Source organism: Natrix helvetica, assembly GCF_964273705.1.
Source record: "Natrix helvetica genome assembly, chromosome: Z".
NCBI lineage: Eukaryota > Metazoa > Chordata > Lepidosauria > Squamata > Natricidae > Natrix > Natrix helvetica.
In genome coordinates this window covers 23,917,390-24,043,088 of record NC_138554.1, presented here as the reverse complement: position 1 = coordinate 24,043,088, position 125,699 = coordinate 23,917,390, and the positions used below count along the sequence as shown (strand labels likewise).

General features: G+C 41.5%; 3 protein-coding genes and 1 long non-coding RNA gene across 10 annotated transcripts; 2 read left to right on the top strand and 2 right to left on the bottom strand.

Moving 5' to 3' along the window:
- Window positions 1-7,544: 7,544 nt before the first annotated feature.
- PRKCG (protein kinase C gamma) lies at window positions 7,545-53,896 on the bottom strand. Of its 3 annotated transcripts, XM_081932295.1 has the most exons (18): window positions 53,537-53,896; window positions 41,992-42,023; window positions 31,717-31,799; window positions 30,759-30,870; window positions 26,640-26,771; window positions 24,409-24,565; window positions 23,112-23,246; window positions 22,691-22,778; window positions 21,417-21,446; window positions 19,301-19,438; window positions 18,982-19,155; window positions 17,886-17,977; window positions 16,526-16,588; window positions 15,569-15,707; window positions 13,509-13,589; window positions 12,228-12,335; window positions 9,792-9,932; window positions 7,545-9,044 (listed from the first exon to the last, which is right to left on the bottom strand). In XM_081932295.1, exons 1-18 carry the CDS (start codon window positions 53,701-53,703, stop codon window positions 8,793-8,795), a joined length of 2,124 nt encoding a protein of 707 aa, XP_081788421.1. In that variant the 5' UTR covers window positions 53,704-53,896; the 3' UTR covers window positions 7,545-8,792. The 3 variants fall into 3 exon arrangements, 2 of the variants coding, with proteins under 2 accessions (XP_081788421.1, XP_081788422.1); XM_081932296.1 differs by lacking the exon at window positions 31,717-31,799 and having other exon boundaries at window positions 53,537-53,609; XR_014173547.1 differs by lacking the exons at window positions 7,545-9,044; window positions 9,792-9,932 and having other exon boundaries at window positions 12,256-12,335; window positions 12,655-13,589.
- Window positions 53,897-54,688: 792 nt separating this feature from the next.
- LOC309401857 (beta-2-glycoprotein 1-like) lies at window positions 54,689-77,176 on the top strand. Of its 2 annotated transcripts, XR_014176808.1 has the most exons (9): window positions 54,689-55,202; window positions 66,378-66,533; window positions 67,826-68,011; window positions 68,440-68,551; window positions 69,882-69,958; window positions 73,266-73,445; window positions 73,575-73,772; window positions 75,229-76,040; window positions 76,242-76,281. XR_014176808.1 is itself a non-coding variant. In XM_081971154.1 (8 exons), exons 1-8 carry the CDS (start codon window positions 55,127-55,129, stop codon window positions 75,291-75,293), a joined length of 1,050 nt encoding a protein of 349 aa, XP_081827280.1. In that variant the 5' UTR covers window positions 54,689-55,126; the 3' UTR covers window positions 75,294-77,176. The 2 variants fall into 2 exon arrangements, 1 of the variants encoding a protein (XP_081827280.1); XM_081971154.1 differs by having other exon boundaries at window positions 75,229-77,176.
- A 7,287-nt stretch (window positions 77,177-84,463) lies between these two features.
- Window positions 84,464-121,128, top strand: LOC309381440. Of its 2 annotated transcripts, none has more exons than XR_014173554.1 (3): window positions 84,464-84,797; window positions 118,989-119,125; window positions 120,908-121,128. It is a non-coding gene; the product is annotated as an uncharacterized lncRNA (long non-coding RNA). The 2 variants fall into 2 exon arrangements; XR_014173555.1 differs by lacking the exon at window positions 84,464-84,797 and adding an exon at window positions 112,862-115,486.
- MYADM (myeloid associated differentiation marker) lies at window positions 109,500-121,788 on the bottom strand. Of its 3 annotated transcripts, XM_081932438.1 has the most exons (3): window positions 121,602-121,788; window positions 121,147-121,275; window positions 109,500-112,853 (listed from the first exon to the last, which is right to left on the bottom strand). In XM_081932438.1, the coding sequence occupies exon 3, from the start codon at window positions 112,840-112,842 to the stop codon at window positions 111,943-111,945; it is 900 nt and encodes a 299-aa protein (XP_081788564.1). In that variant the 5' UTR covers window positions 112,843-112,853; window positions 121,147-121,275; window positions 121,602-121,788; the 3' UTR covers window positions 109,500-111,942. The 3 variants fall into 3 exon arrangements, with proteins under 3 accessions (XP_081788564.1, XP_081788562.1, XP_081788563.1); XM_081932436.1 differs by lacking the exon at window positions 121,147-121,275 and having other exon boundaries at window positions 121,602-121,780; XM_081932437.1 differs by lacking the exons at window positions 121,147-121,275; window positions 121,602-121,788 and adding an exon at window positions 118,947-118,963.
- Window positions 121,789-125,699: the final 3,911 nt, after the last annotated feature.

Here is a 125,699-nt window from a genome sequence, read left to right as displayed (position 1 = left end):
CTATCTATCATCTATCTATCTATCTATCTATCATCTATCTATCATCTATCATCTATCTATCTGTGTGTGTGTGTGTGTGTGTGTGTGTGTGTGCGCGCGCGTGCGCGCGCGCGCACGTGCATGTATGTGTTCCAGCATAATTCTGGAACACCTTGAGCAATTTCAACCAAACTTGGTACACAGATGACTTACTCTCTGGAATAATGTGGTGGTATGATACCCTAAAACCATTTGGAGTGTGGGTTCTGTAAAGATACAGCCTGTTGTGCCTTAAAATGGATTCTACTATACAGTGCAGTGGAGTTGCCATGATAATGGCTACACAGTAATCCACCAGGGGGCTCCCTCTTGTAAGGGGGAAAATTCAGCATTAGAAATTGTTTGGTCCGGACATTTCTCCTCTTTAAATAAATGACAGGTTATCGGCTAGTTTCTATTATTAGGTAAAGGTGCCGTTCATTGAGCCATGCCCAATTTTATGACCCTTGGGCCACAGTTGTTAAGTGACTCATGTGGTCATTAAGCAAATCTGACTTTCTTCACTGACTTTGCTTTTACAATGCTGCAACTATTGTGAATACATGCCAGTTGCCCAGCACCAAACACCCAAACTTTGACCATGTTATCATAGGGGAGCTGCAACACTCATAAGTGTGAGGATCAGTTGACATTTTTCCCCAATCCCATTGTAACTGTGAATCATTGTTAAATGTGATAAAAGAGAATATGTACCTCAGGGTTGAACTGTGGGTCCTAGGAGCTCTTTGAGCTTGATGGGCTCCGAGAACCCATGGCAAACAAGGATCCCACAGTTGATAAATGAATGATTATTAAATCTAGGACAGTGATGGTGAACATTTTTGCCATCACATGCCAAAAGTGGGGGGAGTGCGGGGGGGTTATGTGCATGCCCACACCCATAATTCTATGCGCTCATCCCCTGCAGATGGGTGTGCAATTCCCCCCACGCTCCCCACGCTTTTGGCACGTGATGCCACGGTGGACCCATTTTTTGCTCTCCCCAGAAGGCTCTCTACAGCCTTTCTAGGAGTCTGGGACGGCGAAAAAAGCCTTCCCCACCCCTCTGGAGGTCAGAAATGGCCCATTTGCCGACTTCCGGACAGACGGAAAGCCCATTTTTCACTCTCCCCAGGGTCCAGAGCCTTTCTATGAGCTTGGGGAGGGCGAAAATGGCCTTCCCCATCCCCCAGAGGCCCTCCTTGGCCAGAAACGGCCCATTTCTCAACTTCCGGTCAGACCTGAAGGCCCATTTTTCACTCTCCCCAGATTCCAGAGCCTTTCTAGTAGCCTGGGGAGGGCGAAAACAGCGTTCCCCACCTTCCGGAGGCCCTCCGGAAGCCAGAAATGGCCTGTTTGCCAACTTCTGGTCAGACAGGGAAGACCAGTTTTTTGCTCTCCCCAGGCTCCAAAGCCATTCTAGGAGCCCAGGGAGGGCTAAAACAGCCTTCCACACACTCCAGAGGCCTGTTTCCTGATTCTGGTGGGCCCAGAAGGGCCGAAAATCAGCTGGCCGGCACGCATATGTGCATGGAAGCTGAGATCGTGTGTCCACAGATATGGCTCCACATGCCAACTGTGGCACGTGTGCCATAAGTTCGCCATCACGGGTCTAGGACTATCCGTATATATTACGAGTAGCTGGATACTCCTGCTTCACAATTAAACTATGTGATCGGGCTATGCAGGAGAAATTTGGTTCATAATCCATTGGCTCAGTAATGGTCAGTGATTGAAACATATAGGGTAATATTGCTTCCACCGCCTTGAGTCCGGAAGCAATTCCATAGGGGGAAGCAGTGGTGAAATTCAATTTTTTTTTACTACCAGTTCTGTGGGCGTGAGTTGGTGGGCATGGCAGGGGAAGGATACTGCAAAATCTCTATTCCCACCCCACTCTGGGGCCAGCCAGAGGTAGTATTTTCTGGTTTTCCAAACTACTCAAAATTTTCGCTACTGGTTCTCCAGAACCTGTCAGAACCTGCTGAATTTCCCTTTGTGGAAGGCGTAGACGTTTAGTACTCAGACTGCTCCTGACTGAAGGAGTGGAACGTCTGCCAGTTTGAACTGAGGTAATGGAATGTGAGGCAACTGGCAGTTGGAACAGAGTTCTTTTCAGATGGGAAGGGGGAGTGGAACTCCTTAGCATCAGTGTGTGTTAATTACAATATAATACTAATGAGCTGATGGTAATTTTGAAAAATCCTTTCTTAGCGAGCACTTAGAAGCCAAGAGGAACATATGTGCCAAATTTCAAGTTTGTAGGCTTTACCTTTCTGGAGATTTTGTGATAAGTGGTACTTGCCTTTTATATATAAAAATTTTGTATTGTATACTGACTCAAAACAAGGTACCCTAGGAATGGAAGAGAATGGAGCCTGGGATGATGTTAAAACCCATTCATATTGGGCTGTGTTCAGTCAGACATATGGCTGGCTGCCCTTCTCCCTTGAAAATGCTTTAAAATAAATTAAGAGCCTTGCCTTGAACCCAGTAATGGCTGCGACAGCCCTCATCATTTGTTATTAAGATACTGATGGGGAGAGCAGAATAACAGAATGACAAGGGTTGGAAAGGACTTTGGAGGACTTCTAGTCAAGCCCCCTGCTCAAGCAGGAAACCCCATACCATTTCAGACAAAGGAATGGAATAGAATTCTTTATTGGCCAAGTGTGATTGGACACACAAAGAATTTGTCTTTGGTGTCTATGTTCTCATTTGTCATATGGTTGTCCAATCTCTTCCTAAAGAGGGCTCTTCTTAAAGCAGGGTGAGAGTTCCTTGGGATTCAGCCTCTATCCCACTAACAATTTGTTAATGAAGGCAGAGGTCTTTTTTTCAAAACCTTTTCTTCATACCCAAACTGTCAGAAGCATTTCTAAGACTTCCAAGGCATAATTTTCAAGATATAATTTTCTTCCCCCTCAGCAGCCATGAAAATCCAGTGCAGGTTGTCCTTTAGTTTCAACCATTCATTTGGGCTGTGGGTGGCTTCTATTTTAAAAGAAACCTTAGGGAAAAAATACAGGTAGCCCTTAACTTACCACCATTTGTTTGGTGACTGTTCAAAATTACAACGGCAATAAGGTGACACCTGGAATACTACATCCAGTTTGGGTCACCACATTATAAAAAAAAAGATGTAGAAACTTTGGAAAGAACCTGGAGAGCAACAAAAATGGTTAGGAGCCTGGAGGATAAAATGTATGAAGAATAGTTGCAGGAACTGGGCATGGCTAGTCTAGTGAAGAGGAGGACCAAGGGCGACATAAACAGTCGTGCAGTATCTAAGGGGCTCTTACAGAGAGGAGGGGGGTCAACCTATTTTCCAAAGCACCTGAAAGAAACAATGGATGGAAACTGAGCAAGGAGAGATTCAACCTAGAAATAAGGAGAAATTTTCTGACAGTGAGAACAATCAACCAATGGAACTGTTTGCCTTCAAAAGTAATGGGTGCTCCATCTCTGGAGCTTTCAAGAGGATAGCCACTTGTCACAAATGGTGTAGGGTCTCCTGCTTGAATAGGAGGTTGGACTAGATAACTTCCAAGGTCCCTTCCCACTGGTATTGTATACTTATGACTTTTTCACACAACCGTTGAGTCATCCCCATGGTCACGTGATCAGAAATTGGATGCTTGGCAACTGGTTCATATTTATGATGGTTGCAGTGTCCAGGGGTCATGTGATCCCTTTTTGTGACCTTCTGAAAAGCAGTCAATGGGAAAGCCAGATTCACTCATGCCAATGGAAGGAAAAAAAAACACCCCCCACCAGCACTGCAGAGCTATAACATTTCGGCTGGAAAACTAAACTCGCTGTGAATTTGGAGGCATGACTGCTGAGCTGGAAATAAATGGGCTCAGCTGCTTAGCAGAGACATTATGGCACTCCAGAGGTGGGGCACGGATTAAAGAACGGTGTAGAGGCAGCCTGTAGAAGTGCCGTGTGTATTGTTTGAATGTTCTACAGCCAGCATTAAAAGCCAGGATAAATGGCTGTTACCATCAAAAGGGCAGAATTTCTGCAGGACCTTTAGGTCTACAGTCTAAAATTATCCAATTGAAGCCATTGCTTGAAAGTAATGTTCTCAGCATTATCAGCCACCACCCAAAATCTGTAGTCTCTTACCACCCAAGCTATTGACAGAAAAACAAACACAAGCTGAGGATTGGATAAATATCTTTTATGTTGAAATGCATAGGTGAGTCCATTCGATTATGATACTGGCTACAGAGAATCACAAGCCAAAGAGAAAATAGGAGTCATGTGGTGCCGTTATCCCCAAATTGGTGGTCGGGTGATGGGGAAAGGCTGGGTAATTAGAGGGGGCGGGGGGGGGGAACGAGGCAGGAAACTGATGGAAGACTTATGCATTGTAAGAGTTGAAGGAAAGAACTGTAGAAATATTTGGGAAAGAACAAATTGCCACTCTCTAGAGCAGGGGAGTGGAGCTATGGCCCCTTTATGATCTGTGGACTTCAACTCCCAGAATTCCTGAGCCAGCAACTGAGCCAACCAGTTGAACTAGCTCACAAAGGGGCAATAGTTCCCCACCCCTGCTCTAGACTTTGTTCACTGTTCATAAAACCAGAACTCTGAATTCTACAACCTTCTGCTCTATCTATGGGCTACCTTAGATACTTGTGCAAATTGCTCCCTTTCCTGTAACATTACTGGCCTAAGATGCAGATAGGCAACAACTAATTAGCTTAATATATTGGAATTCTATATATTTTCAAAATATTCTGCAGAGAGGGGAAACATGAAAGTCTACCAAGCTTCAGTTGTATTGGTCTACAACACCTTCCCACAATTAGCAATGAGGAAAAAGGGGGGAGAGGCCCCCCACAAAATTGTAGACCAGTGTGCAGAACATTGCTATCAAGTGATAAAGTTTCAACCGATGTAAAGGAGAGGGGGGAAAAACTGCAATAAGTTGTTTTAGGGTATGAGAGGAATAAACATCTTAATATTTCGTCTTTCCTAAATAGGTCCCGCTGTCAGCAGAATAAGTCATCCTTTTACTTCACCCCACCTGCCAACTAAATTCAATTCTCTTTCATCTGTAGCATAAATTCAAATGAGTAAACATTTCAAGGGTGTGAATAAACATTGCACTTTCAATGTGCCATCTCGTGGCAATTCAGTAGCTGACGCAGGCCACAGCAGGAAAATTTTCGTTTCCAATGGAGTTCTATCATCAGCTAAATAAATACCAAGATATTTTTTTTCTGCACCAAAAAAGTAATTGGGAAGAATCACAAGGGGATGTTTACATTCCGTTCATAAGTGATGCTCTCAGGATAGAGTGTAAGATCTCAGTTTACCATACCTCAGTTTTAAAGCTGTAAAAAGACAGTCAGGTGTAGCTTGGAAGAGATGGATGTCCCTTTAGAAAGATGGAAACATGGAAGGTACACATATTCATTATGTACATATAAATCAATTCATTATATAATAGTCAATGCGGGAAAGAGAAGTTTCCATCTCAACATGCTGTTCTGTGGAAGAAGACACATAACTTACCCAAAGTCTAATACCAAATTTGCCATGATCATTGCTCTCTTTTAAGGTTTTATTTACAGCTATTGAGTTGGCGATGGGAAGCCAGGTCAGAGGAAGGAGTTAATGTTGGCAAATTACCATATTTTTTGGAGTATAAGATGCACATTTCCCACCCTTAAAAATGGGTGAAAATTTCAGTGCATCTTATAGGCTGAATACGGGCCTATTTTCGGCCTCCCAAACCCTCCATGCATCATGTTTGCCCCCCCCTGGCCCCCCCAGAAGCACACTGCAGTGCTCTCCACACATCCCATTTTCACCAAAAACGGGCCTGTTTTCGGCCTTCTGTACCCTCATTGTCATGAGAAATGCTGCATCACATTGTATGTGGCACAACCTCCTGGCCCTTACCCTATTTTGGACTATATGACGCGTCGGACTATAAGACGCACCTAGATTAAGAGGAGGAAAATAAGAAAGAAAATTGTTTTTTGCCTCCCACAGCCCGTTTTTGCCTACCCCGGCCCCCAGAAGTACTCTGCAGGCCAAAAACAGGCATATTTTTGGCAAAAATAGGACATGCAGAGAGTTCAGATCAAAAACAGGATGCGCGGAGAGTTCAGGAGTCCAAAAAGATGTGTCTTGTAGTCCAGTGCATCTTATACTCTGAAAAATATGGTAATGCCCAGGAGATTGTGCTATATACAATGTGATGAAGCATTTCTCAACTATGACAATTTAAAGATGTATGGACTTCAATTTCCAGAATTTCCTAGCCTGTCAAGATTGGGAAACACTGGTGCAATGCCTAGGAGGGAGAAGGACTGGTGAGGTTTTTACAAGATTTTGGGAAGGAAAATCTACTAACAATGTGTGAGGTGCAAGGAATCAAGGTTTTAAGAAGACAAATACATCAAGTATTATAATATTCCACTGTAGCAGATAAGACTAGAGAAAGTACCATGGAGGTGAAGCTGAAGATTACGATTTGCAAATGGATATTAATTGAAATGAACATCAAGAATTATTTTAACCACCAATTAATGGAGAGAGAAGGCAGTCATTCTTCCTTGATAGCTTCCCAATTTAAAAAGCATTTCAAGGGAGTAACTCAGAATCACTTAAACTAGATATCCTTTGAGATGTGGTTTTCCAACCTGGCATCTTGCAGATGTGCTAAAATTGGGACTTCTGGAACTACAGTTTTGACATATCTGAAGGAGAAGTGCAGGAGACTCAGTATTTTAAGCCTGTGAAGAAATATCTCCTCTACACACTACAATGGTAGCAACTAAAGAGTAAGTTCTCCACCCCCAACACTTTCTATATGAATGTAGCATTCTGAAATTGCTCTTTCTCCATTCGTTACATATCTAGGTTTATGGTGGTTCTGTTAAATGTGAAGTTCTCCAATTTAATAAATCCATGTCATAGCATAATTCCATGCCATAGCATTTGCAGCCCAAATCTCAGGCAGAGTTAAGTGATTCAGTGTGCGCTTCATATTTAGATCTCCGTTTTCATTGCACAACTACATTTTACTATATAGTTGTCATTTTGCTGCATTATCGATCAGAATATTTTCTAACGCTTGGCAGCCATTTTATAGTCCTGAAATAAGAGCAAGGAGGTATAGTCTGGATAACTCCGAGTTAAATTTCAGAATTCCCTTCTCACAAAATACAGCTGTTATCCTTTAACAGAATATGCATGGCATAAAATTAGCTGGGTAATCCATGGTTTAACCATTTCTAACCAGACGAGTCATCCAGTACCCTAACTACCTGGGGGAAATTAGGAGGACCTTATTGGAATCAGTCTTCTACTCTTTCATTCGCTATTTTCAGTCAAATCCCCGACCTACATCATTTGAAGGACCATCACAAAAGACACAGAGAAGCTGAACTCCAGTGAAAAGATTACAAGGCAGAAACATTTTTTACAAAATTCCTCACATCGGCAGTCTGATATATGAGAGGATAACCTTGATCAAATTTCATATATATATATATATATATATATATATATATATATAGTTGTGTGTATGTGTGTGTGTGTGCGTTCCAGCATAACTCTGGAACACCTCGAGCAATTTCAACCAAACCTGGTACACAGATGTCTTACTCTCTGGAGACAAATACTGTTGGTTAAGATACCCCTAACATTTCTTGGGGTGTTGATATACAGCCTGTTGTGCCTTGAAATGACTTCTACTGTACTGCTGTAAAATGGCTTCTACTGTACAGCAGTAGAGTTGCCATGGTAACAGCTTCATAGTACTCCACAGGGGGGTTCCATCTGGGAAAATCCAACATTAGAAATTATGTTTGGTGCAGACATTTTCCCCTTATAAATACCTGGGCAATGCCATGTTATCAGCTAGTATATCTATATTATTTATCTATCTACATCAGGGGTGTCAAACTCTATTTCACTGAGGGTTGCATCAGGGTTGTGTTTGATCTTGGGGGTGGGGGAGGGCGTGCCCAGGATTGGTGTAGCCAGCTCAACATCACTCGTGTCAGGGGTGCAGGTGATGGCCTGAGCCCTCTGCCAGCGAAAACAGGTTCCCAAGCTCCATGTTTGGCTGTGATGGCCTCCTGCAATCCTCTGCCAGTGAAAAAAAGAGGGCTGCCCATGACCCTCTGTTTTTAACTGCAACAGCTTCCTGCAACCCTCTGCCAGCAAAAATGGAGCTCTTTCCAAGGCAGCCACTTGAGTCAGATATAAGCATCATGTGGGCTGGATCCGCCCCCTGGGCCTTGAGTTTGACACCCCTGATCTATATAGACTGTGTGTGTGTACATTCGTCTGAGTCAGAGGTCCCCAAACCCTGGGCCACCGCCTACTACTGGGCCTTGAGATGTTTGGAATCTGGCTGCAGAAGTGGCAGGAAAACGCAGGGCTTTCGCACTTGTCCGAGCAGTGAGTGAGCTCATACCAGCCACTCACAAAGAACCCCCCCCCCTCCTCACCAACCTGCAAAGCCAGAAAGGTTGGGGAACTGTGGACTGAGTATTTGTATATCTGTGTGTGTCTGTGTGAGTGTGTGCGCGCGCATGCATTTTCTCATTCTTAACCTCACCAGTTTGATTGCACCTAAGGGAGGGAAATAAGGAGGGAAACAGCACACCACAGAATGCAATTAACAAAATATTTCTGGGGATCAGAGTTAGGATTGGGTTTCAACTTGGACTCCTGCTCTTAGGAACAGAGTCCAACAACCAAGGTTTAATATGGGGATTTGGGGTGATTACGGGTCACTCTCACACTAAAGAGGTAGGAGAAGGGATAATTCCTGCTGGGGAGAGAGGCAGGCCGGTTGGGGAGAGAGGCATGCCAGTTGGGGAGAGGCTTCCCTGCCGCAAGGTTGATGGATGCACGAAGTCAGGGTTGATGTAGGTAAATCCTTGGAATTCACTCTGATCGATGCTTGCCAGAACCAGCTGGTCTGGGGGTGTCAGTGCTGGTGGTGCCCGTGTAAAGAACTTGTCAAAGTTTTCACCGCTCCGGCCACACTGGAGCAGATATAGAAAGAGAAAAAGAAAAGGACCAAAGAGATTAAGGGAAGAAGTTGGGAAGAAAAAGAGTTATTTTTCAGCCTGTTAATACAACCATCTCTTTCTTTGTTTACTAGCTAAGGCTTAAACTACCTAATGATATTTATGAAATTAATGATGAACACACATTCTGAATTTTATACTTATAGCTTTTGAGGAAGGAAAAAAACAAACAAGCTCCTGCAAAGAGTTCCTTGTCCAGAACTATATGAACTCATATAGGTAGTCCTCAACTTACAATCATTTCTTTAGCAGTTGTTCCAAGTTACAGCAGCACTTTAAAAAAAGTGACTTGCAATCATTCCCCGCGATCATGTGACCAAAATCTGATCGTTTGGCACCTGGCATGTATTTTATATTTTGCAAATACAATTGCCATTTGCAACCTTCCCAGCCGGTTTCCAACAAGCAAAGTCAAAGAGAAAAGATAGATTTGTTTAGCAACCTCGCGATTCACTTAGTAACTGCAGTGATTCACTTAACAACCGTGGCAAAAAAGGTCACAAAATCAGATGCAACTCACTTGATGACTGCCTTGTTTAGCAATGGAAATTCTGATCCCACCTATGGTTGTAAGCTGAGGACTGCCTGTGTAACCTTCCTTTGTGATTCCTGTTTTTTATTCTAAAAAAATGGCGGATAGCGGAATAATATATTTGGAGAATAATTGATGAGCCTGTCGTTCGGCAACCAATAGCTACTCACAGGCCTAGGTATGAAAGGTGGAGCAATTTCCAGCTGTTCCAGTTTTTCCCAGTCCATCCAGCGGAAAAATCCATGCTCCCGAATATCCCGTTCCCCTTCCGGTCCCGACCCCAGGCGCTTCAGGGGATGTTTAGTCAAGAACTAAGGAACAGAGAAAACTTTACTAGTCCTGCATCTTACTTGAAGGAATCTAATCCAATCTGGCACTAGATGGGAAGATATAGCGGTAAAGCAGAAGATCAATGTTATTTCGAGGAGTTTAGTTATGTGTTTTGGTTTATCCATCATATTAAGAAAAGTCTAGAAGTTTAGAACTCTTTCTGAGCTAACCTGTTTGGATTTATTACTCTTGCTACTGAATAAAGGAGGAGAGGGGAATCTTCGCCAAGCTGTAAATCTTTTCTTACTGTGAAAGCCTCTGACTTTTAATTCCCATCCCAGAGGCATGTGCCACACAAGGTACATTGTCCTTGTCATTTATTTGTATATTGAGTTGCACGCCGCCCCGAGTCCCTTTGTGGAGAGGGTGCGGCCTATAAATTGAATTAATAATAATAATTAATAAAATAATAAGGTATGGTCCTGCAGCCTCCTCATCATAGCAGGGCCATGAAGTTGTGGTGCCAGGTTTTGGTATTTAAAAAAACAACCTTGGGGTTGTTGGGAGCTTTAGCACAAAGCCTAGCATTGGGTACTGTGGAAATTGGCCACTTTAGGACATCTCTGCTATCATTGTTCAGGAGCTCCTCGCAGCCTGTAAAAAATTTGGGTATCATTTTGCTTGCTATGTATGCTTTCTACATTATGCTTTTAAATCTGTTTGCTTGAGCTAATAATAAACCTTTAAAATCCCTTTATTCACCGGTGTGTGCTTACTGTCTCTGGATCCAAAAGAACCAATTGCCTGGGAATCCAATACTTGCTCTGACACTATGGCAAAACAGAAGGACACACAAACAAAAGATCCCACATCTGCACATGGAAGCAGAGGAACACCCATGGGGCAAAGAGATGAAATAAATACTTAACTGCTTCCCACTGTACTGATTTTCCCCTGCCAGTGTTTAATGTAAACCAGGATAGCTTTTTGGTTTGAAAACCAAGCAGGGAACAAATCCATATAAATTTCAAAGGCCAAATTATTTTCAAAAGACAATCCATCAGTTCAGCATTCCTCAATATAGGCCAGAGGTGTTGGACATGATGCTGAGAATTATTCAAATGTAAATTCAATACATCTTGACACCCCTGATGAATCCTGTATCAATTGTCCCTTCCCTGCAAAACCGTACATTTTAGAAATGGTTTCTGTAGCATTAGATATGTAATGGTGTATAGGAATGACCTTGGGACATAAGAGCTAGAAGAAAAGCTGCCTAGGGAACTATCAGATAAGAGGGAACATAGCCTGCAGCTGCATAACAGGAAGAGAAAGGACTCATAAAAGGAAGGTCTACATTTAGGGAAGAAAAACAAAATGCACAGGTACAGTATATGTGGTACCTCGCTCAATAGTAGTAACTGTTAGAGGAATCTTGGAGTCCTAGTGGACAACCATTTAAATATGAGCCAGCCATGTGCATCAGCTGCCAAAAAAGCCAACACAGTTCTAGGCTACATAAACAGAAGGATAGAATCAAGATCACGTGAAGTGTTAATACCACTTTGTAATGCCTTGGTAAGGCCACACTTGGAATACTGCATTCAGTTTTGGTCGCCACAATGTAGAAAAGATGTGGAGACTCTAGAAAGAATGCAGAGAAGAGCAACAAAGATGATTAGGGGACTGGAGACTAAAACATATGAAGAACGGCTGCAGGAACTGGGTATGTGCAGTCTTATGAAAAGAAGGACTAGTGGAGACACGATAGCAGTTTTCCAATATCTCAGGGGCTGCCACAAAGAAGAGGGAGTCAAGCTATTCCCCAAAGCACTTGAGGGTACGACAAGGAGCAATGGGTGGAAACTAATCAAGGAGAGAAGCAACCCAGAAGTAAGGAGAAATTTCCTGACAGAATAATTAATCAATGGAACAACTTGCCTCCAGAAGTTGTGAATGCTCCAACACTGGAAGTTTTAAAAAAAGATGTTGGATAATTATTTGTCTGAAGTGGTACAGGGTTTCCTGCCTAAGCAGGGGGTTGAACTAGAAGACCTCCAAGGTCCCTTTCCAACTCTATTATTATAGTATGGCTGTCCCAAAAGAACCTCCCTAACTTATCAGGTGGTAAGAAAGACAGTGGGAGATCTGTGCTTTCTAAACTTGTGAGATTTTGTTAATGTTGCCTTACAATGAAGTAGAATTGGCTGAACTGGTTGTGTTTCTTTTCCGGACTACCTGGGAAGGCTGACAAGGTTCAATCGTTCATGTTGTCTCAGGAAATATGATAAGGAGCCCCTTCCACCTAAGTGTGCCAGTTCTGAAACAAGACTCACTCCTTTGCAGATGGAGACAGCCTCTCGTGAAAGAGATTTAGGATAGGATACTGTGTGTTCCATAATCGATTGGAAGAGTTCATCCTCATCCTCTCCATCGAATGGTGGCTGTAGATCAAGAAAACACAGAGAAAATAAGCAACAACTATTCTACTTTCCCCCCAGAAAGCATAGAATGTGTGTGTGAAATGTTTGGTCCATTAAATACATTTTCCTATTTGGATGCCTCAGTGATGTACAAAACTACTGTACATGTAACACAAATAAACAACATTTAATCTTACATATTTGAGCCACATTTTCAGGTTTTGTGCAAAAGGCAGCTGCAGAATGGCACTTGGATTCATAGAGAGAACAAAAGTAGTCCTCTTCCATGTGTGACAATCAAAATATACAAAGCCCTCTGGAAGAACGGGAAGAATCTTACCCCATTTCTACTTTACGTTTCTGAAATCGCATGAATGTTTTTCTTTTCAAAATGTCTAGTAAGCCCTTTCTCCAATTGTTTCTCCCCCTCCCCTCTATCAGATCTAGCAGAGAAGGTATGCTCCAAGTATCTTTTATTAAACAATGTCTTTTTGTTAGAACAGCATCGGCCCAGAAATTCAGATGGCTCCAATGGCTGTTCTCCCAGGCCTTTGGGTCAGGGTAATGGTGGACTCGGCTGCTATGGCTAATCATTTGTCCTTGAACCCTGAGGGGGTGCTTTTGTTTGGAGGGGTTGTTTATTTTATTCTTGTCAGCTGTCCAAAGTCACTCCTGTAAAATGGGAAGCCAAATAAATAAAATTAATGAATGAATTAATGAAGAATTGTTCATTTAATACTATATTCATTGGAAACATATATTTAAACTTTAATGCAACCTCTTTTTCTCAGTCTCAAGATTTCCACTAAGAATCACTGGCGATTCCTAGCTTCTCATAAGAGATTGATGCTCCTAAGAGTCCAGGAAGGAATGCTAGTTTATTATCAGAGACTCAATGAACAACAAATTCCTTACACCCGGGTATTTAAGAGATCAGCCCCTTATATGTATCTTTCAAAATTAAGCTTTAACTAAGATTAAGATTTTAGCCCCATTTGGAAATTATGAAAATTCTCTGGAGCACACCTGGGAAATGGTGATCACTGAGTTTAATCCCTAATAGCCTTTGTTTCCTGATCTCATAGTTTCATGGCTATCAATCATTTCTCCAGGTAATGTAAAACACATTTTTGAAGTGGAGTAAATGGTAAAGAATTCTTGCATATACTTACCAGAATCCTTACGTATACGTACCTGTCCAGCTAACATTTCATATAGAAGAACACCATATGACCACCAGTCCACTGACTTCCCATAGGGCTGGTAGGCAATAATCTTAAGAGAGGGGAAAATGAGAATTTCAACCCCTTGAGATATATCTCATTTCACGTTTTGATCAAAGCAGTGCCAACTAAGCAGCTAACAAAAGTAAAGATATAATTATCTACAAACAAGCCAAGCATAACCAATAAAGCCAAAAAGAGAGAAAAACTCAAATATCTCTACTGAGGCTAAATACTTAACCAAAAGAATATCTTTTCCAAGTTTGCAAAGTAGTAATTGTATTTAATATAAACAAATGAGTAAAGTAAACAAGCAAGTACAGGTAGTCCTTGATTTACAACCATTTGTTTGACAACTGTTCAAAATTACGCCAGAAAAAGTGACTTATGACCTGTACTCACACTTATGACCATCCTTCTTTTCCTATGGTCATGTCATCACAATTCAGGTGCTTGGCACCAGCTTGGATTTACAATCCTGCAGTCCCATGAGCACAATTTGTGACCTTTATTTTGCCAATTTCCAGCAAAAAAACACCCACTGGGAAAGCTGGATTTGCTTTAATGATACCATAAAAATCAAGTTTGATCCAACTTACAGCTGTAACGACTTAGGGCAGAAATTACGATACCAATTGAGGTTGTAAGTTGAGGACTACTTGTATGAAACAGAGGAGCAGAGTATGCCCTAAGGAGAATGAAGTCAACCATCCGAGAATTACCACCAAAAAGATTTAATCTTATATGTCTACTTCCAGTGGAAATTTTGGAGCAAAGTTTCCATTGATGAATAAAATATGTGTGCTGGCTATTACAAAAGAAGGTGGCTCATGAAATACTTAGATCGTACAGCATTTAAGAAATGATAGTTGCATTTTGAGCTGATAAATAAAACAATAATTTTTAAATGGGACAGATTCATTCCATGCAACGACCCTGATAAAAGCCTGCTATTCCATTCTTGACATTATAATTTTATTTTTCAAGAGTGGTTTGAAGCAAACAGCATTGCTGTGATTCAACCTCAAAACCATGGTCATAACACAGTTAGGATCCTGGGCCTTTCAACCAATTAAAATCGAAATGCAATAAAAGAACAGAGTTTTCATTCATTCATTCATGGCCCTCTCCATCTAAAATATTCTGAGAATAAAAATAGACATGATGGAGCATTTCAGAACTTAAAACTGAAATGGCCCAGGGAGTACATAGTGTCTAAGAGTGAATAAAGCAAGGTTGTGTCCCTGGATGTATGTTTCATTGTAAAAACTGGATTTCAGATGCAAAAACACATTGGCTATAATGGATATACTGAGTTTGGATATAGTACATAGTTTAGGAATTTGAAACCCTGAAATTTTAAAGAGCAATAAGCTTTATGTTTATACAGAGTCCAAAAGAGGATACCGTGTTTTTTTTCTTGTTTTGCAATTTCATTTGGTTTCCACTTTTCTCTTTTATTTCTAGCAATAGAAACAATACAATAACACCAAATGATTACAGATTTAAAAAGAAATAAAAGCAATTTGCCATCTAAACTGTTAAGACATTTAAACATGACCCAAAAGGCTGACGAAGAAAGGAATTTAAGATTAGTCCCCTGATAGCTGTAGAGAGATGATTTACTTTTTTAAAAATCCAATAGTAAATAAAGCAATAAAAAATAATTAAACTTTTTTTAAAAAAAACTTTTTAAAAAATAAATACAAGCAAAACTATTCAACCAGCTAAACCCGCTGATTAACTTGACCATGGAAAGGAATTTAAGATGAGGCTTCTCTCCTCTTAGTAGAGATATTTTCCCTAAACATAGGAATTGAAGAGAAAACTTGATCTAAAATCCCAACCAATTGCAACCAAAAAACGAGAAACCTGTAATTGAAGTGGCTTCCTTAAGTAACTTGGCCATAAGCCATTGTGGGCTTTGAGATCAGGTAGTCTCGCCTTACATCCTACCCAGAAATAAACTGGAAATAGAAGATGAAAGTAGATGGAACCTGGGCACATTAGTTTTTAAGTGGAGATCTGTACCTCTGGAGCAATATAGTCAGGTGTTCCACAAAAGGTCCGGGTGGTGATGCCAGGGAAAATGTTTTCTTTACACATCCCAAAATCTGTAATCTTAATATGGCCATCAACATCCAACATGACGTTGTCCAGTTTCAAATCCCTAGAGACAACAGTATGAAGAATTGGAACAGAGTCTGTACAACACAGAGTTACAATTATACAATGACTCCTGAATTTCTAATTATAGACAGTCCATGCTTAATGACCGATCACTTAGTGACTGTTAGAAGATATTTACAATCAAGTTCCAGAGTTCCGAGCCCTCCCTCCCACAGTTATGTGACTGAATTTTGGGCACTTGGCAACCAGCTCACATTTGTGGCCATTCATAGCGTCCCATGATCACTTGACCGTAATTTTCATCATTTTTTGCCACTTTTGGTATTCCAATAAAAAACAGCCATTGGGAAAATTGGGTTAATAATTGACATGTTTGCTTAATGATGGTGGCATCTGCTTAACAGCCATAGAGTTCAATTAACAACTGCTGCAAAAAAAGTTGAAAAATTAATGCAGTCACATGGTAACCCACTTGATGACCACCATGACTTACAACCCTAATTCCAGGCTTAATTATGGTCATAAATTGAGAATTAAGATGACTCCGCCCACTGCCAGGAGTTCAACCCTGATTCAGGTTGACTAGCCTTCCATCCTTCCAAGGGAGCTAAAATGATGACCCAGATTGTTGAGGGCATTATGCTATATAAGTCTAAGTGCTATTGCTATTACCTGTGTTCAGATTTTGACACTGGAAAAAAAAGAAGGCTGGAGAGATCATGAGCTGTTATCTTCTCAATTCTTACTAAAACATTGGGATGTTATATTTAGGCCCGAAGAGTTGTACTCAAGACAGCCCCCCCTCTTCTCCTTCTCTGGCTTGGGTGGGCAGAGAACGGGCAGCAGCCAGAGACTCACCTGTAAATAATCCCCTTGTTATGCAAAAAGAACAGGCCAATCGCAATTTCAGCTGCATAAAACCTATAGCAAAACAGAGGAAACGATGGTGGATTAGAAAGAGGATGGCAAATAGCTCACTGCTAGCATCTTCAGTGTGTGTTTTATGGCAGTTTCAATGGACATGTTTTCATGCTCTACTGGATGGTTATAGCCATTTCTAAACCAAGGCAATTAGGAAGTTCAGAGCATATTTTCCAGAGCATCTTTCTTTTTTTAACCCAGTGTTGAAGCTCTGGCTGTGGCTGCCCTGCCAGGTGGAAAAACGTCTGTCAGGGAGCACAGCAATAGAAGATGCCTTCTTCTTTCTGCCAGAGGACAGTAATCACTTGCTGAGAATTATTTGTTTGTCTACGGGTGCCTTCAAGTCAGTTTTTAAGTCCTGGTCAAGACCCTTCAGTTTTCTTGGTGAGAGTTGTGAGAAGCGGTTTGACACTATCTCATTCCTAGTTGCAAGAAAGTGACTGGCCCAAGATCACCTACTTGGCTTTATGCCTAAGGCAGGAGTAAAAGTCACTACCTGCTGGTTTCTAGTTTGGTACCTTAACCACTGCACAAACTTCATTTTTTGCAAAGAATATTCTCTTTTTGTCTTTTTAAAAAAACAAAAGCAATACTCCACTTCCAGTCTGAAACCATGCAATCTTATTACTTCACAATCTCATAAATTATTGCTTTCCCACCTAACTCCATTATACATGCCAGGGGTCGGGAATGATGGCCTTTTTATGACTTGTGGACTTCAACTCCCATAATTCTGGGAGTTGAAGTCCACAAGTCATAAAGTGGTCATCGTTCCCCACCTCTGGTATATATCAATTAGTTTTTTACCACCTTTCTGACTTGGATGCTGGGACGAATCTTTACCTATGATTCTCAAAATCAAACTACAAGTTTCAACCAGTGTTACTTCCAGTTTCTGGTGGAGGAAATGCCCCGTAACATTGAGTTCACTTAACAATTGCCATTAAAAAGGTCATAAAATTAGGCACAGTGACATGATGATGTACTTAATTACTGTCACAACTTATGACCACAATTACAGAATCTATTGTAGTCTTAAATCGAGGACTACTTATAACCTGAGCAGTGGGAGATACTTTTCCCATGTCTCTAATTTTTGTAAGACAAGCAAGGAACGGTGCTGCTGGTTGGTGATAGGGCGTGGCCAGACTAAATTAGGATATTAAACAAGATGAGCTGACCACTCTTGGGAGCTGATCATGATTTTTAAATCTGCATTTTTTTCAGAGTAACTTTGCTTTGGGTTTTATGATGGTTGACATACAGATAGCCTACTTCCTCAAAAAAACTCACGTACATAGCATGGGGTTCCTTGAATTTCCCAACCTGCTGGATGTGATACATTAGGTCTCCTCCATTGACATACTCCATAACAAAATACAGCCGGTCCTTAAAGGAAAAGAGCAGAACATGTCCCCAGACAAATAATTTCATCTATAAGTATTCCTTAAATCAGTGTTTCTCCACCTCGGCCATTTTAAGATGTGTGGACATCAGTTCACGAAATAAAACATACTTTGATTATATAAATAAGCCCTCTTTAATAAAAAGTAGCGGTTTTTTATTGTTCAAATTATTTTGAACACAATTAATATAAAAACAATTTGCATCATCTCAAAAACAGCCCTTTCTTTCTCCAATTGCATTTGTAAAGGGCACACACAGGAGTAATTTCAAAAAATTCAAGGACACGTGGCATTTGTTCAGTGCAGAACTATTAATTTATCTTCTGTCCAAATGTAAGTGGTGGGAAGAAATTATTTATTCCAATTAAAGAGGCGATTTCAGGGTTTCCATCCTTGGCAAATTTAAGATTTGTGGATTTTAACTCCCAGAATTCCCCAGACACCATGCCTGGATGTAGAAATTTGGAAAATGAAGTCCACAGTTCTTAAAAGTTGCCATTGTTGGGCACTCCCGATCTATTTAATTAAAAGCTAATATTTGTTTAATTGGACCATAAGAAAGGCTGAGCGCCAAAGAATTGAGGCCTTTGAACTATGGTGCTGGAGAAGACTCCTGTGAGTCCCTTGGACTGCAAGCCAATTAAACCGGTCAGTCCTAGAGGAGATCAACCCTGACTGCTCTTTAGAAGGCCAGATCCTGAAGATGAAACTCAAATACTTTGGGCACCTAATGAGAAGGAAGGACTCACTGGAGAAGAACCTAATGCTGGGAAAGATTGAGGGGCAAAAGAAGAACGGGACGATAGAGAATGAGGTGGCTGGATGGAGTCTAACGAAGCAGTAGGCATGAGCTTACATCTCCAGAGAATGGTAGAGGACAGGAAGGCCTTGGGGAACGCTGTCCATGGGGTTGCGATGGGTCGGACACGACTTTGCAACTAACCACAACATTTGTTTAATGAAATAACTCTGGAAGACAAGAATTACCGCTGTTTGAAAGGTAGAGTGCAGCTGAGTCAGGAAGTGTGGACGTTCCCCCATGGCCAAGACACGCTTTTCCACCATAGTACATTCTACATCATCATCTTGGATGATCACATCTTTCTTTAGGATCTTGATGGCAAAGAGTTCATCTGTCCCCCGGCGCTCGGCCAGCATCACCTGTGGAGAAAGCACCGCAGAGTCTTGAAATCTTCTTTCCATCTCCCGTAAGGAAATTCTGCAAAGGCCCACAATTTGGACACTACCAGTACTTGTACCTCCCTCTCTTGTGCACCTCGGACCCACTGCCTAATGGCAGACCCACCTTGCCAAAACTTCCTTTGCCCAGAACCATGAGAAAGTTGAAGTCCGAGATATGGAAGCGGTTGGTGCCAAAGAATCCGCCACGCTTAGGGTCTGTGGGGCTTGGAGATGGAGATGGGATAGGACCATGACGAACCTTCTGCAGAACAAAAGGAGGAGACGCAAGTGTGAAGCTTCTGAAGACTCAGAATGAAGGGCATCGCAACTAGAGTTACATTAAAACTTCAGAAATCTCTGCCATTTTGAAGAACCCTTGGGTGTTCACCTGTTTCTTCATACCTTTGAAACAGAAGCTGGTACAAGTTACATTTAATACAAATAGTAAAATTCTTAGATATTAGGGAGCGTGTGAGAATGAACAATGGAGTGTCCCAAAGGTGCTTTTCCAAGAGGCAACTAGACTTTCTTGTTTTTCTTTGAAGAAGTTTCGTTTCTCATCCAAGAAGCTTCTTCAGCTCTGACTGGAAGGTGGGGAATGGAAGGGTTTATATTCCTTGCAGACAACTGATCATTTGTATTCTTTCGGTGCTTTCCTGCACTTCTCAATGACAATACAGTCCTTTCAGCAGTTCCAAGACAACTCCATACCCATTTGCACTACTCAGGTGACCTTGAGGAAACGGACAAACCTCCAAGTGGCCTCAATGACTCCCTAGAAGAATGCAAATGACCAACTGACTGCAAGGAATATAAATCCTTCCATTACCCACCATTCAGTCAGAGCTGAAGAAGCCTCTTGGATGAGAAGAAAAAGAAAATAAGTCCAGTCACCTCTAGAAAAAAGCATCTTTGGGGCAATCATGACCGGGATGACTGAGAATCTTCGCGAAGAATGGAGTGATTTTGAAATATATGCAGTTGCAAATTAACTTTCTTCACAAGAGGATCTGTGGAGTCATTACAGAAACTGGGCAGATCCACAGTAAACTGAGGAAATTGCCATGACCCCAGACCAGTGGTGGATTTCAATTTTTTTTTACTACCGGTTCTGTGGGTGTGGCTTGGTGGGCGTGGCAGGGGAAGGATACTGCAAAATCTCCATTCCCACCCTACTCTGGGGTCAGCCAGAGGTGGCATTTGCCGGTTCTCCGAACTACTCAAAATTTCTGCTACCAGTTCTCCAGAACCTGCTAGATTTTACCCCTGCTCCAGCCTCACATTTTTAGGCAGAAAAATCTTAATATTCAGTAATCTCCACTCTAGAAGACTTATATTCAAGGGACAGTTAATCCTCAATTTACAACCATTCATTTAGTGATCATTCGATGTTAAAAACACTAAAAAAAGGACTTATGACCAATTTTCACACTTATGACCATTGCAGCTATCCCTATGGTCACATTGTCAAAATTCAGATGCTTGGCAGCTGTCTTGTATTTATGACAGTGATCACATCTGTAATCTTCCCTGCTGGCTTCCGACAAGCAACGTCAATGGGGGAAGCCAGAGTCGCTTAATCACTGAATGCTTCATTTAACAACTGCAGTTGTTTAAAGCCGTTAAAAACTGTGGCTAAAAGTCATAAAATTGTTGTTAAGTGGACAAAACCTACATAACAACTGCCTTGCTTAGCAATGGAGATTTGGGACTCCATTGTAGTCATAAGTTGAGGACTATCTGAACTGCTTTCTGGGTGGATTCATCTCATTGATCCAGGTGTTATCTTTCCTTCTCTGGTAGTTTTGCTTCAAAAGTATTTACTACCTCCATTTTTCTCCTTCCAGCTTATGGACAGATCTAAGGAAATGCTTTTTCTCCAGAATTAAACACTGAGATTCAGCCAACAATGTTCCCAAGGAGAGACATATCCGTGATTGTTAAGCACACTAGCTAAGGACGTGTTTCCAAGTTCAGAAGGAGCATATCAACGGCTGCAAGAAGGGGTCAAAGATGGGCAATTTACTGCAAGCAGCCAAAAAGCAACATAATTGGTCCTAAAAACGAAAGGACTGGATGAACATCAGTAGACTCAAGGGATCAAGTGGGCTCTTTCTCTGTTCTTCTGTCCTACACTTCCCTCTTTCTCTAAATGAGCTTTGGTGGCTGTTTTTACGGCAACAGAAGAATCCATTTTCTGCCTCCACCCAAAATAAAAGAAACAGAAGAAAAATGTATACCTCATAGAGTTCCAGAGGGTAATTGCAAGCCTGGAAAATAGAACATCAAGATGTAAGTTGCTGCCTGAATGACCTCTGTTCCATCCTGCCTCTTCATTAAAAATGTAATTTCTGCCCATTCTTAAGCCAGACCACCCACTACCATTTATAGGTCCATTTCGAGAAATTTAGTTGGATAAGATGATCACCCCATCCAGAGAAGAGAATTGAAACTGTCTAATGGCGGCACAATGAATGCCATTTCAGCAGACTCAGGTCAGGATAAAACACACAGATCCATGTTCTCCCCGAAAAAAATAGCTAGAGAGGGTGGCTAAAACCCTCCCCCTTTAACCTATCTGTCATTCTAACTTCACCTTAGAGCTGCTCTTATAGATCAACAGGCCTGCCTTTCAGTAATGCTGTGTTTATCACTGTAGATCCTAGAGCTGTGAAGTACATGCTTCGTGATTAGGCTTGATGCAACACAGTGAGTGTAACACACACAGCCCAAACTGCCTTTAAAAGGTAACATTTATGTGTTTGTTTGTTTAGCGTATGGCGATGTTACACTACGATGCAGAATAGTAGTTTGGCTACCTAAGATTGCTAACCCTGTTAGGTTCATGGTCACGCACTTTCCAAAGTGCACCACAGGGGGCGAGCTAGTTCTACACCAGAAAGACAGACGAGCGGCTTTCCTGCAGCGTCATGTGGGGCCCTTTCCCTCCTCCAAAATTGTCACTCGGCTTGCAAATGGGTTTTGCAATTGGGAAGATCCAGTGCCAGCAAGATTCTAACCGTCTGCATGAAGTGCCGTCTCGTCTCCCCACTGAAGTGCTACCAATTTATCTACTTGCATATAACATGCTTTTGAACTGCTAGGAGGGCAGAAGCCAAGTCGAGTGACGGGAGCTCGCCCCACCACGTAGTGCTAGGATTCAAACCGCTGAAGCAAAGACCATCTCCAGCATCATTAAGCCACTGAGCCACGCACCTCATTTATGGGATAACAGTGAAATACATTGCAAGTGACTCTTGGAAAACCAGATTCTTTTTAGGGCCCTACTCCCCCAGGGTGTTGCTTCTAATTTTTGTTTACTGATTGGAAGAGCTCTTGCTGGTCGCCCATCCCATCCCATCTTTCAGTGAGCTCTTTGCAAACTGGGTGAAACTGCCCCAAAGGATAAGAAAGGGCAGTTCTGCTGGTGTTGCATGGCAGAGCTCAGCGTCCGGCTCAGTGTACCTGCGTAAGGGGTACCAATCCAAACATTGTCATGGAGCCACATGGTTACCTCAAATTTCTGCAGCAGCCCACAGTTTTCTGCATCCGCCACAGGGACACTATAATATTCGCCCTCCTCCTGATTGAGCAATTTGTACCTGGGACAGCAACGCAGACAGGGACATTGGGCAGGGCGGAAGTGGACAAAAGAGGGAGCGATTGAGCAAGAGGGATGATGGGGAAGAAAATAGGGAGAGGAGAACAGAATGAATGGATGGAAGCCAAAAATGGGAGATATTTGCAGGGTGAAATTAAAGGAGAAGAGAGTGAGAGACAGAGAAAGAGAAAGAGGATGGTGCCAACCAAGCAAACAGATAAAATCCAAAAAGACGCCAAGACGGAGAGAGAGAGAGAATATGAGCACTGGTGGGCCACTGTGTTGTTCCATTGTTCTCTTCCATTTTTTTCCTACCCAACAGATTCCCCCTTACCAGCCTTCCACGGGGCCCTTGAACAGCTCAGAGACTCCAAAGGACATGGCACCCATGAAGTCATTGCGGGTTGTCCGATCCCAGTCCCAAACCTCGATGGAGAGGCGCCGGTCCATGTCACCCGGCTGCAGGGTGCTGGTGGGTGACAAAGGGAAGGAAGGAGATTTAAAAAACCTGAATAAATAAATTTTCTTATTATTTTGTGTTGTGCATCCTTTCCTGGAAAGGAAGGCTCTCCATTCAGCCATTCATGCTTTGGTCATCTCCCAACTGGATTATTGCAATGCGCTCTACATGGAGCTACCCTTGAACAGTATCCAGAAACTTCAGCTGGTATGGAATGAGGCTGCATAATAAATCTTGGTAGTCCAAAGAATGATGCATGAAATCTCTCTGCTACACTCGGTGCCAATTTGCTTCCAGATCCAATTCAAGTGTTGGTTATGACCTTTGAAGCCCCACATGGCATAGGGACAGGTTACCTACAGAATCATGTTTGCCCCATTACATTAGCCTGTCCCACTTGGTCCTGCGGCAACACCTTCCGTTAAAGCATGGCTGACTGGAGGATTCTGGGAATTGAAGTCCACAAGTCTTAAAATTGCTACATTTGGAGACCCCTGAGTTAAAGAATTCCAACTAGCGGGGTCAGAAAAAAAGCCTTCTCTGCCGTTGCTCCCACCCTTTAGAACAGGAGTGTCAAACTCAATTTCATTGAGGGTCGCATCAGGGTTGCGTTTGACCTGGGGGGGGGAGGGTGTGTGTGTGGCCAGGGTGGGCGTGGCCAGCTTGATATCATGCTGGTGGGGGGGACTGGCGCCTATGGTGGCCTGAGTGTTCTACCAGTGAAAATGGCTCGGCAGACCTATGGGTGGCCCTCCCAGGCTCCATTTTCAGCCATGATTGCATCCTGCAGCTCTCTGCCAGTGAAAACGGAGCTCTGGGGGCCATGCATGGTCCTCCCGAGCTCCGTTTTCGCTGGCAGAGGCAGCGCAGACCGGTCCTTCGCTGTTTCCAGGATTGTCCTGTGGGCCAGATCTAAGTAACCTGTGAGCCAGATCCGGCCTTGAGTTTGACACCCCTGCTTTAGAACATTCTTCCCCCAAAGGTAAGGTAGCCTCCAGTGTCCTGGACTTTCAGAAATGTCTGAAGACCTCACCCTCCCATCCTGCTTGGGGCTCACAGTGGAGCACGCAGCCATAAGGCTGGTTAGCACCATGAAGCTCCTCCTCCCGCCATTTCTAAATTTGATAAATAAAATGCATAGCTCCCTGAGGCCTCTCCTTCCTGTACTTACAAAACAAAGGTTTCATTCCAGATAGGATTAAGGGTGGACCTGACGGTTCTGGTCTTTTGCTTTGTGAGATTCTTTGGGTCAGGAATCAGCTTGATTTTCACATAAGGATCAGAGAGACCATTGGGATCCATCGGGATCAAGTTCAGTGCTTCTCCAACTGATGCGGAAAGAAGGGAGGGAAACAGAAACAGTGATACTGGCTTCCAAAAAAGATTATTAACTTCCAACGGAGTCCTTGTACCAGAGAGAGGAGTGAGTGGGTAGGAAGCCAGACCTCCTGTGTTTGCTGGTGGGCTGAGGGAGGAGGAACTGCTGGCATCTCTCCTGGGCCACCTGCTGTGGGCCTCGAAAATTGCTGCCGCAGCAACTTGTGTGTGTTTGCGTGTGTGTGTGCATGGGGGAGAAGGGGATGGTAGGGTGGGTGAGGAAATCCCCTTCTGTCAAGAAGAATGCAGCAATGGCTTTCTTCTCACCACCTACGTGCTGGTGTTCCAGAATGCGGGAGAAAGACAGCGAGAAAGACTGCAGGGGAAGGTGTGAAAAGCAGAGGCGGGGGGATGTCAAGTTTTGCAGCTAGTAATAGAACCCAGGTGCCCAGCCTTCACCACCCCAATCAGACCCATTCTTCACCCCGGCCTATCAAAACTGCCACTGTTCTGTAGTCGGTGCTGCAATACTCTTCTATTCTGAAGAGCCCAAGTCATTCTTCAAACCTCCAATCGCATCATCTGGGCTGCCTCCATGTTTCATATTATTCTTTAATATTTTTATTATTTATTATGCATTATTTTCATCTATTTTTCATGACAATAAGTTAATAATCCCTTTTCAAATGAAAAGGGGAGGTTTTGTGACTTCCCGGTCCAGCTTTAGTTCACCATAACTAAATTGAATCCTTTAAGGAGAAAGAGAGAAAAAAGAGAGAAGGAATTGCAGAAATGAATATGCATATTTGCTCAGGAAGGTTCACTGGGATTTTACATCTGATACCAGAACTAAATGAAAAACTGAATCTTGGATCCTAAATGAATTGCAAAAGAATTACTGCATGTTTAAAAATGCAAAATGAGTAAACATGCCTATATTTATAGAATTCATTCTGATCCTTGTCCTCTGTTGCCATCTTGTGGCAAATTTCTCACATAAATCTTACGGTTCAATTAACGAGGTTTGAATTTGCCGTGCTTTGTGGATGTCCGCTACATCTCATTTTGTTGCTATATTCTGAAATTTTTATCACAGAAATGTTTGTAAGAAGCATTAGCTAGTCTACTCATGGACTAAATCCTGAACTGGCTGAAGGCATATTCATCAATGTTTTTAAATGAGGCCTTTTAATTTGCGATATTAAAGAATCAAGACTAGTTTTTAAGTACTACAACACCAAACTGAAGGTAGCTGGTCATCTGATTGAGTTGGGCAGCTATAGAAATAGGATAAAGAAATAATTTTGAAACGCTTAGGGCTCCTACACTAGAAGACTTATGTCTAACCGATCAATTTCATCAACCCCCTAAAATCTATGTCATTCCCAGGTAGTTTTTTTTTCAAAAATATCTACAGTACCAAGTTCCTTACAGAAATTACAGTCACAAGCATTGGATGTTAATAAACTAAGTGATCTTATCTTGAGACGAAGAAAGAACTAATAACTTATATAGAAACTGCAAGTTTCTCTGCATATCCAAAGATGGCAAAACAATGGAAACTATTACCCAGACACAATTCGTTTGCCTGGGATATTTTAACAAAGTCCTGAGGTTTCCCCAAGGATGCCCTCATGAGTACACACCCCAAATTTGCAAATGTTCTTTCCTTAGAAAATAGAAATGATGTTGGGCAAACGGTACTGCATTCCCACTTCCGTGTCTTCTCCCACTTTTTCAAGCTAGCTTACCCCCCCTCCCCTCCCCCAAGGCTTTCCTATTTCAACCTGTTTTCAAAAGCTCCTAATTCCTTAAGTAAAGAATGAAGAGGTTTTGGTGAGGTGATTCATAAACAAAATAGGATCCAGGTTTCTTCAGCTTGCTTTTTAAAATTAAGTTTCTAGTCCCCATATCCTATCACTCTGTTTTTGGAAGACTACCCTCAAAAAGGCCCAGTTCCTGATGATGCCACCAATATTAGTTTCAACGTCAAAATATTGAGAACAGAACATCTTATAAGATATTAATAAGTGAATAGGCACATATGTCCAATTTCATTGCACTTCAATGCCACTCTTTCCTTACCAGTAACCCGGATCTCATCACTCCCAAATGTCTCAATTTGAAGTTGGACGCGTCCACGGCGTTCTGTATGGTCAACACCACACAAACTGGGAACACAATGGACACAGCGTTTGTGTACATTCATCTCACAGCCTGCAGAGGGCAACAGAGGTTGGCAAATCAGCCCAAAGCTGATAAGACATAAAGAGAATAGATGTCCATACTCTAACACAGGTTCAATTTATTGCTTATATGAAAAGGTTTTTCTAAATATTAGTAAATAAATATTGGGGTTTTCATTTTCAAAACCTTTTAACTTAAACACGGTTAGTTTGAGTGTTCTGGGCTTTGCATTTGCAAGTTTTGTTCTGAGGCCAGGAAAAAAAACAGCAATCAGAACAAAATTTACCTATTTCAAAAATTTAACAATATTTCAGAATTCCAAGAGCTCAGGTCACAGGAAGCAACCTCACATCCAACCAGTTCAACCTTCTGAATGTTGTAAGCGTGATATAAAATGTATGTGTTCTAAGAGTTTGTTCCAAGGTTGTATTAAAGGAATTGTATGAACTTGGTATGAAACAACTGTCCAGGAGGGGCTTAGAGAAGCATTTACATCATCCGGAGTTTGAAGAAAGCATAAGAAAAAAAAAAACTAAGAAAACTGCTTTGATTTTGTTAGTATAATAAAGGACAAAGAGAACAGTGTAGGACAGTTTTTATAGTGTTTTTCAACCACAGGAATTTTAAGATGTGGACCAATAATGGTATCCTCTTTTCTTCACTACTGGTTCAGTAGCAGAAGTGCGCACATCTGGACATGCGCAGAACCTTCTGCTCATGTGCAGAAAGTCCGTGCTGATGCCTGGGTGGGTGGGTGGAGTCTCACGCTGCCGTCACTACCGGTTCACCTGAACCGGTGCGAACCAGCAGAATATGACTTCTGAAGTGGACCATGCTTGCGGGAGAATTCTGGAAGATGAAGTTCACCATGTTAGAATTGCTGAGGTTGAGAAACACTAGGACAGAATTTCAAGATTCTGTTAATATATTTTATTACTATAAAGAAGCATTATTGGAATGTCTGTGTTTCTTGACCCTGCCTACTTCAAAGGGCTGACACATTAAAACAAAACATTCAATCTAGGATACGGGTCTGTTTGTTCCAAGTTCAAAAGAAAACACATTTCTGCTTCGTACACATCCCTACTTCTAATTTTATAATATGTCTTCAATTAGTGAAATCACTTTTTTTTTCCTGTTGTTAAATATTTTACTACAGGAAGTTACAAGTTCCCTAGATAAAAGGTATCTTCTTTTAAAAAGAGGCATTTCTTTTTCATTCATTTATACAGGAGGGAGTCCCATTTAGGAGAATGCCAGCTTGCAGCTTATGACTGTATCATGTAATAAGCAACACATCCTTCATTTTTTTTTAAAGATTAAGCACTGCAAATCCATATCATTAATTAACAAAGATGCTTCTAATGAGATAACAGTCTTCTGTGCTACATGCAAACATCTTTCTGATATTGCTCTTGAAATGAAGAAGCCATTTGGCTGTGTTTGCAAGCCTATCTCAGAAAAAGCATAGGTCAGATTCAGCAAATTAGCTGAAGGCTGTTCACCATCTGTTCTATAACTAATTGCAGGGATCCACTCTAAATCTTTGGGAGAAAGCAAAATCATAATATTGGCCACATCTTCCATTAAAGAAACCAATTAATGCCCTTTAACATACCTACATTCAGGCACCCACATTCTCAGTTATAGCTCCCAAATTCTTAGACACTGGCTGCACTGGTTACATAAAATTTCTTTTTGAATTTATATATTTTGATGTTTCTACATCCCTGGGGGTGCAATTTAAGATGAATCTACTTCTATACACCCAGAATTTATAGAGCTGCTTTGCTATAATGAAGTTACAAAATGGAATCATATTTTCTTTGTATGCCAGATATAAATATTGTCATCTATCCAGCTAATGGTTATTTGGCTATCACTGAACTCCAGAAGGCTTACAATTTTAAAGTCGCTTAATCTTCATCTTAACCTTACAATCATAGGCTTTCAAAAACCCATGATAGTAAGATTCATAATAGACTGCTACTACTCAAGTCGTAGATGGAGAGTCAACCTTAAATATTTTCAGGAAACCCGAGGAGCTCTGATCATATAAAAAAAGTTTCCAATAAGCAGATAGGCTCAATACAAGAGAAGAACTAGAATCTTTCACCCTATGTTTACTTGAGCACGTTATTTCCTTGAGGCAGCACACTAAAGTTGTGTCTCTTGCCTATCTGAGATGGAATAGTCTATTTTACAAACTCATTTTGATGCATAAAAGGAACAGCAGGAAGAAAGTAAATACTTCATTATCACTTTTTAAAGTGTGTATCAAGTGTAGAAGAATGAAAGAGTAAGGCTTTGCTAAAATAAAACAAAAAGTAAAATAAAAAATAGATAAGGTAGTTAAACTGAACTAAAATTGATTATTGAAAGCATGCAGTTTTTCTAGCATGTGCAATGTAGAGCATTTCAGATGAATGCTACTGTATTCATATATGAATGCAGACTCTTCTGTTTCGGAGCGTATTCCCGCAGGTGCAAGGTCTGCTTTTCGGATCATTGAACACCACTTTGCATGGTCAGCTGAGTCTCCAGGGCGCAAGTCCGCAGCTTGCATATCTTTGTTGATGGTGTCTTGCTATCTCTGTTTTGGACGCCGGTGAGGTCACCAGCCATTGATTTCTAGTTGGCAGGCAGTGGAAGGTGCTGCTCTCTGGACACGTCCATATCAATGGAGCCAGCCTTCTCTCATCTTCTCTATAATTGGTGGCACACCAAAATGCTGTCAAATGGTGTAATTTGTGATATGGTCAAGAAGGGAGATGCCCGATATCCAACGGAGCATTCGCATCTTCGTGGCGTGGAGGACTCTCACTTCTTGAAATTATATTGTTGAATTGTGTATGTTATTACACACACTCTCACACACAAACAAACTACTAGTATTGTAATTGGAAGAATATTTGAAGGACAGTGAAGAAGATACACTGAAGTAGTATTCCACGAAGGTCTACTAAATATCAAAGATATCGAATTGAACTATAAGACAGACCAAATGAAGAATAGAAAAGGGACATGGCAAGTCAAAGATTTACATGGCCGGTACATTCAAAATAATAGCAGGCAAAGCAAAAGTCCCATCAATGAATAAAACCAGAAAAGCTGAAGAAAAAAACACAGGGGCTACAAATGCATACAAAGCCATTGTTGAGAAGACAGCAACAGAAAGCAAGTGCCGTCTCTATAAAGAAGCAGAAGAAACACTTAGCTGCTATAAAAAGATGGCACAGACTGACTACCAACAACAGCATGACAAAGTAGCAACAATGGTGCATTAGAATGTCTGCAAGAAATACCACTTACTTAAAAGCAAGACTTGGTGAGACCACAAAATAAACGACTGTAATAGTAAATGGACATGCTACGGTGCTCTGGGACTTTAAAATTCAAACAGACTATCACCCACCATATAACAACCGAAACATAATACTTGTCAATAAAAAAGAAAAACGTCTGCATAGTGGACATTGCAGTAGCAATGGAGACAACAGAAGAGAAGAGAAAGAAATGGGGGGAGGGGAGGAGGATATCACACACACACACAAAAGACCTGCAAACATTAAGTAGAACAACTGTGGCAAAAGAAGGCAAAGATAGTAGTCATAGGCACCTTGGGTGCAATCCCAAAACATCTAGAGAACTTCTGAGACAGCTTTACTTGGAACAGCTTACACCTGTGACAATACTTTTAATACCATTGAATAATATTTGCCTATCCTAGATCCATGGGAGGGACTCGAGAGAGGAATAAAAAAGCAAAATCCAATCTAACCATTTGACTGATTGTGCAACCAACCATATTATTAATAATAAAAATATGATTTATCTGCCTGCCTTGTGTATTCAGGAGGGATATAATATTAGAACTTGGAACTTTTTCCATGCCACAGCAGCCCTTAGTTGAAAGAAGCTTTTTGTGACAATCATTTCTGCTATTTAGTTAACAACATTTTATTTTATTTTTTCTTATAACAATCCACACAAGAGAAAGATTAATGTTTAACTCACAGGTGCATTTCATCCCCTGGTGAACTAGTCCGTACAGGAGTGAGCCACAATGATCACAGAAAGTGGGACTGCTGTAGCTATGGATTTTGAACTTATGCTTATTGCGGGGATCCTGCAAAAGAGAAAATTTATAAACACATATAATTAGTGAAGGCAATTATCCATTATTGTGTGACAGCCAGAAAGCAACAGTTTTGTTTATCTGAATTCCATTATCTCTAAAATGTCTATATGCCCTTTTCTCACCATAGAGAAAAAAGCCAGTTTGGTATAGTGGTTAAAATGTTGGGCTAAAAACCAGGAGACAGTGAGTTCTAGTTCTGTGTTCAGTCCTTCTCTCTCAGCCCAGCCCACCTCAGAGGGTTGTTTTGGGGAGAGTAGAAGGAGGAAAGAGTATTAGATATGTTAGCTGTCTTGAGCTTCCTTAAAAAAGGTAATAAAAGCAGGATAAAAACAATCTAATAATAATAGAAATACAGAAAAGCATCAAAAGCTGTGCTCTAACCATTACACTATCCAGCCACCCTGTTTGTGTATGCATGCTTGTGTATTTTCTCCACTGTAGAACAAGTGGTGTACACAAGGAAATATGTCTGCATCTGGATGACATAAATCTGCCTTTGCATCCAGAATGCCTGAATATACCCCCAAATTTTATGCAAGAAAAAAAGACTGGCAAATTTGTTCTTCTGAAAGAGAAGAGGCAAATCTTCCCATTTTTTCTAGTTTATTGTCTAATATTTCAGGCCAAGGGCAACAGAAGTAGGACCGTGCCAGCTGCTGAAAGTATCCATTCCCTCTCTCAGCAGTATAAATAGCAAGGAAACCAGGACGTTCACTTGGAATGCAGAGACCCACTCTCGAAGTTTTAAAACATCTCCAAACTATATTTTTTCTTCACCACAATCTCACTTATCTCTCAAAAGACACTGAATTCTGTAATGAAAAAGGCACTTACATCCGTCTGGGGCCCCTTTCCAGCCCCTGGACACTCGAAAGTGACAAATTCATGGCATCTTTTATGTACGACAAAGCTGCAGACTGAGAAAGGGGACACAGAAGAAAAATATATGTCTGATGTGGGAAAAGCAATTAGTCAAAGAAATTAATAAAAGAAACAATTGCAAAATCCATATATATACATACACACACACACACACACATATAATTTGTTTTTGTAGATTTTCACAGGTATAGGTATGCTGGTCTTGTTGTATTCGGGTCTTTTCCCGTGTAAGATTGAGATTGTCTTGGAAACGTTTCAGCGAGGTCTCACTCGCCATCTTCAGGCTGGGTTTTGGGCTTAAAGTGTGATCAGAGCTGCCGTTTTTCTATAAATCTTGGTGGGGGTGTGTGGAGTGCTGGCTTTGTTTCAGTAAGTGGAATGATTGGTTGTGTGGTTGTATCATGATTGGTAGATTGGTGCTGATTGGTGCTGGCTGTGTGTCTATTGTTGTTTTGTGTTGTAACGGCCTGGCTGGTGGTTGGGGCTTGTTTGTTGACTAGGGCTGGTTTCCAGATGTCTGGTAGGAGGGAGGTATTGTCGTGTTTATTCATGTTGTGGAGGTGTTTCTCTATTTCGATAGCTTCCATAATTATTCTCTTGTTGAAGTGTTCTGTTTTGGAGATTAACCTGGTTCCTTCAAAATTAATTTCATGTCCTGTAGCTTTAAGGTGCTGGAAAAGGGAGGGCGTTTTTTCTTTTTTTCTTACTGTGTTCTTGTGTTCTGCGATGCGTGCATTTATTCTCCTGTTCGTTTGTCCTATGTATGTTGCAGGGCAGATTTTGCATGGTATTTCATAGACTCCTTGGTTTTCTAGCTGGACTTTGTGTTTGGGGTTTCTTAAGATGTTGGCTATTTTTTGGTCAGTGTTGAAGACTGTTTTGATATTGTGTTTGTGGAGAATTTTGCTGATTTTATCTGTGGTGCTTTTGATGTAAGGGAGGGGGGCGATGCCATTGTCCTGTTCTGTGTCTTGCTTTTGGGGGGAGTCTCCCTTTGGATTAGGTTGGTAATTGATTTTCTTTGGAATCCGTTGGAGATTAATACGTTTGTGAGACTGTGTAATTCAGTTTTCAAGTGATCTTTGTCGGCTAGGCATTTGGTTCTGGAGGGTCTTGGCTACAGAGTTGATCTGTGCAGGGTGGTGATGGGATTGTGCATTTAAGTAGCGGTTGGTGTGTGTTTTTTTCCGGTAGATAGTGTGTCCTAGGGAGCTATTGGGTTTTTTGTAGATTAGGACATCCAGAAAGGGAAGTTGTTTGTTTGCTTCTACTTCCATGGTAAATTGTATTTTGGGGTGTAGGCTGTTGAGATGTGTAAGGAAGTTGTCCAGTTTTGACAGCTACCCAGAACAAACACAACCCATCCTGGACCTGGCCAACCACTGCCTAACCAACACATACTTCATCCATAATGGACAAAGATGCAAACAGATAGAAGCAGCACCCATGGGATCACCTCTCTCACCCGTCATCGCAAACTTATACATGGAACATTTTGAAACTAATGCCTTAGATAAATCTGAACACAAACCCAAACTCTGGCTTAGATATGTTGATGATACTTTCTTGATATGGCCACATGGGAAAGAGAAACTGGACAACTTCCTCACACATCTCAACAGCCCTAACCCCACCAAGATTTATAGAAAGACGGCAGCTCCGATCACACTTTAAGCCAAAAACCCAACCTGAAGATACATACATACATATATACATATATACATATATACATACATACGAATTTAGGATAAAAAAGCATTATTGTAAGAATGCCAGGGTAAGATTACAGAAACTGACAACAGAGAAAAGTGAAGTTGTGTTATCTTATTTCATTACTATCTGCTTTGGGTCTCCAATTTCTTCAGCCACACAAAACTGAAGATGATAGAACTGCAAATATTTACAATAAAATATATGCCCTGCTCTCTTCACTTTATAATCTTCTTGTCCATAATATAATATGCTCTTTCCATGTCACATGTCCTTTTTTCACTCATAAGACTTCCCTGAAACACTAAAAAAAAAAGAGGGGGGGGGGTTGGACACTATTTTCAAAACCTAACCAAAGATGTGCCAGACATAAAAAAGAAATTAAGGCATAATTCATAGTCTTTAACTTACAACCATTCATTTAGTGACCTTTCAAAGTTATAACGGCACTGAAAAAAGTGATTTACAACCTGTTCTTGGGCTTACAACTGTTACAGCATCTCCATATTCACATAATCACATTTTTGGCAACTGGCATGGATTTATAATGGTTGCAACATCCCAGGGTCATGGGATCATGGGGTGGGCTTCAAAAATTTTAGCAAGGGGTTCTCTGCCCGGTTGCTGGATGGGTGTGGCCATGGTGTGCGTGGCTTAGTTGGCCTCCTGCACCACAGCAAGGGTTGTTTGCACTCCCCAGGCTCTGGAGGCTTTTCTCAAACCTCAGGGAGGGCGAAAACGGCCTCCCCAGGCTCTGGAGGCCCTCTGGAGGTTGGAAGCGGGGCCATTTCCGGCTTTCCCGAACTTCCAGTAGGCTCATTTTTCGTCCTCCCCAAGCCTCCATGCATGCTCTGCACTTACCTGCATTCAAAACAGGCCCTGTAGGGATTCCAGGGAGGGACAAGGTGGGCTGGGCCAGACAGGAGTGGGATTTGGGGGTCCTCTGAACTGCACAGAATCTTATCTAGAGGTTCTCCCGAACCCCTCCAAATACCCAGCAGCTCACCCCTGCATGTGATCATCATCTGCAACCTTCCCCAGCTGGCTTCTGACAAGCAAAGTCAATGAAGAAAGCCAGACTCATTTACAACTGGAGTGATTCACTTAACAACCATGGCAAAAATATTTTGTAAAATCAGGTGTGACTCACTTAGCAACCACCTTGCTCAGTAATGGAAAGTCTGATACCAACTGGTTATAAGTCAGGGACTACCTGTACTATAGCCACAAGACAGATTGGTCTGTGCGCAGGTGTAAAGATCCTGTTCTATTCTTACTCAAGAGTGCATCAGGTCTTCAACCCCCTGCTTAGGCAGGAAACCCTACACCACTTATCTAATCTCTTCTTAAAAACTTCCACTGTTTGGGCATTCACAACTTCTGGAGGCAAGTTGTTCCACTGATTAATTGTTCTAACTGTCAGGAAATTTCTCCTCAGTTCTAAGTGGCTTCTCTCCTTGATTAGTTTCCACCCATTGCTTCTTGTTCTACCCTCAGGTGCCTTGGAGAATAGTTTGACTCCCTCTTCTTTGTGGCAACCCCTGAGATATTGGAACACTGCTATCATGTCTCCCCTAGTCCTTCTTTCTATTAAAATAGACATACCCAGTTCCTACAACTGTTCTTCATATGTTTTAGCTTCCAGTCCCCTAAACATCTTAGTTGCTCTTCTCTGCACTCTTTCTAGAGTCTCCATATCTTTTTTACATCTGAGGTGTTATTTTGGCAGATGAAACTTTAAAAAAGGCTTAAAGACATTCCTAGCATTATACCAAATTGCTGAGAAAGCATGAATTCTGAGCCAACATGCAAGACATGACATTTTAAAACAACATGTGCAGTTGTTTGTCTACAAGTTAGCAAATATTTTACAGTATTGATCTTGAGTCTCCTGCTCAAAGCAAGCAACTAGGACATATTGAGAGAAAGCCAAGATGCTAATCCAGGAGGGCAGGTGTGGGGCGACAGAGTGACTTTTTTCTCACCTACAATCCCCCTCCCTCCCCACCTCTTCTTCCTTCTGCAGCTTTAGGCCTGAGATTTGGAAGAGGGTCTCTATGGCAACAAGCAGGGACAATCTCTGAGTATCCAGCTCAGCGGGGGAAGAGATTGGACCATGTTGGAGGCAGGAGGAGAGATGTTTGCAAAAGGGTGGTTCCAGATGGAGAGTTCTTAGCTGTCTAATCAAAAGATACTTTGCAGTTACCCAAACCTCCCTCCTTAACAGATTTTGTGTGGTATATTAAAAAAAAAAGGTGGGGAGCACTAGAAGGTTACAAACAAAAGACAATTTGCTCCAGACCCTCAAAAAGTTCCAGAAATGAAGCAAAGCAGCTGCGGATTAAAAGCTTTATCCGGAAAACAACAGGAAACTCCAGCTATGGACCTTTCACTCCAACTTTAAAACCGTCCATCTCTTTGAGCTGAGGCAACTTATTTTTTTAATATTTTTACATTCATGATTTTAATTGCAAGCCACCCAGAGTCACTCTGCAGAATGAGCATATAACTGTAATGAGGGATCCTTGGTGCTCTCTGAGCTTGGTTGTTTTGTTGCAGACGTTTCATTACCCAAACTAGGTAATATCACCAGTGCTAGTGATGATATTACTAGCACTAGACGACTAGTACTGATGAGGTAACCTAATTTAGGTAATGAAACGTCTGAAAGAAAACAACTAAACTCAGAGAGACCCCTCATATCAACCCTGAGCTACAAACGTTCTCCTTTATTGATAGAACTGTAAAATATATCTGCTGTTCCCACTAATTTACACACACACACACACACACACACACACACACACACACACCAAACAAGTGCATTTGTAGCTAGACCAACTCATCAGGGGCATGAGCAGCCAGTGTCCCATTATTGTGAGGTTTGGGTTTTTAAAGACCTGCAAAACAAAACTGACCCTAGTGGCTCGTTCTTGTGTATATGAAGCTGTGGGGGATACCTCAGAAACAAGCCAGATCAGGATCCCCTCGCCAGCAGTCCCCCTTATCCCCAATCCTTCTCTTTGGCTGAGCCATTTCTGTAAACATCTCTGGGTTGCCATAGTAACAGAGATCCTAGCCGAAGCCCCTCTATATGTGGGTCCCCTGTCTCCAGCCTCTGTAAGGCAAGCATAATGTGCAAGTAATGTGGCGGGGGGAGGGGGGTGCGGTGGTCTAGAAGAGCTGGGAGGGGGGAGATGCTCAGGGAGGCTACTGTGGATCTTCCTGTTGGAAGTTGGAAGACAAAATGGGGGGGGGGAAGCATTTGGGTGCTCAGATACTGATGGCAGAGTTGAGCCGGGCACATTCGGAATGAGACGGGACCACAGTTGATTGGCAGGTGTGATGTAATTGGCAAGTGAGGAGAGGTTGTCGCTTAGCGATCTCCCTGACAGGGTTGTTTCTTAGCAACCATCAAATCTAGGAAGTGATTTCTAGAACGTCATCCCAGTTCAGGGGAGGGGACAACGGGAGATGGTTTTCTCTCTCTCTCTCTCTCTCACACACACACACACACACACACACACACCAGTGCCTGTTGAGAGGGAGTGAACCCAAACCTGAGGAACATAATAAGAGCCAGATGACCATCCATATCTCCACTACTACAATTTTGAAGGGTGGGACATTTTTTTAAATCCTCAGGTGGAACTATACAAGAGAATCTCTCAGTGAAACTGTTCACCATGAGTGCAATGGGCAAAGAAGGAAATGGGCAGGAGGTGCCATGCTTGAGAAAAAAAGCATGCAGGAATATAATGAGACAGGTGGCATACAAAAATATTTATGAGGATTTTTTGCACCTGTTTGCATGCAAGAAGCTGAACTTACAAAACAGAGCTCTCTTGTATACATTAGACATAGAAAAGTGGCGAAGTTAGTGATGCAGAGAGCAGAACATACAGTATCTCATGAGTCAAGGGCAACATTTGTGCACAAAGAAGGAACATTTCTTTAATAATCTCACCCTTCCCAGTCAAAATATATAATAAAACCAATTTCAGTGGATTTCTGCCTTATGTACAAAGAAACCTTAGTTGCGTGTCTCTGAGGTGCATACAATTCCCAACCCATGAATCATTCCCCCGCCTTTCTTTTATGAAATGCAGATGGGAAGCTATAATTTTTCATGGGAAACTGGTGCAGGGAAATGCTTCTTAAACAGCTTAAACAGACCCTGTCTGCAATGGAAGAAAATATATAGGTTTCTATCCCAACCTCCAGTGTGGGATGAAAAAACAGCTCAGCAGGAAAATCTCTGAAAAGATAACAATGAAGGGGACTCTCTTCCTCTGGTCCTCCACCAGGAATTAGGAAAAAAAATGCATGTAAATGATTGTAAAAAAAAAAGGCATATTGGTAGAAACGACATTAATCCAGTGGTGAAATTCAGCCGGTTCTATCCGGTTCACAAGAACCGGTAGCAGCAGTGGGAGGCTTCGCCTACCCACCCTGACATCATCACATCCCAGTTTTGACGCTCTGCGCATGCATGGAAGATCCTGCTCATGCGCGGAAGGTGGCACATGCACTCACATTTGCAAACTGGTAGCGAAGGTGAGTTGATTTTCACTCCTGCATTAATCTGCAGGGATTCTAAAATTAGGACCCTTTTTCAGCCACAGTTGTTAAGTGAATCACTGCAGTTGTTAAATTAGTAACATGGTTGTTAAATGAATCTGACTTCCCCATTAACCTTGCTTGTCAAAAGGTCGCAAAAAGAGATCACGAAACCCTGGGACACTGCAACCGTCACAAATATGAGTCAATTGCCACACATCTGCATTTTGATCACATGACCATGGAAATGCTGCAACAGTGAAAAACAGATATAAATCATATTTTTTAGTGCCAATGTAACTTCAAATGGTCACTAAATGAACTTTTGCAAATCAAGGACAATCTGTGCCTACAGCACCATTTAGCCTTTCCTTAAACATCTTCAATGAAGGGGATCTGCTCACCTGCTAAGGTCCCATTGTCTCTCAGTTCTTACCAGCTTTATGAACAAGAAATAATGATTACGTAATGTTTACCTGAAATTTACCACCCGCAATTTCCTAATTCTGAAAATAGCTACCCTGCTAGGAACAATATAATCAAAGTGTTTCACTGCTGGATTCACACATTGTGCTAAACCCAAGTTCAACCACAATGTTGAATAGGCTATTGTAATTTGATTCACATATAACACTAACATATAAATGTTAGTAAACATTGTAAAAAAGATGTGGAGACTCTAGAAAGAGTGCAGAGAAGAGCAACAAAGATGATTAGGGGACTGGAGACTAAAACATATGAAGAATGGTTGCAGGAACTGGGTTTATCTAGTTTAATAGAAAGAAGGAGTAGGGGAGACATGATAGCATTGTTCCAATATCTCAGGGGTTGCCACAAAGAAGAGGGAGTCAAAATATTCTCCAAGGCACCTGAGGGTAGAACAAGAAGCAATGGGTGGAAACTAATCAAGGAGAGAAGCAGCTTAGAACTGAGGAGAAATTTCCTGACAGAACAATTAATCAGTGGAAAAAGCTTGCCTCCAGAAGTTGTGAATGCCCCAACACTGGAAGTCTTTAAGAAGATGTTGGATAGCCATCTGCCTGAAACGGTATAGGGTTTCCTGCCTAGGCAAGGGGTTGGACTAGAAGACCTCCAAGGTCCCTTCCAACTCTACTATTGTATTAAATCAAGGGTTAGAAACTACAATAGCAGCTTTTCACATTGCATTAATCCCAAACCAAATAACTACATTATAGATCAACTCAATTCAATCTGTGAAACTAACCATTATTAGTTTGATAGGCACCTCCATCCATATGGGGCTCGTTTTGTGATACCTATTAAAGTTATCCCTATTCCAGGATCTTTTGCTGCCAACCAAATTTCACTTCTCTCATTATTCTTAGTCTTCTACTCTAGCACTAGTCAAATGAGTCTGACTTTTCCAATTTCAAATGTTCCAGCATGTACCCAAATATCCATGCCTAAACTAAACCATCTAACCAGGGATGGGTTCCGTCAGTCACTACTGCTGGTTTGCTTGTGGGTGCGCCCCACACCAGCTCTTGATGGATGCTGTGCACGCATGCAGAGTTCAATAAAAATTGTGCTGCGCATGCACCAAACCAAAAAACAAGATGGCAATGGAGAACCGGTTTTGGGGCGTGGCAGGCCGGGGTCGCCACCAGTTCCAGCGATCCAGGCTCCCAAACCACTACCGGTTCAGCCAAACAGGTCCGAACTGGTAGGAACTCACCACTGCATCTAAATAGTTATAGTGCTGCATCCCCTTCCAGTTTTATTCTCTGATAGAGACCATGCAGAGTCTTTGACTCCTCTAACTATTGAGATTTATTTTTGTAGTAGCAAAGAGTCAGTGGCAATCAAGAACAGGAAAACAGAAAGGCGCCAAATAGAAAATAGTGTGTTGGCACCACACCGAAGTTCAGTAGGAGAAGTGATCACATGTATTGGCAAAGGGAAAGTAGCTAGTGACATATTACACAAGGCCAATCCACATATTGATATATTCATCCACACTATATCTGGATGGTTACCTGGTACATAGTGTGAAAATAGGGAATGAAAAAGTGTGTTATCACAGTTGGACAATTTATTCTACTATCAATGGCCTTTTGGGGTGAAAACAGACTGCATGAAATATGTTAAAAGCAGATTGCTGAAGTGGCAGCAATTGATATATGTAAAATATCAAACTTTCCTAAATTCTCCAGATACATTCCCATTATCTCCAAACAGCATGCATTGGGCAGGGTATATTAATTGCTAGTCTTGGTGGGATAAAACAGCCCCTGTAAATGAATTTAGAGTGAATGAAATAAATGAAAAAACAAATTAAATGTAAAAGTAAAAGTATCCTTGAGGTGGACACAAACACAGACGCAAACTGAGCAACGTGATGTATGCAGTAGAAAGCAGTGAGCCGTGTGCAGATCTGTACATTGGGGAAACAAAACAACTACTTCATAAACACAAAGCACAACACAGGAGAACAAACCCATGAAGACAAGATTCAGCAGTCATCTGCATTTAAAAGACAAAGGCCACTCTTTCGAAAACAACAAAGTCCACATTTTGGAAAGAGAGGACCGCTGGTTTGAAAGAGGGGTCAAAGGGGCCATTATGTCAAAATTGAATGACCCTCTCTCAACAGAGGGGGAGGAATATGACGTCATCTATCTACATCTACAACACAGTCATTTCAACAGTTCCAAAAATCCACACCCAATTGCACTACTTAGGTGACTCTGTGGACACACATAAACCTCCAAGTGGTCTCAACGACTCTCTAAAAGAATGCAAATGGCCCGTTGTCTGCAAGGAGTATAAATCCTTCTACTCCCCACCTTCCAGTCAGAGCTGAAGAAGCTTCTTGGATGAGAAACAAAAACTTCTTCAAAGAAAAACAAGAAAGTCTCATTGCCTCTTGAAAAAGCCCCCTTGGAACAACTTGAAAAAGCACCTTGGGTTAACTGGGAATCTCCATTGATGATTTTTTTTTTAAATGAACAGTAAATGAACAAATATCTATCAGGGATATGGGTGGTTTAGAAATATGAAATACAAATAAATAAATAACAAAACGTAAACAGGAATACATGACCACATGTACATGAATACAAAGGGACCACAAGCCAGCAGCACGGGTGGAAAAAACGAAGGTAGATTTCGACAGAAAAGTCAGGAACGAGGATAGTGTGGGATATAGATGTGTATATAAAATATACAAGAATGAAAGAGACACTTCACAGTCCTAAAATAGCCCAAAGGAATGTAGTTCAGAGAAACAATAAAACTGGATCAGGGACTCTTCTGTGTGTGCAAAAATTGCTTGATTAAAATGGGAATTGGGGAAATTAGAGGCAGCCTGGCCCTGCCCCCCCCCCCTTTGCTCTTCCTTGCCATCAGCATCTAGCACTTCTCAGTCCCAGCTATCTCTGAATAAGATCTTAACTTGATATACAGTATATACCAAGGGTGTCCAAACTTGGGAACTTTAAGACTTGTGGACTTCAACTCCCAGAATTCCCCAGCCAGCATATGGCTAAGTCCCAAAACCAAGAATTAACCAAACCATTGCCTCTTATCCTTCTCAAAGGTTGTGGCAGTCTTTTCTACTCAAACAAGATAACCTATTAAACCTTTCCCCCCGATAATTCATATCTGTTAAGATGCAAACCCCCGACACAAGGCTGTCATTTTGAAAAATTACAATTACTGCTTATACACCCTTTTTTAATCAAGAGCAAGCTGTTAGCCTACCAAGCTGACCAGGAGAGCCTCTGAGCATGGCAGGACACACTCCTTGTTAACAACGGCCCCATGTTTTTGGGACTGAAGGAGAAAGGCGTGTGGCTGTAGCGCCCACATCCTCTCCTTCCCTTCCAATAACCCTGCTGCTCTGCTCCATAGGCCTGATTGTACTTTCACGCCATGTGGCACTCTAATGGGAAAAAGAGCACCATGCCAAGAGCATTGTCAAAAGAAAGGTCTTACCTAAGCACTGAAGTCCCTGCTTTCCAATCCCCCTGCAGGAAAGGAAAAGAAAAAAGAAAAAGAAATGGTTAGTTTACACAAAGCGTAGGATGTCTGCTTAAAGAGCTCTGAGCTAGCAAATGTCTTAAATGTGGCTTTAACAAATACATATGTATGTACGCTGTAAAGAAGAAGTAAGATAAAGAAAAGATTTTGCTAGACTCTAGAGAATATATTAATGTTCAGGGAGTTAGAATGCCTGGAAAATGTATGGCATCTTTCTCCAATCTTATCCTCCAGAAGTATCAGACATTAGCTCCTTGCATTCCCAACAACAGCTATTTCTTATATCATCAGAAAATTCATAGAACATAGAATGTCAGAGTTGGAAGAGACCTTGGAGGTCTTCTAGTCCAACCCCCTGCTCAAGCAGGAGTGCAACACCACTAAAGAGCACCAGTTGGGGAGATTGCTAGATGGACTTCATAAATGCCAAAATATCTGGGGGGGGGGGGGATATCAAGATTTATATACCTTTTATCCATTTAAGACAATGCTTATTCATCTGCAATAAAACCTGCCTATGGTTCTATACGCACAATTAAGCAAAAGGACCAAACCAACCAGTTTATTACTTTGTGATTAATGTTGCAGCTATGAATGCTTAGTTAGGCATCCTACTGTGGTCAATGGGGCATGCTTAGAGCTATATAGCAACCAGGGTGAGAAGATACGTCTCAACAATGGCTTGTCATCTCCAAGGCTAAATATCTCATCCAACAGGGCATGGTTCCTAAGAGACTGGAGCTGAAGGTCATCAGGAGGAAGATGAGCTGCTGACCACATATTCTTCTTGTGAATTTTCCAGACATCGCTGATTATTGTGGGCATAGAATGCTAGATTCATAGATCTTTGACCTGATCTAACATAGCTTTTTCTGGAGCAGGAGAGGCAGAGCCTCAGAGTGGAGTCAAGGGAGGAATCAGCCTCGTTAAGTTTCCACAAGCGGCCCAAGTCCAGCCCCTCTTGGATTCCGTTAACATATCTAGCGCTAATTTAGTGCTGATGGTCAGCTGAATAGATTGTTGTGTATAGATGTGAGCAATGAATCAGTTTAACTGGAACTTAATGCAAGATCCTGATCCTTCATGCCTGACATCACCTATAGCAAAGATCCCAGCATTCTGAGCTACATAAGAAATCAGCTAATCAAATTCATCTCCCTGTCACCATCTCTGGTAACTAGAAATCAGTTCTTTTAATATTTTGCCAGTGAGATCAATCAATACCTAGAGAGACAGACTGGTGAATGAAAAATTGGCAAAACCTATGTCAACACACAAGGAGAAATCCATCTATCTATCTCTGCCTCTATGGGCTTATCAGTACACAGTACTTACTTGCTTTTCCCATCTTAAATTTCAGCACTTGGGATTTATATTTAGAAATGCACAGAAGGAATAAGCAAGCCAAAAAGGTTATGACAGAAACAAGGAAAGCAGACAAAAAAGGCTAGAAGAATAAGGTTGTGAGCATTTGAAAATCACACACAAAGAATCTCACATGGTACCTTGCAAGTGCATTTTTAAATGGTATGTCCTTCACAGGGACAGCATCTAAGCTGTCAGAGGAGGTGGAACTCATGTTTAGAAATAACAAGGTATTAAAACATGTTGGGAAGAATTCAGATGACAGGGTCTTGGATTCTTAGCAAGGCTGCAAGAACAAAATTCTGATGGGCTGTATGTCTTGAACTCACAAAGCAAGTTCTCCCAGCCTCTTCATCTGCATGTAACAGGCCCCCTTGCCTGGTCTGTCAGACCCCTGAACAGGTTTGAATTCTGGCCATGTACCCTAATTCTACATTTTCCTGCAGCTTTATAAATTTTAAAGAAAGAAACACTGTTCCACGTATAAGTTATCTTGATCTCTCTCCTGATAGACTTCTTCAGAAGCTGGGTGACACTGTCAACATTCAACAAGTCAAATTTTGTCCATCACCTCACTTTAAGATTTAGCTGTTCAATGTCTGCAAACATTAAAGCAGGATTGGAGAACCTCTGACTTGCAGATTTAACCCAGCCCATTTGCTCAGGGGAAGCTGAGCTGCTAATGCTGTGCAGGGGACATGCTGGCCACATCATAGAGAATGCTGTCCCAAAGGCGCTTTTTCAAGAGGCAACTGGACTTTCTTGTTTTTCTTTGAAGAAAAACATAGAAAGGACTGTGTTGTGGAGCTGTGCTTGCTGCAGGATGTTTTCTGCCCTGTGTCTCTTCAACTATTGGACACAGACACAAGCCGCTGAGGATGAATCTGTATTGTCTGCATCTAGCTATGCACTTTGGGATGAAACACCTTTCGAACAGTGCAGGAGTATGAACGGATTTCTAAAAAAAAACTGCAGGCTACAGAAACCATTTGCTCTTCAGTTTGAGATGCAGACAACATCAACTCATCCCCAAGAGCCTGTGCCTGACACAGGGCAGAAAACATCCTGCAGAAAGCACAGCTCCACAACAGCAGTTCCAAGAAGGCTCCACACCCATTTGCATAACTCAGGTGACCCTGAGGAAGCAGACAAACCTCTAAGTGGCCTCTATGTCTCTCTAAAAAAATGCAAATGACCAGGTGTCTGCAAGGAATACAAATCCTTCTATTCCCCACCTTCCAGTCAGAGTTAAAGAAGCTTCTTGGATGAGAAGTGAAACATCTTCAAAGAAAAGCAAGAAAATCCACTTGACTCTTGAAAAAGCATATTTGGGACAACCTTGACCTGGATTGCTGAGAATCTCCATGAACATCACAGAGAGTGAATCCAGGAATTTCCAATTTGTTCTGAAGAGGCTGCCTTTTTATGATTTAAGACAGTGTTTTCCAAACTTGGCAACTTTCAGATGTGTGGACTTCAGGTCCCAGAATTCTCCAGCCAGCAATGGTTTACCCAGTGAATTCCTGGATTCAGTATTTATGATATGGCTTCAGTGCCCAAAATATATCCTCTTCCCTGAGAAAGCTATTCTGGGGCTGGGGAAATCTAGGAATTGAAGTCCACACAGCTAAAGTTCCAGAAGTTTAGAAAGCACTGATTTAAAGCATAGAATTTTTTTTTATGAAGGAACAGCAGCATAAAGATTCCCACCTATCTGGAGGTACAGTGGGAGGGGAGCTTATGTGTAGGAGCAACCCTATAAAAGTAGCTTGCCTCCTAGGAGAATAATCTAATTTTTCATGGCCTTCCAGAAGCTAAAAAAAACCAATTCTTTTGGAGGCTTTGGGGATTGAGTTATGGCGCTACTGGTGGTCTGTATGAGCTAATACATTAATGGGATTATAAACCATGGCTATTATTACCATAATTTATTAGTGTTTTCTCCTGTTGTTTTATTATGTTTTTCATTATCTGTAAATTGCTTAGTCTCTTTCTGGACTGAGGTGGGGAAAAGAGCATAAATAAATAAAGTTGCAAATGTGAGGGATAAGATTTCTATGACAAAGAGGTAGCTAGCCCTGCTTTTAATTAAAAGTACAATCCTATATGAATTTTCCTGGAAGAAAGTTCCACTGAATTAAATGAGAATTACTTCTGGGAAGACATAAAATGGATTGTACTATGAATCAAAATAAGTACCATCTCCTTGGGCCCCTATTAATCATTAGTAAGGATCTGAACCGGTAACTGTGCTTTGCCATGAAGTAAATCAATTAAATAATTATAGCCTTCCCGTTGGCTAAAACTGCCCATATGCTACAGGAGTTTGTTCATTTGTCTCTGAATGAGTCACTGCTCTTAATATATCACTTCTCGTCACTTTCTGCTAGGAATTGCATACTACTTCCAGATCAGATCAACATCTCTCAACCAGTCCATTTCCAGGAACCCCACAGGTTCTACGCGGTGACGTTCAGAAAATGGAATGGAGCAATTAAAATAAGGCTAATTTCTGCAGATTTGACAAACATCATGAAAGAGACAGATTTAAAACCCATTTTCTCTTAAGGAAGGAAAGATTAGTGGAAAAAAGATTTGACTTTTTTATTTCTGTTAGCAATCTTCTTAAAAACTCTGGTGTGTATTTTTATGGCTTGGTATGACTTAATACTCTAGGGCAGTGTTAAAATGTGTGGACTTCAACTCCCAGAATTCCTCAGTCAGCATCGCAGTGGTGGTTTCGGACTAGTTTAGTCGAACCGATAGTGGTTTGGCGGCCTGCGACCCAGCCCTGCCATACCCCTGAACCAACTCCCAATCTTGTTTTTGGCTTCTGTGTATGCACAGAACAATTTTTATTGAATTGTGCATGCGTGCGCAGTGCGCATCAAGTTGCCTGTGAAGTTGTATATTCCAATGTTTTTCAACTTTAAAATGCATGGACTTCAACTCTCAGAATTCTCGGAGTTGAAATCTATACATCTTGAAGTTGCCAAGTTTGAAAATCACCGAAACTGATTAATTATACAGTATTGTATTTGTAAGCTGCCCATTGGGGGGTGGGGATGGCTGTAATAAATTTCAAATCATTATTATTGGATTATGATCCATTGGCTTAATATTTACCAAAAACATATGGCAGACAATGCACTTCACCTAGCCTTCCCAACAATACTTTCCCACTCAAAAATCTATGTTCTCTCTAGCTTATATTATGAAAGTTTTTTCACCCAATCACATGTACTTCATGTACTGCCATATACACTACTTTTAAAAGCAGGGAAAATCAAACCGGAGAATTTTTTAAAACGTGGCAAAACTAAGCAGTTGTACTTTTAATTTATCAGTTTCATGCATGAGAGTTAGAGGAATAAGAATGGAGTGAAAAATGGAATTTGATTGGGAGATTTAAAAAACAACAACCCAGGAATAAGGCTGATCACTAACAGCTATTCTAAAGCTAGTCTCATACAGATGGAAGTGCCTGCCAAACAATAGAAAGTAACGGCTAGTTCACAAATTGAACTGAGCTATAATGTAGTTATTTGGTTTGGGATTAATGCAATGTGAAAAGATTCTATAGCAGTTTCTAGTTTATGTTTTAGGATTATAAGTGAATTTGTTCAACTGTGTGGTTAAATCAGGATGTGAAATTGATAAATGGGCAAAGCTTCAAGAGAATGATGGGATAGCTATGTATATTGCTTCCCTCAAGATATTACTGAGTAGAATAGTGTTATTTATACATTTATTTTGGTTTTGTTTTTTTTTAAATCCAGGCTTCTGTACATTTACAAACTGCAAATCTGATTTAAAAGCAAACATGGCATCAACATGGCAGTTGTAGCACTACAGTATTGCAACCGATTTTTTTAAAAAACCATGGCTTTTATAATATCTCCTACTCCTCCTGTGGTTGCAAGATGTGGATTTTTGCAAAATGTGGAATGAATGTGAAATTCACTTCAAATTTCAAGTAGAGTGACTATTTCCCATTTCTTATTCTCTCCTTAGCAGCTGGATTTTAGATCAAACAGCCACTGTAGAATTGTATATACGTACAAGGGACTCAGTGTACATTGTTCTTTTTAAGATAAAGGACAAAGAATAGTTATTTAATCAAAAGATGTTTTTGTTTATTTACATAAGGAAGAGTCTGCTACATGAATGTGATTTCAGGAGCTGCCTATAACTTAACTTTAGAACAATTAATCAGTGGAATTAGAACAATTAATCAGTGGAACAGAAGTTGCCTCCAGAAGCTGTGAATGCTCCAACACTGGAAGTCTTTAAGAAGATGTTGGATAGCCATTTGTCTGGAACAGTATAGGGTTTTCTGCCTAGGTAGGGGGTTGGACTAGAAGACCTCCAAGGTCCCTTCCAACTCTGCTATTGTATTGTACTGTGGGTGGGTGGGTGGGTGTGTTATACAATTTTAAAACTTAACTAGGTCTTCCTTCAGGCTTCCTTTTACATTTACCTGGTCAGTAACCTAAAAGAGATACTGAAGAATAGACAAAGTTTTCCTTCTCTCTGGCTTTTGTTTCAGATTTTTATAAATTTTTTGCTTTTTTAGAATAGCAAGACATAAGTATTTGGGTTGTATGTGAGTAGGTGGAGCGGCATTTCTTTTGTCATGCTAATCCTTACAGAGCCAGATGTTTGACTCACTTAGAGCTTATTTTTGCTTGAGTTTGCATGCTTTTAAAAGGTGATGCCAAAGTAAACTGTGGTTTGTAATTTTCACTGCTCCTGTTTTATTCACCCGAACTTACTTTAAAGCAAGGTGATGTTTCTCTCCACACCTTAAAATTTTTTTCACCAGCTTTTATCTGAAGATAAAGCTGCTGTTAAAGCTAGAAGAATAGGATATGGGGTTTTTTTCCCCTAGCAGCTTGTGAGAAGAAAAAGAAGTTAGAGGGAGACGTATTTAAATAGATAGATGAGCGTGTGCCCAGATATCTATTTATTTTGCTGCCAACCATGACAATTTCAACAGAATCTGAGGGCAGTGCTTGCGTGTTAAAATACATTTCTAAAGTAGAGGTCCCTCCAGCTACACTTTAAAGTCAATAACCAAATTCCTCATGCATATTTCATCTTCTAGGCCAGTTAAGTATGCATGAATATATTACAAGGCTGCGCAAAGGGAGGCAGAGACATCAACAGCCTTGCTCTAAAGCCAAACACTTTCGCTGAGCTCTGATTCGTCTCCCTCTGTCACCAAGCAGCAAAGAAACCAGCAATTTTACTGGTTTCCATTATAGCTGTTTATGAGAGGAACACTAATAACTTCTCCCAACATTACAAGTAGTCATTATCAGAAACGGATGCAATTTAGAAGTGAATTTTCAGCCCTTTTTCATTCCCCATCATCTTTTCCATTTCTGTTATGTCTTTCGGGGCTTGTCAGGACAAAGGCAGGAACTATTCTGTTTCTATTTTCTATCTTCTATCTTCTCACCAGCAAAAAAGCGAAGCAAACATACCTTAAATAAGTACAAGCAGTGGTAAATTTCCAGTTACTCTTCCATCTTTTTAGAAGAAGTTGGCCAGGCTTTTCCCTACTTGCGGTTGCTGCCAACTGAAATGTTTTTGCTTTCTCTTACCTTTATCAATCGGCTCTTTTAAGATTGACTGCTGTGCTATTTTCCTCAAAAATCTATTCCACTGACTTTTCCTGGAAAAGGAAACCTGACATTTCACATTTTCTTCGCTGCAGATTACGGTATTAAGTCATCCATTTTTGCTGTTTCTGTCTCAGATTTTTAGAATTCCCCCCCCCCCTTTTCATTATATTTACCTGAATTTCAAACTATGAAAGATTTATATATGTAATCCCTTTGGATTAGAGGTAGTCCTCAATTTGCGACCATTCATTTAGCAACTGTTTGAAGTTATGACCGTACTGAAAAAAACAGACTCACAACCAATCCTTGCACTTATGATCCACGCGGCATCCCCACGATCTTATGATTAAAATTAAAGTATTTGGCAACTGGCATGTATTTATGATGGTTGATAGTCCTGGAGTCAAGTGATTGCCATTTGAGATCTTCCGAGCCAGCTTCCAAGAAGTAAAGTCAAGGGTAAAAGCCTGATTCATTCATTCAATCAATGCATGATTCACTTAACAACTATGGTGATTCGCTTAACAACCCTAATATAAAGGCCACAAAATTGGATTCAACTCATTTAATGACTGCCTCACTTAGGAATGGAAGTACGTGTCCCAACTCTGATCACAAATTGAGGAACAGCTGTATAGAAGGGTGAGAACTGGTGTTTAAGGAGCAAATCCTACTTGTCCTCCTCTGACAAGATGGAAATGTTGGCAGGTTTGCAGAGTTGATCATTACAAAGACTTGTTTCTATGCTGTCTACAAGGTGAGTCATGAACCAAGATGGGAGATTCAACAAAGGCCTGACACTAACTCAATGCTACTTCCTGCCATGTAGCTGTCTTCAAACAGAGTTTTTGCTTCTTCCACCTACTTTTTCCCATCATACTGGGCCAATCCTCTTTATTGTTGCTTTAGTGTCACTTGCTGAGTTGTTCAGCAAGTCACATGAAGAATACCAGAAGTAGCCATCATAAAATATACTCCACATTGAGCCCAATTCAGATGTCTTTCGGACAGAAAGCAGAACCTCAGGAAAACTTTATGCCAGTGTTTTCCAATCATGGTAACTTGAAGATGTGTTCACTTCATCTCCCAGAATTGGAAACACTGGCACAGAGAAACAGAAAAGAGAGTTACTCTGAGGCTACTTGGGACAGGATGTCAGAGATCTATGATAGGATCTGTGTTTGGAAGTTTGAATCAATTGTGTCAGCTGATAAGCAAAAGGAGAGATTTAGATCTAGGCTGGGGCACAAAAACACAGATGCAATCTATGGACACAACTGCTTTTGGCCTTGTAAGATAAAACGTGTAAATACTCATATGATGAACTGTTCAGTTTGCTCTGTGGGCCAATCAGCAATTTGGATACAATAGTAGCTTTAATGAGGGAAGGGGGAGGAAAATATTGCATTTCAGCCCTAAGAATGACTTCAGCCAATAGGCAGGGCTCTATCTTCTGTGTCTATAAAATGAGAAATGTTGCTGGAGAAATTAGTTGGAAAAAACTTCTACAATGAAAAGAGTTGAGCTCATATGTTTATATTCCCCCTCTCACGTATACACACATACTTCTCTCACTCGCTCACACATACACCCTCTCCACTGACATTCTTAGCCTCCAATGCTGCTTTCTTTTAAATAAGAAAGTGACTATAGGTATCTGTGAAATAAGAGGGAGTCATCTAGTATGCCTGGTTGAACCACGACAGAGCCAAACCTTTTCAGCTTTCTATAAAAAAAAACCCCATAATCTTATCTTTACTAACCTGTAGGTGTTCAGTAAGGGTGAAACACTCTAGTTTACATAGCGTATTAAATCTTATTGTGGTTTAACCCTGTAAGGTAGGTTGGCCTAAATAGACTGAGCCAAAGTCAATAAACTGGCTTTGATTCCAAAGGGGATGAAGTATAATTCACCATCAAATTCACCCAGCCAACCTTCATGCCTAAATCGGGATTAGAACTCACCGTCCTGGTTTCTAGGCTACCACCTTAACTTCTAGAAACTGGCCACCAAATTCATTAGCCACCCAAAGGTAGTTTAGTCAATAAACAGCGGTTATATAGATCATGACTTTTGCAAAGCTTGAGAAACCTTATGGCAGAATGGGACAACCTATAAAAGGAACAGCTGCTAACATTTCCCCAAATTATTTTGGCCTATTCTGGTTTATTTGTCTCAATGGGAGATGGTTTCTAAGTGTTCTTTCTAAATTCTAACTGGAAGAAACAATGGGAGATGGTATCAGACCAATGATCCGGAGATAGTTCAGGCTCTCAGAGGCATCAAATAGAACAAGCTATACCATTTAAGAATAGATCTTTGTATTGCTGAACTTAATAGAACTAGAGAATGGTCACAGTGAGGATGTACCCTGCTTTGAAAGATGAAAGAGGGGGAGGTTTATCAATTAGATAATCATCTCTAATATTTAAGTGAAAATAACATTCCTGGGCTCCTTGCCTTGTCTTGCAATCCAGCCTTTCTGATTTATCCTGCCAACCTTACCAAGAATTGACTGGTGCCTACCTATTGGCATTTCCTACATTTCCTCTATCCATTATCAGCTGAGGAAATAAAACATGTGTGAAGGTTGTCACTAATTGCTGGAGACTGGGGACTGGGGAGGGGGAGTAGAGAATTCAAGGACATGCTACTTGCTAGAATTAATTTCCCAGTGCAGATTTGCTGTCCGAGGGATGCCCCGTGGAGGGAGGCATAATCAGGTCACACTGTTCTTCGCATACTGCAATCTTATTTTATCTGTCACACCCACTTTGAATGCTGGAATTATCCATGCAGAAATGGAATATATACAGATCATCAGGAAGGAAGGCACCGTCTTCTACCTCCCTATTTAACACAGAGGAGATTCATTGTACATGATTTTTTTTCAATAATAAAGTGCCCAGATTCTTTCAAAAAGCCTCTTGAGATTCTGTATGATCTTCTCCATGAAAGCAGTTAATGCATCTGTAGCTCATCAGCTGATTAGTTAGAAGCATATCAGTCCCACTACTTTACTTGTGAGCTTATCAGCTCTAGAAATATACTATATACTGTGGGATAAAATGGAGGATAACATGGAAGATAGCATTCTCAGAAGAAAAATGACCAGAAATATCTAATCATTCAATCATGGGGAATAAGATGAAGTATCCAGAGCCAAGCCTCTTAAACAAATTATCTTGTCTATTATAATACACTGTGATATACTTCCCAGGTCAGTTACAGAATTACGTTTTCAGAAAGCAGAAGTCCAACTGAGCAGAGGGCATACCTATCTCAGTGTTTATATGGATGGAATAAACTACAAGTAGGCAGGACCCCAGATTATAGGATAGAAAGAGGGCCAAATGCAACACAAGGTTTAGGGGACTATCAGAATAAAGAACAGACAAATAGGATTATTGAGTCAATGAAGTAAAATTGTGGACTGGAATAGAAATGAAAATAAGGAATTATGGTTTGAAGAACAGAAGCTTCGAGAGGCAAAGCTATGGAGGTTAAAAGTGGTAGAATTAGAGCAGCAGAGTTATAAATTTTGAACTATCAGTTTGCACCTCAAAATCCTATGGAGCTGCAGAAACACAAAAGAATGAATGAATGAATGAATGAATGAATGAATGAATGAATGAAGGAAGGAAGGAAGGAAGGAAGGAAGGAAGGAAGGAAGGAAGGAAGGGTACATACATGCATGAAGCCATTAATTGGGGCTTGACAAGATCGTTAACTTGATTTAAGATCATTAAATACATTGGCACAGAAAGTTCTGTTATCAGCAAAGTGTACTTTAAGTGTAAACATCTTGCCTTACTTACAGAATTTTACAAGGCAGTTAAGAAGACTTTTTTCCTCTTGTAAATATGTTTTTCTATATTATCCATTACCTGCATAGAAAATCTTGTAAATATGGAAATGTGGTTATCACCATTCAATATATTTTGGCTAAGAGTGCTAGGACCTGTCTAATTGGGAGCACTCATAGGAACCATAGGAATTCAACATGGACAGCAAGTCCTTCTGACATTTTTAGAAATTCTCCAGCAAGGACCAGTAAAATCCATGACCTGACCAAATTCTGCATTTTCTGGCATTTTTATTCAGGCTTTTAATTGATTGACACACACACACACATTTTAAAATCACACGCCACCTCATTTCTTCATACAAAAAGCCAAACCTTCTTCTGATTTACAGATTTCGTAAGGTTGAACCTCCCTAAAGAGGACTAGAAACTTACTTCAGATGTGCATAGAAAGGCATGCATCCAAAAATAAATCTATAAATAATAACAGCCTGCTAAATTCTGCATCTATTGCTCAGTTCTGCACTTTTCCAGCATCTGGCCGTCATTTTTTAAAAAATGAATAATTTTTGCAAAGGAATAACGTCCGAACCGCCACGGGCTTGTAGAACATGAGCTGGGTAGTACTGGGAAACGGGCCACAAGGGTCAAGGCAAATGGGTGGTGGTGGGAGGAATTAGGGGCTGGGGTTTTTCTCACCAGATGAAGTCTGTGCAATGGCTGCAGAAGGTGGGCTGTTTGAAGAAGCGGGCGGTAAACTTGTGGCTCTTCACCTCGTGGATGACCTTCTGGCGGAGCGCCCCCTTGCGGCAGAAAAGCGGCTTGGTTAAACACTCGGTCTCGGTGGGGGAACTCAGGAGCGCCATGCTGCCCCCTGGGGGAAGCCCCAGTGCCCTGACCCACAAAGGCGAAGGGGTGCCGGAGAAACAGACGGCAGGGAAGAGAGGAGAAGAGGGGAGAAGGGAAGGATCCACCACCCAAAGGAGGGGAGCGGGGGATGTGGGTCGATGAAGGGCAGAGGGAAAAAGGAATGAATGGATGCTTGAGAGAGAGAGAGAGAGAGAGAGAGAGAGAGAGAGAGAGAGAGAGAGAGAGAGAGAGAGAGAGAGAGAGAGAGAGAGAGAGAGAGAGTTTGCAAAGAAGGGGGATAACAGAAAGGATGGGCGGATGGAGGGGAAAACCCAGAGATGCGGAGGAAGGGATGAGAGATGAAGAGAGCAATTGAGTAGAAGAGCAAGGAAGTGGGGAGCGGAGCAAAAGGAAAAGAAAAGAGAAGAAGGGATAGGAGAAAACGGAGGAAGATAGATGCGGAGCAGCAGGGACAGGCTTGGAGCGCGACAGAGAAACAGGTTGTGGCTCAGCTGCCTCCCTTTCTTGCTTAGGAAGGCTTGGAGGGGGAGGCTGAGGCTGGGAAGGAGGAGTTAGAGTTTAAAGAGGAAGCACAACGGTTGTCTTTCTCCAAGGAGGCAGTAGGAGACACACACACACACACACACACACACAAACACACACCTCTTTCTAAATCCCCTTTTAATTGCACTGAGTCTCCTTAGAAAACCCTGGTTCCCAGCCTTCTCCTGTTAAGAGATCCCACCGAACCCACCCAAAAACAAATGTCCATCTTTTCAGGGCATGTTAAAAGACTAGTCAATAGGTGGGACTAAAGCAACGTGGTGGTGGTGGTGGGGAGAGTATCTCCTGGATGGGGTTGCAGAAGAAGCAGAATTAGGAAAGGCTGGGCAGGGAAATGGGATTGTTGGCAGGGAAGTGGAAAAACGTCAACCAGAAGGGTCAGCAAGTTCTGATTTTGCTCCCTAGTACTGGGTGAATGGTGGGGTGTGTGGGTGTGGGTGGGTGTGAATCTGATGAATGGAGAAGTTGGAGAAGTCCTGGGTCCATCCCCATCTCCTGATCCCTGTTTTTGAGTTCAGAGTTCCTGGTGACAAATGTGGAAGCCATCCTGCCCTTTGGCAGGGCACTCTCGGGGCCTTATTAATGAATAACTTTGGCCGCAGGGTTGAAGAAATGGATATATAGTCCCAAGGTAGAATCCCTTCTGGGTTTTAGGCAGTTGTACCAAGCCTGTAAGGCTGAGTCCTTCTGCTCCTCACCCTTTGGAAGAGAATACCAGGTCAATCCCTGCAGCACCCAGGAATCTTCATTCATCACCCTTTCCTTCCATAGGACTGACCCTGGCCACTGCCTCCAATCCCTCACCCTCGGAAAGCAGTCCCCCATCCCTCTCCCACACTGAGGATTCCAAAGGAACTTCTTGTGTCTTGTGACACCATGTCTGGGTTTGCCTCCCTGCTGCTGCTCCTGCTCCTTTCTTGCCAGATCTCAGAAGGCTCCAAGCGCATAGAAGGTGAGTTCCTTCATACCTCTTCCTGGGGGTCCGCAATTGCTAATTTTTAACACAAAGTGCTGGGTTAGGAGCTGCTTTCCACTATGGTATCCGAATGACATGACAAACACAGCCACTTAGTGACTTTAGTGAGGCCAGCCAACTGTGGTTATTATTCAAGAGGCCGTGCATTGAACAAAGCATGGCTTAAAGCAGAGTGCAAAGTTATTTATTCTTTCAGCATTTAGCCTTCTTGGGTCTGCTCTGACCAATTCTAATTTGTCTGCTAGCCTAAGTGAGTTCAGCCCTTAAGTATTTTTTAGGTGAATTGATGGAGTGGCGCACCTAGCATCAGCTGTGACCCTGTAAAAGCTTCTGGGTTGTTTAAAACATGGTTGCCCAACCTTTTGGCTTTCCTGGGCCTCATTGAGTGAAGAAGAATTAGTTTGGGCCGAATATAAAATATATAGTAATATATATATAGTATTTAATGTAAACAAATATCAAACTTCCTTTATTTTTTGGCGTGTTTTTATTATCTTGGCACGCTGCACTGCTAGCTGTCCATGGCTCAGTTTGGACATAGGGGCAAAAATAATTGTGGGTCAAGAGTTTAATTATCTGTTGCTTTTCTTTCCTCAGGTGTAAATAAATAAAATAATAACATAATAAATAGGAATAATATTTTTATTAAAGGCTTGAGATATTAGATACTCTTTCTAAAACTTTCCCTGCAATAGGATACAAACGCATAAAGCAAAATGCCCTGAATAAAAAGATCTTACAGGGGGGGTTGTAATTATTTATTCTGAAAACATCTGCCGAAGACATTCAGCTTTCTTCAAGCTATTTTACAGATAAAAAAATTGAAGCTTCCCAGAGAACAGGTCTAAGTAGTGACATTTATGTACTCAACTGTCCCAGATCTTGGATACCACATTCTAACCATTGAATAATATTGCCACTCTATGCTTTTTAACTTCTACATTGCACATTTTCACACATTTTTTTTCTCTGTCCATCCAATGGTTAATTTCTAAAATGCAAATATTTCTAAAATGAAGGTATTTATGCCTCGTTTAACTTTCTAATGGTATGTGAAATCTATGCATTCATTTGTCTTCAGATATACTCAAGGTGTTTTCCATAATCACATTTACATTTATATATATGTGGGGGGGGGGGGTATCTGCAATTATATGTTGTAATTGCATAATTACTGGTTTTCTACAGAGATTTAATGCATTTGAGAAAGATCCAGAAATATTTAAGGTAGCATGTCTATTTTAGGGAAGTACAAGCTTAATCATGTATTCAGACTAATTATATATATATATATATATATATATATATATATATATATATATATATATATATATATATATATATATATATATATATATATATATATATATATATATATATATATATATATATATATATATATATATATATATATGTAAAATCAGACTATACGTGTATGCGTTTTCCACCACCATCACAGAAAATATCCGTCAACTACTTAATCTAGATTGAATGTGGCTATATGAAGTAATATGGTAGTGCATTGATATGGTTCTATTGTTTATTTGTGGGGCTACAAAGATCATCAGCTTATCTTTCTAAGTGTCTAGTTTCATAACTGCTTAAAATAACACTTGACCAATAGTATTATTGAGAAAAGTTTAATAATAGTTGTGTTTTATCTGTTTGGAATATATTATACACAATAACTTTTATTACGTTTCAATTCTTGATTTATTTATCCCCAAATGACTAAGCTTTAAAAACTTTACAAAGCTGCAAAATATGAAGAAATACTCCAGAATACATTACTTCCCACTGGATTCCACAGTAATGGAATCTCTGAGAAAAAGAAACGGATTAAAGCACAGAAATAACTAACAAATAGGTACAGAAGATAAATGGGTGGGATATTTTTTTTCTTGCAGATTTATATAAAACTCTCAGTTTTAGAATACATTTCTCCATCTGGCGGCCACTGATAGTAAAGCAACTTTCCTCTTGTATATTAAAAAAAAATATTTTGTTTGAGCTTGAATTATTTTACAGTCAATTTAGAACTTTAGGTGGCAATATGGAACTGACCTTCTTCCCGAGTATTTTTGAACTCTTTAGCCCTAATATTTACAGTAATGAAATTTTCCCAGCCAGACCTGATTAGGTTTGACCCAGCTAGAGCCTATTAAAATCATTCAAAGTTGGGTATATTCCAGCTGGACTCTTCTAAATTAAAATGGAACAAAATTTGCTTAATGAACAAAACCTACTTTCTTTCTTAACCCCCCCCCCCCCAATCCTTCCCTTCAGTATAGGATATATTTAAAGTGCAGTCTCAGGGATTTTTGAAAATGGGTGTTACTTCTCATTAGCATCCTATTAAGAACTGTCACCTTATTCACAATTAAAGTTGTGCACAAGGGCAGGTGATTTTGCTTTATATAGCCATGACAATTTCTTAGACATTAAAAAGCTGTTAAAAGCACAGGGACAACAGTTGTGGCTGCTGCACACAGTCATTGGAGAGAAAGGGTCGACATTCTTTTGCTGGAGCATATGAAGAAGAGGGAAGTTTAAATGGGTGCAATCTGGGATTGCAAATGCTGCACAGGCCCAAGGGCGATAGTTAAATAACACAGATCTGAGCTACTACAGGTAGTCCCCAACTTACAGCAATTCATTGAGTTCAGAGTTACAGTTAGCACTGAACAAAGTGGCTAATTACTGTTTTTCACAATTGCAACCTTTCCAGCCTCCTCATGATCATGTGATTGAAATTCACACGCTTAGCAACTGACGCATACTTATGACCATTGCTCTGTCCCAAGATCATGTGATCCCCTTTTGCAACCTTCTGACAAGCAAACTCAATGGGGAAGGCAGGTTCACTTAACAACTGTATTACTAACTTCTCAAATGATGTTATTCGCTTAACAACTGAAGCAAGAAAGGTAATAAAATGGGGCAAAATTCACTTAACAAATGTCTCACTTAACATAAATTTTGGGCTGAATTATAGTCGTAAGTCAAGGACTACCTGCATTGTTTTCGCAAGCAATGATTGAGTTTGTTTTCAACACACACATCCTCACAAACTCTGGTTTAGTTTGCAGAGTTTAGAGCAAGGTATAGACTAGAAATAAAAATAAAGCCAATTTAAAAACCAGTCTTTTTTAAAAAAAGTCAACACACATTTTCCCCTAAATGATATTTAAATCTGGCAGGATGTTTGCTACTTAAATCTCTGTATAAGCAGATTGAGTGAACATACCAGCCAATTCAGAATGTGATTTATTTAGTTTTCGGCTTAATGTGTTACACCATTCTGGTTTACAAACCATGATTTATGGCAGCATATTGTATGAACCTAGCCAGTTGTAGTGCACTTAATTTTCATTAAACAATGGTTTAGCATGATATGTGAATCCATCAACCATCTTGCAAGAGTGCTTCAAAATTGCAAAATACATGTCATTAAATGATTGCCAAAGAGTTTGAAGCAAGGTGGTAGCCAAATACTTCAAAGATCTGTATAGGGCCAAAGAGAAGTAGATATTCAGTTTGGGAACACTAAGAAAAACAGTGGCCTTGCAATTCTAAAATAAAAGTCATTGGAAATGCAAAAAAACTTTGTTCTCAAGCTAATTTGCTTTTGGATTGATTTTTTTCCTCTCATATGACTATATGTATTCCATATTAATGAGGATTTCCAAAATTAAAATACCCAAACAAAAAGCTTTCAAAACTGTTTTGTATGTTGGACCAGTTTCACTTCTCAGACAGGTTGAGTTTTGAAGAAAAGATGTAAGGCGTCAACTGGCATGTAAGGATAAAATCACAGATAGTCCTTTCAACCATTCATTCGGTGATCATTCAAAGTTACAGCGGCATGGAAAAATGTGACTTATGGCCATTTTACGACTTCTGCAGCATCCCTGTGGTCACGTGATCAAATTTCAGACACTTGGAAAGTGGCATGTATCTATGACAGTTTCAGTGTCCTGGGTCATGTGATCACCTTTCATGACTTTCTGACAAGCAAAGTCAATGAGGAAGCCAAATTCACTTAGCAACCTTGTTAGTAATTTAACTTGTAGTGATTCACTTAACAACTGTGGCAAGAAAGGTCGTAAAATGGGGCAAAACACACCACTGCCTTTCTTAGCAATGGAAATTTTGGATTCAATTGTGATGGTAAGTGAAGGACTTCCTGTACTTTTAGGAACTGTTGTAAAGTTCCTATACTTTAGTGTTGTAATAGATGAGACAGTTCCTTCCCAATAACACTATTTTGTCCCTCTTCCATACCTGCTGATTTCGCCTTGCCTCCACTATTGTTCTTCAGTTGCCAGCTACTTTATATTCAATCCCTTTTAATAACTGACAAAGCAGGAAAAGCTTTCAGCACATTTCACACTTTCTACCAGCTAGTTATGATTGTAAGTCAAGGACTAACTGTACTTTCTTCATGGAAGATCTATAAAAGAACAAAATTTCCTCCCCAAAATTGGAGTATGTTTGATTTAGTGGCAGACAGCCTTTCCCTGTCATCTCTCTTCAGGTTTTCTCAGAAGAAAATTGGGAAGAATTTTTGACATTAGCTTTTTCTCTTAGAGAAGACCACAAAGTCTAATGAATTAGAAGAGGGAGAAAGTCCACAACATCTATTGGCCTCTGGAGGAGCTGAACTACTTTTTAGCTTTTTGTGGAGTGTGTGTATCTATCTATCTATCTATCTATCTATCTATCTATCTATCTATCTATCTATCTATCTATCTATCTATATATATATATATATATATATATATATATATAATGATAAAGGAGGAGAGCCTGTGGCTTAGTGGCTAATACATCTGCCTAATATGTAATACAGCCCAGGTTCAAATCCCAGTAAGGGTATGGCTAGCTGATGAGAGCTAAATAGCTTGAAATAGATCTATACTAATCTCCCTTTATTTATCAGCACAAATACAACACACACACACACACACACACACACACACACACACACACAAAATACAATTTGCATATTTGTTTATTTCTGACCTTGTTTTTTTAAGTTTTCTTCATTTTTGCATTACATTTTAAATAATTTATTGCCTATTTGCAGATAGATGACTCAGGAAACACACTGAGAAAAGGTAATCTGGAAATATTCGAAATAAAGTTGAGCACAACTGAGGCCCACATTTCGTTACTAAATGAGATAGTTGTTAAATAAGCTTTGTCCCATTTTGCAACCTTTCTTTCCACAGTTGTTAAGTGAATCACTGCAGTTGTTAAGTTTGTAACATGGTTGTTAAGCGAATCTGGCTTCCCCATTGACTTTGCTTGTCAGAAGGTTGCAAAAGGGGATCACGGTGCAACTGTCATAAATATGAACAAATTGACAAGCATATGGATTCTGATCTGGTGAACCTGGAGATGCTTCAACAAAAAGTGTGAAAAAGAGTCGTGTCACTTTTTTTAGTCCTGTTGTTAACAAAAGTCACTAAAGGACTAATTGTAACCTGGTGTGGAACCTGGAGTTGACACTCCCATCATTTTTTTAAATTGATTAATTAGTTCATTTATTCAATTTATATGGCCACTCGTCTCCACCAGTGAAGAAGCTTAAAATAAATTCCAATCACCAGTACCAAAATTAAAATACGCAGCAGATGAGGAAGGAGTCAGTGGGTTTTTTTTTTTACTATTGTGTTTCTTATTTGTTTATTCTTTGAGTTTATACAGCCGATATCCATGGCATTTTGCTTTTAAGCAATATTTATCAACCAGGAATCCAATTTTTGTTCGTTCAGGTTCTGTTCATACCTTCGTGCCTTTTGCTAGACTATATGGGGGGTGGGGGGGTAAGCTTTGATTTGAGTTTGGCTTTCTTTCTTTTCAATTTAGAGTAAGTTTCAGCTTGACATCTTCCTTGTTGGAAAATCTTCAGGAACTTGCTCTGGGGGAATGAATCAAAGCCAACAACAGGCTAATGAGGCAAAGCTTTAAAGGTTCAGCTGAGGGACATTTAAAAAGTACACAAAGAGGAAATGAGCCCAAACATAATATTGCCCTATGTGTCACAGGATGCAGGGAAAAAGCAAGGTCACGCTTCCCATCAAAAAGCCCCTTTGGGGGCAAAGTCACACTAACGGCTTAACTCCTGATAATTTTCTGTTTTAGCTTTTTTTTCTATTGGCCTCTGCATCACAATGACCATCATTCTAGGATGCCTCATCAAATTAGAAAATGCCAAATGGGATACTTTCTTCTCTTTTTTCTAAGCTCACAATGAAAAGGGAAGATATCTAGATTTTTTTTTTTAAATCTGAGCAACAACCTCTCTTGGGCCAGTATGCAGGTCTTCTGGGACTTTGCCTTTTCCACTGCAATTTCAGTCTTAAATGTTATGAGACAGATACATGGAAGTAGTCTACCACAATTGGGGACTGCAATTTCCATTGGTAAGCAAGGCTTAAGTAAGTCACGCCCAATGTTATCTGTGTCTTTTTTGCCACAGTTAAGTGAATCACTGCAGTTGTTAAGTGAATCATATGGTCATTAAGTGAATCCACTCCCCCCTCCCCTCCCTCCATTGACTTTTCTTCTCAGAAGCTGGCTGGGAAGTTCACAAATGGCAATCACATGGTCCTGGGATACTGCAACTGTTGTAAAGAGATACCAGTTGCCAAGAGGTTTCTTATCATCTTGGTATCTTTATCAGTTGCTAAGCTGAATTTTGATGTTGCGACCACAAGGATGTTGCAACAGTCGTAAGTGTGAGAACCACTTGTAAGTCACTTTTGTCAGAGCTGTTGCAACTTCAAATGATTGCTAAACAAAAAGTTCTAACTGAGGACTACCTGTACAGGTAGGTAGGTATATCTATATATCTATAGCCATATATAGAATAGAATATAATAGAATAGAATAGAATAGAATAGTTTATTGGCCAAGTATGATTGGACACACAAGGAATTTGTCTTTGGTGCATATGGTCTCAGTGTAAATAAAAGGGGGAAAATACATTAATCAAGAATCATAAAATACAATACTTAATGATAGTCATAGGTTATTAATAAGCAATTAAATCATACCAGGAAACAAATAAAACAATATAAATCATAAAGATACAAGCAACATGGTTTTATAGTCGTAAGTGGGAGGAGATAGGTAATAGGAAGGATGAGAAGAAGAATAGTAATACAGTCTTATTTGACAGTGTTGTGGAAATTAGTTGTTAAGCAGAGTGATGGCATTAGGGGAAAAAACCTATCCTTGGGTCTAGTTGTTCTGGTGTGCAGTGCCCTATAGCATCGTTTTGAGGGAAGAAGTTGAAACAATTTATGTCCAGGATGTGAGGGGTCTGTAGATATTTTCACAGCCCTCTTTTTGACTCGTGCAGCGTACAGGCCCTCAATGGAAGGCAGGTTGGTAGCCATTGTTTTTTTCTGCAGGTCTAATTATCCTCTGAAGTCTGTGTCTGTCTTGTTTGGTTGCAGAGCCAAACCAGACGGTTATCGAGATGCAGATGACAGACTCAATAATTCCTCTGTAGAACTGAATCAGCAGCTCCTGGGCAGTTTGAGCTGTTGTATCATCTGCAAACTTCAGTACTTTAACAGAGGGATCTTTTGAAATGCAGACATTGGTGTATAGAGAGAAGAGAAGTGGAGAGAGCACACAGCCCTGGGGTGGGGTGGGGGTGGGGGGGCTCCTGTACTAATTGTACAGGTATTTGATGTGATTTTGCCTAGCTTCACCCGCTGCTTCCTATCTGTTAGGAAGCTTATGATCCATTTACAAGTGTGGTCAGGTACAGCTTATCTGGTTTAGTTTAGTTAGAAGAATATCTGGAATCATGATATTGAATGCTGACCTGAAGCCTACAAAGAGGACCCTTGCATAGGTCTTTGGAGAGTCAAGATGTTGTAGGATGTAGTAGTGCAGGGTCATATTAACAGCATAATGATCTATCGATTTATTTCCTTGATAGGGAAATTGCAAGGGGTCTAATAGCAGATCTGTGATGGTTTTTAGGTAAGCCAGCACTAGGTTTCAAAGATTTTCATAACTACAGATATTAGAGCAATCAATCTGAAGTCATTCAGTTCCTTGATGCAGAGTTTCTTTGGCACTGGGATGATAGTAAAGTGTTTGAAGCAAAAAGGAACATAGCACATCTCTAGTGATTTATTAAAGATGCGGGTGAAAATGTGGGGGGCAATTGGTCAGCACAAGCTTTTAATCAAGAAGGAGTTATCTTGTCTGGGCCTAGTGCTTTTCCTGGCTTTTGTCTGTGAAATAGACCTTGCACTTCATTTTCTGTAATCATCAGAGGTGATGGGCATAATGGGATGGGATCAGCTGTAGGAGGCTCAGCTGTAGGAGACTGTTGTTGGTGTGTCTGAGATGGAGATTGTGGAGATGAGTGGCAGCAGTTTTCTCTCAAACCTAAAATAAAATACATCCAGGTCATCTTCCAGTTGTTGATTTCCTTCAGCATGGAAGGAGGCTTGCTGTAACGGGTGATATTTTTAAGAGTTTTCCACATGTTTGCTGGTTCATTTGTTGAGAACTGATTCCTTAGCTTTTCAGACTAGCTTCTCTTTGCTGCTCTCATCTCCCTTGTTAATACGTTTCTGGCCTGATTGTATAGCATTCTATTCTCTTTTCTGTAGGCTCCCTCTTTGGTATGACGTAGCTGCTTAGGTTTAGCTGTGAACCAAGGTTTATTGTTACTTTATATTCTTAGGTTTCTGGTCGGCACACATAGGTTTTCACAAAAACTGACATATGATGTTACGGTATCTGTGAGTTCATCCAAGTCTGCAGAGGTATCTTCAAAACAGTCCAATCAATGCAGTCAAGGCAAGCCTGTAGCTTTAGCTTTGCCTCCTCAGTCCAAGTCCTCACTGATTTAATTATTGGTTTAATAGTTTTAAGTCTTTGTCTATAAGCAAGTACAAGGTGAATCATGCAATGATCAGAGTGTCCCACAGCTGCTCGTGGTAAAGACTGATAAGCATCTTTTAATGTTGTGTAGCAACATTAAAATATGTCTATAGTATTCTTGCCTCTAGTGAGACAATGGACATGCTGAAAATATTTTGGTAGTTCTTCCCTTAAGTTAGATTTGTTGAAATCTCCTAAAACAATCAGAAGTGAATCTGGGTATTTAACTTCAGCCCACATAATCTAGTCAGCTAGCATTCATAATGCATTGTTTACACAATCTTGTGGAGAAACATACACAGCAATTAGGAGAATTCTCGTGGAGAATAAAATGGTTTGCAATTGATAATTAATGTCTCTAAGTCCACATCACAGAATTTCTTTAGTATAGTTATATTTCGGGACCAGCGGCTGTTAATGTGGCAGCCGTGGCAAGGGGGGCGTTCCACCAGGTTCGCCTGGTGCGCCAATTGCACCCCCTTCTGGACCGGGATGCCCTACGCACGGTCACTCATGCACTGGTGACGTCTCGCCTGGACTACTGCAAAGCTCTCTACATGGGGCTTCCCTTGGGACACGCCCGAAGACTGCAGCTAGTCCAGAACACAGCCGCGCGGGCTGTCATGGGGAGTACTAGGTACTCCTACGTAACACCTCTCCTGCGTGAGCTGCACTGGCTGCCTGTGGTTTTTCGGGTGCGTTTCAAGGTTTTGATCACCATCTTTAAAGCGCTCCATGGCACAGGACCTAGCTACCTGCGGGATCGCATCTCTCCACATACATCCCTGCGGCCAATTCGCTCTCACAGGGAGGGACTTCTCCTAGTGCCGTCCACTAGGCAATGCCAACGGGCGGCGCCAAGGAGTAGGGCCTTCTCTGTGATGGGCCCAACCCTCTGGAATGACCTCCCCCCCGACATTAGAACCACCACCGACTTCCGCTCCTTCCGACAAAAATTGAAGACACACCTGTTCCGATTGGCTGGCCTGGCATAACCATAACTGCTACCTCCTGGCAAACATATTTCAACTGGTATTTTAGGGGAATTGTTTTTTAAATTCAATTTTATGGGATATTTGTAGGGGTTTTAAACTATTTACTCAGCTGTACAGTTCTTTTAAACCTTTTTATCCTCCTTCGTATCTACTTATCTATTTAATAATTTTTAATTGTTTAATTTTACAGTTATTTTTATGATGTATTTCTGATATGGACTGTACACTGCCCCGAGTCCCTTTCGGGAGAGGGGGCGGTCTATAAGCGCTCAGTAAATAAAATAAATAAAATAAATAATATATAAACATAAGCCTCCTCCCTTCTTTTTACCTGATGTTTCTGCAACTCTGTTTGTATCTGAAACCTTGGGATAGGCAGGCTGCTATCATCAGTTGACTCATTTAGCCAGGTTTCAGTGAAGCAGAGAGCTGCTGAGTTGTAAAAATCAAAATTGCATCCATTTAAAAGAAGTATTTCATCCACCTTACTAGCGAGTGACCATAAATTAGTCAAAAAGAGTGAAGGGAGAGGAGGTTTTATCCCACCTTTCCTTATACATATATACACAACTCAAAGCAGTTAGCATACCAATACAAAGGTGCATTGATATCCTCCTATTTTCCTCACAACAACAATCCTGTGAGGTGGGTTGGGCTGAGAGAGAGATTGATGGCCCAAAATCACCCAGCCAGCTTTCATGGCTAAAGTGAGACTAGAACGCACAGTCTCCTTTTCTTTAGTCTAGGTCAGGGGTCAGCAAACTGCAGCTCTGGAGCCACATGTGGCTCTTTCCTCCCTCTGCTGCAGCTCCATCGTCGGTCGGCGCCACAATTTTGAGAGGAGCTTCAGGGGGTGGGGGAAGAGAGAAGCACAGTGCGCCAGGAGAAGACTCTATGGCAAGGGGAGGGTTTTCCAGTTGTCTCCACAATTGATAGGGCTTTCGGTTATGACAGGTAGAGGAAAAAATACGCCGCGCTAGGAGACTCTATGGTGGGGGAACTGAACTTCCGATTATCCATTTTAAAAAATTTATTGCCATTTTTAAAAATGGATTTGTTCATCATTTGTTTTTGCTGTTGCTGCTGTAAATGTTCTGCCTAGTTTTTTAAAAAGTAAATAAAATATTTTTCTAAATGAAGTGTAATATATTAGGATTTCACCTACTACTACCCCACCTCCTCCAATCTCTTTCAGTTGCATCTTATAAACATTTATTCTTTTTACTTTCTCCAGCAAGGAACATCACTGAAAACAACTGTCCTTCACGGAAAAAGAATTTTGCAGTGCGTACAGGACATGTTTGTCAGAGGAGCTGTGAACGCCGCCAATGTTCAAAAACCAGAAAGTGTGTATGTGACGATAAATGTGGACTCAGTTGCATTTCTCCAGGTAGGCATATAATGACATTACTTTTAGGGCCTCAGGATTCTGAAATAGTTTGCAGCAGTATTTCTCAAACTTAGCAATTTTAAGATGTGTTGGCTTCAACTCCCAGGATTCTCCAGCCATCCATGAATTCTGGGAGTTGAAGTCTAGACATCTTAAAGTCACATTATCCCGGAACACTGCAAATCCGCTTCAGTTGCCAAACGCTCAAATTTTTATTACATGGCCATGAGAATGCTGCAGCGGTCATAAGTGTGAGGGCCAGTCATAAGCAATAGCACTTCAGTTTATATACCGCTCCATAGTGCTTTACAGCACTCTCTGAGCATTTTACAATGTCAGCATATTTCTCACAACAATCTGGGTCCTCATTTTACCATCTTGGAAGGCTGGAAGGCTGAGTCAACCTTGAGCCTGTCGTAAGTCACTTGTTTCAGTTGTAACTTCAGATCGTCGCTAAACAAATGATTGTACGTTGAGGACTAACTGTATTCCTTCAGCACTCTTGTTGGAAGATGGCTCAGAAGGTTGCAAATGGCGATCACATGACTCCAGGACATTGCAACTGTCAAAATACATGCAGGTTGCTATGCAATTTTGCTCATATGACCACAATTCACTTTTTTTAGTGCCATTGTAACTTTGAATAGTTGTTAAAAATGGTTGTAAGTAAAGAATTACCTTCCTCTGAGAGGAGGGCAGGACATCCTGCCAAAGTAAAAGCACTTCTGTGTTTCCTTTCATTACATTTTGCCTTATCTTACAAGGAAACTTCCATGTTTACCTTTCAAAGAAACCAGTAAGCAACCATTAGATTGGGGTGGATGACTATAGCCGCTTTACGACCTGTGGACTTCAACTCCCAGAATACCTTGGAGGCTCAGGAATTCTGGCAGTTGAATCCTCAGGTCATAAAGTGGCCATAGTAGCTCACCTCACCCATCTTGGTGGTCTCAGTGACTATATCCTACCTAATTGTGCCCATGTTGTTAAGTCCTCACGACCAGCCCCAAGTCCTCGACTTACAATTGATAGCCGGCAACTGCTCAGCCGCGCCTGATTGGCTAAGGCGTGGCTGGCTGAGCGCGGGCTGTCTGCACCTTTCCCATTGGTCGCCCTGCTTGACAGCTCGTGTATAAATAGCTGTCAAGCAGGGCGAGGTGCTGATCTCTGCACATAGTTATTCTAGTTGCTGTTCCGTTGCAATAAAAGCTGTTCTACTAACCTCAGCCATTCCACGTCTCTTCAATCAGTCCAGTCTCCAATACATGTCATTCTTTCTGTGTTCATCCAAGCGTTAAGATGTCCCTGGCCTGTGACAGTTGATAATGCCGAGACACACTTGGCCCAGGAATCCCATGGCTTTGGAGACTTCATGACAGTGACCTGCCAATCTGGATATAGAATACCGGATGGACAAGAAATGGCAGTCAGCCGTTGTCAAGGAGACGGAAAGTGGAGTGTCACTGCACGCTGTAAAGGTACTATTTCCTAATTACTGATAATTACCCAGTGCAACCAATCTGATAGTTGTCTCTTGTCTAAAAATCTTTATCCAATCCAAGCCATCTTTGATCAGCTCTTTGAAATGATCCTGACCTGGAAACCAAATGCTGATATTAATTTTATTACGAGGTAGCAGGAACAAAATCTTGCAAGTCTGAATTTTGTCTTTCTTGCTTTTACATTCAAGGAAAATAGGAAGAGTCGAGTCTGACCCGCTTTGCAAATTAAATTTCTGCTTTGGACTCAGATTTCTCTTATCTGACTGTTGTCTTGGTTGCTATTCCTCAAGGTGATTTTCACAGCCCATGGCATTACATCAATACCTTCATCAAAAGGCTAATTAATGGTTGACCTAATTGACTTTACATATCCTTGACCTGGAGTATGTCCTCTTCTTTTCCAGAAGATTTTAGTTTTGCAAATGCTTGCAAACCTCCCCCTGAGATTGAAAATGGAGACCGCGAAAATGGTCCTTATACCATAGGAAAGGAAGTGCTGTATACGTGCAAATCCGGGTGAGTTTAGGATTCTATTTATTCAGTGAGGGCTGTTCTAAAATTCTAAGCAACACACGTGCTACATCTCCTATCTCAGTGTTTTGCAACCTCTGCAACTTTAAGATGTTCGGACTTCAACTCTCAGAATTCCCCAGCCAGCATGCTAGCTAAGGAATTCTGGAAGTTGAAGTCCATACATCTTAAACATTGCTGAGGATTGAGAAGCACTGTCTAACTAGTAGTAACAAAGCATTTGTAGCTTTTGCATTAGCATACCAATGAAGTTGGACTCTTCTCTTCACCATCTCAAACAATGTACACGTCCTTTTTCAACTTGCAGGAAGATCCTGGACATCCCATGAGCAAAGTTTCTAGATTTGAATTTCTAACATTCCTTTGAGAATTCCCACATACCATAGAATTCACTTCAGAATATGAAATCTTAGTGTTTGGTTGTTTACATGACTACCTTCCGCAAGAAACTCAAGACCCACCTGTTCCAACTAGCCGGCCTGGCTTAACTCTATCATCTAATCCCCCTGGCAATTTTAAATTTTAGGGTATTTTAATGTTTTTTAACTTTATTATTATTGTGTTATTAATGAACGTGCAATATGTTATGTATTTTATTGTACGCCGCCCCGAGTCCCTTCGAGGAGAGGGAGCGGCTTATAAGTCAAATAAATAAATAAATAAATACCTTTCCGGGAAAGCACTACAGGTAGTCCTTGACTTATGACCACAATTGAGCCTAAAGTTTCTGTTACTAAGGGAAGCAGTTAAATGAGTTTTGCCTCAGTAAGCCTCACAACTCAGTAGGGCTCACTACTGTGGGCCTACATTTTGCCACAGTTGGTAAGCAAGTCACTGCAGTTGTTAAGTGAGTCATGTGGTCTTTAAGCTCATCTGGTTCCCCCCATTGAGCTCGCTTGTCAGAACCCAGTTGAGAAGGTCGCAAATGGTGATCATGTGACCCTGGGACAGTGCAATTGTCATAAATACACGCCAGTTGCCAAGCCCCTGAATTTTGATCAACTGACCTTGGTGATGCTGACCTTGGTGATAATTTTATTCATGCACCACCAGAGTGTGACTCTGGCCAGCTTACTAGTTACAAAACAAGTAAAAAATAATTAAAATAATAAAACATTAAAAACTATACAGATTAAAATATTAAGTAAGCATGAAAACTGGTCTTAAATCATTTTTTTCAGTGTCATTGTAACTTTGAATCATCACTAAATGAATCATAGTAAATAGTGGACTACCTGTATTTGAAAGTATGAATGATTCTTCCTTAATATTGCCCTCTTTCTCCCCTCTCCCCCCCCCCCCTGTTGCTATATAGATATTGGTTGCAGGGGTCCAATTCACTCCGATGCCAAGAAAATGAGGAATGGTCAGACAATGCTCCAACTTGCCATCGTAAGTAGTCCAGACACAAGAGAGGAAGATAATTATAACGTCTTTCAGGTTTCTTAAATATGATCAGGTAGAAATATTCTGTTCCATAGCCATAGTAGTAATATGTCCACACAAAAACTTTACATAAGAGTGACCAAGAAATACACCAGGATCAACCACCTGTAAACCAAAACATAACACTTATCAACATTTGCCTCTTTCTGTCCATACTGAGAGATCTATCTATTCATATCTATCCATATATTTATTATAAGAGCTGTGGTAGTGCTGTGGTTAGAATGCAATAGTGCAGGCTAACTCTGCCCACTGCCAGGAGATCGATCCAGACCAGTTCAAGGTTGACTCAGCCTTCCATCCTTCCAAGGTTGGTAAAACGAGGACACAGATTTTGGGGGCAATGTGCTGACATTTGTGAACTGCTCAAAGTGTGCTGTAAAGCACTATGAAGAGGTCTATATAACCTTTTTAAAAATATATTTTTATTGTTTTTACATTTAAAACAGTGCAGCACTGCGAAGTCGTAGTGACCATACAATCACATTATATATAGATAAACTTATCCAATAACTGTTAGCCAACTTAATACATTATCTATCCTTCTATCCAATCACATTATTTACAGTTTGTTCCAGTCTTGTCACTTTGTCTTATATCAATAATAAAATCTGTTCCAAACTTCAAAATATTCTGATTTTTCTTTATCTTTTAGTTCAAGGATGAGCCTATCTGGAGAGGCGGGGCTTGACGTCGCTACGACACGACATGCAATCTCGGGGCTCCAGGATTGCTGTCAATATCTCTGTTGCAAGACGATCCTTTTTGGATCTAAACCGTTCTGAAGGAACGGTGATAGTGAAGGGCATGTCCTGCTGATCTCAGGGGCATCGCAAAGCCCCTGATTGATTCAGGAAAAAGCTCTTTTTGCCCGCTACAAGAAAAGCAGCCAATATGGCTGCAGAAGGTTGGGACAAGCCCCTGAAACGGAAGCAGTAAGGAGAGACTGTCGAAATGGTGAGAAAAATCCTTATTATTAGAGAAGAGAAATCCCAAAAGACTCAGAGTTAAAATAAAATTGAAGACAGAAGGAAATAAGCGGCGAATTTACCTTGGTTTAAAACTATCATGTTATCTTTTCACTTTAAATGTGTTTGTTTTTTATGGACGGACTTTTTACAAATGCCTCTTACTTTTAAACTGGACTGGTCTTTTTTTTCCCCTTCTTCCTCTATATTTTTCCCATTTTTTGTGGTTGTGGATTAAAAGCCTCTTTCCTCGTAAGGCTCAGCCGGATTGTAATCTTTAAACAATTTTTTTCTCTTTCCGGAGAAAAACTCTTTTTGGAGTGCGGAGCTTAGAAAAGAGAGACAAAAACAGGAGGAAAAGAGAGGCTTGGCAACATCTGATATTACAAAGCTATCAGCTTTGTCTACTGAAAGTGTCAGTGGGAAAAATTTCACTGAATTTGTTTGAAACCTAGCAAAAGCCTTGGATGTTTTTAGTGGCAGTGTTTATAACTTGGAAAAATGGCACAATATAAAGAAGAAAAGGAACTAACATTGCAAAAAATTATGTTAGAAATTCAAAAACTCTTAATAACTACAGAGAGAATTGAAAAGAGAATTGAATTTATAGATCAAAACACAAAATATCAAAATACAGAAAGTACAGAGAGAAGAGTTGAGAATACTTATAAAACAATGTAATTTGAGGACAGAGTTCAAAAAATTACAGAGACATTTGAAAGTGATAAGAAAATTGTTGACATTGACTGCAAATCGAGTGCGGAGGGAAATGATAAGTGCGAAATACGGAAAGGGGAGATCGATGAACTGAAACTTATCTCAGATGTCAAAACATAGATGAAGAAAGGGGAGAAAATTTGGCAGAAACAATGAGAGTAACTTCGGCAGACGCACCAGTGATAACAAAAGTCAAACAGATGAAAGGATCAGATGGAGGGTTTCGAATTCTTATAAGATATCCAATGAACAAAAAGTTGTCAAGAGAAGTCCACATAAGACCTATCAAGAAAACACTTAGAATACAGATTCTACAAACGGCAAGAGATATTGGACTGCACTATTTCTGGAAGGATACAGGATGATGAAATGAAATGTTACAATAAAATTTGGTTAAATGTAGTTAAACTTTGAGTACTATGTATAAGATAAAGTAATAGCTATAGTCAAATAAATGATTAATAATGATAATAAAGCATTTATATATACTAGATTGATAACATGAAATTTTATATAAACTGTAAGTGAGGATGATGAGAAGATGTTGAAAAGCCTTTTTATAAAAGATAAATAATTCTATATAGAATAGAATATAAAGATGTAATATCATTGGATGATTTCAGGATGATGTAATGAAATGCCATAATATAAATTTACTTCAAATTTAATATGCTTCATATAAAAAGGATGTAATAATAGCTATGCTTAATGGATGTTTAATAATTATAATAATTTGCATAAATGTATCTTAGATTGATGATACTAATAACGGAAAAAACATGGAATTGAAAATTATTAGAGAATGTTATTAATGCTAAAATAATAGAATGATTTAGAATGGGATACAAAAAAAATCTTTATTATTGGATATATTTGATTGACAATATATGATTTTGGAAAGGACGCAGAAAGATCTTATAACCAATCGACACACTGTATGTAGTTGAAGAGGTTTTTATGTTATATGTTTTGTGTGTTTATGTTTGTTTGAAAATAAAAATTTTATTTAAAAAAGGGGGGTGAGCCTATCTGCTTCCACACAGGCCAAAATTTTCCTAAATATATCTAACTCTGAAGGTATATTTTCTTTTTTCCAATACTGCGCATAAGTTAGTACATGTATAATTAGATAAAGTGTATCTTTCTTATACCCCTCCGGTATTATGCCTAGGAGAAAAAATTCTGGTTTGAACAAATTTTGATTTCCCACCATTTGTTCCAACCATGATTGTATCATTTTCCAGTATCTTTTTGCCTCATTGCATGACAACCACATATGATAAAAGCTGCCTGGTGTTTTTTTGCACTTCCAACAATTTGGGGCCAAATTATTAAACATTTTGGAGAGCCATGCTGGGAGAAGAGGTCTAAATAACTCTCAAGTGCTTTTGCTATTGCTATTATCCTTTTAACCATTAAGCCATAACTCCCTTCTACATATCTTTCCATCTAAATAAACATTTTATAGATCATTCCATTCATCCATGTAAGCTCTCTTCCATTGACCTTTAATTAATCTATCCATTTAATTTGCAGACTTATCTAAGACTTTCTTTTTCTCTCATCAGCTGTTACCTGTTCCCGACCACCTGACATTGCACAGGCAACACTGGTGGCTGTACACCAATCTGAATACCCTGTAGGAACTGTAATCTATTACTTATGTCAGAAGGACTTCTTCCTAGATGGTTCTAACAGAGTCATCTGCCTGAAAAATGGAAGCTGGTCCCATCTGCCTTACTGTAGAGGTATCTTCTTTTTCCAACCCCTTCCATTCCTGTTATATAGAATATTTTATCAACCTCCCATTAAATTCCTCCTCCAAGTTCTGTTTGCCCTTCCACATGACACCTTTACTACTTTATTTTCCTTTCTAGCTCGCTGTCCCATCATTGCCCAAAGGAGCCGGATGATCTACCATGGACAAAAAGTTTGGGCCTATGAGATCCCAAATGGTTTTGTTCACCATGGTGAAACTGTCACGTTTTTCTGCCGAAGTCAGAATAAGACCTGTAATTTTGAAGCTGAAAGCCGCTGTTTTGATGGTGTATTGAAGATACCTGATTGCTATGATGGTGAGGAGTAAAAATAAGATGCATAAGGGATCAACATGGTACATTCAGATGACTATATCACGGCCTCTTGACTTCATTGGGATATTTGAGAAAGAATGGAAGGGAAAGGAGCAGAACAGAAGAGAATAGAATGGAGGTAGTTTTTGAGTTACGACCACAATTGGGGCCAAAATTTCTGCTGCTAAGTGAGACATTAATTAAGTGAATTTTCTCCCATTTTTGCAACCTTTCTTGCCATAGTAATTAAGTGTAATTAACAGTCGTAAGTGTAAAAAACTGTCATAACTCGCTTTTTCAGTGCTGTTGTAAGTTCGAATGGCCACTAAATTAATTGTCAAGGACTATCTTTAAAAAATGGGATGTGGTGGCTCAGTGGCTGAGATGCTGAGCTTGTCGATTGAAAGGTCGGCAGTTCAGTGGTTCGAATCCCTAGCGCCGTGTAATAGTGTGAGCTCCTGTTACTTGTTCCAGCTTCTGCCAACCTAGCAGTTCGAAAGCATTTAAAAATGCAAGTAGAAAAATAGGAACCACTTTGGTAGGAAGGAAAATAACAGTGTTCCGTGCACCTTCGGCATTTAGTTATGCCGGCCACATGACCACAGAGATGTTTTCTGACAGTGCTTGCTCTTCAGCTTTGAAATGGAGATGAGCACTGCCCCCTAGAGTCAGGAACGACTAACACGTATGTTTGAGGGGAACCGTTACCGTTACCTATAAAAATGGAATGGAATGAATGGAGGGGAGAAGAGGGGAGGGGGGAGAGGAGAAAATCATTTATTATTTATTATGGTTCATTGCACAATCAGCCAGATGTTTATAGACTGGATTTGTCATTTCTATCCGTCTATCGAGTCCTTTCCGAGGATTGGGGACAGGCACATATGGAAGTATATGGAAGATATAGTATTAATTATTTATTGTTATTATTATCTTGGTTTGTCAGCCAGATGTTCAGATTGTATTTATTGTTATTTATTAAAAATAATCAGTGGATGCTGGCTTGGGCATTGTGGAAGTTGAAGTCCATACATCTTAAAGTTGCCAAGGTTGAGAAACTCTGCTACAGTTTACATTTAAACCAATTCTTGTCATACAAAATCTAGTTCCTCATCCTAACAAAGATAAGAGGCACAAAAAGCACATGGTTACAAAGAGCAAATTTGTGCCATCTGCACAAAAAAACCTCCTTGTTTGCATATTTAATTGCAGTAACTATTTGGTGGTTTGTGCTCTAGAAATGTTCATTTCTCTCAAAAAATTTGAATTGAGAAGTGTGTTAACCAAATACTTAACTTTTTATTTCACACATTCTTCTACCTTCCCTAAAGATATACAGTATATATCAAACTATATTTGCAGGAAAGTGTCTCTATACTTACGTGTGTATTTAGATAAAGTTCCTACTTGCCTTTCAACCACTTATTTTGATAATTTCTCTTTTCTCCTTCTTCTTCAGAGCCAACATACTTGCAATACCATCTCTTCCCCAAAAGAGTTGTGTCCGAAATACGTGCTTGTTGAACATCTGACCTGTCACTATTTCAGCAATGAGATCTGTCTCCTTCTCCTTGTTCAAGCTTGAGAGGCATCCTGGAAGTCCAAGGGGAGAAATGGAAATGAGAAGATTAATACTACGAAAAGATGTCAATCAAAGGGAAAAGAGAAGGCAGGGCTGTTGTATTGAAATGCTATAGCTGGCACTCTTCACAATCAATAGTTAGGTGTATATTTTATTTATTTTTAACTGTTGTTCACTAAGTGAGCATCAAAATTCTTGCAGGCCATCCCAAACCACAACTCAATTTCTCCTGTATTTTTTTCAAAAATATTTCTTCCGCAAATCATATGGTTAAATTCATCCAAACTATCCTCTAAATCAGTGGTAGTCAACCTGGTCCCTACCGCCCACTTGTGGGCGTTCCAGCTTTCATGGTGGGCGGTAGGGGTTTGCTGTAACTCTGCTTTATAAATTTTATGAAGTAAAATTACTTCCCTACTTTATAAATCACCATTACTGTGGAATCAGTGGGCGGTTAGAAAATTTTACTACTAACAGAGATACTAACGTGGGCGGTAGGTATAAAAAGGTTGACTATCCCTGCTCTAAATAGAGAGAATTTTAAACATGAGGGAAGTTTCATTTAGAGCCTACAACAAGTAAAGGCACATATCGTTGTAATCCTAGAGGAATTAATCCCCAATATTCCTTTATCCAGTTTGATCTAGCGGTTAAGGACTAGGATAGAAATTCGGAGACAGAGAGTTTTAGTCCCGCCTTAGGCATGAAAGCCAGCTGGGTGACTTTGGGCCAATCATCAGGAAACTGTGAGTTCTAGTCCCGCCTTAGGCATGAAAGCTGGTTGGGGAACTTTGGCCCAATTACCGGAGAGTGTAAGTTCTACTCCCGCCTTAGGCATGGAAGCTGACTGGATGACTTTGGGCTAATCACCAGGAGGTCCTGCATTCTAGTCCCACCCTAGGCATGAAAGCCAGCTGGATGACTTTGAGCTAGCCTCTCTCTCTCTCTCAGCCCAACTCACATCACAGTGGGGTTATTATGGGGAAAATAAGAGGAAGAAGGAGTATTAGATATGTTCACATACTTGAGTTGTTTATTTAAAAAATAATAAAGGTGGGATCTAAATAAAATTAAATAAACCATAGTAGATTGAGAGACTGCCTTGGAAAACAATGCTAAGAACTATTTGCTAAGAGCTGTAGTGGAAGCTAGATAAATTTGAACCATGAAGTCCCTGGCTAGCCATTTTTACTTTTTGGAAGTGTGCTACCATAGCACCCTTCAGGCTTAGAAAATATTCCTCTTGGGCACAAGGGACTGCAGCAAGCAAATAAAAAAAGGAACAGACTGATTGCAATTGAATTCATTATTGAACACTGAGTTCAGTAAACCCAAATGAACTCAGAGAAATGCGTAAGAGCAGACAAAACAAAAAACATGACCCCAGATTAGGGATCCTATAGCAAACAAGCTGGAGCCAATTTCCATACTATGCTGGTAAAATATTTATCCTTCATTCATTCCCAAAGCCTATGACTGTATACAGTACTTACATATCCCAGTGAGGGAATGGAAAAGTTATGGCAGAATGGTATTAATAGAAGAGAAAATGTGTAGCTTAGAAGTGAACCGTAGAGTCCTTGGTATTTTCTGAGCTGGGCTGTTTCCTGGCAGACGTTTCCTGACTAGGTAACATCATCAACAGTATAAATACCAGACTGGTATTGTTCCCACTAGCTAAGCATGATCAGGGCTCTTAGTTCAAAACAGAACAATGAAAAGGTGGTAACTGAAGAATGATCCTAGGATAAGAATGATATGAAAATATTTTCCTGTATACTTATGTAGATTGATTTATATATAATAAACAGAATTTGTTATATAAAGATGTGACCTTGTGCTTCAAAACTGGGACGGGCCTCTGAGGTGAAGCTGGCTTCTTTGATTTATTAGAACATACTCTGCATTGTTGTGTATATTTATGAGGTAAATTCACATCCCTACAAACACACAAACACACTCACACACTAAATGCTATGTCATTCTTCCCATTTTATTCCCCAATGTGAAATAGATTATACTGTAAGGTTTTGGATTTCCCAAAATGGAGAGGTTGCCAATTTTTATTTTTTGACTGGTGTCCTTTAATGCAAGATGACCTGCCCTCCAAAAAACCTCTACCTGCTAATATAACTTATTAGGTTGGTATCCTGAAATGTGTCTCCTGTGCTACCTATAATTTTTTTTCTGAAAAGTGGGAGAACTGCACCATTGACATTGACAAATTCACTGCCGGTCAATTGCAAAAGGCACCTTTTCTTGGAACAGTTTACATCCTGCGATGGCACCTGTAACGCCCTTAAACCAACATCTGCCCACCCAATGTCTTTAGGGAGCTTGATAGGTGGATAAAAATGCCAAATCCAGTCTGAACATCTGCCTGACAGCGATGAATCATAATAATAAAGGAGGCACTTACATCAACCCACTGATAATTTCCCCATTCTGATGCATGAAAAAGTGACGGTACCCTCCTATGCAGACCATTACCACTGCTAGATTAGGTCATGGCTCTCTAATCTTGGCAACTTTAAGACGTGTGTGGATGTCAACTTCTAGAATTCCCCAGCTAGCCAAGGCTGGCTAAGGAATTCTGGGGTTGAAGTCCACAAATCTAAAAGTTGTCACGTTTGGAGACCCCTGGGTTAGCTCAATGAGTTTCTACGGGAGGAGTTTGGGTCACCCTGGAAAATACTGGCTGGTCCCCATCCTACCCATCCAAACATATTTTGCCAGGTGTTCACCAGACACCCCTCCGTCAGCAGTATCAATTGGACTGGCTGCCAACCTCCTGCTTTTCAGGGAATTCCACTACTTATCAAAAAGCTAATATTGCAAACTTGGAACGACACGATGCTCCAGAACAGATTGTTGGATTAAGAGAAGATGGTGCCAAGAGAATATTCTGTGTAATGCTGTTTCTATGTTTGTTTGGTTTTTTTCCTTGATTTTATTTGATTTTAACTGTTGGCCACCAAGAATCATGGGTGGGAGACGGCTGACCAATACTGTATGTTTATTAAATTGGAGAGTGGAATCAGATTGTTTAGTCCAAATTATTTTTAACAGAATCATACTGAATTTCTGACTCTGGCTAAGGGTTTGAACTTTGGTCCTTTTACCTGCAAAGTGTCTATTTTACTACATGCTTAAGTTTTCCTCTCGTAGCACTATAACATACCAGCTGTAAAGTTCATTCCATAGAAACACAGCAAACTGAAAGGTCCATCAAGCAGCTGAATATTGGAAACAGGTAGTCCTCTACTTACATCCACAGTTAGGAACAACATTTTCATTGTTAAGCCACATACTTATTAAGTAAGTCATACCCAATTTTTTATGCCATGATTTTGAAGCAAACCCCTGCAGTTCTTAAGTGAATCATATGATCATTAAGCAAATCCAACTTCCCATTAACTTTGCTTATCGGAAGTCGGCTTGTGAGAAGGTCACAAATTGTGATCACATGACCCTGAGAGCAGTGGTGGGATTCAAAACTTTTACTACCTGTTCTGTGGGTGTGGCTTGGTGGGCATGACAGGGGAAGGATACTATAAAATCTACATTCCCTCCACACTCCAGGGGAAGGATACTGCAAAATCCCAATCAGGTGGGACTCTGGAGGCAGAGAATGGATGAGGGCGGGGCCAGTCAGAGGTGGTATTTACCAGTTCTCTACTCAAAATTTCTACTACCAGTTCTCCAGAACTGGTCAGAACCTGCTGAATATCACCTCTGCCTGGGAGGGTGCGATCATTGTAAATACATGCTGGACGCCATGCTTCTGAATTCTGATCTCGTGGCTGTGGGGATGGTGCAAAGGTTGTAAATCTATGGACAGGTTGTAAGTCATGCTTTTCAGTGTCATTGTAATCTCAAACCGTTGCTGAACAAAAGGTTGTAAGTCCTTAACTATCTGTACACCAAATGATTGATACTTGCACTGGAAAAGTTGGACTTGCTAATGGCTGCTTTATCTAAGAAGAAGAAAAACAGGAGAAGATGCCTCTAATGTGTAAGAAATGACAGCTATCCCCAGCAAGCAAAGTTTATACGTGCACACTTTTATATGTTTTTTTTTTAAGAAAACACCTTATTGACACTATTTACATAGATAACTTGTAATTTTTAATAGAGGAAAAATAAAAGTGTAATTGACAGAAATTCATCTTTTTTCTTCTTCTTGCCTGCTAATTGCAGTTGGAAAGATAATAAATTATGACTTTCTGCTGGGATTCAGTCAAAAATTGGCTCCTTGCAGCTAGCAATGCCCCATCCTGAATGCAACATTGATGGATGCTCACCACCGTTTTGAGTCTCCCACTCCCTGCAATCTACTAAATTTTCCCTCGAGTTTGATTAGGGTGAATATCCTCTTCATCGCAATTGGCATGTTATATGCTTTAAATATTCCTTTTTATCAGAGACAACCCTGATTTTATTTCCCTCCAGCTCCTTATAAATAAGAGTTTAGAGTAAATTTCTAGAAAGCTGAACAGACAGTGTTTGTATCCTTCTCACTTCATTCCTCTATGACAGTGATGGCGAACCTATGGCACATGTGCTACAGGTGGCACACAGAGCCATTTGTCAGGGCACACATGCGCGCTGGCCAGCTGAGTTCACCCTTTTTTAAAGCCATTTTTCGCCCTCCCCAGGCTCCAGAGGCTTTATAGGAGCCTGGGGAGGGTGAAAACAACCTCCCCTGCCACCTCGGATGCCCTTTGGAGGTGTCAGGGAAGCCTCCAGACAGTCCCTGAAGCCTTCGGAGCGCTCAAAACGATCCTCCGAGCAAACCGGAAGTGACTTCCGGTTTGCTCGGAGGGTCGTTTTGAGCGCTCTGTAGAATCGTAGAGTCTACGATTTTCTGGTTTGGGTTTTAACACAGCAGAGTTGAGACTGTATCACATGGGAGAAAGTTCACCTCACCACCACCCCTCACCCCCACCCCCGGAGATGTTGCAGTTCCCCAGAATTAATGAACAGAGAGAATAACAGAGTTGGAAGGGAACTTGGATGCCTCACTCTTTACAATTGAGAAGGTTGTGTCGAGGATGAGTGTGTGCATCTTCTCTGCAAATTGCATACAAGTAGTCCTTCACTTACGTTCACAGTTGAGCCCAAAATTTATATTGCTAAGGAAGACAGTTGTTAAATGAATTTTGCCCGATTTTACAGTCTTTCTTGCCACAGTTGTTAAGAGAATCATTGCAACTGTTAAGTTAGTAATATGGCTGTTAAGTGAACCTGGCTTCCCCTTTGACTTTGCTTGTCAGGAGGTCTCAAAAGGGTCACCGCAGCCATCATGAATATGAGCCCATCATATACACTATATTGCCAAAAGTATTCACTCATCCATCCAAATAATCAGAATCAGGTGTTCCAATCACTTCCATGGCCACAGGTGTATAAAATCAAGTACCTAGACATATGTGAAAGAATGGGTCGCTCTCAGGAGCTCAGTGAATTCCAACGTGGAACTGGGATAGGATGCCACCTGCGCAACAAATCCAGTCGTGAAATTTCCTCACTCCTAAATATTCCACAGTCAACTGTCAGCTGTATTATAAGAACGTGGAAGTGTTTGGGAAAGACAGCAACTCAGCCATGAAGTGGTAGGCCACGTAAACTAGTCCAACATCAGAGTGTAACCTCATAAATGCGCTTCTGGAAGAATGGTCAAAAATTCCCATCAACACACTCCTGAACCTTGTGGACAGCCTTCCCAGAAGAGTTGAAGCTGTTATAGCTGCAAAGGGTGGACCGACGTCATATTGAACCCTATGGATTAGGAATGGGATGTCACTTACAGTAAGTTCATATGCGAGTAAAGGCAGCGAATACTTTTGGCAATATAGTGTATATGAACCAGGCGTGAAATCTACTTACCTTCACTACTGGTTCACAAATGCGTCCGTTTGTGCCTGCCACTTCCGTGCATGCATAGGATCTTCCGCCCCTGCGTAGAGCGTCAAAAACAGACATGATGACATCCAGGCGGGTGGGCAGAGCCTGCTACCAAACGCCCATGCAAAGTTAAGCAAACAGCGGGGGGGGGGGATTTCCGCTGTGCCAAGCGATTTAGATTTAAATCACGTGTCACTCTGATCGCCGGAAATACCGGTTTGTCTGAATCGGTAGCAATTTTTTACTACTGGTTTGGACGAACTGGTCCAAACCGGTAGCATTTCACCCCTGATATGAACCCATTGCCAAGCATCCGAGTTTTAATCATGTGACTGTGGCATTCCTCCAATGTTTGCAAGTATGAAAAATGGTAACTTTTTTCAGTGCCATTGTAGCTTTCAACGGTGACTAAACAAATAGTTGCAAGCTGAGGACTACCTGTATACAGGAGCATGGGAGGCGTGATTGGAAAGTTTCATAAATTGCAGCTCACTCCCAAGAAGCATTCTTTTCCACTAGCCTTTTGCAAGCAGATTGCTGCTTAGGTTTTGGACTGTGATCCAAATCACCCACAATAGAGCAGCTGGTGAGATACAGTTGTAGATCAGAATTTATGGAATGCATTGGATTAAGAAATATTTTACAGATGTTTTCCAAACATACCTCCTGCCACCCCCATGTGAAAACCAGAGTACAAAAAAGTTTTTGCATAGACAGCAAAGGAATAAATAGCCCTCAACTTACAACCATTCACGGTGAGCCACAGTGCAGTATTGCAGGCTACTTCTGCTGCCTGCCAGCTGCCTGCAATTTGGCAGATCAAATCTCACCAGGCTGAAGGTTGACTCAGCCTTCTGTCGTTCTGAGATGGGTAAAATGAGGACCCAGATTGTTGGGAGCAATATGCTAACTCTGTAAACCACTTAGAGAGGGATGTAAAGTACTGTGAAGCAGTATACAAGTCTAAGTACCGAGTCTAAGTACAACCAAAATGTATTTATGAATGTTGCAGATCCCAGGGTCATTTGATTACTATTTGAGACCTTCCCAGCCAGTTTCTGATGAACAAAGTCAATGGAGGACGCTGGATTTGCTTAATGACCCTACAATTCACTTAACTGCAGTGATTCATTTAACAACCATGGCCAAAAAAAAGGTATAAAATAAGGCACAGATCCCTTAACAAGCACCTTGCCTAACAATGGAATTTTTACTCCCAGTTGTGTTCATAAATCAAGGACTACCCATATAATGCTAAAATAGGCTCAATTTGATTGTTTATGATGAAAGACTAAGGGTGCAAGGATGAAAAATCCTTAGTAAGGGACTATTGTCAAGGGTGAAATTTGAGAAAAAACAGCAATGGAAGGAAAGAGAAAAAAAAGAAGAGAGATAAAGTAGAAGAATTACAACAGTAGAACAACGCCTGTATGAAAAGGTACTAGATGATAGCTTAATTTCGCCACAGATGAATGGAAACTGAGATAAGGAAAGAGCATTGAAATTGCTTGGAAAAGGATGATAAGAATGCCACACTGGAGGCTAAAACATATGAAGAACAATTGCAGGATGTCTAATTTATGAAAATAAGAACTAGGGGGTAACATGATAGTGTTCCAATATCTCAGGGGCTGCGACACTGAAGAGGGGGTCAACCTATTCTCCAAAGCACCTGAAGGCAGGACAAGAAGCAATGGATGAAAACTAATCAAGGAGAGAAATAATCTGGAACTAAGGAAAAATTTCCTGACAGTTAAAACAACTAATCAGAAGAACAACTTGCCTCCAGAAATTGTAGCCGATCTAACACTGAAGGTTTTAAAGAAGAAATTGGACAGCCATTTGTCTGAAACGACATTGGGTTTCCTGCCTGAACAGGGTATTGGACTACAACAGCCCCCAACCGTTTGGGTACCATGGACTGGTTCTGTGGAGAGAGGTTTTTCCCCAGATCAGAGGGGGCGGGGGCTGGTTTCACGTGCTGCCTCCAACCTGCAGACGGGGCTTCACATGTATGTGAGGCCCGGTTTCTGCATGTTGCAGACCAATTCCAGTTCACAGACCAGGGGTTTGGAATCCCTGGACTAAGAGACCTCCAAAGTCTCTTCCAACTCTGTTATTATGTTAAGTGTGTGGAGTTACACTGAACATATGAAAATGGGTGTTTGGTGGAACAATGAAGCCACAGAAACCATGAATGAGAAAAAAATACGTATAAGAGAACGATTGGTAGAAAAAATTGAGAGCGCTAGTTTCTACAATCTCTTGCCCTTGATAGGCACTCACAATTCCCAGCCAGCGTGGAAAAGGATGATGGGAGTCAGCTTGACATATCTGCGGAGGCAGTAAGCCAAGATACTCTTGTCCATACAATCTAGATAAATAGAGGACAGAACAACGGCTGGAAACTGTCTGCAGAATAGAGCCCTGAAGGATTTCAGGAAGTCTGTTGAACTCCACAAGAGAAGGGGAGGAATAGCAAGCATATCTGAAGGTCATTAGCTGAGCTGATCTAATGCAACATGCCCAGGCTGTGCAATAAGCAAATACAGTTTCCCAGAACAAGTTTTGATAAGTCACAATCCCATGCAGAAAAACATCCTGAAAATGTAAGGATTCCGATGCTTTGATGGACATGTCATTAGGAAAAAAAATGGGAGCCATCTCCTATCACACAAAGAGCAATTGGGCAAGATCTAGTACTCATTCCTTATTTCAAGGCTGCTTAGCCTTGCAACCTTGCAAGCCAATAAAACGATCTTGCTATACCATTTGTGGGCATTTAATTTTTGACCTTCTCTACCACCAACAGCTGGAAGAGTTAATCAACCAGGATAAAGAGCAGAATTTAAAGGCAAGGTCTCCTAATGCTTGTTAGTTCTAAGTAATGCAATAATTGGAAAGATATTTTACAGCGTGGTGCTCTCCATATGTGCTGGATTACAATTCACAGAATTCCTATTTGGCAGAAGGCAGCTGTTATACCTGTTGATAAAAGTCTTACTCTTGGCTCTTAGTGAATTGTTGTAGGACATCTGATAGGGGCCTTTCCAGGAGTTGTTTCCCATTCTGTCCTTGGATTCATTAATGATTTACAAGCCCAAAGTAAAGGAACAAAGTGTGAAATCATTGAGGAATTGAGGAGGTGGGACTCTGTTACCCAAGAGCAGGTCAACTAATTCCCAATAGCTATTTGGAAAGGTTTCCTAAAGGATCAGTCTGACCTCAGGTGAAGGATCTCTGGATAAGCAACCAGATTCGGTTTGGACAATGGTTATGTTCATAGATTTGCATTGAGATGGTCGACCACATTTGTGACTACAGACCATGAGGCCAAAGAGCTGTCTTTGCAGAGTCAGGGGGAAAAATAATTCCTATCCTGTGTAAACACAAATGCAGTATGTTGGACCAGATTCTGCTGATTCTGAACAAGCTTTCAACAATCAAATGCTTTTTTTAAAATTATTTTTTTCTGCTGTCTCCATATGCAAAATCAGACTTGGAAGTAGCCAACAATGATATCATCTCCAGGAGATCAGGTGAGAAATTCATATCTGTCAGGCACTTTCCACAAAATTCTGGTTTTCTAATTTCTAGCTTTAATAGTAGAGCTACAGGACTATTCATTGAGAAGTCTGAAACTAGTTTAAATATGCATCGGACATGTAGGCTTAAAAATTAACTCAAATGCAGGAAGAAAAAGGATGGTTTTAAGCTCTGTATAAGTCTCTGCATCGTATCTGAATACTACAGCACAATCTATCTGATTCGGAGACTACAGGATTATCTACATAAACTACAGAAAGGATGAATGCAAAAATCATTTTGCAGAATGGAATCTGCAGAAAAATAGTGCTGCTACTTTGAGGATTTGACAGGCCTTCCTGTTTTTCTCATCTTCTGTCCAAGCAACGATTCTGAGAACACCTAGAAACAAACAACGATATTACTAGAAGCCAACAAATGTTTGCCAAAACAGATCATACCAGACAAACCTTATTGTATTTCTTTGACAGAGTGACTAAATTACCAGACCAGAGAAATACTCTGGATATAGCATACTTGTACTTCAGTAAGGCATTTGACAAAGTAGATCACAACCTACTTCTTGATAAGATCGAAAAAGAAAGAATAGACAGCATCACTACCAGATGGATTCATAACTGGCTGACAAACTGTACTGAATATGTAGCTCTCAATGAATTTGCATTTACATGGAGGGAAGCATGAGGCACCCCAAGGTTCTGTTTTAGGCCCTGTCCTCTTCAACGCCTTCAGAAAAACAAAACACGTGGTTATAGAATAAGTGGTAGTTGGCTCAACAGCAGTAACTGTGAAAGGGATCCATCCAGGGATGGGCTTCAAAAATTTCAGTAACAGGTTCTCTGCCTGGTTGCTGGGTGGGTGTGGCTATCGTGGGCGTGGCTTAGTTGGCCTCCTGCACGCACCATGGCCAGCGGGGGCATTTTCACCGTCTTCAGGCTCCGGAAGCTTTCCTCGAGCCTCTAGAAGGGCAAAAACTACCTCCCCCAGGCTCCAGAGGCCTTCTGGGAGGCCTGTTTTCCCCTTCCCCAAGCCTCCATGCGGGGCCTGCACTTACCTTGTATCCATAACGGGCCATGTGGAGACTCCGGGAAGGGGAGGGGAGGGGTGGGCATGGGCAGCCAGGGGTGGGATTTGGAGGCTCTCTGAGCCATAATGTTAGCTACGAGTTCTCCTGAATCCAGGCGAACCTGTAGCAGCCCACCCCTGGATCAATCACTGGATGTTTTCAAGAAGGAAGCCATTAGTCCAGAATGACATAAGGTCTCCTGCTTCAGCAGTGGATTGGATCAGAAGAGCTCCAAAGTCCCTTCCAATTTTACTGAAGACTTCCACAGGAGGTCATTTTGGGGGCATTAAGCATATGTAGTCCTCTGGTGTTTTAAACCTTTTTTAATTTTTGCAAAGGTTGGCGTTTACCTGAGCCTCATTTTTTAATTTTCTGATGCCCACATTTTATCACCTAGCACTCAAAATTTTGTCCACTTCAATATACAAGCTGGATATTTCGTTTAACTTTTGTCCAAGTAATAAAGCTCAGTGGCACAAGGAAGATTCAAATTTAGATGTAGTTCCCTCTCTATTGAACTAATTCATTTCCTATTTATTTGCCCTGTCTGGCAGAGCTGAACTGAAGCATCTCCTCAATATCTCCGTCATTGGCCAGGAATTGAGGATCAATGCTGTAGGATCCAATCTGCGTTGGTCAGATTGTTCAGTGTGTTCTGGGTGTATGTATACTAAGGAACAGGGAGACATAGTGGTACATGTGAATTGTCTCTGTCATGATTTATCAGCTCTGGGGTTCACAAAGTCTTTTGGGATAGTTTGAGTTTTTTATTAAATTTATATACCGCCCCCCTCTCCCCGCAGGGACTCGGGGCGGTGTACAGACAGTACAAATAAAACAACAAAGCAAGAACAACAATACATTAGACAACCGACATAAACATACGGTCTGTGACATACCCAAACTCATTTCAAGTTAAAAACAGTCTAAAACCAAATTAAAACCCCAAAATTTACAATATTAAAAGCCATCCAGGAAGGGCAGTAATAGATTGTACTTAAGATTCCGATTAGGCTAGGCCTGCTAGCCGGAACAGGTGGGTCTTGAGTTTCTTACGGAAGGAGCGGAGATCAACAGTAGTTCTAATGTCAGGGGGGAGTTCGTTCCAGAGGGCTGGGCCCATCACAGAGATAGGGTGCACAGTTGCTAGAATGCACCCCTCAAATTTCTTTTTACTTGTTCCGAAAGTGCTGTCGACTCAAGAATGATTTTAAAAGCACTCTACAGTTCGGCGGTTTGAATCCCTAGTGCTGTGCAATGGAGTGAGCTCCCGTAACTTGTCCTAGCTTCTGCCAACCTAGCAGTTCGAAAGCATGTAAAAATGCAAGGAGAAAAAATAAGGATCACCTTTGGTGGGAAGGTAGCAGCGTTCCGTGCGCCTTTGGCAATTAGTCGTGACGGCCACATGACCACAGAGATGTCTTCGGAGAGCGCTGGCTCTTTGGCTTTGTAATGGAGATGAGCACCGCCTCCTAGAGTTGGGAACGACTAGCACATATGTGCAAAGGGAACATTTACCTTTACCTTTTTACAAATAAATTCAACCTTCGTGCAAAATTTTAATTCAAGCCTGCTCATATCGCAATAATTCAAAAGTATGGATTATGAAACTCTAGCCAGCAGGTGGCGCTATGGCATCATGTTCCTAGTATGTATCTCAGCCAAACATGTTTGAGAGGATTTTTGCCTTATATTGACTAGAAAAACAGATAATTTTCAAGAGGTGAAATCTTGAGTCTTGGTGTTCCTATCATTTATGGAATAGAATTTGGGTTCCCACACTGCATACAGTAATAATATGCTTTGTTTGTTTTTGACCATGTTTCTTGTGTGTGAATCTAACCGTTATGATTTCTTACTTTCTGGATTTGAATAACCAACACCATTTTAAAAGCATTTTTTTAAACAAGAGAGTCCATGTCATATTGAAATAAAGGGGGTGTAATATAAGAAGTGAGGTTATTGTTACTAAATAACCTTATCCTCATAATTTCTCACTTACACGGTGGCATTTTCTCTGTTTTTTTACTAGAATTTTCTATGCTGTACCCTTGTGTTTGAAATCACAAAGCATTAGATATTTAACAATTAAGGCAGGGTTTTTCAACCTTAGCAACTTTGAAGGTGTGTAGACTTCAACTCCCAGAATTCCACAGCTAACTGTGCTGGCTGGGGAATTCTGGGAGTTGAAGTTCAAGCACTTTAAATTTGCTAAAGTTGAGAAAGAGTCACCTAAGGCAGGAAACCTTGCTATGGGGGTTTCTAAATAAGTGATCTACTTCGCAAGGTTAGTCCAAAGTCTAACCAGCCAAAACATTTTTGCAATAATCCCCCTGTTAGATACTTGCTCTAACTACAGTGGCTTCCACCAAGGTCCTTTGTTCCGGCAGGAACAGAGGTTTAATCCTATTGGTCGAAGGGTCTGACAGCTCCCTATAAAAAGGCTGCTGTCAGACGCAACCTTCGCTGGATTGTTCTCACTTGTTGTACTTAATAAACAGCTGTTGTTACCGTTAAGCCTCTGTGTGCCTATCCATTACCCAATCTAACACTGGCGACGAGGATGGAATTGGAAGGCAGCTAGGCGAACCAAAAGAATGTAGTAATCCAGCAAGTACATCCAGCCAGTAGCTCAGCGCGGCTTCGAGCAGCCATTTTTGAGCGGCAAACTCAAAACACCCTCGGAACACAAAATGGCCATGCACGCCCCACCAACTCCGTATGACCCAGTCACCGAGCACTGGGACTCGTACATGGTACAATTTGACTGCTTCCTCAAGGCAAACGATCTCATGGGCCTTTCTGAAAGCCGCAAGGAGAACATGTTCCTCGGGTACTGTGGCCGGGAAGTGTTTGAGATAGTGAAAGACCTCTCTGAGCCGACACCGTTACAATGAGTCACCTGGTCCGTGCTTAGCAGATGTTAAGGATCCACTATGCGCCAAAGCACGTTCGCCGGCATGAATTTAACATCAGGAACCAGAAGGAAAGTGAGTCAATTAACGAATACGTTGCAGCCCTCCACAAGGCCGCAGCATACTGCGAATTCTGAGATCTGGACAAGCTGATTCTGGACTGCATAATTTGCGGCGTACGAGACATTAACCTACAGAGGAGGTTACTCGCTAAATCTAACCTCACAATCAGCCGTCAAATCTACTGAAACTCTGTAGCGCCGAAGCGCTCCACAAGATGTGCCATCGTGAGGCTGCAGAGCCCGAGAGCTCAGAAGGTGAAGAAGATGACAGCTGCCGCATGTGCAGTAGCCGGGCCCAGCCGGCACGCAAATTCCTGCCTTGTGCTAGCTGCGGAGCAGACCATGTCAGATTGGCTTGCTGTTTCCGCGACACAAACTGCCAGTGCTGCGAGCGAAAGTGGCACATCGCAAAGGTGTGCCAGAGCGAATTCCCTATCACTGCCTGCAGCCTAGAAGTGCACCAAATCACCAACAGAGGACCAGCCAAGAGGCCTGGCAGAAGCCACAACGGTGCTCAGAGGGCGACAATAGAGTCACCTACCACACGTCAATCAGCCAAGTCCACACCAGGCAGCCAAAAAAGCTGAAGGTCACAGTCCTCATTGAGGACTCTCCATGTGAGATGGAGATCGATACCAGGTCATCGCTGACCATCATACTATAGTCTACCCTAAAGCAGGCTATACCTAGCCTAAAGAAGCAGCATCTTCGCACCCCTGACATCCACCTACGAGATTACCAGGGAAACCAGGTCCCCATCATGGGTCAAGGCACCTTCCAGGTGAAGTTCAAGCAGTTCAGCAGAAAACTCCCAGTGACAGTGGTCAGCAGCAACCTACAGAGCCTCCTAGGGCTCGATTGGTTCCAAGCCCTGGGCCTAGAGGTGACCGGTATCAATGCCTTGAAAGATGACGGCACTGAAGCCATCTTTAAGGAGTTCGAGGATGTGTTCGGCACCGGTCTGGGTAAGTATGTGGGGGCTCCAATTTCCTTTAGTTTGGACTCCAACATAGCCCCAATAAGGCTAAAACCCAGGAGAGTACCTTTTGCTCTCCGCCCCAAAATTGACAGGGAAATTGACAAGTTTGTAGGCCAGGGAATCGTAGAGCCGATCGATCACGCACGCTGGGAGACCCCTATAGTGACACCTGTCAAATCTGAGGGGTCTGTCCGCATCTGCACAGACTACAAGTGCACAATAAATAAAGCGCTACAACAAACCGCTTACCCTGTACCCATTGTACAGACCTCCTTCATTCGCTAGCCCAGGAAAATTTTTCACTAAATTGGACATGTGCAGGTATACCAACAATTGCCTGTAGATGGCGCTACGGCAGACGTCCAAACCATTGTGATGCACAGGGTGCATTCAAATGTCACCGCCTGCAATTCGGCGTTAGTATCGCCCCTAGACTGTTCCAAAGTGTCATGGAACGGTTTTGCAGAGGATTCCAGGATTCCCTATTTCGACGACATCTTGGTATCGGCTGCAAACGAGGTGCAACTTTTAAAATGTGTATGAACAGTTTTGGCTAGAATTAGAGACAAAGGCCTCCATCTCAAAAAAGAGAAATGCCAAATTAACGTGCCAAGCGTTGAATTCCTAGGGTACCTAATCGATGGCTCTGGGATTCACCCGACCACACAAAAAATCAAAGCAATTCAGGACGCCCCCACACCTCGCAATCAAACCAAACTGCAGGCGTTCCTCGGGCTCCTTAATTTCTACAGCGTCTTTCTTAAACAAAAAGCCACCGTTGCTGAGCCCTTACAGCATCTCCTGGCAAAGAACATGAAGTGGTCTTGGGGCAGAGCTGAGGCTGCCGCATTTGCCACAGTAAAACGACTCCTGTTGGCGGATTCCTTCCTGGTACAGTACAGCTAGACCCTGCTGTTGGTGCTGACCTGTGACACTTCCCCGTCGGCACCGTCCTCAGCCACAGCATGCCCAACGGAACTGAAGCCCCTATTGCATTTTACTCCAGGACCTTGTCCGCCGCGGAGCGGAACTACAGCCTGCTGGACTGTAAGGCTTTGGCTGCAGTGGCCGGAATAAAGAGGTTCCATGAGTATCTATATGGCTGGGACTTTGAACTGGTTATGGACCACAAGCCGTTGTTGGGCTTACTGGCTAGGACCGACCTACCCCAGTGTCATTATCACCCGCATGACCAGATGGACCATCTACTTAGCTGCCTACTCCTACCATCTCATCCACCAACCAGGCTCCACTTTGGGGCACGATGACGCTCTCAGCTGCTGCCCACTGCCTGAACTTCTCACTGACCCTACCCCCGAGGCGCCAGTCCTCCTCATTGACTGCCTGGAGACTGGGCCTGTCTCATCCAGTGACGCTGCCCGTCACTCTGCAAAGGACTCCAGCATCAAGCAAATTTTGAACTGGGTATGGAGGGGGTGGCCCAAGGGGCCTGTTGGGGCTGATTTCAAAATCTATTTTGCCAAACGCAAGGAATTATCGGTTTTAAATGGCTGTTTACTATGGGGGGAGCGGGTTGTTGTTCCACCCAAACTGCGCATTGAAGTATTAGAGGCTTTACACGTAGGGCATCCTGAAATTGTCAGGATGATGTCTTTGGCTAGGAATTACGTGTAATGGCCTAAAATGGACAGGGAGATCGAAGAATGGGTGGCTACCTGCACATGTGCCAGGAATCCAGACCAGCTCCCCCAGAGGCGCCCGCGACCTCAAGCACCATGGTCTAGAGTGCACATTGACTTTGCTGGCCCAGTTCATGGCAGACATTTCTCGTAGTTATGGATGCCTACTCGAAATGATTAGACGTAGTCCTGATGACCTCCACAATGGCAGAAGTGGTCATCAAGGTGCTACGAAGACTTTTCTCCACACAAGGCCTGCCCGACCTCTTGGTCTCGGACAACGGGCTCCAATTCACGGCCATGCAATTTGAGACCTTCCTAGCAGCTCAGGGAATCAGGCATGCCCTGGTCGCACCATTCCATCCAGCCTCCAATGGTCAGGAGGAGAGAATGGTGAGATCTGCAAAAGAGGCCCTATCTAGGATGGGCCCGGGGGGTTGGCTAACACGGGTTGACCACCGTTTGCTAATTCAGCACATCACACCCAGTGCCGCTACAGGGAGAACCCCCTCCGAGCTTCTCATGGGTTGCCGGCTAAGGTCCCACTTAGACCGACTACACCCCAATTATTCTGCCTCATCGCCCCCAAACTCCACAAGCAAGATTCAGACTTTTAGCGTAGGGGATTCCGTAGGGCCCACAACTACGCCGGGGGAAGTCTGTGGATTCCTGCCACAGTGATAGGCATCACCGGCCCTCGCTCTTACCTCCTAGAGTTCGAGGACGGTAGGAATTGGAGAAGGCATATTGACCAACTCCGTACCGCCTCTCCTACTGCACGAGTTAGCCAAAGCCCTACCCAAACGGAGCAAACACTCACTCCTTCCACGGCCAGCTCAAGCCCGAGGGTACCGGGAAACTTATCTGGTTTTGTTGCAGGCCCGCAGCGAGCTCCAGCCACGGCCTGTGAAAGGTTCCAGGAGCTTCCACCAAGCGGAGCTGCGGAGCAAACAGGTCCATCCGACCTGTCCAAGGAAACCCCTCCTACTGAACTGCGCAGGTCAGGCAGAGCTACCCAAAAGCCCGCCTACCTGCGTGACTACGTAACTAGTAGGATTGTTCCATCCAAGAGGGGAGGGGTGTTAGATACTTGCTCTAACTACAGTGGTTTCCACCAAGGTCCTCTGTTCCGGCGGAAACAGAGGCTTAATCCTATTGGTTGAAGGGTCTGACCGCTCCCTATAAAAGGGCTGCTGTCAGACTCAACCCTTGCTGGATTGTTCTCACTTGTTGTACTTAATAAAGAGCTGTTGTTACCGTTAAGCCTGTATGTGCCTATCCATTACCCAATCTAACACCCCCATTAAGAGGATTATTTCCCCCATTCAAGGTGATTTTTCTTTTCTTTTTGTGATGTATGCAGCTGCAACCTTGGGCTGACATGCCATCCTGCTGAGCTGGTCGCCTTAGCTTGGGCCAACGTTCCAGCCATAAAATTGTTTTTCATCCTTTTCCTGTTCTGCAATCCATTAGCAGCACTCTTGGAAATTACTTCTGAGTGATTCATCCTAGAAACCTCCCATTTAGCTCATAGCCAGGCCATCCTCACCCCATTTCTCAAGAGACCAAGATGTATATTTCTCTCTTCCTCCCTCCCCCCCTCTTTCTCCCACCCTCCCTTCCTCTCTCCTTCCCTCACTCTCTTCCTCTCTCTCCTTCCCTCCCTCTCTCTCTCTCTCCTTCCCTCCCTCTCTTCCTCTCTCCCCCTCCCTCCCCCTCTCTCTTTCTCTCTCTCTCTCTCTCCATAAATTTATACAACAAGACAGGAGCCTGGGAAGGAAGTAGCTCTCTCTCCCTCCACACCCCTTGCAGCCTGCGAGGAAAAATGCAGGGGGAGTTGCTGCTGCACATAAAGCTTTATTCCCCAGTAAATACATTGGTGACTGCAGAGGAAGAAATTAAATCATGTCTTCTGTGCTTTCAGGAAATTCAGCCCAGCCAAATTGAGGTGGCTGCGGCTTCAGATTGCAAGCCCCAGAGCAGTCTAGTAAATCTAAGTCATTCAAATTATCTTTCTTCCTTTTATTCATTCCCACAAGTGGCATTCCCCACTTCTAATAAAGGAACAGGCACATTCATAACAGGAAACAGTAGTGATTCTACAACTCTACCACATCTGCACCTCAGAATAAGGGTGATTTGCTACGCATTGCAAATCCTGCACCATTTTCAGGGGAAGTGAAAGAAAAAATATGCTAAGTAAAGTTACAAATGTCTCACCTTATGGACCTCTTCAAAAACCTATTTGAATCACTGCAATCGAAGGGGGGAAAGTACAGGTCGTCCCCAACTTACAACAATTCATTTAGTTCATTCAAAGTTACAACAGTACTGAAAAAAGTCACTTATGACTGTTTTCCAACTTGGCCACATGATCAAAATTCGGACGGTTGCCATGTCCTGGGAGATCATATGATCCCCTTTTGTGACTTTCTGATAAGCAAAGTCAATGGGAAAGCCAGATTCACTTAACAACTATGTTTGTTAACTTAACAACTGCAGGGATTCACCTAACAACTGTGGCAACCAAGGACATAAAATGGAGCAAAACTCATTTGGCAAATGTCTCACTTAACAAAATTAAGAAATTTTGTGCTCCGTTGTGATCCTAAGTGGATCGTTTCTCTGTCCCTCTGATGGAAGAGCTGGTCTTCACTAAAACCAGCACAAATGGAGTTGGAATTGCCAACTTTTGCTACAATTCCTACAACTGTCATTTTTATCCAAATGAATTTAAGATGAAGAGCTCACAGAATTGCCTCCAGGGTCTAATGATATGTGGGTTTGATCTTGGGAGACAGAAGGAAGAGCTGCATCTTAGACTGATGAGAGAAATCTGAGTCCAAAATAGCATCTTAGAAAGGACTCTCCCTGGTTTTCAGCAACACAAAGGAGGGGAAGAGACTTTCAGATTTGCAAGATTCTGTTCCGGTGACCTTGCAGGTTGTCCTTGACTTACAACCAAAATTGCAACCAGCACTTCTGTTGCTAAATAAGCTGTTGTTAAGTGAGTGGTGTCTGATTTTATTACCTTTTTTTGCCAAGGTTGTTAAAGGAATCACTACAGCTGTTAAGTGCAGTCATTAAGCGAATCCAGCTTCCCACATTGACTTTGCTTGATGTCAGCAGGCTGGGAAACTTGTGAATAGAATAGAAATAGAAAATAGAATAGAATAGAAAATAGACTAGAATAGAAAATAGAAAAGAATAGAAAATAGAAAAGAATAGAAAATAGAATAGAATAGAAAATAGAATAGAATAAAATAACAGAGTTGGAAGGGACCTTGGAGGTCTTCTAGTCCAACCCCCTGCCTAGGCAAGAAACCCTATACCGTTTCAGACAAATAGCTATCCAACATCTTCTTAAAGTCTTCCAGTGTTGGGGCATTCACAACTTCTGGAGGCAAGCTGTTCCACTGATTAATTGTTCTAACTGTCAGGAAATTCTTCTCAGTTCTAAGTTGCTTCTCTCCTTGATTAGTTTCCACCCATTGCTTCTTGTTCTACCCTCAGGTGCCTTGGAGAATAGTTTGACTCCCTCTTCTCTGTGGCATCCCCTGAGATATTGGAACATTGCTATCATGTCTCCCCTAGTCCTTCTTTTCATTAAACTGAGATGCTGCAATGGCTGTAAATGCAAAGACAGCAACAAAGGGTTGTAAGTCACTTTTCTCAGCTCAGTTGTAACTTTGAACAATAGCTAAACAAATGGTTGTAAGTTGAGGACAACTTGTAAAGGTATTGTTAGGGCTCATGATTAGTGCTTTCTGTCTGAGCTATCTCAAATGGCTGCCTCATAGCTAGATTCCTGGGAGGGGAGGGCAAAAATAAGAAGGGGGGGAAGGAAAAATGTCTTTCTTAGCCAGAGAACAAGTACAGGTAGTCCTTGACTTACAACAGCTCATTTAGTGACCGTTCAAAGTTACAACAGCACTGAAAAAAGTGACTTAGAATTAGTCCTCGCAGTTACAATTGTTGCGGCATTCCCCATGGCCAGGTGATCAAAATTCAGACACTTGGCAACTGACTCGTATTTATGACCATTGCAGTGTCTTAAGGGGGTCATGTGATCCTCCTTTGCGACTTTCTGACAAGCAAAGTCAATGAGGAAGCCATTTCACTTACCAAAATTAACTGCTACCAAATTAACAACTGCAGTGATTCGCTTAACAGCTGTGGCAAAAAAAAAAGTCATAAAAGGGGACAAAATATCCCTCTTAGCAACAGGAATTTTGGGCTGAGTTGTGGGGATTAGCTGTATTTGATAGGAAACTGCCTTTCAACACAGAGGCTTCCTTCATCTCACCATCCCAGTTTATTCAAAGTTGGACTAGAATGAGGGAGAACCAGATAAAAATCCCCACTCAAACCCACCACTCCAGCCACCAAGGATCAGTTTACCTCACAGATAAGCTTCACAGGGGAGGGAAAATATCACACACACACACACACACACACACCACCTTTGGAGTCCCTTTGAGGAAAAGAGGGATAAAATTACACAATAAATACAGGATGTTCAGAATACAGCCTCACACTCTCTTCTAATCTTATAAAATACACGGAACTGCGATGTATTTAAAACAACTTTAATATTGCATGGAAAATACTCAGTTGGGAAAAAAATTGTTCTCGCCCTGACTTTAAGTAGGTTCTCATTTCTGCTTGGGTGAGCTGTAATTCTTGCAGTGATTAGACATGACACTCTGTCTCACTGTTAAAGGCAAAACTATCGATCCATTTGAGTCTCCCTTGAGCAGATGGAGAAGTTATGCACTTTTCCCTCCTATCTGAACAACGAGAGAACAAAAGTAACAGTACTGTAGAAAGTTCCTATTTATTTTTAGTTTTTGGTTTGTTAAAGACTTTGTGCAAGGAAAGCTAATTTCTGAATTCTTAGGGAAAGTGGGCTGAGTCCTTTACGAATGGGATACAAATGGGATATATATATATATATATATATATATATATATATATATATATATATATATATATATATATATATATATATATATATATATATATATATATATATATATATATATATATATATATATATATATAAAGCAATATGATATGCTAGAATGAAATGCATCATCCCAGACTATAAATGGAAAATCACATCTGTCAGTGCTTCTATGTGTGTGTTTTAAATCACTCTGCAAATAGAAAAATGGCACAGCGATCAGGCTGAGCTATTCTCCCTAATGCAGTACATTCCCATGTACAGGATGAATCTTTCACGAGGCAGCATTCCTTTATATTTATTTAGGTTTTTATTATAAAATTCATCCATGCTTTTCTGTTTGTAAAAATACTCAAGGTGGTTTGGAATTGTTTTAAAAAATACAGTGTAAGAAAAAAAAATTAAAAATCAATACAATTTAAATCTGAATAAATTCTGCATCCATTTGCAGCTTAAAAACAGTGAAAAATTATGGCCCTTTGCCATATTTAAGTAACAGGAGGGGACAAGGCCACCTCTTTCAGAAGCCCATTCAGTAGCATGAGCACCCCACAACAGCATATACTAGTACAGATAGTCCTTGACTTACAACAGTTCATTTAATGACCGTCTCGAAGTTACAATGGCACTGAAAACAAATGACTTATGACCGCTTTTTACACTTACAACCATTGCAGCATCCCCATGGTCACATGATCAAAATCCAGACCCTTGACAATTGATTCATATTTATGACTGTTGCAGTGTCCCGGATTCATGGGATCCCCTTTTGCAACTTCTGACAAGCAAAGTCAATGGGGAAGCCAGATTCACTTAACGACCGTGTTACTACCTTAACAATTGCAGTGATTCCCTTAACAACTTTGGCAAGAAAGGTAACAGAAAGCAGCAAAATTCACTTAACAAACATCTCGGTTAGCAACAGAAATTTTGGGCGGTCGTAAGTCAAGGACTACCTGTAGTCAGGCTTCTGGCAACAGAGGCAATTTCAAAAAGCTTCTAAGCAGGGGTGAAATTCAGCAGCTTCTGACAGATTCTGGAGAACCGGTAGCAGAAATTTTGAGTAGTTTGGAGAACTGGCAAATACCACCTCTGGCTGGCCTCAGAGTGGGGAGGGAATGGGAATTTTGCTGTATCCTTCCCCTGCCACGCCCACCAAGCCACGCCCACAGAACCGGTAGTAAAAACATTTGAATTTCATCACTGCTTCTGAGTAACCTGTCAGATTCATAACAGAGGAGTTGGTCCCACAGTTATTCAAGCCCCAGGTCTGTTTTAGGGCTTGGTCAAAATAGATAGTCCTTGAGTGATAACCACAAATAGGGACAGAATTTCCATTCTTAAGTGAGTTGTGTCTGATTTTATGACCTTTGTCACAGTTGTTAAACAAATCAGTTGGGATGTTAAGTGAGACTTTGCTTGGAGAAAGCCTTCAACTTATGAGATCCTTCCATCAAACTTCGTTCGCATACAGCCACCATTCACAGTTATGACACTGATGAAAAAAAAAACTTTGGGGATCAGTCCTTACCTTTACAATCTTTGCAGGTCCATAAAGCAAAGCAAAGCTGAAGGAAGATTGCCAAGTACAGTCACACTTTCACTTAACCACTGCTTCCCTTAACAACTGAGCTGCCAATCCCAATTGTGGTCACTAAATGAGGACTACGTGATATACACCGGCTTCACATACAGTCCAGGGGTGGGCTGCTATGGGTTTGCCCGGGTTTGGGAGAACCCGTAGCTAATGTTATGGCTGGTTCAGAGAACCTCCAAATCTCACCCCTGGCTGGCCTCGCCCGCCCCACCCAGGAGTCTCCACATGGTCCATTTTGGATGCAAGATAAGTGCAGGCCCTCATGGAGGCTTAGGGAGGGGGGAAATGGATATCCCTGAGGTTCCAGGAGGCCAGAAACAGGCCCATTTCTGGCTTCCGGAGGGTCCCAGGAGCCTGGGGAGGCAGTTTTTGCCCTCCCAAAGATTTGAGGAAAGTCTCCGAAGCCTGCGGAAAGTGCAGGAGGCTGGCTAGGCCACGCCCACCATGACCACGCCCACCCAGGAACTGGGCAGAGAACCCATTGCTGAGATTTTTGAAGCCCACCCCGGCCAAGCCCTAATGTGGCTGGTTTGATTGTGAGTTGTGTAATACCAGCCATTGTGATTTGTGGAACATGATTTATGACTTAATGAGTAGTGCGAAGTCACCAGTTTGATTTATTCAATAAACCATGGTTAAGCAAGAGAAAGGTTAGCTTTACATCTAAACAGAGCCTTGGCTGCAGCCTCTTCGCTGGCTGCCTTATGGAATATTCATTCATTTCATCTGCTAATTTAAAAATCAGGATGGCATAAAAACCACTCATTTAAAAATCAAACTAGGGAGGGAGCTTGTTTTGCAGACAAGCATATATTTCAGTCAACAGCTGCTGCGGGTGAGATAAAAAGCTGTGTACCTCATGATGCCTTCTTTTAAAATAAAATAAATTAGAGGTGAAACATTTGCAGGGCATGAAGGTTCATTTATCAACATGTGTATTTTAGAGACGTGATCTATTTTGCCAACTTCTGAAGTTTCTAAAAATCCAGGTAAATGATGAAGAGCAAGGATAAGCTAAACCGCATGGATAATATTTGAATAAGGAAACTGTGGAAGATAAAAATGCAGAGAACAATTCCCAAAGCACAACAGCAGCTAAATCTGGAATGCAGAGAGCATCCCTATAATTTTTTAAAATCGCAAGTGAAACATGAGCAAAGTTTACAAATTGGGAATTTGGCAGCCTCCTCCCCCCTCTAGTATAAAATGTGCACGTCTTTTTTTCAGGGCCAGGACACAAACGAAATGCGATGCAATTTAATTAAAACTAACTCAATATAACAAAATGCCATGAATATCGTTATTGTTCATGTTCAGTAGTTTTGTCTACCATTCCATTCACCTGCACACAATTGTACATATGCACAAATATAATTTAATGACAACATATATCATTAAATCAGGGGTGGATTGCTGCTGATTTTACTACCGGTAGGCAACCTGACCTCACGGCAGACACATGCTGCGTGTGCGTGAGCTGTTCAATGTAAATTGTTCTTCGTGCATGTGCAATCACTAAAAACCAAAATGGTGGCGGCTCAGCGGCAGCGAGATAATCGGTTTGGGGGTGTGGCAGGCCTTGGTCACTGCTGGTTCTGCGACCCAAGCCTGAATTCCACTACCGGTTCAGTCGAGCGGGGTCGAACCGAGAGCAACCCACCTCTGCACTAAATATATAGGACTGCAAACACATGGTGACCTCTAGATGGCAGTAAAGAGACAGAGAAAATTATTTACTATTATCTAGTGGATCATCTGAATTTTGCAGACTGGACCAGGTGCTGGTAATTCTAGATAGGGTACTGGAGGCTGAAAGGAAGGGGAGGTGGTGGGAGGGAGACCCGTGACAGAATACAGGTAGTTCTCGACTTATAACAGTTCATTTAGTGACCATTGAAAGTTACAACAGCTCTGAAAAAAGTGACTTATGACCATTGCAGCATACCCATGGTCACATGATCAAAATACAGATGCTTGGCAACTGACTCATACTTATGACGGTTGCAGTGATCCCGGATCATTTGATCACCTTTTGTGACCTTCTGACAAACAAAGTCAATGGGGAAGCCAGATTCACTCAACAACTGTGGCAAGAAAAGTTGTAGAATGGGGCAAACTCACTTAACAAATGTTTCACTTAGCAACATAATTTTGGGTTCAATCATGGTCGTACCTCAGTTATTACCTGTATGCAGTACAATGCAAAGTTGGTCCTTTATTACTTGTATGGAATGCTGTGTGATGCTATTACAAAAGGGCAGGGCTCGTGTCACAAAAACAGAATGCACATTTCATCATTTTGGCAGAATCATAGTTAGAAGCAGGTCTAACCATATATAGCTCTGGATTTCATGATAAGTATTTGGACGGTGCAATATTTTTAATTGGATTCTTAAGAAGTTACTTTGGAGCTATATAGGTCTGCTTGAGCAGGGGGTTGAACTAGATGACCTCCAAGGTCCCGTCCAACTCTGTTACTGTTAACCCAACTGGCAGAAGCAGAAAAGTATGATAGGTTCTGCCTTCAATTCTTTAAAGCAGCCAAATCTTTTCCTAGGATTTGATGGGACTGTGCACTTGGAAAAAAGATTCAGTTGCTTTTAAAAGTCGCAGTCAAGTCTCAGTGGCATTTGCAAAATCATTTCCAAGCTTCTATACAGAATATAAATATATATAAATAAATAAATAAATATATATATATATATATATATATATATATATATATATATATAATCAGGGATGTGCGGTCAGGGGAGGCAGGGGAGGCAGAGCCTCACCTCTCATCATGAAATAATATATAATATATAATCATAATATATATTTCCTCCCATCCCTTTTACATGGCTCCCGCTAAGCTCCGGTAAGGAGAAGAGCCTTTGGGGAGTGAAGATGAGGAGGAGGGAGGAGGAGGAGGGAGGAGGAGGAGGGAGGAGAAGGAGGTGTGAGTGCGGGGTGCTGCCAGCTCTTTCGTCTGCCTGGACCGCCTCAGCGCCGCTCTGGCTACCTCCGTCCGGCCGCGCCCAGAAACTGCGGCAACGTCATCAAGATGAAGTGGCTTGGAGGCGAAGTGCTTTTCAGTGCTTTTCTGTGCGTCTGGCATTTAGGTAGATAGCCGGATGTCCTAAACGCCAGACGCACAGAAAAGCACTGAAAAGCAGCTGCTGTTGGGGACTGCGGAGCGCGAGCCGGTGGAGCGCGCTCAAGAAGGCGGGGAATGGGATCACGTGTGCTGGAGGCTGAGGCAGCCTCAGCCTCCAGCATGTGTGGTCCCATTCCCCGTCTTCCTGATGACCTCACCAGCCTCACCAGCCATAAACCTCACCGCACGTCACTGATATATATATATAATATAACATGATAATTAGCTTTGTTGGTAGGTCCATTTTAACATTTATTGGGGATCTGTAGACATTCTCAATCATCCAGGTCATGGTTGTCCCAAAGGTCCTTTTTCAAGGAAGAGGTTTCGCTTCTCATCCAAGAAGCTTCTTCAGCTCTGACAGGACAGTGGGGAATGGAAGGATTTATACAATACAATACAATAGTAGAGTTGGAAGGGACCTTGGAGGTCTTCTAGTCCAACCCCCTGCCTAGGCAAGAAACCCTATACCGTTTCAGACAAATAGCTATCCAACATCTTCTTAAAGACTTCCAGTGTTGGGGCATTCACAACTTCTGGAGGCAAGCTGTTCCACTGATTAATTGTTCTAACTGTCAGGAAGTTTCTCCTCAGTTCTAAGTTGCTTCTCTCCTTGATTAGTTTCCACCCATTGCTTCTTGTTCTACCCTCAGGTGCTTTGGAGAATAGTTTGACTCCCTCTTCTTTGTGGCAACCCCTGAGATATTGGAACAATGCTATCATGTCTCCCCTAGTCCTTCTTTCTCTTAAGCTAGACATACCCAGTTCCTGCAACCGTTCTTCAGATGTTTTAGTCTCCAGTCCCCTAATCATCTTTGTTGCTCTTCTCTGCACTCTTTCTAGAGTCTCCACATCTTTTCTACATCGTGGCGACCAGAACTGAATGCAGTATTCCAAGTGTGGCCTTACCAAGGCATTATAAAGTGGTATTAACACTTCACGTGATCTTTATATTCCTTGCATTTATATTCCTTGCAGACAGCTGGTCATTTGCATCCTTTTACATCTATTCTTTGAAGAAATCTTCAGCAACAGAGTGGTCAATGCCTGGAATGCTCTCCCTGACTCCGTTGTTACTTTCTCAAACCCCCATAACTTTAATCTTAAACTGTCCAGCGTGGACCTCACCCTATTCCTAAGAGGTTTGTAAGCGGGCGTGCATAAGTACACCAGCGTGCATACTGTCTTTGTCCTACTGTCCCCATTTATTCATAGCCATTTCCTGTGTTCATACTTATATGCCTTTATACTTATACCTGTTATTTTGTACATGTTTGACAAACTAACTAACTAACTAAATAAAATAAATTTATTCTCCAAAGCACCTGAGGGCAAGACAAAAAGTAATGGATGGAGGGTTGTCAAAGAGAGACCCAACCTAGAACTAAGGAGAATGGTTTGCCTTCAGAAGTTGTGGTACTCCATCACTGCAAGTTTCTAAGAAGAGATTGAACCAAAAATGTATAGACTAGAGCAGTGTTTCTCAAACTTGGCGACTTTAAGTCCTGTGGACTTCAACTCCCAGAATCCCCCAGCCAGCATAGCTGGCTGGGGAATTCTGGGAGTTGAAGTCCACAGGACTTAAAGTCGCCAAGTTTGAGAAACACTGGACTAGAGCCTCCTGCCTTGGCAGAGAGTTGGACTAAAAACCTTCAGGGTTACTACCAACCTTTTTATTCTATGTTCATTACACTAATCAACAGTCTTCTCTTCTTTAAATACATTATTATTATTTTTCTACTGTCCACTCCTAAACCACTGGCATCCTGTTGAGTTTTGGGGGGTTGTGCCATCGTGGCTGAACCCACCCCCTTGTTACTAATAATACTCACTTTATGCTCGCAAATTGTCAGAATACAGTTGCTAGCTTGTCTTCAGGAATACTGAAGAACATCTGCTTCACAAGCCTTTAATTTAGCTGTTAGTTTAATTTGAGAAGTTGGTTTGCTAGTTTGCAGCTGAGCCACAAAGTCTCAATAATTGCTTTGTTGATTCAGAGCACTACTATAAATTACATTTTCGTGATGTTTTTGCTGTAATTTGGGACTGAAGGTCCTTCTAGATCTTCCCATTCCTAATGTTCCCCATGTGAGTTTGCTTACATTGGGGCTCTGGTTTTCATCCTACTAGGAGTATGATATATGTTAAGAAAGAGCTAGGTTTGAGAAGGCTGCTGCAACATTTGCATATATTGGACCTGTTCCTGAACAGAGACAGGTATCCTATTGGTAGCCAAAGGCCATATTTTTTTCTTTTTATAGACAAGAGCTTCTTAGGTGTATATGGATTCAAAATGGACAAGGGCACCATTTCTGGGTTGCAAATATTTGAATTACCACTAACAACCACATGGAAGTACAGACGTCTCTAATTCTTTGCTCCCACCAAGGGTTGTCTGGATTTTTGGACCTCAGATATAGTCCCCCTAGTTTGGTATCATGTCTATGGAGATTCTTAGTCATATAAGACATGGTTGTCCCAACGGTACTTTTTCAAGAGGCAACTGGACTTTGAAGGCGTTCCACTTCTAATCCAGAAAGCTTCTTCCGCTCTGACTGGATGGTGGGGAATGGAAGGATTTATACTCCTTACAGGCCCCTGGTCATTTGCATTCTTGTAAAGAGCCCTTGAGGCCACCTGGAGGTTTATCTGTGTCCCCAGGGTCACCTGAATGGTGCAATTGGGTGTGAAGTCTTCTTGGAACTGCTGAAAGGACTGTGTTGTAGACTGGAGATAGATGACGTCATACTCCTCCCCCTCTCTTGAGAGAGGGCTGTTCAATTTTGACATAGATGGCCTCTTTGTTCCCTCTTTCAAACCAGTGGTCCTCTCTGTCCAAAATGTGGACTTTGGTGTCTTCAAAAGAGGGGCCTTTGTCTTTGTCTTTCAAAAGCAGATGGACTGCTGAATCTAGTCCTGATGGGTTTGTTCCCCTATGTTGTATGCTATGGGTTTACGAAGTGGTTTGAAAAAGTTTGAAAGAGTTATTCTGTTAGGTTTATATGGATAATCCCTATTTCCTTTCTCCTCCTTTCCTTGTTGGCTCCTTCTCATGGTGGCAGTCTAGCCTTACTATACAAACTTCATTCAGAAAATATGTGTGTGTTTATTAACGGGCAGTACATATCAATATTTAAAATAAATAGGATGTGGGAACGCAAAATAATATCTAATAATAGCTGTTGGAGAAGCCTAGGGTTGCCCAGAAGGTGCCTTTATATATATTTCACAATGGGAACCCAAAGGATCAAGTTCCATTTTCCACACACAGAAACCAGGATGCCAGCCCTGTCCTGGGGCGTGGTGATGGGTTGTCATGAGTCACAGCGGCGTCAGGAAAATACATTCCTAGCAGACATACAAATATTTATAGATATGAGCTCAGACTGAGGTGCAGCTGCCAAGAGAACTATTGGAATAGAAGCAGCTGTCCGGGAAGTTGCAATCCTTTATACAGTGGTGGAAGAGGAGATGACTTTGGAGGTGAAGGTATTTTCACAAGCATTTTGTAGCAGCATTGAAGATCTTTGATTTGATTTAGCCAGGGTGGCTAAATATTGAGGTTTCCTCAGATATCTGGCAGGAGGATGGATCATGGCTTTTCCAGCCTGTTCCTCCAAACTTCCAGATGTGCTATATAATTGGAAGCCATATCCACGCCTTGCGCATACATACATACAGACATTCTGCTGTTTCTTGTCTGTGTGCCCAACACATTTCAGGAACAACAGCTGTGTTCAGTCAGCTCTCCAGAGCGGAAACTTCTTAGCACATGAGAGAGAATTTCCTGCCAAATTTAGCTAAAATCACGAAGTTCATGAAAGAGAGAAAAGGTGTGTCCCAACATATGTGTGTGTATGTGTGTGTGTGTGTGAGATATATATAACATCACACACACACACACACACACACACACGTCCATGTGAGACTCAATTCTTCTCTTGCACCTGTTATTCCACACAAAAATCAGCCAGCCAGACTGCAGTTCCAACCTGGATCAAAATGGCTGGTTTTGAACACCATTTTTATTTAATGTTTGAGTCTATTCAGGTGCCGTCAGATAAGCGTTGTTTATCTTTCTTTAAACTTTCAGTCTCAGGCTCCATGAACAGGAAAGAGGATTCATAGTATAGTTTTTCATAGTATGAAAAATAAATAAAGAATCCACAAAGCCAAACCTTTTAGGTGTTATACAAATTAGTCACAAACTTTGGACTTTCCAAGGTCTCTTTCTGAAGCAAGGGGAATTAGAAGTCCCCCAATGGGTGGAAGTTGGGGAAAAGAAGAAAAACATAAAAATGGGGAAATAAAGGAGGATCTTCAGAGGTGCAAAGTGGATCTCAACTGGTCCAGAATGGTATTACAAAGCAATAACACTTAGACTTATATACAGCTTCACAGTTCTTTATAGCCCTCTCTAAGCGGTTTACAAAATCAGCCTATTGCCCTCAACAATCTAGATGCTCATTTTACCCACCTTGGGAGGATGGAAGGCTGAGTCAACTTTCAGCCTGATGAGATTCGATCTACCAAACTGCTGATCAGCAGAAGTACCCTCTAGTACTGCACTCCAACCACTGAGCCACCACGGCTCTTACAAATGCTGCAGCAAGTGAAAGTTGAATCTATAATACAGGTAGTCCTCAATTTATGACCATTCATTAGTGACTGAAGTTACAACAGGATTGAAAAAAGTGCCTTATGACCGGTTTTTGCACTTATGACCTTTGCAGCATCTCCATGGTTATGTGATCAAAATCCGGGCGCTTGGCAACTGGTTTGTATTCATGACAATTGCACCCTCACGCACTCATGGGATCCCAATTACTAACTTTCTCAGCCAGCTTCCAACCAGCAAAGTTAATGGGGGGAAACCAGATTTGTTTAACAACTGCATGCTTCACTTAACAACTGCAGCGATTTGCTTAACAACTGTGGCCAAAAAAAAAGATCATGAAATGGCTGGCAATTCACTTAGCAAGGCCTTGCTTAGCAACGGAAATTTTGGGCTGAAATGTTTATTTTTTTATTTATTTTATTTATTTAGTTTGTCAAACATGTACAAAATAACAGGTATAAGTATAAACACATATAAGTATGAACACAGGAAATGGGTGTGGATAAATGGGGACAATAGGACAAGGACGGTAGGCACACTGGTGTACTTATGCACGCCCGCTTACAAACCTCTTAGGAATGGGGTGAGGTCCACGGTAGACAGTTTAAGATTAAAGTTATGGGGGTTTGAGGAAGTAACAACGGAGTCAGGTAGAGCATTCCAGGCATTGACCACTCTGTTGCTGAAGTCGTATTTTCTACAATGGAGTTTGGAGCTGTTTACCTTGAGTTTGTATCTATTGTTTGCCCGTGTAGTATTGTGGTTGAAGCTGAAGAAGTCGTTGACAGGTAGGACGTTGTAGAAGACAATTTTGCGTACTATGCTTAGGTCATACCTTATTCGGTGTTGTTCTAGATAGTACAAGCCCCAAATTTCAAGCCTGGTGGCATTGAAATGTGGTCCTTCATCGAGAACTACCTGTAGTGCAATAGCAGATTCTATCTGCTGCTTTTTGTTTTTGTTTTTTTAAACCCACTGCCAACAAACATGCACATTTGCACACTTCTTCAATTTTTAAAAGAAGTATTGATTATGTAGCAGTGGGGGATGGAATAAATGGAGAGTTTGGGAGGAAGGGGAGGAGACAGGAGGAGTGGAGAGGGAGGAAGGAAAATAATGGCTGGGGAAAAGCATGGAGACAGAAGGTGAGAGGGAGGGAGCCCAAACCTGAGAGGGGGAAAAGGGAATATTATAACAGAGGCTTCTGTGGGCCTAGCCTGAGAGGGGGAAAAGGGAATATTATAGCAGAGGCTGTGGAAGGAGAGCCCAGCAGGCAGTTCAAGGGAAAGCGAAGATAGAGGAAGAGGAAGAAGCCCCAACCAGCCACCTGAATACTAACCTATCCGTGATCTGCCTGCTGAGAGGAGGCTGACCAGCCCCCCCCCCCCCCATCACGGGACCCTGGCAAGTAGAAGTGCATCAGAGTGGGGCCAGATTGGACTGGCAGCCATACGAAGAGGGCCAGGAGAACCCATACAGCGGCCCTTGCGAGGGTAAGCGCTACATTTATTTAGCTCCATGATGATATACATCCACTTTTGAAAAAAACAAAAAACAAATAATGCTATTTCCTGCCAATGTGTTTCTCCCTTCTAAGGTTCAGCTCTTCAGAATTAACACTTGGCTTACCCTGATTGCAATAGCGAAGGGATATATTTTGCTTCTTCGATTTGTTTTTTTTTTAGCAGCTTTATGCTCCTTCTAGATACACACGTGTTCCTCCAGCCACCCACTCCATTCCAACAAATTTTGTTGTCATACCCATCAAGTAAGAGTTATAGCTCATAAAACTGAAATATATTCCCGTTTATGTGGAAGTGCACAGCAGCTATAACCATCCGAAAGAATCATTATCACAGCTGCCAGGGGAAAGGGGAAATACTGAAGGAAAATAGAAAGACAAATTTGAGAGTGTGTCATGTGCCTGACCAACTAAATGAGACAGGATTTTAATAATACTTATGCAAATTGGACTACCAGATCTTGGCTGCAAAACATCAGACTACCACCAGGAGGCATTATTGATGGGTCTCTTGGCTGCCATCTGAAGGTCATCCAGAATTTTGCCACTCAGATCTGCTAGTCCTAGTCCTTAAAAAGTGGAAGGGGGGAAGCAGGGGAATGACTCCAAAAATCTCAAAAATGGCCCAGCATTAGCACCAGATTTATAATTTGCTAGTTAGTATAGTACATAAACATGAATCCAGAAGACGATTTAAACCTCTGGTGGAGAAGGAAATTTTGCTTCATTAAGTCGCATTTAGAAAATCCACGCCCGTCCACTCTTCCACAAAAGAGCATTTCTAGTCTTTTAAAAGTTTGTCCTCTTCAAATCTGCCAGCATGGGAACAAACACAGAACAAGAAGCAAAACTTGCTATTCCTCCAATTTTATCAAAAAATCCCTACACAGCAGAGAATAAAAAATGTTTGCTCGTACGGTGCTCCCATCTATAACCTTACTTTATATACAAAAAGGCTATACATAAAAATCCACATCGTCCTTATGGGAAGGAGCTGCACACCTGGCTGGCTACCTTTCCTTCTCAAAGATCTGGAGTTGGGGAAAAAAATGGACAGGCTGGAATGCCTCCCAATTGTTGGTAGTCCTCCATCAATGGCAAGAACAGAGGGCCAAGAATGGAGATGTTTTTCTATTGTGACTCTCATATATCTACACTATCGATTCATTTAATAAGATGACAGGTTTTTTTTTTCCATTTTGGCAACTTGAGTGCACTTCAATTCCCAGAATTTTTCAGCCAATCTGGCTGGGGAGTTTTGGGAGCTGAAGTCCATTCATCTAAAAATGTTTGAAAAACACTGCTGTAGGGTGAAGAAGATATCAAATTGAATGAGGCTTATCATTATCCAAGTTAAAAAGAATCTTCAAAGTAGCAATTCTATAATGCTGTGGGACCCATAATAGAGTAACAAGAGTTGGAAGGGATCTTGGAGATCATCTAGTCCAACCCTCTGCTCAAGCAGGAAACTAAATTTCAGATAAATGGTGTCGAGTCTCTTCTTACAAACCTCCAGTAACTGGAGGCAAGTCATTCCACTGCTTGTTCTCTTAGGAAATTATTCTTTAGTTCTAGGTTGGTTCTCTCCTTGCTTAGTTTCCATCCATGGCTTCTGCCTTCAGGTGCCTTGGAGAATAGCTTGACTCCTTCTTTTGTGGCAATCCCTTAAATATTGGAATGCTGCTATCATGTCTCCCCTAGTCCTTCTTTTCAATAAACTAGACATACTCAATTCCAGCAACTGTTCTTTATATTTTTAGCCTCCAGTCCCATTTATGTTGTTTTAATATTTATTTAAGATTTATGAATATTTTTTTATAATTATTGTTTTATTTTTTATAAATCATGTAGCTGCATGATGGTCTTAGAATATAGCAAATACATATATAAATGAGCTGTCTACAAGTTCTGTAAGCTTGGTATTTCAAAAATAAACTGAAAAGTTAGATGAAAAGACTACTTTTATTGAAGTTTTAAACAGCTAAGCCAAAAATAAATCAGCTCAGCTAATAACAATCCAATATTGGAGGATCATAGAAATCTGCAGCTATCAAACTGGTGTAAAAATCCATTTTTTGAAGTGCCCCTTAAGTCAGAAAAAAAGCCTATTTCTGTTGTAGCTATTCAGCCTCCTGGTATCCAAAATGTACCTCCCCCCCCCCCATGATAGAAATAATATTGACACATTCCATTGCAACATTGCTGCTTTATTTTGTACACATACATTGATTTGCATATTTCAAAAAATAATAAAAACATTGTAGTTGCGGGTAATTGAGACAAGAAGGAAGCTTATATTTCTGCCTACGCTGCATGATGTTATAAGTATTTTTATTTTTAAAACGCAAAATAGAATGGCAAATGCAGTAGAAATACATACAAATAAATTCTATTGCTGACTTAATGGAAAAAGACTGGTGTTTCCTGAAATATGAAGTTGAAAAGCAATATTATCGAATACCAAGTGCTTGGAACTTAAAAAAATAATAATAATACTCGATTAGCAACCATAAAGAAGCCAAAAGTTATGTATTTAATACTTTGCAAAGCATGTATTTTTCTACTATGCTTTTTTTATTTAAAAAACAGAGGATGTCTTACAGACACTTAAAAAAAATGTTATTTTTCTTTTTAAAAATTCAAAATGTAAAGAAAAACAATTGCGCTATCTTTCTGTAAAACACTCTATTTGCTAAGAAACTTGAAGGCAAGTATTTTTAACTCTTACTTAAATGTTGCTCCATTGCAATTGTTATCTTTCAGCCTGGTGCAATCACAAATAAGTGGCTTTCCATTTCCCCAAATCAAAGTATTTCTTGTAACCTCCCCAATGTATTTTGTTGACTTTTGGGGAAAAAATTTAAAAAAGAGAACTGCCCTTTTTAAGTAAAGTTACTGCAAGCCCCAACAGCTCCTGCATAAATCATTTTGCAGTACGTGGTTGGATTTCTAGTGCAGATTTACAGGCAGACATGAATCCATTACTATACAGTTAATTTCTCCCCGAGCAACCATGGAGAATAAACACTCCATGGTAGTGCAAAGCAAACCACCCACCTAGTGCTGTGCAATCCCCATTCATCCCAATGGAAAATGCAAGCAGCCAATGGCTCTACTGTAAACATCTAACTTTCCCACCCCACCCCCACAAAATACATATTCATAATGGAGAACAGCAAGTATATTTGGTAAGGGCAAAGGGGTTTCTTTGCATGATGACAAAAAGAGGAACCCAATATTTTTAAGGCACTAAAATGGAGGAACTTTTTTTAAGGCCAAATAAAAAATCAAGAATGCTCTGAATTCTTCTTTTCTGCTAGCTAAGTTTTTGTTTTAGCTGCACAGTTTTCCTCTGAATCTGATTGGCTGATGGTGGCTGTCGGCATGTGTTTCTGAAGTTAGTGGTCTGGATAGAGGGTAGCCAGGGTGAGAAAGACAAAGAATAGGAAACCTAACTGCAAGCTAGCAATAGCATTTAGACTTATATACCGCTTAACAGTGCTTTACAGCCCTCTCTAAGCGGTTTAGAGTCAGCATTTGCCCCCAACAATCTGGGTCCTCATTTTACCCACCTCGGAAGGATGGAAGGCTGAGTCTACCTTGAGCCTGGTGAGATTTGAACTGCCAAACTGCAGCTGGTGATCAGCAGAGGTAGCTTGCAGTACTGCACTCTAACCACTGCGCCACCTCGGTTCATAAGTAATTTAAGGAAAATGTTAGGAAATTGATTTTTATGAGAATACAGGTACTCCTCGATATACGACTACAATCGAGCCCAAAATTTCTGTTGGTACAAGAGAGATTTCTTAAGTGAGCTGGGCCACAGTCTACACTTTTCTTTCCACCGTTGTTAAGTGAATGACTGCAGTGTTAATAACATGTTTGTTAAGGGAACCCGGCTTCCCCCTTGACTTTGCTCGTTAGAAGGTATCAAAAGGTGATCACCTCATCCCACAACACTGCAGCGGTCATAAATGTGAGTCAGTTGCCAAGCATCTGAATTCTGATCACATGTTCATGGGGATTCTGCAATGGTTGTTAAGGAGGGGGAAATGGTTGTTAAGTCACTTTTTCCAGGGCTGTTATAACTTTGAACGGTCACTAAATGAACTGTTGTAAGTCGAGGACAACCTGCATTCTGAAGTCTCCCCATCAAGGATAGTATATACCCTCTCTCTCTGCTTCCCCCCCCCCACGACTGGCACCTGCAATTCTAAACACCACCACTTTTAATAGCTCTAAGCCTCCTCATTCCTCGGAATATGACAAACTATACTGGCAAAGATACATGCATGGAAACAGCCAAAGATGTTTGGGCAGAAGCATTTGTGAGCCATCCCAAGCTCTGCATACAACAAATTACCATTTGGCTATTATGTGCAATAAGCTCAGGATGGAGAGAGGAAAAGAATTGTTGTGTGGCAAGCACAGAGCATAAATCTAGGCTAAGAACAAGGTAACTGAGAAGGCAGGAGAGAAAGAGGATGAATTAGTCCGAGACTGCAGGCAGAGGACAGAGACAGAAGAAAGGAAAAAATCAGAGCGAAAGAGAGAAAAGCATGACCCCTTCTTCTCTTTCCACTTCCCTTCTTTTGGACACCACTGCCTTGATTCTCCTTACTGCCAGCCACGGTCTACCCCTGGATGAATATCAGCCGTGCAGAATACACCAGATCTGCCAGGTACATCAGCAGATTGATAGCAGTTAGAACTGCTACGGCAACATTCTTGTCCCATGTACAGAAGCTGTTATTACCACAGTTTCGAGATGGAGACCCCCCATGTTTTCGGTCAAACTTGTAGAGGGGCCAAATAATTGTGGCGGTGGCATACATGAGCACAGCCAATAAAGTGTAGCCGCTGAGGAATTTGTTGAATGGACACGGCAACCAGCCAGTGCATTCGCCAATGCAGAGGATGATCACCACAAGGGAGAGGATGAAGCAGATGCAGTAGACTGCCATACACCACTTAAGAGCGTCTGGGTGGTCATAAGTAGGTGGGTCGCTTATGAAGACAAAGATGATGCAGGCAGTAAAAGTCTCCACCACCTTCAGCAGCCCTGGGACTGTTGCCATGTAGCCAGTCACTTCTCCTGGCTTAGCTTTGGTTAAGCTGACCTCAGTGAGGTAAGACAGGCAGGCTAGGCAAGAAAACACAGTGGCAGCAATGCGGTATCCCCGCTCTTCATTATAAAGACGCTGATTCGAAATGAACATGACCGGGTAAATGATGGAAGCCGAGAGGCACATTAGGGTGGCATACATGGCGAACGTGATGGGGAAGTTCTTCCAAGAGACCGGCATGCGATGCTGAAGGCCAGCAAACTCGACCACCAAGATGACGATGGTGATGGCAAAGCAGACGCACCAGGAGAACATGCACCAGTCCCCATTGCGCCCGCTCCAGGCGTTCCGGTTGGCCACCAAGCTGAAGGCCACACAGGTGAAAAGGGCTTCCAGGAGGCGAACGATTCCCAAGGGAGAGGTCAGGGCACTGGTGTTGCCCACCGATTTTGAGCGGGTTACTGGCATGGTGCAAAGATCTAGGGAGAAGAAAGACACACGATGCAAAACTTTTATCACATGAAAATATACAGTTTAGGATACATTTCCTAAATTTAGGGCTAAGGAATATAGAAACAGGGGGCAGATGGAGAAGACCAGGCTGAGCCCATGGGAGGGGTCAAATGCGTCATAAGTCTTGAGTCCTTGCATGCCCACACGAGATCAAAGTCCAGCCCAGCCTATCGTGAATGCCTCCCTTATCACCCACTCATTTCCCTTAACTGCCAGTGGGTCAGATTCCTGTAGAGAGCTTAAATCTTGCAATAGATCTTTATACTCATTTGTACTGCCTGACTCTCCTGGTTTCCCCCAGCCTTCTGCAGCCCTGCAGCTTCTAGGTAGGTTGGATTTCCTGTCTTATCATCCCCAACCAGAATTCCATTCTTCTTTTCCTAGTAATAATCCAAATTAACTGCAGGACTACAAGTGGAGGAAGACTAATTTAAGTGCCATTGTCTTCTGAACCTGCCTGAATATTGTAGAAGTCGGACCAGGGATGGGAGAGATTTATCACTCCACGTATTGTCGGACAAGATCCGACAGCAGTCTCAGTTGGGATGGATGGATTATATAGTCCTCAACCTACGACCATAATTGAGCCCAGGATTATGATCACATTGTGCCAGCTGTTAAGTGGGTCAGCATGTGACCACACCCAATCTTATAGACCAGTTTTGCAGCGATCATTAAGGGAACGCCATTGTTGTTAGGCAAATCCATTGTCCACAATGGATGTTTTTTTTTTTGCCGAAACCAGAAGTAACAACCACTTTCTGGCAAAAAAACATCTAAATCCTGGTCACATGACTATGGGATGCTGCAAACACAACCAAAATGTGATCATGTGACAGGCGGAGGCCATCAAAACTTTGAATCAGGGTCATAAGTAGCCCTGAGAAGTCCATTGTATCTTCAAATAGTTGGTAAGTGAACGGTCACAAGTTGAGAACTATCTACATATAAATTCTAGTCCCATGTCTGGAGAATTACAGAATCATAAGGCTGGAAGGGGCCTTCAAGCTTTTCTAATCTAAACCCCTACCCATAGCACACCATATTTTATCCCAGAAAAATGGCTGTCCAATTTTACCTTGAAGACTTCCAACAATGGACCATCTACAATTCCAGGAGGCAAGCTATTCTATTGATTGATTGTTGGCACTACCAGGAAATTTCTCCTTAATTTCAGATAGGATCTCCCTAACGAGCTTCTACCCACTGCTTCTTGTCCGGCCCTCAGGTGATTTGGAGAATAAGTTCATGTGACTGCCCCTCAGGTATCGGAAGACAGCTATCATGTTACCCTCTAAACTTTCTTTTTCTTAATTGGACACACCTAGTTTCCTTAACCTTTCCTCACACAGCTTAGCCTCCAGAGCTGAGATGGGCAACTTTGGCAACTTTAGGACTTGTGGATTTCAACTCCCAGAATTCCTTAGTCAGCCATTAAAATACACAGATCATAAAGTTGCCACATTGGCCCACCCCTGCGTCAAAGACTCCAAAAGCTCACAAACCAGATGTCTACAGGTAATCTATCAATATTTGCATATGGGCAACATGGACGATAGCATAACCCACGATAGCAACTGTTGGACATCAAAATCTACAAGGGGAAAAAAAGAAGGTAGTAAACATAGCTAAACATAGACAATTTAATTTTTATCAGTCTATTTTGAGGTTTATAATTCATTTATGTTACTTATTTATGTGTGCTATTCCTATGAGATTGGATTCATAACTACAATTCTCCAGATAACACGTAGCTCTTATTATCTTGATTTACAGTACTTTTTTTTTCATATTTGGCACAGCTAACTCAATAAATGTAGGTAAACGTTCTCAACAACAAAAGGTTCTCAATAGAAGATAGAATTGTCCCAATATTTTATTGAGGTAACTAAAGTAAAACTTGTAACTCCTTTGATAAACTTCAGTTAATTTAAACATTGCTCCAGCCTGACAGATGACACTTGGACGAAAATGGATTAAGCTCACCTCTGTAGAAAAATGGAATTTCCTCAAGATAAGGGAAATCTTTAATGTCAATGCTTCACTTTGATGCCAGACAATTTCATCTCATGAAAATGCACACTGCATCTAGGAAAAGCTCTGGATATCTAAGATCACCCACCGCAAAGGGCTCCTCCTCGGGGCTCACACATCCATAGGGCAAGGGCATCTTATTTTACACATCTAATAGCCTTCCCATCAACTTCACACCAGAGCCCCTTGTCACTGTATATCCTATCACACTCAGCTTTCTGTGGCCAAGAATGGCCGAATATTCGTTTTGCTGTCTGACTTTTGGAAGAAAATCCTACCTCTATTTCGAGAAAATGTCCTGTGTTTTTTATTGGGTAACCGAGCTTGGAATCAGGCCAAGAAAATTCTTCTAATGGGTTTAAAATAGGTACAAACCAGTAATGACGTCCAAAGTAAAACTGTTTCCTTTTGTAAATGGAGATAAATCTTCCTGGTTTACACAGCACGTATTATGAACTGGCTATGAATAATGGAAACTGAAGTCCGAAAGATCCAGAGGTTGGAAAAGGCTGGGTATTGTCCACCCAAAGCTAATACTGCGCTTTCCTGTCTGGGTTGTGGCAAAGTAAGACTCAATGGGAGAACGGACAAGAATTTCTGGGGGCTAAAAAGTTAGCCCCATCTGTCTGTGTCGCACAATTACATTACAGACAACAGCAATTGCCGCTGTTGTTTTTTTAGCCAAAACGCTTACTTCCTGAAATTGAGAAGGGCAAGACAAGCATAAAGAGCTGAGAAGGGGTGGAGACTTGAGCACGGGAGGGGTAGGAGGAAAATCATGTTATCCATGTAAGGGCAGGAGAAAATTCCTTTTTGTCCAATGTTGGACATTTGGTTTTAATCAAGCTCTCCTGAGCTGAGGGCGGGAGCGGGAGTGCGGTGGGGGCGGGTGGAAGGGGGAGTCAGAGAAATCCCAGGCGTTAAGCCAGCTTCACTGTCTCCTTTCTGAGCCATCTCCCAAAAATGCAGCCCACCCTTCCTTTTTCCCTCCTGCAAATCCAGAAGGAAGGATTTCCTTTCCTGTCAGCTCCCAAGTCAGAAATGTCCCCCAGCAGGCTCCTTTCACTCGGCTGCAAGGGAAGCTAGAATCTTTGGTAGGTTAGCTTTGTCTTGCCTTTCAGCCTCTCCCGATGTTTGGAGAAAAGAAAAGGAAAGGGGGGGGGAGGGGAAGAGAGAGAAAGAGAGATGTTTGAAAGTAAATGTAAGCTGCTTCAAGAAAAGGAGAGCAGAAAAACCACTTCAAACCATTTTAAAATGGGTTTTAAAAATTTTAATGGCTTATATTGCCTGTTAGCACTCACTATATGGAAACTGCAACTGTAGAGGATATTTTGCAAGAGGCCCGCAAGATTTAGTTTTCACTAAAGTTGTTGTCCCATGTTACCCAGGCACATACAGCCATGCTGGTTCTTTGGGGCCTACAAGGGGGAAATGGGTGACTGAAACAGCCTATTTTGCAAAGCTTTCCTCCCAGGCTAACCTGCATCTACCGTTTTGCACACAGTCAAATCAAGAGGAAGAAACTGTTAGGACAACGTCATTTTTCATGTAGCAGAAAAACAATTGCCTACACGAATCCTGCTATCTTTTCCCTATCTTTGCACCGAGAAAATGAGCATTTCAGAGAGTAGAATTTATCAATGTTCTTCAATGGGCTGTTTCTAACTATGCCAAGAGCTTTCTAAGATGAGATAACTTCAGGCTTGTAACCTTTGATCTTGCAGCCTGAAATGGAACCATCTTGATAAATAGACTGTTTTCCATTTTGACTATGCTGTGCATTTGAGTCGATTCATAACCTCAATGTTTTTTCCAAGCACACTTACCCCTTACCAAGGGTAAATTTTATATAAATCCCTCTCTCCACTCCTCTTCATGTAAGATGCTTTTAAAATTATTGTTTGTAGCCCACCCTCCTTATGCTGGTGTATGACTATAATAAAGATTTGATTTGATGCTGAAGATAGAACAAAAACAAAATTCTACATGCGATTTTACCGCATTCGTTCTCTCACCCTGCAAAGTACCTTAAAAAATGCACATACATTTGATGAAGGAACCTGCAAAAGTCAAGTTCATCAGTGACTTTAAAGCTGTCTCAGAACATCATAACAGGAGCAGAATTTAAAGGAAAATATAAGCATTATCTAAACAATGGATAAACAACTAATCAAAGAACATTCTCATGTAATCTTATAAACTGGATAAGAGAGAGAAAAGGATAGGCTGAAATGTGCATTTACCAGAAGTAATGCTGAGAGTTACTGAGAAAATACTCAGTCATCGTGCATTGGTGCAAAAAAAGGTTGACGAAGAAGAGGTGGCAACGCCCAGGGTGTAGAACTATTTCTTACACACTGCAGGATACAATTGAAGCTTTGTTTCAAGCACAGAAAAATCGAGAGGCAGGATCTTAGAAGAGCTGGTTCCTCTTCTGTGTTCCCTAAAAAACTCCAGGACCCTGCCCACAAAAGCAGACGACGTGGAAAAGAGCAGAACTCACTGGATAAAATTAGAGTTGAGAAGTAATGCTACGTGTCATGGCAAGGCAATGAGTAAAGGTGATTCAAAGAACAGGTAGCCCTTGACTTACCACCATAATTGAGCCCAGAATTATAGTAGTAAGCCATGGCGTTCATTAGCAGGTTACCATGTGACCACACCCACTTTTACTATCTTTTTTGCAGCAATCCTTAAACAGCCATCGTTAGGCGATGGAATAGTCTGAGTTAAACTCATTATACCCAATAAATGTTGGTTTCCAGCAAAAAACTGCCAAAAATTGCAGAACACAGAAGACATAGATGCCACCAGTTGTCATGTGCCCAAAATATGATCAACTGATTACAAGGTGGGGGTGGAAGGTTGCTGTTTTAACTTTGAAAATGGGTCATAATCTGGGGAGCTCTGTAATAACTTTGAATGATCACACCTAGTTATTTGCGAGATCGCATTCTACCCCATACATCCCTACGACCAACCCGCTCACAGGGAGGGTCTCCTCCGGGTACCCTCCGCTAGACAATGCGGGCGGGCGGTGCCCAGGAGTAGGGCCTTCTCTGTGATGGGCCCAACCCTCTGGAATGAACTCCCGCCTGATATTAGAACTACTGTTGATCTCCGCTCCTTCCGTAAGAAACTCAAGACCCACCTGTTCCGACTAGCCGGCCTGGCCTAATTGTAATCACAAGTACAATCTATTACTGACCTTCCTGGATGGCTTTTTAGTATTGTAAATTTTGGGGTTTTAATTTGGTTTTAGACCGTTTTTAACTAGAAATGAGTTCGGGCATTATACAGACCGTATGTTTATGTTGGTTGTCTAATGTTTTGTTGTTCCTGCTTTGTTGTTTTATATGTACTGTCTGTACACCGCCCCGAGTCCCTGCGGGGAGAGGGGGGCGGTATATAAATTTAATAAAACTCAAACTCAAAAACTAAGTGACCGGTCATAAATCGAGAACTACCTGTATTTAAAAGCTAGGGAATCCTCAAACCTTGCATCTCTCTAGATCAGTGTTTCTCAACCTTATCAACATGAAGATATGTGCTGTAAAATTCTGGGAGTTTGCACATTTTAAAATTGTTTTAGATAATACCAAGGGGTCACTCCTTATTTTATGTGGACTGTTTCTTCGTAGATTAAACTACAGAATATATTTTACAAATAAATACATATTAATAGATTTCAGTTGTAATAGCCAAGAAATAGCCTGATCTAATATTTATTGTCAAAGCCCAGGGGATCTCTTAACCCATCCTTAAAGAAACAGGATTTCTCGGTTTTCAAAGCATAGCATTACATTTTTTTTAAAGGTTATTTTTCTGTACATATGGATGCATGAGGAGAATTAATGTTTTGGAAAATCTGTTGCAAAATCTATTAGTTTTGCACCATGGAACGGAACAGAAATCCATTGTTGCTGCTGCATATTTGTGTCCTCAACTTAAGACCACAACTGGGATCAGAATTTCAGTTGCTAGGCAAGGCAGCTCTTAAGTGAGAGAATTACACCCGATGTTACCTTTTTCGCCATGATTGTTAAATTAATCACTTTGCTTCTCAGAAACCAGCTGGGATGGTCACAAATGGGAATGACATGACTTCGAGACGCTGCAATCGTGGAAAATATATGCCGGTTGCCAAGCTCCCCAATTCAGATCATGTGACTGTGGAGATGCTGCAACAATGCACAGCGATGTTGTAAGTGCAAGAACTACTGTAGTTGTCAGTCTCTTTTTTTAATGTCGTAATTATGAATGGTTGCTAAACAAATGGTGGTAAGTCAAGGACTACCCATAGTGGTTAAGGCACCTGGTTAGAGACTAGGAGACTGTGAGTTTTAGACCCCCCCCCCTTAGGAATGAAAGTTTGCTAGTTGACTTTGGGCCAATCACTCTCTCTCTCTCTCTCTCTCAACCCCACTTACCTCACAAGGTTATGAAGAAAACAAAAGAAGGAAGGGGTATCCTGTATATTAACCATCTTGAGTTATTTTTAAAAATAATAAAGCTAGGACTTTTAAAAAAAAAATTCAAAAAAAAAAAAGCGCACCATCATGATCTAGTGCAAGCTTTTTCAAACTGTTTTCTGCCAGACTCAAATTCTGTGAGAACTTGATGGAGCTCCAGAAGAAATTACAGAGGGAAAAAAGTTCACTCAATCACAATCTATGTCACAAAATCTTTGGCCTCTTGGTTGAAGGGTTCCAGGGAAAAAAAATCTTAACAAACAGGTTCCACAGCCTGGAAATCTTTGAAACTTTCTGCATTAGTGGACAACAGAAAGGTTACCAAACTGGGCTGCAAAATTCTGCAAAACCAATAGATGGCAGCAAAGAAATCTAGAAAATGTAACTATTGGCTGCCATCTAATGGTCCTTTGGATTTGTGTAGCCTAGATCTAACAGCATTAGTCCTATAGTAATCACATTGCAACAAGCAAACAGGGAAGCTATAAATTTCAAAAAGAATCAATTGTTATACAGTTGAAGATGTTACTATATTATAAACAACTAACCACAGCATAGAGCAGGAAGGAAAAATATTTACAGTACAGAGATATGTTTTCTGGAGTCTTGTCATAACACTACCAAAATAGGCTAAGGGTAATTAAGACAAAATATGCATTCTACAAAAATACGATGTTTTTTTAAAAATAAACATAGTGGTTCTTACAATCAAGCATCTAATGAACTGGGAACATTCACAATGAAGTACATGATATAAAATTATGGGTGTCAGTCACGTCACACTTAGATTCCCTTAGCAAAATACCTCTCTTCTCCTTACAGAAAAATGTATTCAACACTACAACATGTCTCTGTGTTGCTGATACAAATATATACTTTTTGACTCCATCATGTCCCATCTACTGCACAATTATCCTCTGCTCTCGATTAAATACTGTCCAGATTGTGCTTTGGATTGTAACATGCATAGCACGCAGACACCATTAGATGCGGCTTCAGTCTTGATGTGAGCCACACCTAGGATCTATTTATTACAACATCCTTGCCTCACCAGACTAGCTTTAGGAAATATTGATCTTTTTGTCCTGAGAAAATATTGCAGTGCAGTATTAATAGACACACCTCCCTTAATCAAAACTTTTGTGAGTCCAATATAGCTGCCAAAATGAACAAACTGCACTCTTTTGGGGGTGGAGGTAAGATGACACACACCTTAAGTTTTTTCAGACAAAGGCCTTTTAAAAGACACCCGTTATTTTCATCTACTGACCGACCACAAGGTTGCATGTTTTTCCTTGCTATTCCTTGGAAATTATACTGCCTTTAAATATGAAGGACCTGTTTAGCTAATGCACTGAACTAAGGTTTTCACTGTCTGCAAAACTGCAAATTATGTAATAAAGCTGTAGTGACACAATTTGAGATTTCAAAATCTTTTTCAGAGTTTGCTGTATGGAGAAGTCAGGCCTGGGATATCTTGAAATCTTCCCTAATTCTCTTTTCTTATAAACCAGGGGTGTCCAAGTTCGAAGACCTGTGGACTTCAACTCCCAGAATTCCCCTGGGATTAAAGTTGGCAAGGTTGGATAACTCTGCTGTAAACTTTGCTGCTCACTTGTTCCATTAAAACAGCCTGTTACGCGCACTTCCCTGCCACAAAAGGCGCACCCGATTGCAAAAGCCACATTGGAAATGGATGCCGCCCTCTCCCCGGTTGTTTGTTTTTGGGTTTTTTTTTTTTTAAGAGTATTACCTTCCTGGTTTTGGCTCCTGTTGCAAAATTAAACCAATTGGTGGTGATGGGCTTCTTTTTTTCAAAAGGGAAAGAAAAGTCCGGGGTGGGGCACCCTAACAAGGCAACCTCCATCAACTCACTAGAGCCCTGCAAAAGGGTCCCCCAACCCACTCAGTCCTGCAAAGAGGTCGCATTGGGGAGGCGGGGCAGCTCAGCAAATGCACCTCATTTCCCAAGAACACTAAGCAATCCCCCATTTCTAGCCTAAATATTCCCCCCCCGCCCAGTTTTGCTTTTAACTCTTTAAATTCCTTTTCCCTGCAGAAAGCAGCCATGCGCGGAGGGCGGCTTTAAACTCTGGACGCCCCTCAATCTTCCCCCCCACCCCAACTTCAAGAGCCCCGCCCCGCGGCTGCCTGAACTCCTCCGAGCGTCTCCCCCAGCCCCGATTTTCTCCCGCAGCTCCTTCTTACGGCACTTCCAAGGCTTGGGGCGGGCGGAGAGTCTGCACCGAGCGAGGCGATCTAGCGAAAGATGCTCCTCGTGGGAACGAGAAGGCGAGAGCTCCTGGGTTGGGCTGGTCGAGACGGGAGGGCAGCTGGGTGTGGCACTAAACGCCGGAGAAGAAGGGAGGCAGCCGCCGGGCAGGAGGAGGGGGTGGGGAAAGGGTGGGCCGTGGGCGGACCAAAAGGAGAGCCGAGGGGGTCGGCAGGAACTCTGTTTGTGGCCGTTGCTGCTGGCGACAAGGAGCAATAACCATGACGCCAGCGGACCCCACCCGAAATGCAGCTCAGTTAGAGCCGAGAGGTTCCCACGTGTCTTTCTCTATAGGCGCTCCAAGGCTTCCCGCCAGTTCGCCGGCTGAACTTGAAAGAAGACGCCCGTCAGTCGCCCCGATGAGCTCTTTGTCTCTCGGAGATGGAAAACCACAGTCCACCAATGTGGATGGCTCGGGGAGAGCCCGCTGTTCACTTGGCTTCATAGTTTTGGATGGGCGGATGGGTGTGTTTGTGCAAAACCCATCGCCGCATCTTGTAGCAGTGCGTTCCGTCGCCGGGCTGGGAGTACAGTTAAACCTCAACTAGTTTGTTTAATGTCCGTTCGAAGTTACAAATGCAGTGAAAAAAACGACTTATGACCCTTTTTCACACTTGCGACCGTTGCAGCATTTCAGGTCAAAATTTGGACACATATTTATGACGGTTACAGTTTCCAGGGGTCATGCGATCCCCTTTTGTGACTTTCTGACAAGCAAAGCCCATGGGGAAGCCAGATTCACTTAACAACCATGTTACAAATTTAGCTTAACAAATGTGGCAAGAAAAGTCGTAAAATGGGACAAAACTCACTTAACAAATGTCTCGCTTAACAACAAAAATGTTGGGCTCAATTGTGGTTGTAAGCTGAGGACTACCTGTAACCTAAGAACATAGAGCGTCCTGCAATCTGTTCTCACAGTGGCTAACCAACTTTATAAACTTTCTGGACCCTCAGAAAGTGGCCCTCAGGGCCAGTCAGGCTGCCCTCAAGGGCAGAAAGTGAGTTTGGTCCAGTCCTTAAGGCGCAGGCTTGAAACCAGGAGACTACCTTACCCATGAAAACCACTTTGGACCACTCACTCACTCTCAGCCCAGCTTGCCCCACAGGGTTGTTGTGGAGAAAATAGGAGGAGGAAAGAGTAATAGCTATGTTTGCCACCTTGAGTTGTTTATAAAAAAAAACAAGGCAGTGTACAGGCAGGGGTGGGCTGCTGGGTGTTTGCAAGGCTTCTGGAGAACCTCTAGCTAAGATTCTGTGCAGTTCGGAGAACCCCCCCAAACCCCGCCTGCCCTGCCCCTCCCAGGAGTCCCCATGCGGCCCGTTTTGGATGGAGGTAAATGCAGGGTGCGCGTGGATACTCAGGGAGGGTAGAAAATGGGCCTACAGGAAGTTTGGGATGGTCAGAAACCGTCCCATTTCCAGCCTCTGGAGCCTGGGGGAACCGTTTTAGGCCTCCCAGAGGTTTGAGGAAAACCTCTGGAGCCAGGGGAGGGCAAAAACGCCCCCCCCCCCCAGCCATGATATTCCTTGCTAAAATGTTTGAAGCCCACCCCTGGATACAGGTAAATGTATTTATTTGTTTATATAGGTAAATGTACAGGATACAGGTAAATGTATTTATTTATTACCTGGATACAGGTAAATGTATTTATTTGTTTATTAAACTTGTATTCTGTCTTATCTCGCAGAGATAACTTGAGGCAGTTTACAGTCTTTCGGTCATAAAATAGCCAAGGTTCCCAGGAATTCCATGAATCATCTTTTTCTTGAAGCTAGCCAAGCTGATAGCACATATTTCGTAATAAATTCCAAAGTTTAATTGTGGGTTGTAAATGCAGAGATTCCCCCATCCCCAGGTGCCACATTGCTCCTGCAGAAATACAGTAGCCATAAAAATCATAGTTGAAAGACATTTTGGAGATCTTATAGTCCCATGATGGTGAACCTGTGGCACGCGGAGCCATTTCTGAGGGCATGCAACGTGTTGTCCTGCAGCTCCAGCGCATGCTGGTCAGCCGATTTTCACCCTTGGTTTTCAGCCATTTTTCGTCCTCCTGAGGTTTCAGGAAAGCCTCCTGAAGCCTCCAGAGGGCAAAAAAAAACCTGCCTAATTTGCAAACCGGAAGTTTGTTCCTGAACTTCCGGTTTGCGTATTGGGCCATTTTTCGCCCTCCCAAGGCTCCTAGAAAGCCTCTGGAGCTTGGGGAAGGCGAAAAACGGATCTGCCGGGCCCACCGGAAGTTGGAAAACGGTCCGTTTCCGGCCTCTGGAGGGCCTCCGGGGGGGGGAGGCCATTTTCGCCTTCCCCAGGCTCCAAGAAAGCCATACGTGGGGCACCAGGGAGTCATGCGCTCATGCTCAGGGTTCATGGCATGGGGAGGGGCATTAAATTATGGGAGTGGGCACACAAGCGCGTTCAATAGCATGCATGCGCGTGCTTTTGGCACCCAAGGTGAAAAAGGTTTGCCATCACTGTTCTAGTCCAACTATCTGCTCAGGGCAAGAATTCAGAACATCTCAGACAAATGTTTAATCTTTAATTGAAAGCTTCCCATGTTGGACCTGCCATGAGACCAAGAAGCGGGCAGTTGTACTTCTTAGTAGCTCTCTTAGTAAGGAATCTCCTCCTTATTTTAATGTCTTCATCTTGCAGCATAATCAAATAAAGTGTGTAACTTAGTAATAAGGACAGAGCTATCAATTATATTATCCAGGACATTGATCATCTCTTGTAACAAAAACAAATCTTGGGTCATCATAATCCTAGATCTGGCTTCTGGGTTAGTAGAAAGATTTCTCTTAATGCAAACAAGTTGTTCATCGATTCCGCTTAGTGCACTGGTTCTTAATCTTGGCAACTTTATGATGTGTTTGGCTGGGGAATTTTAGAAACGGAAGTCCACACGTCTTATAGTTGTCATGGTTAAAAAACATTGTACTAGAAATTAAAAAGAAAAACTGACTTCCTTCTTCATACCAGCAATGACACAAACAGGCCTGGGCCATGCTTTTTTTGATTGGTTTTGATTGGTCAATATTTGTCTAGATTGAAATGTTTCTAAGATATTCTCCACAGACAGGTCTTGAGGCAGTGCTTTCTTCCTTTTGTTGTTGTTATGTGCAAAGTCATGTCCGACCCATCGCAACCCCATGGACAGTGTTCCTCGAGGCCTTCCTGTCCTCTACCATCTTCTGGACTCCATTTAAGCTCACGCCTACTGCTTCAGTGACCCCATCCAGCCACCTCATTCTCTGTCGTCCCCTTCTTCTTTTGCCCTCAATCTTTCCCAGCATTAGGCTCTTGAGTCCTTCCTTCTCATTAAATGGCCAAAATATTTAAGTTTCATCTTCAGGATCTGGCCTTCTAAAGACCAGTCAGGTTGATCTCCTCTAGGGCTCCAAGGGACTCACAGGAGTCTTCTCCAGCATCTTCTTCCTTATTTTGGCATTATCCGCAAGCTTCTTTTACAGAATTCAACCATGATATCAAAGAAAGAGTAAGAAAAATCAGCCTTTATGGCACCTCGAGACTGGCCAGCTAATGCTTAAAGATACTATCAATCTCCATTGAGAAAAAGGTTTAAGTCCAAACCAAACAAATTACGTTATGGTTTTATGTGTTTACAGTCAGGGATATTCACCTTTTTGTTTGTTTGTTTTACATTTGGAAAATCAAGGCCATCATTTTGACCTATTTTACACATACATATTCCACATTCTCCTGCTCATGGTTATTGTTGCACTGTTGAAGTATCTCATCCAGAAATTATGTCCCTCTGAACGAGATCTTTAAAAATAATAATTTTATTAAATATTAATTATACAGATAAAACTAGTGCAAATAATTAAAAATAAGAGTAAAAAAGAGTGCTAAGAAAAAAAGAAATTAAAAAGAAAAAAAACACCATATTTTTCGGAGTATAAGACGCACCGGAGTATAAGACGCACCAAGGTTTTGAAGAGGCAATTAAAAAAAAGTTTTCGCACTCTGTAAACCTCCCCCAAATGATCAATTTTTCATGAAAATTCAT

Coding starts and splice junctions, on each gene's coding strand:
- PRKCG (XM_081932295.1), bottom strand. CDS start 53,703: ATGGCGCTCCTGAGTTCCCCCACCGAGACCGAGTGTTTAACCAAGCCG. Junction 17,978..18,981: donor ACTCTACCTTTCAAACAGCG/GTAATTCTTGTC, acceptor TTTTCCTTTAAG/GACCGGCTGTATTTTGTTAT. Junction 13,590..15,568: donor CTGACTATATTGCTCCAGAG/GTACAGATCTCC, acceptor CCCTCTCTTAAG/ATTATTGCCTACCAGCCCTA.
- LOC309401857 (XM_081971154.1), top strand. CDS start 55,127: ATGTCTGGGTTTGCCTCCCTGCTGCTGCTCCTGCTCCTTTCTTGCCAG. Junction 66,534..67,825: donor ACTCAGTTGCATTTCTCCAG/GTAGGCATATAA, acceptor TGTTCATCCAAG/CGTTAAGATGTCCCTGGCCT. Junction 68,552..69,881: donor CTGTATACGTGCAAATCCGG/GTGAGTTTAGGA, acceptor GTTGCTATATAG/ATATTGGTTGCAGGGGTCCA.
- MYADM (XM_081932438.1), bottom strand. CDS start 112,842: ATGCCAGTAACCCGCTCAAAATCGGTGGGCAACACCAGTGCCCTGACC.